Source organism: Muntiacus reevesi, chromosome 3, assembly GCF_963930625.1.
Source record: "Muntiacus reevesi chromosome 3, mMunRee1.1, whole genome shotgun sequence".
NCBI lineage: Eukaryota > Metazoa > Chordata > Mammalia > Artiodactyla > Cervidae > Muntiacus > Muntiacus reevesi.
Window position 1 is genome coordinate 110,527,421 of NC_089251.1, and position 142,476 is coordinate 110,669,896.

Genomic DNA, 142,476 nt, shown 5'->3' on the forward strand with positions numbered 1-142,476 from the left:
CAGGTGCATCTCAGGAGCAGCTGAGACCGGCAGAGGCCGGGGAGCAGTTCTAGGGGCTGGAAGCTGCAATAGGAATGGATCTGCTGTGTGTCCAGCCTTCACTCTGTCCAGCCCAGGAGAGATGCTGCCCATACCAGTTTCCACTCCTAGAATCAGTGAGCCCAGGGCTCTTCTTTTCGCTGTCTAATTGTGCCTCCAAAGGCTCGGGGGCTAGACTCCCCTACTCCCTCTGACTGTAGCCCTTCCCAGAGATGGGGTCAAGGCCGCAGGCTGACCAAGTAACTACTGGTTGGCCTGAAAAGCTCAGCTGAAACCCTGGACACGCTCAGGTCTGAGATAAGAGATTTCTGGGAACTTGGAGTGACTTCCCTTCTCCTGAGTGACGGACTAGGTGCCTTACGTTTTGAAACTCTTAACCTGGAGCTTCTTAAATGCAGTGGGTAGGTGAGATGACCAGAGTTGAAGCCAGCTTTGCTGAGACACTCCCTACCTCCCTGCCTTTCTCTTTCCTCCTGGAACGAACTGAAACAAATGTCGAGTGGCGGCTGGGAGGTAACCACTCCTTAGTCTACTCTTAGACCTCAGATCATAGACCTTCAGTGTCTCACTGCCAATATCAGCATCCTTCTCAAGATCTTTCTTTTTTAAAGTTAATTAAAAATTTAATTCAATAAAAAAAAAAATCAGAGATTCGCTTTATCCTCTGATGGATCCCCGGTGCCCAGAACAGAGCATAGAAGACCCTCAGTAACTATTTGTTCAGTAGGTGAATGAGTGATCCCCTGCTAATGGGTGAGAAGGACATGGCCAACATGCCACTTACCTTGGTGCAGTCTCCACTTGCTGCTACTACCAAATGTCACCCTGCCCACACGGGAGGTGCCAAAGAGTTCCTGCAGGCTGCCCCTGGCTACAGCCACCCTGCTGGCCCAACCTCTCAAGGCTCTGTCCTGCTCTGTCCCGGTCCTTGGCTTGGAGGCAAGCCCTCCTGGGAAGGGTGCCCACCAGTGGGACACTGCCAAGGCCAGAGCTAATGTCTCCCCAGAGCTGGATCCCAAGATTGACCCTTTTTCCAGAGTTTCACTGACCTGAGTCAAATCTTTTAAGTCCACCCCTCTCTCCCCACCCCGCCCTGCCCAGAAACCTCACAACTTTGAGAGGCACACCTCCTCCCAATCTCAGTCACATCTCTCCAGCCCTGGGCCACCAAGACCAGTGGGGTCCTGTGTCTTTAACAAAAAGCAAGTGTAATAAGTAAAAGTGATCTGGTGAAGAAAATGTCCCTCATTTATTTTCCAGGGGCCTTGACTCATCAATCTTCCCCCCAACCTGCTTTGTGCTCTGCTAGTTTTGCTTCCTGAAAGAACGGAATTTGGTTTTCTAATAGCATCTGTCGTATGCAGGGTGTCCCCAAACACCAGCAGTAATGAGTTGGAAGTGGAACAGTTGGACGCCTTCAGAAGCCAACACCAGAAGTAGGGCCTCTGTGGGTCCCTTGGAGGATGGGGGGCCAGAGAGCTGGGCAAGGGCTGGGTCCAGGGTCCACAACTCTTGATCCCTGGGCATCAGTCATCCAAAAGACATGAGAGTGCCCACTATGTGCCAGGTCATTTAGGGCAGTAGGAAGGCAGGGCCCTGGCCTCATGGCACTGCCATGGCTGGCTGCCCATGAAGGGCAGAAGTGGTGGCAGAGACCAGGGCCACACCCACCACCCAGTCAGCTGGGCCATCCCCTGAGAAGCAGCACAGCAAGAGATGTGGACTCAGACAGACCTGGGTGGCAGGGCGCAGGATGCTCAGTTTTAGTTTATCATTATTACTACTGGGCCCTGCCTTGTGGCTTGCAGAATCTTAGTTATTGGACCAAGAAGCAAACCCGGGCCCCAGCAGGGAGCGCGTGGCGTCCTGGCCACCGGTGCGCCTGTGTGTGTACTCAGTCGTGTCCAACTCTGCGACCCCACGGACTGCAGCCCACCAGGCTCCTGTATCCATGAAATTTTCTAGGCAAGAATACTGGAGTGGGTTGTCATTTCCCACTCCAGGGGACCTTCTTGACCCACATCTCTTGCATCTCCTACACTGGCAGGAGGATTCTTTACCACTGAGCCAGCTGGGAAGCCCCCTAACCACTGGATCTCTAAGGAATTCCCAGTCTCCTCAGTTTTCAAATGAGGCAAACAAGCCTCAGTGGGTGACTTGAGGATGAAACAGGATGGCATGAATTTCCTGGCACCAAGTCCAGCACACAGTGGGTGCTAAGTACCTATTAAATCCCCCCTTACATCCCAAACCTGGGCGGTGCGCTGCCCTGGGGCTGGCAATCATCTCCAAGGACTGCACGGCCGCTCCCCAGACTGGGTTCCTGTCCAGAGGCTCTGGCAGCTGCTGCCCTCTGTGGGGAAGTGCAGGCACAGCCACCCCTGGGCTCCCTGGCCCTTGATATAACGGAAAAGAGGCCCAGTGGAACCAAGGTTTCTGGGGACTTGAAAGTACTTCCTCAAACTCCACCTCTAGGCCCAAGACCCTCCCCCAAGTGGTGTTCTCCAGAAAAACCATTCCAGTGGCCAGGCCATGTCCAGCAGGGGAGAAGGGTAACTCACAGCCAGCCTTGCCCTGTGCCTGGGGGCTGCCACCCCCCACCAGCCCGGGTATTTCCGTACAAAGTTATGGGTTTTCCAGTAGTCATGTATGGACGTGAGAGTTGGACTATAAAGAAAAGTGAGTTCCGAAGAATTGATGCTTTTGAACTATGGTGTTGGAGAAGACTCTTGAGAGTCCCTTGGACTGCAAGGAGATCCACCCTGTCCATCCTAAAGGAAATCAGTCCTGAATATTCATTGGAAGGACTGATGCTGAAGCTGAAGCTCCAATACTTTGGCCACCTGATGCGAAGAACTGACTCATTGGAAAAGACCCTGATGCTAGGAAAGATTGAAGGCAGGAGGAGAAGGGGACGACAGAGGATGAGATGGTTGGATGGCATCACTGACTCAATGGACATGAGTTTGAGTAAATTCTCGGAGGCGGTGATGGACAGGGAGGCCTGGGGTGCTGCAGTCCATGGGGTTGCAAAGAGTCGGACACGACTGAACAACAACCAACCCACAGAAGAACCTCTCTGAATCTTCCTTACAGGTGAGGAAACTTGGGCCCCGCAGGCGAGGGTTCAGCGCTGCACCTAACTCGGTGCTTACACAGGTAGCTCCTGTCCCTAGTGAATCTGCAGAGGTGGCCTTCCTTTCACAGCCTGCGGGCCCGTGAAACAAACAGGGAGGGCTGAACTTGGTAGTTTTCTGTTTCGCCATGACTGGAGACATATCAGAAAGCAGGTCGGATAAGAGGGAGGGTGGGATGCGGGGAGAGTGGGTACCCGGCCACCTCTGGCCTCCCTCGCATCTCCTTTTCCCAGTGCTCGGCCTGGAAGTGCTCCCGGGCTAGGCGACGCGGAGGCCCGGTTTCGTTCGGGGAGAGGAAGGAGGAGGAAAGAGACACCGCCGGATGGCAGGGGTGTGTGTGTGGAGCAGGAGCCCCGCACGCCTCGCTCGCTGACTCGCGAGCCGGCAGCGCCGCCGTGCGCCGGACCCCGCGCCCCCGTCCGCCCCGCCCCGGCGCCCAGGCCCGGCCCCGGCCCCGCCCGCGCCCGCGCCGCCGCGGCTCCGCGTCCGCGGCCACCCCGCCCGGAACCGCCGCCATGGGCCGGACCCGGCCGGGCGAGCGTGGGCCTGCGGGCCCCGGCCCCGCTGCGCCGCCCGCGCCCCCGCCGCGCCGCGCCCGCGCCCTGGCGCTGCTCGGGGCGCTGCTCGCCGCCGCCGCGGCCGCCGCCGCCGCCCGGGCCTTCGCCCGCTACAGTGAGGCCCAGGCGGCCGCGAGACAGGTCCGAGTCGGCGGGGAGGGCGCGGCGGCCGGCCGGGGACGCTCGGGTGGGCCCGGGGCGCCGGGGCTCGCCGACGGGCACGGCTCCGAGGGGCCGGGGGCCAGTGGGGGACGGGGCGGGGATGGAAGGGCAGCCTGACCGGAGGGGGACGGGGCCGGAGGGCCGGGAGGGCGGCCAGGAAGGAAAACAGGGGGCTCCAGAGATCGGGCGGGCTAGGAAGGACTGATGCGGGGGTGAGCAGACTGGCCCCGATGAGGCCGGGGCTGGGACAGGCTCCTAGGGGAGTGGGCGGATGGGTGACTGGGACAGTTCACCGCAAAGCACTGAGCAAGGCTGGGACCCGAGCACCCGGGCGGGCGGGCGTGGCGGGGGGCGCTGGGACGGTGGGGGAGGGGACACCGGGGAGGACGATGGGTGGACCCAAAGGGTGACTCTGGATGGCTCCGGATACAAAGCGGGCACTCGGAGAGTGGACAGTGAACGAAGGTCGGAGTGTAGCGGGGACCCAGAGGGATGGCAACGGGGAGGCGGGGGAGATCCTGGGCTCTGGGGCTGCAGAAGTGGCATTTGGACAGATGTTTGGGAGATGGATGCGCTGAAAGAATTCAGGAAGGTGGTGGCCTGAGAGGTTTGGGACACCAGTTGGGTATCCAGTTGCTCAACCCAGCGCCTCCTCCCAAGCAGGATTCAGCACTGAAAACCCTGGGGACAGAAGGCCTCTTCCTCTTCTCCTCCCTGGATGCTGACCGGGACATGTACATCAGCCCGGAGGAGTTCAAGCCCATCGCTGAGAAGCTGACAGGTACCCAGAGGAACTGGGGACCCGGGAGGAGGGACCTGGAGCACCGCCCTCTGGTTCTTGCTGTGTCTGCTCTGAGCAGGACTGCCTGGAGTAGGAGGAGGCTGCCCTGGGCTTCAGAGATACTTTCTAGCCGGTGGTTTGGGCAAGCTGCCTCACCATGAGTACAGACACACACGCACGCACGCACGCACGCACGCACGCACACACACACATACACATGCACACACCCGAGCCTGTTCTCCTCACAGGTGAATATTACAAGTTAACATTCTCTGACCGCTTCCTCAGGACCAGACATCACTTTAAGCACCTTCAGCTGCCCTGGGCTTCTAGCTGGTGGTTTGGGCAAGCTGCCTCACCATGAGTACACACAGACACACACGCGCGTGTGCACACATGCACACATACACACACCCCCGAGCCTGTTCTCCTCACGGGTGAGTATTACAAGCTAACATTCACTTTCTCAGGACCAGACATCACTTTAAGCCCCTTCTGAGTTACCTCTTAGCAGAGCCTGTGAGATGGATGCTGACCTGATCCTCACGTGTATAGTTTGAGAGACTGGGGAGCAGGAAGGCTCTCCAGCCTGCCCAGGAGGGAAAGGTGAAGGGCGAGGATTAGGGAGCTTCTGTCTTCAGGTCATGCACCAGCTGATTTGAGGATTAGAGAAAACGTCTGCAAAGTGCCCAGTATGCAGTAGATAGTCAATGGCATGGTATGTGTGCTCAGTCATGTCCAACTCTTTGCGACCCCGTGGACTGTAGCCTGCCGGGTTCCTCTGTCCATGGAATTTTCCAGGCAAGCATACTGGAGTAGGTTACCATTTCCTACTCCAAGGGATCTTTCCGGCCCGGGGATTGAACTCGAGTCTCCTTCATCTCCTGCATTGGCAGGCAGATTCTTTACCACTGTGCCACCTGGGAAGCCTGGATAATCAATAGACAGGAGCTATTGCTATACTACTAAATATTAAACTTTCCTGGGGAACTGTCAGATTCCTATCCTACTTTGTCACCCGTTTTTGCCTGGATGTAATTTGATTTCGGTTGTAAAGATGAGCTAAAGCATTCTCATGAATTATAAAATGTCTCTCCCACCGCTCCATCACCACCCTAACCTCTGTGTCCATATCTTGTGATGTTTCTTGAACTTCTAATCTTGGGAATCTACTTGTTACCCAGATAGCCTGGTGTAAGTAGGTCAATAAATGGGAAAGACAGAAAGAGACGCCAGCTGCTCTCAAGCAAGTAAGCACCCGAGGTCCGAGGTGGGCCTGTGACTCAGGATTGGGTTGGGTAGGTCAGCCTAGTCCCGGCCCGGTGGCCTGCGGTCGCTGTCAGAGAAGAGTCAGATGAAAAACGCTAATTTGGTGGAGCGGACGTGTCAGGGGCTCCCAGAGGCGGTCAGGTTCTGTCCTGAAAGCAGATGGGCAAGTACACAGGTCAGGCCCGTGCGGATTGCTTTGACTTCGTGTTTTGCACGCACTTCTCTGAGCAGCCACACAGCCACCTCCTTGTCCTTTTCTGCACCTAGAGAGCCAGCGTTCCCTCATAATGACATGTTGGCCAAGCTTGCTGGGCTTGGGGATGCTTTTAATTTTTTCACACAAATCTGTTTCTCCATCGGAGGAAAATAATCTCTCCCTCCATTACCACCTAAGCCCCTGTGAGTACAAAACTGAACCAAGTTGTTGGGAGGACAAAAATTAAAACCAAAAAGAAACACCAAATCTAAGCAAGAAATAGAGGCAAACAGTCCTCTCTAGGTGGTATAGTTATGTATGCCTAATTTTCTGCTTTGTAACTTAACATTTTTACAAATTGTCTATAGTGAACAAAGTTTACTTTTAAGTCAGGAAATACAACTTTTTATTTAAAAACCAAAGAGCCACAAATGCAGGGCATTATTATTCAGAATTATCTGTGATAACAGTAAAATGATTGGATAAGCAAGCTGACCAGTAACCCTCCATTTTCCTGTTGATCAGTTCCTCTGAGGTTTCCAGATTGCTGTTTTGAAATTTTGTTACCTTGACTTACAAATGCAGAAGTAACTGGGATGCTTTAGAGCAGGGGTTTCCATCAGAAGCCACTGGGGGTGGCGGGTGGGGGGTGGGGTGCTAATCAAAAGCACATTTTCTCCAGGTTCTAGCCCCTGAAGACTGACTGAGTAGGTCTGACTCAGGGGGTTCTGGGTGTCGGCAGTTTAAAAAGGCATCCTGGTGATTCCAGTGATTCCTGGGTTAGCGGTCCTTTGAATGTACCCATCCAGTCTGTCAGTCTGTCAACAAATGCCAAGCAATGGTCTCTGCCTCCGAGAGAGCAGTCATGGTGAGACCCACCCATGCTTCATTCCGTTATCTGGGTCGTGGGGCCCCGCCCTTAAGCCTTCATCCTGACTCCCTCCACCCTTGAAAGACTACAGACTTGGCAGGTCTCTGAGCAGGAAGAGATCCAAGGAATCAAATTCAGCTGCTGTCAGTCCTGCTCCTCCTTATACCGATGGGGAAACGGGCCACCCAGGAAATCAGGGAGAAGCAGGTCTCCTGTCTTCAGGACCAGCGCTCTTTCTGTGACACCAAAGATTGCCTGATTCCACGTTCCCTGACCTCCCCGAGCAGCCCTTGCTTCTCCATGAGCCCCCCATGACCGGACATGCATAGTAGCATGGGCTCTATCTCTCATGTAGGAGTCCGGGAAGGGTTGAGGGATTTGCCCCCAAAATGGTCCAGGAAATAGAGCTGACCTCACCCGAGATGGGCTCAGGGAAGGGGACCAGCCCGGCCTGGTAGAAGGACACGTTAGGGTCAGAATTAGGTTTGGGCCCTAGCCCTGTGGATCCCCAACCCTGAAACCATTGGCAATAGTCATACAGCTGACGTTTATTACGGTTTACTCTGTACCAGGCCTGGTGCTAACACCACGTGGATTACCTCATTTAATCCTCATAACAGGCCCCTGGGCCAACCACCATGCAGCTGGTGAGGGGTGGGGCTGCTACTTGAACCCAGGTCATCTGGTTCCTGAGCCTTTGAGGAAACTGGAGATCTTAATGTCCCCAGAAGAGAGTTGTGGTTGATTGGCGGTTTAGGGTAAAAGAGGCCCATGTTTTAATCCTGATTCATTCATGGCCTAGCTGTGTGTCCTTGGGGAAGTGACTTCAACTCTCTGAGCCTCCAATTTCTCATTTGTAAAATGGAATTGATAATACTGCCTCACAGGACTACTGTGAAACTAAAACGTGAATATATATATAGGAGAAATTGTATATGCGGGATATACTAGGTTATATACATTATACATACATTTTGTATATCATATTGAGTTAGCCCAAAAGTTCATTCGGGTTTTCCTGCAAGATGTTATGGGAGAACCCAAATAACTTTTGAGCTAGCCCAATACATATACAATTTATTTGTATATGTTTGATAAACGATGTAATCTATATTGTTACTTTGGTGATTGTTACCTGTTACAGCCTCCCACCCCCATCCCTCCCAAGCCTGGCTCCCTTAATCACTGGCCCATGCAGACATCCTAGGAAGTAAGGCCCTGCCGTCTGAGGCAGGACCCCTCTCCAGCGATCTGTGTCTCGTAGGGTCGACTCCTACGGCCAGCTACGAGGAGGAGGAGCTGCCCCCTGACCCCAGCGAGGAGACGCTCACCATAGAAGCCCGATTCCAGCCCCTGCTCCCAGAGTCCATGACCAAGAGCAAAGATGGGTTCCTAGGGGTGAGTTGGGGTGGGAGGGGGAGGGGGCTTCGCAGAGGCAGGACCAGAGACGGGGGGACCGACTGTGTGTCCTCGCCTCCTGAGAATGGCCTGTCTGTGCTCATCTCTCCTTCCTTCCTCCCTTCCCTTATCCAGTCTCCTCTGTGCACCCAGCGTGCCAGGCCCTGACCCCACTGCCCAGGCCCTCGGTCTGGAAGGGGAGCTGGGAGGGATAAGCATGAGCCTGTGACCCAGAGGGCTCCCTAGAGGGGATGACATTGACAGCAACTGCAGGGGAGGAGAGCTCAGGCCGGTGTCAACAGGGGAGGGAGGATCCGGCTGGAGGAAACAGCTGGTATGCTAGAGACCATGCTGATGCAGCCACCTTGCTTATAATCATTACTTTCTACAGGTCAGTCTTCCACTCCAAGGCTGCGATTTCCTCAGGGCAAGGCCTGTGACGCACATCTGTGCATCCCCAGGCCCCTAGCACAGCACCTGGCATCTGACAGGTGCTCTCTTGAGCTCCAGCGAACTGGACCTGAAGTTTAGTCCCTGGCAGGGGCCCTGGGGTGGGGAATGACCCTGACAAGCGTCATCCTAACCAGCCCCACCCAGACCCAAGGCCCTGTGGACACGGTCTCAAGCACTCCCGGGATCTGGCATCCCCAGGCCATGCTGCCTTTCTTGCTCACTCCCCTGCCCTCTCCTCTCAGCTGTCCATGACTCCAGATGTCCAGACTTTCGTCCACCTGTGAGCCAGCTCACATGCTGGTCCCTCGGCTAAGAACACCTTTTCTCTTTGCCTCGCCCACACCTATTCAGCCTTTGTGTCTCAGCTGAACCATCACTTCAGCACCAACAAAGGCCTGAAGGCAGGAGATGCCTGGCAGGACCCCAGGGGCAGAAAGAGGGGGTGACTGGACCCCGGGCACAGGGGGCATCCCCATCAGTGGGACCGAAAGAGAAGTTGCCTGATGGCCCAGGGGCTCAGCTGCCTGACTTTGGCCTTCATCCTCCAGCAGCCAAATACCATAGTGTATTTTGAAATAGGAGACATCCCTCATCAGATCTAGGCTTTCCAGGCCGGCAGCTGGGGAGAAATGAGAGGGAAGAAGGCCAGTTCCCAGGAGGGATGGGAAGACAGGAAGGGGGAAGGGGAGGCCTTGGTGATGGAAAAGAAGGACAGCTTGGGGGATGCGGGGGAGGGAAGAAAGGCAGGGCCTGGCTACTAAAGGAACGGGGTGGAGAGGGGTGGTTGGGGTATCTCAGGTTTCTAGCTGGTGGCCAGGTGCATGGGGGACCCATCGCTTGATGGGGGCTGGAGGAGGGGCACGGGTCTGGTAGGGAAGATATGGGGTCAGTTTGGACTGCTGGAGTTGAGGTCCCTGAGGACATCCAGGGGGAGAGTCCAGTAAGGTCTGGGTGGAGGAGGTTCGCCAGTGATGGGCTGGAGTCGTGTCTGAGCGTGAGTCCCTCCCACCGAGCGGAGAGAACAGGTGCAGGGGCCCACCTGCGCTGACAGGGGAGGTGGGGTCTGGAAGAGCACCCCAGCCCTGCCTCCCTAGCTCAAGCCCCCCTTGTGAGCCTCTCCCCAAGAGCGCTGCAGCCTGAGAGCAGGACCAGCAGGCAGACAGGCTCAGCCAGCCCTGCTTTGAGAACTCCCCTCTGCCCGCCTCAGCTCGTGCATATGCCTGCAGACCAACTCTGGGTGCCCCTGCCCCACTCTGGGCTTCCTCACCCCCTCTGCCTGCCCCGTTTTCTGCTCCTCAAGTCCCCCCTCTCCAAGTCTCACTGAGTCCAGGGCCCCTCACCAGGGAGGTGGAGGAGGGGACCGGCTACTGTCAAAGGTGGGACAGCTCCCTGGTGGCTGAGGACCCCTGCGCAGGGCCAGGCACCCACTGTCGTGGCGACTGCCGCTGGTGACCGGTAAGGGCAGGGAAGAGCCACTGAAGGTGGGGCTCTGAGCAGGGGACCCGCGTGGCCCAGGGCCGCCTCCTGCTCTAGGCCTGCACAGGGTCTGACCCGCCTCCTCCTGCCCGAGGTGCCCAGCCAGCATGGCCCAGGCCACGCCTGAAGCAGGGGTGCCCTTCCTCTCCCTCCTCTGTGGTCTCATCCTGCCCTTGACGCTAGAGATTTCACCCAAAGGTGGCTGCTGCTCCCTCCACAGACTCCTGAATTCTTCTCACCCAGGACGTTGTCTGCAGGGAGGAGACTTGGAGGGGGAGCTTAGAGAGCAGAAAGCAGGGCAGGTGGAGGGGGTGAGGAAGCCCAGGGCAGGGCGGGGGCACCCGGGTGGTCTGCTAGCTTATGCATAAGAAGGAAGTGGGACCTGGACTTTGAGAGCAGGAAGAGGTGGTTCCAGTCCTAGGCGACCCCTCCTGCTGCCTCGATTCCCATGTCCTCACAAGAGGTGTCTGGCTTGGGCTGGACCCGAGGGGCCACAGGGGCACCACTTCTCAGGCTGGGAGCTGGGGAGGCGAAGTGAGCCTCAGCTCTGGCAGGACGGTACCAGCCACGCTCACCCCGTCCTGACCAGAGCAGGTGCCTCCAAGGGCCTCTGTTTCCCGGGTTTGTAGGTTGGCTCAGGGCTCAAGGAGACCTCCAGGTAGCCTGGGAGGTTCCCAGTGCCCAGAGCGCTGACGGTCCCCCGCCCCAGGTCTCCCGCCTGGCCCTGTCCGGCCTCCGCAACTGGACAACGGCAGCCTCGCCGAGCGCCGTGTTTGCCGCCCGCCACTTCCGGCCCTTCCTCCCGCCCCGGGGCCACGTGGAGCTGGGCGAGCCCTGGTGGATCATCCCCAGTGAGCTGAGTGTCTTCACCGGATACCTGTCCAACAACCGCTTCTACCCACCGCCACCCAAGGGCAAGGAGGTGAGGGCAGCCCGGGGCCCCATGCCCCAGCCCTGCACCTGGACCCCAAGGCCACCGGCCTAACCCCGCTGCACTCCTGCCTCCGTCTGGCCCCACCCCTGGTCCAGGGCCAACACCCACCCAGGGGAGTCGGGCCCTGCAAGCCAACCCCGGGTCCCACTGCCCCCTCCGCAGGTCATCATCCACCGGCTCCTGAGCATGTTCCACCCGCGGCCCTTCGTGAAGACCCGCTTTGCCCCTCAGGGGGCCGTGGCCTGCCTGACCGCCATCAGCGACTTCTATTACACCGTGATGTTCCGGTGAGGGGTCCTGGCAGCACCGTCCCTGCTTTCCCTGGGCCTGGGATTCCAGGGCAGCACGGAAGGGTACAGGCTCGGGAGCCAGGACCTGACACCCGCACCACCATCACCACCGCTTACCGCCCTGCGGGCCTGGCCAAGCAGCTTTGCTCCAGGGCCTGACACCCGCACCACCATCACCACCGCTTACCGCCCTGCGGGCCTGGCCAAGCAGCTTTGCTCTCTGAGCCTCGTGTTCCTCCTCGCGCACCGGGGAGGGGGTGACTTCCTCCAGGAGGAAGGAAAAAGGTGCTGAGTGTGCTTTAGCACGGGGCTGATGGCCGTGACTGTCATCCACGTGGAAGGGGGTGCATAAGAGCTGTGACACCAGGTCACACAGCCCCTGGAGAGGCTGCGAGATCTCAGAGGAGGGTCAGCTAGGCTTCCAGGGAAGGCAGCGTGGAAACCAGGCCCTGAAGGGTAGGGCAGCTCCTTGAGGGCCTCCCTTCTCCCTGCCCCACACACTCCTCTGCCCCCCACCCAGCCCTCTGCCCCACCCAGAGTCTGGCCGGCCCTGCGTGGGTTCCAGGCTCTGGGGCAGAAGGGGGCGGGCAGGCAAGCTCTGCTCAGCCAGGGGACCCCCTCCCAGCTGGGCCCTTTCCCTCCAGCATCCACGCCGAGTTCCAGCTCAGCGAGCCCCCCGACTTCCCCTTCTGGTTCTCCCCCGGTCAGTTCACCGGCCACGTCATTCTCTCCAAAGACGCCACCCACGTCCGCGACTTCCGGCTCTTCGTGCCCAACCACAGGTGAGAGCCTCCGTCCCACCCCAGCGTCCTGCTCCCGTGTGCCCCCCGCCAGCTCCCGGAGCTCAGCCCCCCTCAGTCTCTCCCCAGAGCCCCTTCTCTTGGGAGGCACCTGGCGCTGACCTCGGAGGAGGCAGTATGAGGTGGTCTGTGGGCAGGGAGGTGGTCATTCCGTCATCCCAGGCAGCGCCTGGGACACGCTTATGGGATGATGGAGTGACCAGCCAGCTCTGCGCTGGGACCCAAGGCAGCAGCCCGCAGCCCCTCCCTGAAGCTGGAGCGCCCCCCTGCTCAACCTGCTGACAGACCCGTGAGCACGCCTTGCCCTGGCACCCTAGGGAAAGGCTGGCAGGTGGGCAGGGACCTGACTGGTGGGGGGGCAGGAAGCCTTCCCAAAGGAAGGGACATCTGCGCAGTGACCTGGGGGCTGAGGAGAGTTTAGCTGGGCAGAGGGAACAGCACATGCAGAGACCTGAGGGGCAGACCCTCCATGCCTGCAGTTGCTAACCCAGACCCTGCGTGGGGACTGGGGGAGGCTTCTGGAAGGGCTCGATGCCAGCCACCTGCCTGCCTGCCTGCCTGCCTGCCTGCCCAGGGTCAGCCTCTTGTCAGGAACAGGAGACGCAGAGAGCCTTTCCAGCTTTGTCCCAGATAGCAAGTGGCCACCCCAGGGGGCCTGAATGACTCTGTACCAGGATGGTACCCAGGCTGGGAGCTGAGTGGCCCAGAGCTAAGTCTCAGCTGTGGCACCAGTGGCTGTGGGCAGGGCCCTGGCTCCCTCCAGGCTTCAGTTTCCTCATCTGCTAGATGGGCGGCTGGGTCCTAGGCAGGAGTGAGAGGGTTGCCAGGACAACCTGGGAAGAGAACCCAGGACCAGGAGTGACCTGCCATCCTCGTTCAGGGTTACCGAGGGCAACGAGGGGCCCAGGGGCTCCAGCTCCACGGGGAAAGGATGAGGAAGGACAAGCCCTCCTTCTCTCCCTTGCTCAGCAAGCACGTCCCTATGCTGCGGGGGCTCAGCCCAGGGCACGTCTGCCCCCAGCCCAGGGGTGGAGGTGGGGGCCTGGATTGGATGAAACAGAAGGAGCAGGGGGCAGCCACTCCAGGGATGGCCCTGCCATCCCAGGTCTATCTCTTGCTCTGAGCTCACCCTGCCTGCTTCACCCGCCCAAGGTGGCTGGTAGCCTGTCCTGGGGCGCCCTCATGTGGCGGACCTGCAGGTTGCACATGATCAGGCCAGACTTCCCACTGGAGACCGTGGAGGAGGCCTGCAGCGAGAAGACAGTACCCGATTTTTACTCCTGCCCCCCTTGAGTGCTGGGGGAGGCACTGATGGCCGTTGCCTGTAAGAGTCCTGGGTCACGGGCAGTGCGTGAGCCATGGATGTGGAAGCCCTTTGTAAACTGTGAAGGCCTGGGTCTCTGGAGGGTGGTGTGGTCCTAGTGCCTTTAGAAGAGGCAGCCTGGGGAGAGAAAAGGTCCCAGGCTCTGCCGTCAGCATCCCAGTGGCTCTGAGACCTTGGGTTCACCCTGCTGAGTCTCAGCGTCCTCATCTATAAAATGGGGCCAGTGGCAGGCTTTCGGTGAGATAAAGTCTGGTGTCTGACGGGCTTTGATGATGGTGGTGTGCCCTGGGCGCCCTCTCCCCCATCCCCAGGTCTCTGAATGTGGACATGGAGTGGCTGTACGGGGCCAGCGAGGGCAGCAACATGGAGGTGGACATCGGCTACATACCCCAGGTGGGCACACAGGCGGTCCTCTTATGTGGTTAGTCCTAGTCGTGTCCGACTCTTTGCGACCCCATGGACTATAGCCCACTGGGCTCCTCTGTCCATGGGATTTCCCAGGCATGAATACTGGAGTGGGTTGCCATTTCCTCTTCCAGGAGATCTGCTAGACCCAGGAATTGAACCCGGGTCTCCTGCCTCTCCTGCATTGGCAGGCGGGTTCTTTACCCGGAAGGTGGGCCTTGGCGGCAGGGCCCTGCCTCAGGGTCTCTCAGCCTGGCTGCAGGGGGACCCAGCTGGCTAGGGAATGACAGAGCTCCTGGCAGGCAAAGCGGGATCCTGGGAAGACACGCATTCCTGCACGCATAGTCCGGCATCTGCCGTGGGCCCTCCGCCAGCTTCCCGCGGTGGAGCCCTGGCTGGACAGTGGGCTCTGTCCCAGACTCGCTGCACAGCCTTGACTGGGCCCTGGCCTGCCCTGGGCCTGACTCCTCACCTCTGCGCTGAGTGGCGTATCTCTGAGGGTGTCTTGGGGCCCCTGGCGGACTCTTGCCCCTCACTGAGACATCCCTCACTGACCCCTGGCCCAGATGGAGCTGGAGGCGCTAGGCCCCTCGGTGCCGTCCGTGATCCTGGACGAGGATGGCAACCTGATCGACAGCCGCCTGCCCTCAGGGGAGCCCCTCCAGTTTGTGTTTGAGGAGATCCAGTGGCAGCAGGAGCTGAGCTGGGAGGAGGCAGCCCGGCGCCTGGAGGTGGCCATGTACCCCTTCAAGAAGGTGAGGCGGGGCAGCGGGCACAGGCAGGGGCGGGCTCCCTGGGGCTGGGGCGAGAGCTGAGGAGCGGCAGGTGGGTACCCGGCACCATGCAGGGCTTGGGGCTGGGGCTGCCTCCCTGTGGGGCCCCGCCTGGGCCGGGGAGCCTCCCCTTTGTCCTTCAGAACTTGGAGGAGCCATCCCCTGGCTCAGCATCACACACACGCAACAAACATACATGCATAGGTACACACATATCCATACGTGTGCATACATACACACACACCTATGTCCACTACAAACACACACACCTACATGCACATCACACACTCAGCCCCTGCAATGGGACCCTGGCCGCACACAATAGTTTCTCTCTGTCCCGACTTGGACCCAGGTCACCTACCTGCCGTTCACCGAGGCCTTTGACCAAGCCAAGGTCAAGAACAAGCTGGTGCACTCGATCCTGCTGTGGGGGGCCCTGGACGACCAGTCCTGCTGAGGTGAGGAGACCCCGCCAGTCCGAGGGGAGAGTGGGGGGAGGCGTCACTCCTCGTGGGTGCAGGAGGCTCTGAGACCACAGGACTCTGCTATCAGAGCATGAGGTTGCTTGAGGACAGCGTGGGGCGGGGAGGTGGGGTGAGGGCCCTGGGGTGCTGTGTTGAGCTCCGAGGAAGCTGCTGGACTCAGGAGAAGGAGCCCAGTTCTGTCACCTTCAGCCAGGAGACTTTGGCCGAGTGATTCTCCTTCCTAGACCTCAGGTTTCTCAGCGATAAGAGGATAACATACTTATCTCCCGCCGTTGTGAAAACAGATGTGAAAGTGCCCATGCTCTGGGAAGTGTTGCACACAAGTGAGAGAAAAATAGTGCCAAAGCCTGGACACTTTTCACTTAATCAGAAAATACACCAAAGACCCCCAGTGCAAAGTTCCCTGGGTGCCTGACGGGGGGTACAAAGAGGAGCAAACCGTGCCTCTGCCCTCATCCAGCCAGTTGAGAAACATCCTGGATACCTCCTGTGCCTAGCTGTAGGCTAGATGCTGGGTGTCCTGCACTGAGGAAGTCGGAAGCGGTCCCTGGGCTCAGGGAGGACATAGTGTGAGCAGAAGGCAGACACTACAAGTGTGGCGGTTTTACACAAGGCAAGGTCCAGAGTGGCACAAGAGTGTGTAACTGGGGGGTCAGGGAAGGCTTATTTGAAAGAGTGACACAAGCTGAGACTCTGAAGGTTGATTAAGAGTTTGTCAGGTGACAGGAGGAAGTGTTTTAGATAAATAGAAAGATAGTCTGTGCAAAGGCCCTGGGGCAGCGTTTAGTGGATTTAAGAAGCTGTCAGTGTCTGCAAGCCCCTGGGCCAGGTGGGGCCCAACACCAAGTCTCAGCCCAGGATGCCAGTATGTTACTGATATTAATTACAGCTACCAGATATTCAGTACCTCTTCTGTGACCCTGTTTGAATCACTGTTATTTCACCTGGGTGCACAGAGTATTCTGTAGTCCTTGAGGTTTACTGCTGATTGAAAACCCAGTGAGACATGTGGGGTGCCTGACCTTGCTTCTCCCCAAACAGGTTCGGGGCGGACTCTCCGGGAGACCGTCCTGGAAAGTTCGCCCATCCTCGCCCTCCTCAACGAGAGCTTCATCAGCACCTGGTCCCTGGTGAAGGAGCTGGAGGACCTGCAGGTGAGCGGCAGGTGGGTGGGAAGAGCCTCACGGGAGCCCCTGGGACAGTGGAGCCCAGGCGGCAGGAGCGTGCCCAACTGTCCCCGCAGAACAACCAGGAGAACCCATCCCACCAGCAGCTGGCGGGCCTGCACCTGGAGAAGTACAGCTTCCCCGTGGAGATGATGATCTGCCTGCCCAATGGCACCGTGGTAGGTCCCCGCCACCCGGCCTCGGCCTCAGGCAGAGGAAGCAGTGAGCCAGGGCCGTGACTTACAGACCTCATCATCCCAATCTGGCTCTGCCACCCCCTGTCCGAGCCTCAGTTATCCCCTGATGTCCCCTCGGCCTGCCTGTGCAGGTGTCGGGACCTTCCCTCAGAAGGGGGACCTCAGCAGCACTCTGGGGCACAGTGGGCGGCGGCGGCAGGCACAGACTAACAGCAGAGTGGACCCAGAAGGGAAGTCTCACCTCAGACCATTGCAGCCAGCCCTGGGGTGGAAGGGATGGGAGGTGGCAGGTGGCAGGCCTTGTGACAGCAGAAAGGACCTGACGCCACCCCAGGCCAAGGCAGGACCCCCGCTGTCCCTAAGGGCCCCTGACAGCACTCACTCACATCCTCGAGTGGGATTTCACTGAAGCTTTGCAAGATTGATGATCACAAATGCTGATTTTTACAAGCTGAAGCTCAGAAAGGTTCAGAGACGTGGCAAAAGCTGCACAAGGAAGCATAGCTGGCGCTGAAAACAGGCGCCCACCTGTGAGCCTCAGCATCGCTTGCTCTTCTGAGCAAAGCTACTCCTTCTCCTTTCAGTCCTGGGGAGTGGGCAGGGTGGGAGGTCGGCAGGTGGGAGGCAGCGCAGGGGCGAGAGCTGGGTTGGCCCCAAGCATCAGTCCCTCAGTCGTGTCCGACTCTGCGACCCCAAGGACAGTAGACCACCAGTCTCCTCTGTCCACTCCCTTCTCCAGAGGATCATCCCAACCCAGGGATCAGACGGGGTCTTCTGCATTGTAGGCAGATTCTTTACCAGCTAAGCCATCAGGGAAGCTTCTGTCTTAGGCTCAGGGAAGGGAAGGCCTTGGGGTACCAGCCAGCTCACACCAGTCCTCGGACGACCCCCTTGGTGGACCCAGCAGGGCCCCGGGTGGCGGAGCTGGGCAGACAGGACTCTGCCTGGGCTGTGGGTGCCCTGTGCTCTCCGGATCATTTACCGGGCACCTGCCCTTAAGGTGCTCACGAGCTGGAGTGGGAGGCTGATGGGGATACAGGCCTGGGCATGCAGGTATTTTGACAGAAGTGAGTATGGATTTCAGGGGTTATGGGATCAGAGACGAGAGGGTCAAAGGGCACAGGGTGGGGGGCGGTGAGGAAAGGTGATAATCAAAGGCCTTAGGTTTCGCCTGGTGGGCGAGGTGTGGAGCCCTGAAGGCAGAGAGCCCTGTGAGTGGAGGAGGAGGGGGAACGGCTGCCCGGCCTGTCCGTCATCTGCCCAGACGAGGAATGTCGAGGCCAAAGGGGGCACGGGTCCCCCACCCCTGCTCTCCTCACCCAGCTCTTCTCCCAGGTCCACCACATCAACGCCAACTACTTCTTGGACATCACCTCCATGAAGCCCGAGGACATTGAGAACCACGTCTTCAGCTTCTCGTCCACCTTTGAAGACCCGTCCACGGCCACCTACATGCAGTTCCTGAAGGAGGGCCTCCGGCGCGGCCTGCCCCTCCTCCAGCCCTAGGGAGCCTGCCGGCCGGTGAGAGCAGCTGGACAGGGAGCTGGACAGGCCTCTCCTCCCGGGAGCTCCAGAGCAGCCTTCCCAGGTGTCACGCACCAAGCCCTCCCGCTCCCCTCTCAGGCTGCCCGTGGGGACCGGGGTCAGCTAATGGCGGCCATCCGAGCTTTGCCTCGGAGGTGGGTGGACACGGGGTCCTAGGCCGACCTTGAGCGCTGGCTGCCACCACCCGTCTTTAACTACATTCCTGGCTCTGGAAGCTGCTTGGGATCCCGAAAGAGATGGCCTGGGGTCATCTCCCTGGACCTCTGCCACTCAGGCACGTAGTCCTGGCCCTTGCAGGGCGAACAGCAGGGAAAAATGGGTGCTAAAAAGACGGGGCCACCCCCTCCCCTACCTTCACCCCTTCCAAAAGAGACATCAAGAAGCCTTGGCCTGGGGTCAGGGGAGGCTGCCCCGGAAGCGCTGCTGTTTGTCTGGAGCCTTCTTCCAGGCCAGAGGCCTGCCTGGCTGCCCTCCTGCTCCTGGTGTCCGCCGCCTCCCCCCACCCAGGTGACGTCAGCCTTCCAGAAGCTCTGGGCAGAACCCTCCTTCAGAAGGGGAAATCATACTGTGCCCCTGCTGCTCTCCAGAACACTCAATCCAATCTGACAAAAGGACCCCAGAACCTATTTCAGGACTCCCTGGAGGCCTGCTCTCTGGGAGGTTTTCTGTGAAGGAAGCTTCTGCCCTTGACAAGGAGCCCACTGAGCCCAAGGGCCTCAGCTTCCCCTCCGGCCTACCCCAGCATGGGTCACAGCGAGACGCACGGAGCCAGTGTCTCCGTAACACCCCCACCCACCCCCCACCCCAGACCTCAGCTCCACAGAAACGTCGCCCAAAGAACGCAGCCTCCCCCAGAGCAGGCGCTGTCCCAGCTGTCAGGCAGCCCAGACCAGGTTGTCTCCCGCTGGGCGGCCACTAACTCCCCTTGGCCGCTCTGAGTCCACATCCCGAGCCACTGACCACGGCCAGTCTTTTTTTTTCTTTTTTTTTATACATGCAGAAAGTGTTTTTACGTGAACTCTCTCACAGTTTATATGTATTTTTGATAGCCCCTGCCCTGAGGAGAAAGAAGGGGGCGACGGTGACCCCCCAGCAGCTGCCCCATGATGGCTGGATCTGAAAGCTTAGGTGGATCCAGCTTGATGTCTTTGCAGTTGCTGCTGTGGGAAGAAACATCCCCTTCTCTTCCTTCTTCTCGACCAACTTTTTAAAAATAGCCCCCAAGGGGTCCGTATACCCCCAACTGTATCCTTATCCTCCACTGGGGCCCATGAGGAGCCCTGGGGCTTTCACGAAGGCCCCTCCCCACCCCTATATATGCCCCGCCCCCGCCCCACTGGGGTTGGGGGGCTCCCTCTTCAGCCTGAAAGGGGAAGGAAGGCAAACATCTCCTCAGATGCACTCCCCGGCCTCCCACCTGCTGAGTTCCCCTGCCCGCCACTAGAGTTTCCACACTGAGCCTTCTTCACGGTCTTGTTCTCGATGTTGTATCACGCATCACGATAACAGCTAGTTACTGAGAGCTTTCTATCTAAGACACTCTGTTAAGATGACATGTATTTTCTCATTTACTCCTCACAACAAAGGACACAAGGCGGATAGTCATCATTCCCATTCTGTAGATGAAGGAGCCGAGGCTCAGGAAAGCGAAGTGACTTGCCCAAGGTGACTCAGTGGTAGAGTTGACATTTAGCCTGTGTCTTGATGTGGGGAGTGTTTTGTCTTGTCCCTCCCACCTCTCTCCCCTGCCTGTTTTCACCGAGGCGAAAAAGAAAGTCTTTCAAACCAAAACGTCGGGTTTCCCTGTCTTCTCTAGAGCAAATGGGGCATGAGCCAGCAAGCGTGGCCGGGTTCTTTGTGTCCCTCCTGGGAGCCAGTGCTTTCACGCCGCTTACAGGGAGGGAGGGCACTAAACATGTCTCAGTGCTTCCAGGCATGGGTGGCAGTAGCCCGTCCCACTAGCCACCTGGTGTCAGCAGACATTCAGCCCTCCCACCCAGCAGGCTCTCCCCCCTCATGCTGGGCTAAGAAGGCCAGTGCCATGATGAGGGATCCTTGTCCCAGGGAAGGTGACGCTTGCACTTCCTGCATCCTCTCCTGATGCCTCTGCCTGACCCCCACCTGTGCTCAAAGGCTCATGGTGGGGGAGGCCCCCAGCTGCCCTCTTGTCTCCCTCTTCCACTTCCCTCCTCTGTCCCCAGTGTGTCCTATAATAAAAGTGAAGAGATTAGGGTGGTTCTAAGTGCCTTTCCTTTGAGTGGAATGTTGTTCTTTCTTCTCCATCTCACTCCTCTGCTGGAGAACTGATACTTTTGAATTGAGAGGCCCTTGTACTGCAAGATCAACCCACTCAATCATAAAGGAAACCAACCCTGAATATTCATTGGAAGGACTGATAGTGAAGGTGAAGCTTCAATACTTTGGCCACCTGATGCAAAGAATGGACTCATTGGAAAAGACCCTGATGCTGGGAAAGATTGAAGGCAAAAAGAGAAGGGGGCGGCAGAGGATGAGATAGCATCACTGACTCAATGGACATGAATCACTAGAAAGACAGGAGGCTGGTGTGCTATAGTCCATGGGGTTGCAAAGAGCCAAATTAGTGACTGAACAACAACTTTTGCTGGAGTTGGCAGATGGGCAAGGGAGCATGATTGGAATACCTTTGGGGACTAGTTTATTTGTCACCAGAAGTCTCGAGTAACTTGCTTAAAATAAATTTGCGACAGACCTAGAGAACTTACTGTTTTTAGAATCTGGTGTTTGGTGTTGAGAAAGATTCTGAAGTTAAATCCATCATCTTAGAAGCCTGAGATAAGCATTGCTGCTGCTAAGTCACTTCAGTCGTGTCCAACTCTGGGTGACCCCATAGATGTCAGCCCACCAGGCTCCCCCGTCCCTGGGATTCTCCAGGCAAGAACACTGGAGTGGGTTGCCATTTCCTTCTCCAATGCATGAAAGTGAAAATGAAAGTGAAGTCGCTCAGTCGTGTCCAACTCTTAGCGACCCCATGGACCACAGCCTACGAGGCTCCTCCATCCATGGGATTTTCCAGGCAAGAGTACTGGAGTGGGGTGCCATTGCCTTCTCCGGAGAAAAGCATTAGGTAATTTTTTTTTTTTTTTTTTGAGGGTGTGAAATTAAGGAAAAACCTGTAAAAGAAGGATTGAAGAAGAAAGGGGGAAAGAAAGACCCTTGTGGAGGAATAGAATCTGAAAGCCAAACCTTGATCAGACCGCAGGAGCAAGGCTCTAGAGCATAAACCATACCGCCAGATTGAACTGGCCTCTTGTATCAGTCACTCCTAGGCTCTTAGAGGTAGAGTAACTTATTTGGTTAGGGCTTCCATTCTGAGAATGGGGCAGCTGTGAGAAGCCAGCACAGCTGCTGGGGGATAGAGTCGTGTACTAGGTAAAAGGGATCTTCGGGAAAAACAAAGACTGCACTACCACATCCAAAGAAAGGCAACTGGAGTGGATTCACAAGATCTGCCATTGCCCAGGACGGGAAAGCGATGATTAAAGCAACCGTTTGTCATCCTGGAAAGAAGGCTGTACCTGGAAGTCAGATTTCATCATTTGCAGTATGGTGGGAATCAGGGTGGACACAGTCTCTGACTAGGACCAGCTACATAGTTTGCAGGGTCCAGTGCAAAATGAAAATGCAGGGCCCTTGTTGAAAAAAAATATTTGTTAATTTCAAGAAAGCAACAATAGGGCATTAAAGTAAGAAGGAGTTTGTCTGACCACGAGGCCTGTGTGACAGCACAGATTCTCCCCATAATGAAGCCCATCTGTCCCTGACAGCTAGGACTTTCAAGCTTTGAGAGGAAAGAACAGCCTGGGAGCCAGGCATAGTCATGTACTGAAGTCAGAGGAGAACATGTGACGCAGGCCTGGATGCCATGGTGACCAGGACTCTGGGGCGTTGAGCACAAAAACAGAGTGGGTGAGTGAGCCTGGGAGGAATGTGGATCTCTTTTGCAAGGCCTCTGGGGTCTCGCTTCTCAGTCTACCCATCTGATCAACCAACTCAATATACCGGAGTGGGTAGGAGTGTGTGACACCAACGGCTAAAATAGAAGAAAGCTACAAAGCACTGGAGGGCAAGAGTCAAGAGGAGAAAGAGGCTCATTCTTGGTGCAGAGAAGACTGTAGAGGGTCTTGGCTGGGAAGCATAAACTGAAGGAACCAGAGGGAGGTGGGAGGGGGTTCACGATGGGGGACACATGTACACCCATGGCTGATTCATGTGAATGTATGGCAAAAACCACTACAATATCGTAAAGTAACTAGCCTCCAATTAAAATAAATTAATTTACAAATAAATAAATAAATAAACTGAAGGAACCAGAGTGAGAGGAGGTGGGGCAAGCACTGAGTCTGGAGCCTTGAACACCGGCGCGAAGCTTCTGAAGTTTGTAGTCGAGGTGGGGACAGCAGACACCGATCAGTCTGGAGGCCGAATAGCAACACAGATGCCTTCCAAAGGTTGGATCGGGACTAAGCGTGGGGAGTGGGCGTGGAGAGTGGGAAAGAGCCGGCTGACCTCAGTGGTTTCCCGGCGCCATCAACTTTTTCCCCAGGAGGGGGCGTGGCCTATGGTAGGCGTATCCCCTTTATCGCCCCGCCTCGGCCCCGCAGGCTCCTCTCTCGCCTCGCCCCTAGCAGAGCCGCTTCCGGAAGACGCGTGTTGCCGTGGCTCGGTGCGCAGCTGCAAGGGATCGCTTCCGGGGGGTGGGTCAGCGGAAGTGAGGGCGAGGGAGACTGGGCGGCCCGCTGTGGTAGGAGGGGCCGTGAGGTGAGTGAATCCGGAGCCGCAGTCTGAGGTGAGAGTAGGTCCGACTGCCGCCCCAGGGCGGGAACGCGAGCGGGAGCGCGGCCCTCCGGCCCGGCCCGTCGCGAGACCGAGTGCCGGGCGCCGGGCGCTGCCCGCGGCTGCTGAGCCCGCGCCGGTTCTCGCGGGAACTCGTGTTGTCCGCCACACTCGGCTGAGGGGAAACTGAGTCCCCGGGGGGCAGTTGCTCGCCCCAGTCACCCAGCCGCACCAGAGGCTTCTCGTTTCGGCCGCCTCCTCTCTTCCTCCGGGACCCGGCGCCGGGCCTTTGAGTCCGTGGGCGCCCCCCCACACACCGAGCCGCGGCGAGAACTTGGCCGACCTTGACCCCGTCGGGTCGGGCTGTTGCGGGGGGAAGGGAGGCGTGTCCTGGACAAAGGTCCCCGCGGCGTCTCCCCCTCCGCCGGCCCAGAACGGCGCAGAGTGCGGCGGCCTCGGCGGGGACCGGGTTGATGCTGCCAGGCCCCGCTCGAGAGGCGCTGGGGGACCGTGTGTAAAAAACACCGGGACAGCAGCCCCGGAAAGGGCAGTCGGGCTCGGAGGTGGTGGGAACCAGGCGCGCGGCCAGCGAGCCGTGGGGAATCTTCTAAGCAGACACTTGTGCAGGGTTCAAGGCTAAGTCGGCGTTCTTGTTGGTTCGTTTCTTAACAAATGCTCGAGTGCCAGCCGGGTACGGGGCGGGCTCAGGGCTGTACCTGGAAGTCCCCGCCCTTCGGACAAACTGCACAAGCTACACCGTTATCTAGTTACTGCTGCTCCGGAGGAAACGCGGGGCGCCGGTCCGGAAAGGGGAGGCAGTGCTTCACCTGAGCTCCAGGAGTAATTGAGGATGAGCTTGGTGAAGAGGCTGGTAGGGTTTCGAGCAGAGGCAATATAGTAGACAAGGCCAGTGTGGGTGGAGGGCAGGGGAAGGCAGGTGTGGCGGTGAAGCGTGCAGGGACCAGAGTGGACAGGCCTTGTCGGCTGGGAGAGAAAGACAGGGAGGGCCTGCAGGCCATGCTGAAGAGTCTTGGTGTTATCTTCTTGGCTCTAGCAAGCATGAGGGGTTGAAGCTTGGCAGGGATCTATTCCCAATGTGTCCTAAAAAGAGGCCTCTGGCTGCCATGTGAGGATTAGGCCTAACTGAGTTTGGAGGTAAGTTTGGAGGGGTAGTGACTGCAGCGACTAAAGTGAGAAACACAGGGAGGTACTGTCTTGTGGAGCTGTAGCAGGCACTGACAGTCAGCATTGAGCCTGGCACGCTGAAGGACTTTTATAAAAGTCTTGAGCTTTGCTGAGAAGGTGGAACCCATGTTGGAGGCAGGAGGATCTGGACCAGACTTGGGTGCTTTCCACTGCCATGGCCACTAAGTGACCTTAAACCAGTCCCTTCCCCTCTCCCAGCTTCCTTTCCTCATGTATCACAGAGTAATACCTCCTCTCGAGGGGAAGAGAGACTTTCCAAGGGAGGTTTCTAGAAAGAGCTGATTAGTCCGGCCCATCCCCTCTTCAGAGGCTGCCCTTGGCTCTGCACTGACTCCTTACCTAGAACATGCCCAGCCCTCGAGACCTGACCATTACCTGACATGCGCGCCCCCCCACCACCACCTTTATGGCCTTAACATACTGCGCTCTTTATACATCTCTTCACCTTCTTTTCCTAGACCTGTGCTATTGTTGCTGTTTTCTTTCCCTTTTTAGCCCCTCTGAACTCACTATGGGGCCGTGGGGCCAGGGGACTGAACTCACCTGGCCAGCTGCCTAATGTGCCTTTCTTAGACAGTGATATTCAGCCTCTGGTAGAATTAGGTATTCGGGTCCTGTCTCTCTTCTAGATTGTGAGTTCCTTGAGAGCGTGGCTGTGTCTTACTCTTTCCATAGCCCCTACAGTGCCCAGCATAGGTCCTGGCACAGAGTATTAAGTGTTTGATGAACAAGGGACTGAATGAGTTCATTGACTGCAAATGCTCACCATGCAAGGACAGCTTTGAGGAATCCGCCCATCTGTGCCTTGTTTCAACAGTTCATTAAGCACTTTAAAATCTTATTTCACTGATTGACCCTCTGGATAACCCTGAGCGGCAGCTCTTCCTGTCTTCTTACAGATAGAGAAACTACATTCTGAAAGGTTAAGTAACTTGCCTAAGGCTATTAAACCAGTTGAAGGCTGAGCCAGGATAAAAAGTTTTGGCTCTTCCCCAGTAGCCTGTTAGACTGAGTTCGGCTAGACTGGCTTCTTTCTCCCGTTGTCTGTTTTACATCTGCCCGTTATAGTGGCCCAGCAGTGCTAGGCTGGGTGGCACATACTGGACTTTTTACATCTTATCCTCAGGAATGAATGTTGGACTTGGATGGCACCTACACTCTGCCTTTCCCATGAGCTTTTTTATCTACCAAAGGGTTCTACTTACATCTTTAGAAGTTTTTTACCTTACCGACTTAAAAAATTTTTTTTAATTGAAGTATAGTTCATTTACAACATCATGTTTATTTTGGGTATATAGCACAGTGATTCAGTTATACATATATATATTTTTTAGAAGTTTTGCCTCAGGAAACCTAAGGACTCAAGACGGCTCCCAGCTTTGGCCAAGCTCACATGGTGCATCTGGAATAGAACCTCTGAGGGTCTGGATTTGTAGAAGCCATGGTTGGGTGAGCGCAACCTCTTTGGCTGGTTTTCTTCCAGGTGAAATGTCAGAGAAGCCTCATTGTTAGTCATGGGCTTCTCTGGTGGCTCAAATGGTAAAGAATCTGCCTGCAATGTGGGATACCTAGGTTTGAACCCTGGGTTGGGAAGATTCCCTGGAGAAGGGAATGGCTACCCACTCCAGTATTCTTGCATGGAGAATCCCATGGACAGAGGAGCCTAGTGGGCTACAGTTCATGGGGCGCAGAGTCAAACACGACAGAGCAACTGACACCCACTTTAGGGCCTGGTTTTATGGTGCTTGTGTGGTGGCCACTGAGTCTTCTGTGGGGGTTGTTTCACAGGAAGAGAAGTCTGGTGTTCCTTAAGATGGCCTGATATGAAGGCGTCACACTCCCTGCCTCCCCAAGCCTCTAGCGCTGCCTGGTTGCTGCCTTGTCCTTCAAGTGCAGGAGCCAGTTGAAACGTCAGGAATGGAAGCCAATGTGGTAAGGGGCATTCCCAGGGTAAGGGTGTAGTGGGGAAGATTAAGCACTAGACCTGCTAAAAGTTCTATAGAAAGTTCTGAGATCCTCAAGTTAATTCTTCCCCCACCCAGGCTTGGAATTGAAGGGTCCTGCCTTCCATCCCCTCTGTCCAGGCAGAACCAACCATGATTGATATTGGGGCAGTTAGGGGGTCAGTATGTTTCTGTCACTCTTTGTAGTGAGAAGGGAGGGCAGCTAACTCCTCACCCTTCTCTCTGGATCCTCCCAGCATTTACTATGCCTCAGCAACAGTATGTGTCCTCTTAGGTATCTGGCCAAGGTGAAGGTTGACTCCTGCTAAAGGGAAGGTAGGGGAGAGGCTGGGGACAGCAGTTGGATTTTTTCTGAGGTTGCGGCTGTCTCTCTGTGCTTTAGGCCATCCCAATCTGGCAAAATAAGCCACATGGCGCTGCTCGAAGTGTAGTGAGAAGAATTGGGACCAACTTGCCCCTGAAGCCATGTCCCCGGGCATCCTTTGAGGTAAGTGAGCTGGAAAATAGTGACCCAGAGTGTAGGAAAGAGTGGTGCTGCTTCTGTGGCCCAGACTCCTTGGCGTTGCCAAGACAGGTTGCTTTCCTAATCACGTCTTCATTTTTCAAAAAATATTTAACTGCTTTTAATGTATCCTGGTCACTGTGACTTCCTGATTGCACACAGACTTGTGACCACAAGTCAAGCTTCCCATCTGCTCATAAATTAATCATCTTACATCTCTGATGCCTCTGCTAAGCAACTCAGATTTCATCAGGCTCCAGCAATCCAGTGTATCAGAGTAGGCCAAAGGCCCCTGTTGAATTGGATCTCCGGACTAGCCATGTCTGTGCTGAGGTGTGTGCCTGCAACACTGGCAGGTCCCCTCATAGAACACTGAGTGCTGTGTGTGATTTTGAGATGAAGTCTGCTTTTCTTTTAATATGGTGTCACTCAGGGCTTCCCTGGTGGTTCAGACAGTAAAGAATCTGCCAGCACTGTGGAGGACCCGGGTTTGATCTCTGGGTCAGGAAGATCCGTGGAGAAGGAAACGGCCCCAGTATTCTTGCATGGGAAATCCCATGGACAGAGGAGCCTGGTGGGCTACAGTCCATGAGGTCTCAAAAAGTCAGACACAACTGAGTGACTAACACTTAAACTGCTTTTCTTCACCAGCCCTAAGGCTTGCCCTGCTTAGCTACCTATTTACAGTATTTCCCTGATGTCTTGATTCCTCATCCTCTCTTTTCAGGTCAAGTTTAGCCATTCCTTTACTGGGCTATTTCAGTCTCACCTCTGTGCCCCGGGGGCCTTTACTATAGCACAGACTAACCCAGATGAATAAGACTCCCTTGTGCAGTGGAAAGCTAAGTAGCATTTATTAGTCCTAGCTGCTTCCCTGTAAGAATTAACAGTTAAGCATCAGCTCCAAGTTAGACGCTTAAGATCTGTTCCTTTGGGGAGCTGGAACACAAAAGAACTACTTCAGCTTTCTGCCTACACAAAGGAGACAGAAATATGTGCCTGAAAAGATGTAGGCCTGGGGTGAAACAAATGAAGGAGCTGAGTTTGTATATCGGATGCTGAGCTGCAAACTGTGTAGGAGCTTATCTGGAGTCTGAATTGGAATGGGTTTGGGGTTCAGTGCCGGGTGTTGTCTCTTGACCCAGATTGTCAGTTATTGCCTAGGACTGAATGTGGCCCTGGCTGCCTCAAGCATCAGGAACAAAGGGAAGGATAGCTCGGGAGCATGAGTCAGTCATGGTTGCCCCCACATTTGACTATAGCCTCTCCAGTACTTTGGCTGGATGCTGCTGGGCAGAGATAAACAAGGGCACAGGCTCCCACAGAGCAGAATTCATATTAGCAATACCACATTTGTTGTAAATTGATTATCTTAAATATTTTTAAGGGAATCTTATTGATTTATTTTTTAATTTACCCATATGAAAACATTAAATTATGAAAAAAGAAAGGGAAATAAATTGCCTGTAATCACATAGTCATGACACACATTTTAGTTCTTTCCCGTATTTTTCTAAGCATGTATTTTTCTTTGTTGTAAACAGAATATAATTGAACCTTCCTAATTTTTCATTTAACATGGTGTCACTCAGTCTCCCTGTTCCCTAGTTGTTCATTTGGGTGGAGGAGCTATTTTAAGGAATTACATTATGATTCCTTTTGTATAAGTAGCCATTTTTTAACATTTAAATGTAAATAGTCAAATTATCAACTTTGCTTCTAACAGTGTTGCTATAACATGTAGATCCTGGTATGTTACAAAAGTGTTGTAAAGAGCTTGCCAGGAGAAATTTCCCGCTGATATAACAGATGGTCCATGTCCTTGTACCTGTATTCTCACAGCCAGAAGGCTAAACAGTGGGCATCTCTTGTTAAAAAGTAACTCTTGCCAGTCCTACTGAAAACGACTTTGCTCTAGCCAGGGGTCAGCAGAGGACCAGATAGTAAATATTTTAGGCTCTGGGCCATATCGGTCTCCATTACAGCTACTTACTTCTGCAGTTATAGCTTAAAAGCCATGACAAGTAAAGCTTAAACAAATGAGTGTGACTCTTTTTTCCAGTAAAATCTTATGACTGCTCTCTTCACCTTCCCATCCATGCTCCAAACCGTAGCCAATCTTTTAAAACCTCACATCTAATCCTTACTTACTTGACCTTTCAATGGCTTCTTATTCCAGAGCTCCTAATTCACTTTCCAGTCTCTCCCAACTCTCCACCACTCTATCCTTCCTGTTCCAGCCATGCTGAATTATTTGTAATTTCATAGACTCTTACTTCTGGCCTCTTATTCAAGCTGCTTCCAACTGGGACATCCTTTAGGAAGTCTTCCCTACCTCCAGTGCTGGATTAGATGTTCCCCGTATGTATTTTGCCCAGTTTCCAGTTGTCTCATCACGATGGCAGTAAATGTTAATGAATTTTCCTTCCCCACAGACCCTGCCCAACATCTCTGACCTGTGTCTGAGGGATGTGCCCCCAGTTCCTACCCTGGCTGACATCGCCTGGATTGCTGCAGATGAAGAGGAGACTTATGCCCGGGTCAGGTAGCTGAGGCAGTAGCCTGCCAGCTGGGGAATGAAAAGCTTCACGGATGAGGTGGTTGGCAGAACAGTGAGATGGAGGGCAACAGGAGTGAAAGCTAGGAGTGGGAGTAGAACCTGGCTGTGTTACTTTTATTTTTTAAGAGCAAGGAGATGAATCTCCTTTATTTATTTAATTTTTGGCTGCACTTGGTCTTAGTTGCTATGCACAGACTTCTCATTGCAGTGGCTTCTCATTGTGGAGCATGGGCTCTAGGGACATGGACTTCAGTAGTTGTGGCACATAGTTCAGTTGCCCTGCAGCATGAGGAATCTTCCCATATCGGGGTGAAACCCTGTTCCCTGCATTGGCAGGCAGATTCTTAATCACTGGACCACCAGGGAAATCTGGCTATATAACTTGCAGGAGTGTATGAAGGAATTTTGGAAGCAGTGCACTGGCCCATGTCTCTGACACTTTTCTCTCCCTGGTCCAGGAGCGATACACGCCCCCTGAGGCACACCTGGAAGCCCAGCCCTCTGATCGTCATGCAGCGCAATGCCTCAGTGCCCAACCTGCGTGGGTCAGAGGAGAGGCTCCTGGCCCTGAAGAAGCCAGCCCTGCCAGCCCTCAGCCGCACCACCGAGTTGCAGGATGAGCTGAGCCACCTGCGCACCCAGATTGCCAAAATAGTGGCAGCTGACGCAGGTAGGAGCCCTTTAGCCAGGACCAAATAGCAGGCTGTTTGTTTTTGCTTAGGTTTTGGACAGGATAGGGATAAAAATGGTCCTTGATTCGGGGGTGCTAGAGTCTAGGGCTCTGGGACTGCCCTAAAGCCTGGCTAGCCTGTATAATCTTTGGATGGTTCCTGTCAGCCATTTGGGACAGACTGGTTGGGTTAGAAACAAAATCTTCACTTAATCTGGGGCCCCAGGCAGATTCCCTCCCTCAGTCACAAAAACCAACTCTCTTCCAAATGTCTTTTAAGATCATGTCTTCCATGAGTGCTCAGTGGCTTTTCTTTTTAATGTTAAAAGTAAGTATTCCCTACCACTGAGAGACATCCCGCTTTGTAAGCATATTTTCCCTTTCCTTGCTCTCTGACTTTCTACCAGAAACCACATCTCCATCCCTCAGCCTTTCTGTCTGCAGTTAAGGCAGAATCACTGGGAATGGATAGGCTGACCAGATGCAGGAAATACCAACAGGTGGATCTCTCCCAGGATGCTCAGTGTTTAACCCTTATATTCCTCCCATTCTCACTTTTTTGCTACTCATTGACTCAAAGTCATAGCTCCCAAACCTTGTCAGTTGGTAGAACATGTGAAAATCATGGTTTTCTCTTTGAAATTTTTATGTATTTAATTCCTTCATGTGGCAGTTTTATAGAGAAAATGGATTTGAGTTTTCCATTTATATTTGTTCGCTACATTTTTTTTTTTTTTTATCATCCAAGAGACATGCTGAAGTAGTTTAGGAGAAATCCAAAAATATTCCCTATAAACTTAGAAATTGAGGAAATTCTCTCCATTAAAATTTGGGAACTGGGAGAACTATCACCATTCTGGTTTTTTGCTGTAGAACAGTTCTTCCAGTCACAGATAGCTGCATTCAAAGGAGCACAGTCAGAAGCACTGCTCTAGTTAGAGAAAAGGACGAATTCAGGCCATGGTTCTACACTATTGCTTCACCCTAAAGAGTGCTGTTATTCTATTGCCCACTGCAAAATGGGAGCTTTTAGGAAGCAAGGCCTTTATGGGGTAGGTTTTTCTGCCCTTCTGAACACTGGAAAAGCGTAGTGCTGCTACATCTTCTTGAGATCCTGAGAGGGGAAGGTAGTGGAGGAACCCAGAATGTCATGGTGTCAGCCCAGGAAATGAATATTTGGTAGGTGGTGCTTGTGGGGAGATGTAACTGTTGTATTTTAGCCCCAATGTCCATCCATGCCTATTGTTTTCTCTTTCAGCTTCGGCTTCATTAACGCCAGATTTCTTATCTCCAGGAAGTTCAAATATCTCTTCTCCCTTACCTTGTTTTGGATCCTCATTCCACTCTACAACTTCCTTTGTCATTAGTGACATCACCGAGGAGACCGAGATAGAGGTCCCTGAGCTTCCATCAGTCCCCCTGCTTTGTTCTGCCAGCCCTGAATGTTGCAAACCAGAACACAAAGCTACCTGCAGCTCGTCTGAAGAGGATGACTGCGTCTCTCTGTCCAAAGCCAGCAGCTTTGCAGATATGATGGGTATCCTAAAGGACTTCCACCGGATGAAGCAGAGCCAAGATCTGTAAGTATATGTTAAGGAGCTTATGATGATCATTTGGGGGGCGGGCAGAGGGGGTGGTGCTGGGTCTTCATTATGCCACTCCGGATATGGGATCTTTGTTGTGGTATGTGGGATCTAGTTCCCTGACCAGGGATTGAACCCAGGTCCCCTGCATTGAGACCTCAGAATCTTAGCCACTGAACCACCAGGGAAGTCCCCTATGATGGTCTGTTTATTGTTTAAGTTGCCTGTGGCCAATTATCTAATAGAAAGTAAATACTTATATTGTAAATCCTCATTAGTAGCAATGGGTAATTTCATCCACAAAGCTTCCTGCCCACTTGCTAGTGCCTCAGGCCCCCAGTTTGAGAAAAGAGCAACACTTTACATTTGGTTGGGGTGACCCCCAACCAAATGTTACTAAACACAGGTTTAATAAGAAGGCTCATCTAATCCAGGTTCTGTCCTCCAGCGAGGCTTCACCACTTTGGTTCTCATACTGCTAGTAATAAGTGTCCTTGTGCCCCATCCTTCAAAGTACAGTTTCATAATAGTTATTTTAGTATCTCAAAAAAGTAGACTTACTTGATGGAAGGAGAATTCCCTTTAAACAGAGGTCCATTATTCAAACCAACCCTGAAAACACAGATTTACAAACAAACTTTTGAGACTCCTAGTTCCTAACCCTGGCTGCCTATCAGAATTGCTTGGGTTTGTTCAAAATACACCTTAAACTTAGCAAAACAGAACACCCAAGGAGTAGAACTCTAGATGTTTCTGATGGGAGTGTGAGGGGATTTGGGAAATACCTACCATGAGAAACTCATCTAGCAGAGAAGCCCTAGAGCTCCAGCCTGAGAGTCACCTGCTTGCAGTGTTTCCCTACTGCACGGGACATACCAGAAGTGTTTATTTAAGTGTAGATTCCTGGGCATTGAAATGTTTGACATCTTGACCTCAAAGTCCAGAGGCCAGGTGTGCAGCTGTGTTTTTAATGCAGTTAAAAAGCTGTTTTTAGCCTCTTCAATAAATGGTGCTGGGAAAACTGGACAGCTACATGTAAAAGAATGAAATTAGAACACCTCCTAACACCATACACAAAGATAAACTCAAAATAAAGACCTAAATATAAGACTAGAAACTATAAAACTCTTTATTAGAGGAAAACATAGGCAGAACACTTGATGACATAAATCAAAGCAAGATCCTCTATGACCCACCCCCTAGAGTAATGGAAATAAAAACAAAAGTAAACAAGTGGGATGTGATTAAACTTAAAATCTTTTGCACAGCAAAGGAGACTATAAGCAAGGTGAAAAGACGGCCCTCAGAATGGGAGAAAATAATAGCAAATAAAACTGACAAAAGATCAATTTCCGAAATATACAAGCAGCTCATATAACTCAATGCCAGAAAAACAAACAACCCAATCAAAAAGTGGGGAAAAGACCTAAACATACATTTCTCCAAAGAAGAAATACAGGTGGCTAACAAACACATGTAAAAGATGCTCAACATCACTCATTATTAGAGAAATGCAAATCAAAAATACAATGAGATATCACCTGACACCAGTCAGAATGGCCCTCATCAAAAAGTCTACAAACAAATGCTGGAGAGAGTGTGGAGAAAAGGGAACGCTCTTGCACTGTTGGTGGGAATGTAAATTGATACAGCCACTATGGAAGACGGTATGGAGATTCCTTAAAAAACCACCAGAAGACCTGGCAAGCCCACTCCTAGGCATATACCCTAAGGAAACCAAAATTGAAAGAGACACATGTATCCCATTGTTCATTGCAGCACTATTTACGATAGAACATGGAAGCAACCTAGATGTCCATCTACAGATGAATGGATAAAGAAGTTGTGGTACATAAACACAATGGAATATTAGCCATAAAAAAGAACACGTTTGAGTCAGTTGTAATGAGGTGGATGAACTTAGAACCTATTATACAGAGTGAAGTGAGTCGGAAAGAGAGAAATACCGTATTCTAACACATACATCTGCACTCAATATGTCAGCAAATTTGGAAAACTCAGCAGTGGCCACAGGACTGGAAAAGGTAGGTTTTCATTCTAATCCCAAAGAAAGGCAATGCCAAAGAATGCTCAAACTACTGCACAATTGTACTCATCTCACACGCTAGTGTAGTAATGCTCAAAATTCTCCAAGCCAGGCTTCAGCAATTGTGAACCGTGAACTTCCAGATGTTCAAGCTGGTTTTAGAAAAGGTAGAGGAACCAGAGATCAAAATGCCAACATCTGCTGGATCATGGAAAAAGCAAGAGAGTTCCAGAAAAACATCTATTTCTGCTTTATTGACTATCCCAAAGCCTTTGACTCTGTGGATCACAATAAACTGTGGAACATTCTGAAGAGATGGGCATACCAGACCACCTGACCTGCCTGTTGAGAAACCTGTATGCAGGTCAGGAAGCAACAGAATTGGATATGGAACAACAGACTGGTTCCAAATAGGAAAAGGAGTAGGTCAAGGCTGTTTATTGTCACCCTGCTTATTTAACTTATATGTAGAGTACATCATGAGAAATGCTGGGCTGGAGGAAGCACAAGCTGGAATCAAGATTGCTGGGAGAAATATCAATAACCTCAGATATACAGATGACACCACCCTTATGGCAGAAAGTGAAGAACTAAAGAGCCTTTTGATGAAAGTGAAAGAGGAGAGTGAAAAAGTTGGCTTAAAGCTCAACATTCAGAAAACTAAGATCATGGCATCTGGTCCTGTCACTTCATGGCTAATAGATGGGGAAACAGTGGCTGACTTTATTTTTTGGGCTCCAAAATCACTGCAGATGGTGATTGCAGCCATGAAATTAAAAAGATACTTACTCCTTGGAAGGAAGGTTATGACCAACCTAGACAGCGTATTAAAAAGCCAGGACATTACTTTGTCAGCAAAGGTCTGTCTAGTCAAGGCTATGGTTTTTCCAGTAGTCATGTCTGGATGTGAGAGTTGGACTATAAAGAAGGCTGAGTGCAGAAGAATTGATGCTTTTGAACTGTGGTGTTGGAGAAGACTCTTGAGAGTCCCTTGGACTGCAAGGAGATCTAACCAATCCATTCCTTAAAAAAATCAGTCCTGGGTGTTCATTGGAAGGACTGATGTTGAAGCTGAAACTCTAGTACTTTGGCTACCTGATGCAAAGAGCTGACTCATTTGAAAAGACCCTGATGCTGGGAAAGATTGAGGGCAGGAGGAGAAGGGGACGACAGATGAGATGGTTGGATGATATCACTGACTCAATGGACATGAGTTTGGGTGGACTCCGGGAGTTGGTAATGGTCGGGGAGGCCTGGCATGTTGTTGTTCACGGGGTCTCAAAGAGTTGGACATGACTGAGCAACTGAACTGATAACCAACACATATATATATATGTGAAATCTAGAAAAATGGTAATGAAGAATTTATCTATAGGGCAGCAGTGGAGAAACAGACATAGAGAATAGATTTATGGACATGGGGAGAGGGGAGGAGAGGGTGAGATGTATGGAAAGAGTAACACGGAAACTTACATTATCATATGTAAAATAGATAGACAATGGGAATTTGCTCTATGGCTCAGGAAATTCAAACAGGGGCTCTGTATCAAACTAGAGGGGTAGGATAGCGGGGGAGATGGGAGGGAGGTTCAAAAGAGAGGGGATATATGTATACCTATGGCTGATTCATGTTGAGGTTTGACAGAAAACAGCAAAATTCTGTAAAGCAATTATCCTTCAATAAAAAATAAAAAATTGTTGGACAGATGCAAATAAGCCAGTATCTGTAGACGTGTAAATCTTACATTTCAGAATTGTCCTTTGTAAGTGTCCTAATTACAGAACCATCTGTGAACGTACAAACAGATTAATCAGTCTGTAGCTACACATGAGTTAACTAGGGCTCAGACATTGTACATTGTTTGCTTATTCATTTTATGCCATTAAAAATTCTTTTGCCTTTATAAAAAAAAGAAGAGTTTTCAGGGCTGGGGAGGTGAGGGCTGTCTCCTGAAACAATAAAGTTACTCTTAAAGAGACGGTGACTCACCTCACACAAGATCCCTTTTTGTTTTCTGGTCCCATTTTCTTCTGAAAACTAGACAAAGGTGCTGGTAGTGGATCCTACTACCTGTCCCTAGTAAGGCTGGTCATACAGACCTACAATTCTTTGATCTTCAGCATTCCCAAATTCTGCTGCTGCTGCTTTCTTCTGATCAGTATTTTATAGATTGACGCTCCAACTTTCTTAAACTTGTCTCTTGTACCAGTTAGATTTGTGATCCCGTGCTGCTAAGCCCTTCTTCTCACTCATGTCCCGGGATCTTTTCTTCTTTGTTGATAGGAGGAGCTGGGTTGATGACCAAGAATGGGAAAGTAGTCCTGTCCTCAAGGTTCAGAAATGTGTCAGACTGAAGGCAGTTCCTCTTGGTTTGGTTTTCAAGATTTAATAATAATCTTAGCCCTTATGTCTAGCATAATGACCAATAAAATGCTTTCATGAGGATGTATGTATGTAAGTTCACTAGGATTTCAAGCAGCTACTTTCCAGGAACATACCTGAGGTTATCAGGTAATTTGAATCTACCCTAATCTGGAACTGGTTTTGCTCCCATGGGTCCCTTATGATGTGAACATTTAACTATAAATTCTGGATTGCTTGTAAGATAGAGCCAGTAGGTGGGAGCAGAAGCTTAGCCACGACGGGCCAATACCAACAGGTTAATGGTCCTTTGCCTACATTTTATAGCCACTGAAGGAAATAGTAAAACTATGTCTAGTTAAAAGATGAGATCTGCAAGCTTGGTTTTAAACTCTTGACTCATCGCTTACTGACTAATGACTTTCGGCATAGTCATTAACATTGCTGTGCGTCAATCTCCTCATTGGTAAAAAAGGATTGTAATAGCTTCTACCTCACAAGAGTGTTTTGAAGAGTAAATGAGATTGTATCCCAACACACAAAACACTGCCCAGGACAGAGTAAGTACTCAATCAGTTCAGTTCAGTTCAGTCACTGTCATGTCTGACTTTTTGCAACCCCATGAACCGCAGCATGCCAGGCCTCCCTGTCCATCACCAACTCCCGGAGCCTACCCAAACTCATGTCCATTGAGTCAGTGATGCCATCCAACCATCTCATCCTCTGTTATCCCCTTCTCCTGCCCTCAATCTTTCCCAGCATCAGGGTCTTTTCCAGTGAGTCAGCTCTTCGCACGTGGTGGCCAAAGTATTAAAAGTTTTAGTTTCAACATCAGTCCTTCCAATGAACACCCAGGACTGATCTGCTTTAGGATGGACTGGTTGGATCTCCTTGCAGTCCAAGGGAGTCTCAAGAGTCTTCTCCAACACCACAGTTCAAAAGCATCAATTCTTCAGTGCTCAGCTTTCTTTATAGTCCAACTCTCACATCCATACATGACTACTGGAAAAACCAAAGTACTCAATAAACAAGCTATTATTCTATTTCTAGGAGCCGGAGTTCACTGAAGGAGGACGATCCTGCTGTTCTTATCTCTGAGGTTCTAAGGAGGAAGTTTGCTCTGAAGGAAGAAGATATCAGTAGAAAAGGGAACTGATAGCACTCAGCTCTGCAACTCAGTCTCACGCTCCTGGAATTCCTTCAGTAGCTGCCTTCATCACCGCAGATGTTTCTGCCCATCAGTTAGAAGTCTGCAACAGTCTTGCCAAAAGCTAGAGCTTGGACTAAGAAGAGCTGCATTATGTTTTCCATACTCAAACCTTAGAAGCTAAAGGACTGTTTTGAGCTGAGACACAGGTAATTATATACGTTGGAATGTCTCAATTTAAAGGGTGAGATAGAACTTTCTGGTTTTTCCTTTCTCCTGTGTGAAAGTAGGTCCTAAATGAAAGACTGACTTCACTGCACTAGACCCCATAACTGGTCTCACCAAACACTTTGTGCCCAGCTGTCACTCACTCTCAGCCGCTTCCTTGCAGCAGAGCAGGGCTGAGGGGAGGGGGCTATAAATATATGTGCACGTTCACAGGGCAGGGAAAATCTTATGCTGCTCCATCATGAACTGACACCAATGCCCAGCAATCATTCTCTCCCCCTTCCCTGTCTTAACACCTACATGTAGAGGTTGGGCCACTGGACCAGCTGAGACTTGGGCTACTGCTGGGAGGCCTGGGCTGTTTTTTTCTTAAATATATTTTGTAATACTGTACAACCAAATCTACCCTCCAAGGCCCTGACGCCTCATTGGTTCCACTGATTGAAAGCTTTCTCTTCCATGGACTTTAAGCCCAACAGGAAAGAGAAATGAAGAGGTGAATCTTCCAGGCCCTTGACTGCTCCTTGCGTGGGGCCAAGGTTTGTACTTAGCATACCATGCATGACTCAGATGCCCTCAGGTCCTTTTCTCTACAGTCTGTATCCTGTGTGTGTTTGGGTTGAAGCACTACCTGACATTAAAGGAAGGATTTGGAGAGATACTGCGTTGGTTGTGTCCATCTCTTGAGTTGTGACCACCCAGTATCCCCCACAGGTACAGAATTCCTATAATTTCAAGGTATATGAGCTTTTGTAAACAGGTCCCTGCCTTTATAGGAGGAAGCTTCTTCCCTAGGGAGCTTCTTGTCCCCTTTAGAAACACTTCTTAAAGCCAGTCCATCCTATAACTTGCACGCTTGCCCCCAGAGGCTTATTTTTAAGCCTCCTAGGTACCACACTTGCAACATGGGAAACAGCCACCTGGTGGATGATGTCTTGAATAGAACATACATCAGATTAGATTTGTGTTCAGATCAGACCCGTGGCAATGACGGAACATTGCTTTTTCAAAAAAATGAAATTGGTAATGTTTTAGTTACCATCAGAGTCAGCCTTGTAAACAGTCGTTTATTTGGATTCATAGTTTTACAAAGGGAGTTCTCTCCCACCTTGTAGTAGAAGGATACAGTCACGTTTAGTTCATTATAAGTCAGCCCTTTTCAGGGAGATGTTTAAACATATATAACCTTAAAATGCTGTAAAGTTACCACAAAAATAACAAAACTACCTAAATCATTCTACTTCTCTGTCTATCCTCCCTGCCCCTGTATGCCTGGGTCTGGGAGAATTGCCTAACATCACTCAAAAAAGTGTCACGAATAATGGTGACAAGCTTAGGTTGAGTGGGTAAGATTACAGCCAAAGATTAGAAAAACACACATCCATAAGCAGCAGCTTCCAAATCAGAAGCATCTGTAAGGGCAAAGAGGTGCCTCTGTGCAGGCTGCATAGCAGGCTCTAGTGGAGGGATGAGTACCTGCCCTGCCCCTTCAGTGCTCACCACAACTCATACAGGGAATTCACCAGCCACCTCATCCTTAGGGCAAGACATGAAGCCAATCACACTATCTCAACAAGTGGTACCACCTGCTTTATTGACACAAAGAAAATGCTCAATAACTACAGCCTCATCCTACGCCTCCCTCCTTCCAAAGATCATTCTCCTGAATGACTTTTCTAAAACAAAGATCTTACATTCCCCTACTCAAACATACTCACCCTTGAAGATGCTTTCTTAAATGTCATTTCTAGGTACTTTTAGAAACAAACCCCCAAACCCTCACAAAGACATTTAGGCCTGGTGCCTGATAACTTGATTACCTTCAGAGTCCTGGGTAAAGAGCGAATCAGGCTGCAGATTGAACTGGGTGGTCCTGTCCTGGCACTGAGCCCAAGGGCTATTAGGGACCTGCCCATAGCCCTGATTTTGGTCATTGGTTACATCTCGGAAAGGAGCTCTAGAGTTGTGGGCAATGACCCACTGGCCCTGAGAATCCTCAGTGAAAAGCTGACTCCAGGAGTCCTTGTCATTCCTTTCACTGTCCCAGGAAAACTCAGGAATAGGACAAGGGCTTTGTTTCACTGCCTTTGTGTTTGCTCCACTCCGGGAATCCTTGTATGTTTGAAGGACAGGGGCCTGCCTGTTTCTTTTGGCAGACACATTTTCCAAGTTACTCTTATCCAAGAGCTGATGGCCCTTGTGCCCAGTTTTACTGTGTCTCTCCACACTCTGATAATTATTTTCCTTAGATCCATGAAGCCATTCCCTTTCACAGGAAGAATCCTCTCCCTCCTTTTGGTCCAGCAAGCAAGAACTCTCCAGGTCCTGGGCGAAGGTGCAGGCCAGTGAGGCTTTACTCTCTCCAGCACAGATTGAGGTATCAGGCCGGAACAAAGACAGCACAGTCAAGCGTGAGGTTTCTATTCCATGGTGGCAAGAAGCCTTGAGAGACTGAGGAGAAAGTCCAGCTTCCTGGATGTCTGCAGGGGTTGAAGTGACTAAAGGGGGTGCCATGAAGTCATCCGCCAGGCTCTGGGTCAGATGTTTCAACTGGGTTGCGTCTTCCTTAGACTCTTTGTTGGTCTGACTTTCTGAATGAGATGAAACACTCCTCTGGTCAGCACCATTTGTCTTTCCTAGTAAAAGAGATGAGCAAATATTATTCTGCAGGAAAACTCCACCTGAGTAGGATTTAGGTGGCTTTTTCTGTAATCAGTATCAGCTACCATAACTACCTTTGATCTTCCTGCTTTCAATCTCTGTTCTAAAACACAGCTCTTATATTCCCCTTCTCAAATATATAGGTGCTTCCTTTGACCTACCTAATGAAGTCAAACTTGGCATATAATCAGACCACAACCTACTCTTCCAGTTGCATTTTCATGTTATGGGTTTGTTTAATACAATAGGGCTGATCAGTTTTGCTTTTGTTTTTTATTTAACATGTAGTTTTTTCTAAATAGTGATGCTGGCCAAATATTACTCCTGGATATTATCCTTTGAGAAACATGTTCAATATATACCATTTATGTAAAGTCTCAGAGATCACATTAACCAGCCAACTCAGAAATCTTCTGACAGAATATAGGTCTCCCACTCCCCAAATATTTCATGGAAAAGGGAATAAAGATACAATTATTTGCTAAGTCAATCAGTAGACAGGATGATTAAAAAAATTATTAGTGTCCAGACTGTATGTTTTATCAGGTGTGGAATGGATCCTGTCTGCCTTAAGGATAAATGAAACATGAAATTCCTACTCCACCACAAATGATGCCAAGATCTAATTATAAACAAAGCCGATAACTTTCTTCTTTCCTTTTCCAAGAAAATACTACAGAAATTGTTTTAAAAGAGTTCTCAACTTTGTCTAAGATTTCAATACAGACTATATAGAATATACAAGAATTTTGAATTGGAAAGTGGTTTTGAAAAAATCTGCACTCATTGCTTAAAGCAAAAGATTGTTTTAAGATTTTGTTTCTGGTAGGGAGAAAGCATTTTGAAGGCTTAGTCAAAGCAATCCTGGGAATTGCACCAAGAATTAGAACTCTTCCCAGCACCCTTCAACTGACAAGAATCCTGCTCTCTAAGCCCCTGCCTGCTCTGAGGCAGCTGGTCCCCAAAGAAGAACATGCAAACAAAGAATTGTCAAGGAATGATGAGACACAAGCCAAGCTTTCTAAGAAAAGAAACACCTTTGAACTTTGATTAATTTGAGAAGCTTCATATAGACATATCAATTATCAGTTAATCTTATACAGACTACTAAACTAACTGTAGCCAATCAAGACATACCTTACTAATACATATACCTTACTAATGGCTCCCCTCTGCACCCCCAATCCTCAAGTATACCCTTCCTCACTGCTCTGTCAGAGAATACCAATATATAATTTCAGACTGATAAATAGAACCAGAAAAGCATGTTTGTAAAAGCACGTATATATTGCTTTTCAAAAGACGATGCTTTCTCGTGCTCTATAACTCATCTAGTAAGTCAGCGATGTTTAACACAAAGCACCAGTGACACCAGCTTGGAAAGACGAGTGCATCCCTTTGCACCCTGATTGCTTCCAGTGTGCTCTCCATACCTGGCTGCAAGGTGAGGAAGGAAGCAATGCTTGTCTGCCGAGGGCCTGCAGATGGACAGCTTCTTTGAGTAAAAGAAATTTTAGCCTCTCTCTCTCCAGGAAGGAGTGTTAACATTTTGGTGCTTGACTTGATTAAATGTGTCTAAGAAAGGGGAGAAAAAGAATAATAGAAACGATTAATATCAAGACAGCTACTAGACAGGAAAGACTCAATAAACACCAGTTGCCCTCTTGGAACCACACTATATCTTTTGGACTCCACATATACTCTTCTCTAGTTTTGGCTGTACCCCACCTTCCACCATTTTCTGCCATACTGATGGTGTCTGTTTTTCCTCAAGAATCATATATTCCAATTCTAGCCCATTCTTTCTGCTTCCCTGTGGAAATCAGGCTGGCTGACTAAATAGGATTTATTGAAGGGATTCCACAGATGATATTCTCTCCTTTATATTTAAAGATAATTTGTGATTCTACATCAGCAGCAGTTGGTTCATTTTCAGTAGTTTTCAAATAGTCACATAGTGGTTTAACAGCATGGCTCCTGAGTCACAGAGCTTCTCCTCAAATCAGCACCAGTTTTGCCACAGCCCATTAGCTGCATGACCCTCTAGAAGTTGTTTGATCTCTGTATCATTCTCATCTGTGAAATGAAGACAATAGCAGTACCAAGCCCACAGGGCAGTTATGAAGATTTGTGAGTTAATTCACATAAAAGGTTTACACAATTCTCATACATAGACAACATTTAATAATAGTTGGCTGTTGGTAAGAGGAGCAATGAAGCAGCACAAATCTCACTACACTTACACTCATCCCATGCTCCTTTATTTGTGATTTGGTTTTGATTCCATTTGCTTGTTGTGGAATGCCCAAAAAGTAGGGAAAGTAGGATTATATTCAATTTGGCTGTGAAAGTCAAAGACAGAATGAGATTTGCCAATATCCATGTACCAGTTTCACATACTGTTGAAGTGTAGCTTGAAGGATTTTGAGCATTACCTTGCTAGCACGCGAGACGAGCATATTTGAACAGTAGTTTGAACATTCTTTGTCACTGCCTTTGGGATTGGAATGAAAACTAACCTTTCCCAGTCCTGTGGCCACTGCTGAGTTTTCCAGATTTGCTGGCATAGAGTGCAGCAGTTTAACAGCATCATCTTTTAGGATTTGAAGTAGCTCAGTTGGAATTCCATCACCTCCACTAGTTTTGTTTGTAGTAATTCTTCCTAAGGCCCGCTTGACAAGGAGACGCTTGCCCCTTGGAAGAAAAGCTATGACAAACCTAGACAGCATATTAAAAAGCAGAGACACCACTTTGCCAACAAAGGTCCATATAGTCAAAGCTATGGTTTTTCCAGCAGTCATGTATGGATGTAAGAGACCACAAAGAAGGCTGAGCACCAAAGAAATGATGCTTTCAAACTCTGGTGCTGCAGAATACTCTTGAGAGTCCCATGGACTGCAAGATCTAACCAGTCCATCCTAAAGGAAATCAACCCTGAATATTCATTGGAAGGATTGATGCTGAAGCTCCAATACTTTGGCCACCTGATGCAAAGAGCTGACTCATTGGAAAAGATTCTGATGCTGGGAAAGATTAAGGCAAGAGGAGAAGGGGACAACAGAGGACAAGATGGTTGGACAGAAGTTGGATGGCATCACCAACTCAATAGACATGAGTTTCAGCAAACTCCAGGAGACTGAAGGAAAGCCTGGCATGCTGCAGTCCATGGGGTCGCAAAGCCAGACACAACTTAGCAAATGAACAACAATGTACCAATTTGGAAGTAGGCCTGAAATATGAACCCAAATTATTAATTCTAGCCCAAAGTTGACTTCATTTTAACATTTGGAAAATCCTGGGCATAAAATTCATACTCTGACTTGTAGTGTTAATACGGAGTATTTCCTTCCACCATACAAAACTAGAAAACTGAATCAGATACAGAAACAACTGATTTTGGATGATGGATAACAGGCAGGGCAGGATTGTGATCCCCGAAAGCAGGAAAAATAAGGTGAACTCTGGATGGCCCTAGGTAGCACTTGTCAGACTGCACTGTATGTAGAGAGGTACCCAGGCAGAGCACTGCAGTCTTGATGAATTGAGCAGCCTAAGATTGGAATCTGGGGAAAGATGAGGTGGCTGGTATTTGCAGCACAGAGAAGCACATCCAGAAATCTACATAGAGAGCCCTTCAGTTCATTACTGAAAACAAACCCACCTGTGTGGTAGGCAAAACACCATGAGGTCAGACAAAAAATGCCAGGAAGCGCAAGATGAACAATTCCTAGAGCTCACACAGGGCTGGGAGGGTTCTCACTAGCCAACTGTAGAAGCACTTTTTTTTTTAATTGGAGTAGAATTGCTTTCCAGTGTTGTTAGTTTCTGCTGTACAACTAAGTGAGAAGTGAAAGTGTTAGTTGCTCAGTTGGGTCTGACTCTTCATGACCCCATTTACTGTAGCCCACCAGGCTCCTCTGGCCATGAAATTCTCCAGATAAAGAGTACTGGAGCGGGTGGCCATTTCCTTCTCCAAGGGATCTGCCCAACCCAGGTCTCCTGCACTGCAGGCTGATTCTTTACTGTTTGAGCCATGTAACTCCTCCCTCTTGGACCTCCCTCCCACCCACATCCCTATCCCACCCATCTAGGTCATCACAGAGCACCAAGCTGATTTCCCTGTGCTATACAGAAGGATCCCATTAGCTATCTGTTTTACACATGGTAGTGTATATATGTCGATCCTAATCTCCCAATTCATCCCTGCCCTCACCTTACCCCTGTGTCCACACATCCATTCTCTACATCTGCATCTCTATTCCTGCCCTGGAAATAGGTTCATCTATACCATTTTTCTAGATTCTACATATATGTGTTAATATATGATACTTGGATTAAAGACCTTTTCACTATTAAAGACCATTTCATTAAAGACCATTTCACTATTACAAAACTCTTAGAGGAAAACAGGAAATAAACTCTGACATAAACCACAGCAAGATCTTTTTCAACCCACCTCCTAGAGTAATGAAACAAACAAACAAAATAAACAAATAGAACCTAATTAAACTTAAAAGCTTTTGCACACTTAGCGCCTGTGGGAATGACAATGGAAGGATAAGGCCCCCCTCTGGGCAGGGGAATCTTGAAGAAGAGAAAACAGACACTAATCACCCCTGCCTCCGGACAGTATCTATCGAAATGTAATCACAGGCTTATCGGTTATTAACCGGTTGGAATGTAACCGCAGGCTTATTGATAATATATTAACTGTTTGAACACATAACACGTGAATGATGGGGTTACTGTGATTGTATTTACTCTTCCTTTGTAAGCCTCAAGGGATTTGGGGTGGTGGGTTTGGACACGTACACATGGGGTATAGAAGATTTTCACAAATGCTGGTTGGGGCCCTTGGCTAAGAGGAGACTCTGCCTTGGGCCCGCCGGTGTAATAAACTGCCCTCCACTAAAAAAAAAAAAAAAAAGCTTTTGCACAGCAAAGGAAACCATAAATAAGATGAAAAGACAACTCTCAGAATGGGAGAAAACATATGCAAACAAAACAACAGACAAAAGACCAATCTCCAAATATACAAACAGCTCATGGAGCTCAATATCAAAAAAACAACCCAAATCAAAAAATGGGTGGAAGACCTAAAGAGACATTTCTTCCTAGAAAGACCTTTTTAACATCAGTGACATTTAGCAGAATTAGTAGAAGGATCAGCCCTGGTGGCTCAGAGGGTAAAGCGCCTGCCTGAAATGCAGTAGATCCGGGTTTGATCCCTGGGTCAGGAAGATCCCCTGGAGAAGGAAGTAGCAGCCCACTCCAGTACTCTTGCCTGGAAAATCCCATGGACGGAGGAGCCTGGTAGGCTACAGTCCATGGGGTCGCAAGAGTCCGACATGACTGAACAACTTCATTCACCCCTTAGCAATTCTAAACTGGGCCCAGAACAAAAACTATTCCAAACCTGTCCTGCTATTGCTTTTCAGTCACCAAGTCATGTCTGACTCTTAGCAACCCCATGGATTGCAACACACCAGGTTGCCTTGTCCCTCATTATCACCCAGAATTTGCCCAAGTTCATATTTGTTGAATCGACCAGTCCTAACAAAGCTTAAAAGCAAGCTGACTGGGACTACCCTGGTGGCTCAGTGGCAAAGAAGCCACCTGCCAATGCAGGAGACATGAATTCGATTCCTGATTCACATGCCAAGGAGCAACTAAGCCCATGCGCCACAACTACTGATTAAGCCTGTGCTGCAGAGCCCAAGAGCCGCAACTACAGTAGCCTGTGCACCCTAGAACCTGTGCTCCACAACAAAAGAAGCCACAGCAAGGAGAAGCCTTCGCACCGCAACTAGAGAGTAGCCTCCACCCTGCAACTAGAGGAAAAGTCAATGCATCAATGAAGACTAGTACAGCCAAAAATAAATACTTTTTTTAAAAAAAAAAAGCAAGGTGATTAGCAAGTAACTATCTGCCAAAACAAATTTCAATGTTCTTTAAAGACAACAAAATGTAGAACCCCAGCAATGTAGAACCATGGTCGAGCACCCAACAAAAAATTGCTAGATATGTGAAATGCAGGAAAATAATCCATAATGGGGAGGTGGGGGTGGAGTGGAGGATCAGTTAATGGAAACAGACTCAGAAAAACCAGGGATGACTGGGAATTCCCTGGCAGTTTAGTAGTTAGGACTTCACCATTTCACTACTGAGGAACTGGGTTCACTCCCTGATCAGGGAACTAAGATCCAGGGAACTGCAAGCTGAGTTGTAGGCCCATATATATATATATATATATATATATATATATATATATATATGTGTGTGTGTGTGTGTGTGTTGTAGGCCCATATATGTGTGTGTGTGTGTATACATGTATATATACATATGTATATATGTATACACATGTATATATATATACACACATATACACACACACATATGGGGGGGGTGTGTGTGTATCAAGGATGACAGAATTAGCAAACTTTAAATATGCTCAAGGATTTAAAGGAAAATGTGAAAATAATGAAAGAAATAGAAGTTATGAAACATTCACTAGATGGGCTTAATAGATTATAAAGACTACAGGAAAAAAAAAAAAAAAACAGTGGGACCTGAAGTCATAGCGATATAAACAATCCAAAAATGAAGCAGAGTGAGAAACTGAAAAGAATAAATTCTTAATGGTCTGTGGGATATCAAGCACACATATAACAAGAATTCCAAAAAACAAGGTGAAAGACAGCCGAAAATATACTTAGAAATAATAGCCCAAATTTTTTCGAATTTGCTGCAAACTACAAAAAACTGTGACTGTCTTTTTCAAAGATGGCTGATAAAAAGTACCCAAGTACTGCATTTTGGACCCAGATGACCACGATGGTGTGATAACTCACCTAGAGCCAGACATCCTGAAGTGTGAAGTCAAGTGGGCCTTAGGAAGCATCACTATGAACAAAGCTGTGGAGGTGAAGAAATTCCAGCTGAGCTATTTCAAATCCTAAAGGATGATGCTGTGAAAGTGCCGCACTCAAAATGCCAGCCAATTTGGAAAACTTAGCAGTGGCCACAGGACTGGAAAAAATTTTCATTCCAATCCCAAAGAAAGACAATACCAAAGAATATTCAAACTACCACACAGTTGTACTCATTTCACCTGCTAGCAAAGTAATGCTCAAGCTAGGCTTCAACAGTATGTGAACCAAGAACTTCCAGATGTTCAAGCTGGATTTAGAAAAGGGAGAGGAACCAAAGATCAAATTGCCAACATCTGCTGGATTATCGAAAAAGCAAGATAATTCCAGAAAAACATCTGCTTCATTGACTACGCTAAAGCCTTTGTGTGGATCACAACAAACTGTGGAAAATTCTAAAAGAGATGGAAATACCAGATCACCTTTCCTCCCTCCTGATAAACCTGTATGCAGGTCAAGAAGTAACGGTCAGAACCAGACATAGAACAACAGACTGGTTGTAAATTGGGAAAGGAGTATGTCAAGGCTGTATATTGTTACCCTGATTATTTAACTTATATGCAGAGTACATTGTGCGAAATGCCAGGCTGAATGAAGCACAAGCTGGAATCAAGATTCCAGGGAGAAATATCCATAACCTCAGATATTCAGATTATACCATCCTTATGGCAGAAATTGAAGAAGAACTAAAGAGCCTCTTGATGAAGGTGAAAGAGAAAAGTGAAAAAGCTAGCTTAAAACTCAACATTAAAAAAATGAAGATCAAGGCATCCGGTCCCATCACTTCATGGCAATAGATGGGGAAACAACGGAAACAGTGACAGATTTTATTTCCTTGGGCTCCAAAATCACTGCAGATGGTGACTGCAGCCATGAAATTAAAAGACGCTTTCTCCTTGGAAGAAAAGCTATGACAGGAATGGGCAAATTTTATTCAGATGACCATTATATCTACTACTGTGGGCAAGAATCCCTTAGAAGAAATGGAATAGCCCTCATAGTCAATGAAAGAGTCCAAAATGCAGTACTTTGGTGCAATTTCAAAAATGACAGAATGATCTCTGTTCGTTTCCAAGGCAAACCATTCACTATCACAGTAATCCAAGTTTATGACCCAACCACTAATGCCGAAGAAGCTGAACGGTTCTATGAAGATCTACAAGACCTTCTAGAACTAACACCAAAAAAAGATGTTCTTTTCAGAATCAGTTCAGTTGCTCAGTCATATCCGACTCTACAACCCCATGAGCTGCAGCATGTCAGGCGTCCCTGTCCGTCACAACTCCTGGAGCTTGCTCAAACTCATGTCCATCGAGTTGGTGATGCCATCCAACCACCTGATCTTCTGTCGTCCCCTTCTCCTCCTGCCTTCAATCTTTCCCAGCATCAGGGTCTTTTCAAATGAGTCAGTTCTTCGCATCAGGTAGCTTCAGCATCAGTCTTTCCAATGAATATTCAGGACTGACTTCCTTTAGGACTGACTGGTTGGATCTCCTTGCAGTCCAAGGGACTCACCATAGGGGACTGGAATGCAAAAGAAGGAAGTCAAGAGATATCCGGAGTAACAGCCAAGTTTTGCCTTGGAATTCAAAATGAAGCAGGGCAAAGGCTAACAGTTCTGCCAAGAGAATGAACTGGCCACAGCAAACACCCTCTTCCAACAACATAAGAGACAACTCTACACATGGACATCACCAGATGGTCAATACTGAAATCAGATTGATTATATTCTTTGCAGCCAAAGATGAAGAACCTCTATACAGTCAGCAAAAACAAAACCAGAAGCTAACTGTGGCTCAGATCATAAACTCCTTATTGCAAAATTCAGACTTAAATTGAAGAAAGTAGGGGAAACCACTAGGCCATTCAGATATGACCTACATCAAATCCCTTAACGATTATACAGTGGAAGAGACAAATAGATTCAAGGGATTAGATCTGATAGAGTGCCTGAAGGACTAGGGATGGAGGTTCCTAACATTATACAGGAGGCAGTGATCAAAACCATGCCCAAGAAAAAGAAATGCAAAAAGGCAAAATGGTCTGTCTGAGGAAGACTTACAAATAGCTGAGAAAAGGAGAAGTCAAAAGGCCAAGGATAAAAGGAAAGATATACCAGTCTGAATGCAGAGTTCCAAAGAATAGCAAGGAGAGTTAAGGAAGCCTTCCTAAGTGATCAATGACAAATCAAGACAGCATACTGAAAAGCAGTGACATCACTTTGCCAGCAAAGGTCCATATAATCAAACCTATGGTTTTTTTCCAGTAGTCATGTATGGATATGAGAGTTGGACTATAAAGAAAGCTGAGCATCAAACAATTGATGCTTCTGAACTGTGGTGTTGGAGAAGACTCTTAAGAGTCCCTTGAACTGCAAGGAGATCAAACCAGTCAATCCTAAAAGGAAATCAATCCTGAATACTCATTGGAAGGATTGATGCTAAAGCTGTAGCTCCAACATTTTGGCCACCTGATGCAAAGAGACGACTCATTAGAAAATGCCCTGCTGCTAGAAAGATTGAAGGCAGTAGGAGAAGGGGACAACAGAAGACGAGATGGTTGGACAGAAGTTGGATGGCATCACTGACTCAATGGACATGAGTTTGAGCAAGCTCCAGGAGATGGCAAAGGACAGGGAAGTCTGGCATGCTTCAGTCCATAGGGTCACAAAGAGTCGGACACAACGAAGTGACTAAAAAACATCAATAAAAAGATGATCATGTCACATGTTCTTATAATCTGACCTTGCTACTTTTCCCATCAAGTGGTGGGAGCCATATTGCCTCACCTTGAATTTGTCAATAACGTTGTGGCTGCCTGACCAATAAAGTATGACAGAAGTAACACTACGTGATTTCTAAAACTGGGTCATAAAAATATCATGTACTTTGCCTTGCTTTCTTGAGATGCTGACACTTGGAATCTGGCCACCATGCTATGAGGAACCTGAAGCAGACACACGTCTCTCTAAATTGTATGAGACACACATGCAAGATATGTGAAATAATGTGCATTAATAATACCTGTGTACTAGGTACTGGGGAAACAGTGATGAACAAAACAGTGTTTCTACTCTGGTAAAGGTTACAGCTTAAGGGAAAAACAAACAAACTAGTAACAGTTATTTAAACTACTGCATGTATGCTGAATCCTCTGAAGATGACTTACAGAAAACTACAGATATCAGAAAACAGTTAGACTTCAATTAGTAAAACATCTGGAACAAGCTTTTTACCAATCGGCCATACTGAGCAGGATTAGAAAGATTCCTTCCTTAGGTCAGAGTGATGTCAGGAGTAATACTGCCCCAGGTATAGACCTCTCAGAAAGTCCATCACTTCAAGCATTTAAATTTATCTCAGGATATTGTTAAGACTCTGAGACCGGTCACCTGGGACTGAGAAGGACTCAGGTACAAAGTTTTTCAGCTGATGATCCCTACTTCAAAATAAAAGCAGCCCCTGTACATATTATACATTACATAGTATTAATATAAGAAAGCCTATCTATCAGGCATAGGGTTCCTACAGGAGCAAACCCCTTAGTAAACCTCAGCCTACATATTAACAGTTTACCCTATAAGAATGCAACAAAGAACCTAACTTCAAGAGACACATTCCCTCCAAAACCAAAGATTCTCTAGTCCTTTGGTATATCACATTCATGGCCCAGTTGTTTGCTTCTTTCAGAGTGGTAGAAGGGAAAACTGACTTCAACTATAGAGTTCCTGCTACTCTTGCTATATAACAAGAATTCCCTATGATGTATTCCTATAGAGAATGATGCTTTTTAGGAGGGGTGCTGCTAGTCACCCCAAGAATGATCCTTTCTTATACTCACAACTCTGGTAGCAAAGCAAATCTAGGGTCATATGTGTCACCTTTCTTATTACTAGAAAATGTTTCCATGCTTCCATAGAATTTAAATTCTGTTTAGCCCTCATTCTATCCTATCTCTTCTGATAATTTATCTGCAAGTTTGTCTTCAAGTTCTACTTTTAAACCAATTTATTAATTCCTTTTTTAATGATTCATATGTCTTCAGGCCTAGTACATAATTTGATCCAACTTCTTTTTTTCATAATGGTTACTCTGGTCTTGAATCTGTGTATGAAATATCACTTTCCATATAATGCGACAGTTTTGAAATACATGACTGTATTTAGTTCTTTTTTGAAATGCTTCCTTTATGTTTCCCAGGGCATGTCTTCCCACTTCTAGAATCACAGGAAACATCATCATCAAGTCACCCCTTCCTCTTTAGTCTCTCTTAGAATGAATTTAATGACATTTTGACATTTTGAATGAAAACCCAAATGTCCATCGACAGAGGAATGGATAAAGAAGATGTGATACATATATAAAATGTAATATTAGTCATAAAAAGAAATGAAATAGTGCCATTTACAAAGACATGTCTGGATCCAGAGATTGTCATACTGAGTGAAGTAAGTCAGACAGAGAAAAAGAAATTTCATATGGATATTGCTTATATGCAGAATCTTTTTTTTTTTCCAATTATTTTTATTAGTTGGAGGCAAATTACTTCGCAACATTGCAGTGGGTTTTGTCATACATTGACATGAATCAGCCATGGAGTTACATGTATTCCCCATCCCGATCCCCCCTCCCACCTCCCCCCCCACCCGATTCCCCTGGGTCTTATATGCAGAATCTTAAAAAAATTATACAAATGAACTTTTTTACAAAACAGAAACAAACTCACAGATTTAGAGAAAGAACTTATGGTTACCAGGGGAGAGTATGGGGTAGGGGAACAGATAGGGAGTTTGAGATTGACATGTACACATTGCTTTATTTAAAATGAATAACTAACAAGAACCTACTTATAGTACAGGGAACTCTGATCAATATTATGTAACAATCTAAATGGGAAAAGAATTCGAAAAAGAATAGATATAAATATATGTATAACTGAATCACTTTGCTGTATACCTGAAACTAACACATTGTTAATCAACTACACTCCAACATAAAATAAAAAGGTTAAAATGGACAACCTAGAAAAAATGGACAAATTCCTAGAAATGTACAATTTCCCAAGACAGAACCAGGAAGAAACAGAAAATATGAACGAACTAATTACCAGTAATGAAGTTGAATCAGTAATAAAAACGATCCCACCAAACAAAAGTCCAGGGACTTGCCTGGCAGTCCAGTGGCTAAGACTCCGTGCACCTAATGCAGGGAACAGGAGTCCAATCCCTGGTCAGGGGACTGAGATCCCGCTTGCTGCACAGTGCAACCAAAAAAAAAAAAGTTCAAGACCATATGGCTTCACAGGTGAATTTTACCAAACATTAACACCTATCCTTAAATTATTCCAAAAAACTGCAGATAAAACACAAACTTATTGTATGAGGCCAGCATCATCCTGATGCAAAAACCAGACAAAGATAACACACAGAAAAAAAATTACAGGCCAATATCACTGGTGAACATACACACAAAAATCCTCAACAAATTAACAGCAAACTAAATCCAACAATACACAGTGATAAAGTGGATTTTATCCTAGGGATGCAAGGTTGGTTCAATATCTGAAAAATCAATATTATACACTATATTAACAAGCTGAAGAATAAAAATCATATAATCATCTCAACAGATAAAGAAAGAGACTGACAAAATTCAATATCCAGTTATGACAAAACTCTCCAGAAACGTATATACAGGGAACATAGCTCAACATAATAAAGGCTTTATATGATAAGCCCACAACCAACATCATACTCAGTGGTGAAAAGCTGAAAGCATTCCTCTAAAATCAGGAACAAGACAAGGATGCCCACTCTCACCACTTTTATTCAACATAGTACTAAAAGTCCTAGCCACAGCAATCAGGTAAGAAAGAGAAATAAAAGAGAGCCAAACTGGAAAGAAAGAAGTAAAACTGTCACTGTTGGTAGATGTCATTATACTATACACAGAAAATCCTAAAACTGCCACCAAAAAAATACAAGAGCTCATCAATAAACTGGGTAAAGTTGTAGGATACAAAATTAATAAACAGAAATCTGTTGCATTTTTATACACTAACAATGAATTATCAGAAAGACAAATTAAGGAAACATTTACAATCACATCAAATTTAATAAAATATCTAGTAATAAACCTACCTAAGGAAGTGAAAGATTTATACTCAGAAACCATACAACGTTGATGAAAGAAATTGAAGATGACACAAACAGATGGAAGGATAAATTGTGCTCATGGATTGGAAGAATTTAATATTATTAAATTCATTTTTAATAAAATTATTAAATTCATTTTAGTATTATTAAAATGACCACAATACCCAAGGCAATCCACAGATTTTCCTAAAACTCATAGAAAAAAAAAAAACACACCCAGAACACTCTGTGACAAATCATAGCAATGCCCTTTTTCTGGTCTGTCTCCTAAGGCAAAAGAAACATAAGCAAAAATAAACAAATGTAACCTAATTAAATTTTAAAGTTTTGCACAGCAAAGGAAACCACCAACAAAATGAATTTGCAAATGATAATGACCAATAAGGGGTTAATATCTAAAAATATATAAATAGCTCATACAGTCAGTCAGTCACTTCAGTCATTCAGTCGTGTCGGCCTCTTTGGGACCCCGTGAATCGCAGCATGCCACGCCTCCCTGTCCATCACCAACTCCCGGAACAACTCAGTATCAAAAAAAACAAAAAATCCAATTAGAAAATGGGGAGAAGATTTCCCCGGTGTCCAGTGATTAAGAATCTGTGCTTCTAATGCAAGGGGCACAAGTCAGGTTCCTGTTCAGGTAACTAAGATTCCACATGCTGCATGACGTGGTCAAAGCAATGAAAATAAATAAATTTTTTAATTTTTAAAATTAAATTTTTAAAATAAAATGATTAAAAAAATATTTTTAATGGGCAGGAGACCTGAATAGATCTTTTTCCAAAGAAGACAAACAAACGGCCAAAAGGCAAATGAAAAGATGCTCAACATCGTTAATCATCGGAGACAGGCAAATTAAAACCACAAATGAGATGGCCCCTCACATCTATCAAAATGGCTACCATCAAAAAGACTACAAATAAATGTTGGCAAGGATGTGGAGAAAAGGAAACCCCTGTTCACTGTTAGTGAAAATGCAAATTGATACAGCCACAGTGGAAAATAAAATGGAGGTTCCTTTTAAAAACTAAGGCTAGAGCTACCATATGATCCAGCAATCCCACTCCTGGGCATATATCTGCAAAAGATGAAAACTCAAAGTCAAAAAGATACATGCACCCCAATGTTCATAGCAGCATTTATACCTGCCAAGATATGGAAGAAACCTAAGTGTCCATCAACAGAGAAATGGATAAAGAAGATGTGGTGTATGTGTATATTCACACACACACAATGGGGGAGTTCCCTGGAGGTCCAGTGGTTAGGACTCAGTCCTTCCACTGCCCTGGCCTCAGGTTCAATCCCTGGTCAGTGAACTAAGATCCCATAAGACAAGCAGTATGGCCTACACACACACACGGAACACTACTCATTCAAAAAAGAATGAAATTTTGCCATCTGCAATAAGAATGAACCTGGAGGGTATTATGCTTAGTGAAACAAGTGAGACAGAGAAAGACAAATACCATGTTCTATCACATATATGTGGAATCTAAAAAGTAAAACAAACTAGTGAACATAACAACAACAACAAAAGAAAAAAAACCAGACAATACAGAGAACAAACTAGTGGTCACCAATGGGCAGAGAGAAGGAGGGAATGGCAAGACAGGAATAAAGGATTCAGTTCAGTTCAGTCACTCAGTCATGGCCGACTCTTTGAGACCCCAAGAACCGCAGCAAGCCAGGCCTGCCTGTCCATCACAAACTCCCGGAGTTACTCAAACTCATCTCCATTGAGTTAGTGATGCCATCCATCCATCTCATCCTCTATTGTCCTCTTCTCCTCCTGCCCTCAATCTTTCCCAGCATCAGGGTCTTTTCAAATGAGTCAGCTCTTCACATCAGGTGGCCAAAGTATTGGAGTTTCAGCTTGAACATCAGTCCCTCAAATGAACACCCAGGACTGATCTCCTTTAGAATGGACTGGTTGGATCTCCTTGCAGTCCAAGGGACTCTCAAGAGTCTTCAACACCACAGTTCAAAAGCATCAATTCTTCAGCACTCAGCTTTCTTCACCGTCCAATTCTCAACATCCATACAGGACTACTGGAAAAACCATAGCTTTGACTAGACAGACCTTTGTTGACAAAGTAATGTCCCTGCTTTTTAATATGCTATCTAGGTTGGTCATAACTTTCCTTCCAAGGAGTAAGCGTCTTTTAATTTCATGGCTGCAGTCACCATCTGCAGTGATTTTGGAGCCCTAAAAAATAAAGTCAGCCACTGTTTCCACTTTTTCCCCATCTGTTTGCCATGAAGTGATGGGACCAGATGCCATGATCTTAGTTTCCTGAATACTGAGCTTTAAGTCAACTTTTTCACTCTCCTCTTCCACTTTCAAGAGGCTTTTTAGTTCTTCTTCACTTTCTGCCATAAGGGTGGTGTCATCTGTATATCTGAGGTTATTGATATTTCTCTGCCGAAGTTCAGCCCCAACGGGTCTAGGAATACCCAAGGGATGAGTGGCATCGGCGAGAAGTGCACAGACTCTGGTTGCAATACAAGAGCTCATCTACCTTTATTTTTTTAACAGCTCAGATTATATAGAATTATTTTTCTTGCCTCCCCCTTACCATCCCCCATGTTACATCAGATATTGGTTTCATACCTCCGTAAATATTTTTCCCTCATATCTTTCCCAGTGATTTCATCTGGAACAATCCCGATGACAGGGTTTTTTTCCTTGAATGTTCCATACATTAGTCTTCTTTTTTTTTTTTTTTTTTAAATTTTTATTTTTCAGTGGGTTTTGTCATACATTGATATGAATCAGCCATAGAGTTACACGAATTCCCCATCCCGGTCTCCCATCCCACCTCCCTCTCCACCCGATTCCTCTGGATCTTCCCAGCCCAACAGGCCCGAGCACTTGACTCATGCCTCCCACCTGGGCTGGTGGTCTGTTTCACCACAGATAATATACATGCTGTTCTTTCGAAACATCCCACCCTCCCCTTCTCCCACAGAGTTCAAAAGTCTGTTCTGTACTTCTGCGTCTCTTCTTTTGCCCTGCATATAGGGCCATCGTTACCATCTTTCTAAATTCCGTATATATCTGTTAGTATACTGTAATGTTCTTTATCTTTCTGGCTCACCTCACTCTGTATAATGGGCTCCAGTTTCATCCATCTCATTAGAACTGATTCAAATGAATTCTTTTTAACGGCTGAGTAATATTCCATGGTGTATATGTACCACAGCTTCCTTATCCATTCATCTGCTGATGGGCATCTAGGTTGCTTCCATGTCCTGGCTATTATAAACAGTGCTGCGATGAACATTGGGGTGCACGTGTCTCTTTCAGATCTGGATTCCTCAGTGTGTATGCCCAGAAGTGGTATTGCTGGGTCATATGGCAGTTCTATTTCCAGTTTTTTAAGAAATCTCCACACTGTTTTCCATAATGGCTGTACTAGTTTGCATTCCCACCAACAGTGTAAGAGGGTTCCCTTTTCTCCACACCCTCTCCAGCATTTATTGCTTGTAGACTTTTGGATAGCAGCCATCCTGACTGGCGTGTAATGGTACCTCATTGTGGTTTTGATTTGCATTTCTCTGATAATGAGTGATGTGGAGCATCTTTTCATGTGTTTGTTAGCCATCTGTATGTCTTCTTTGGAGAAATGTCTGTTTAGTTCTTTGGCCCATTTTTTGATTGGGTCATTTATTTTTCTGGAATTGAGCTTCAGGAGTTGCTTGTATATTTTTGAGATTAATCCTTTGTCTGTTTCTTCATTTGCTATTATTTTCTCCCAATCTGAGGGCTGTCTTTTCACCTTACTTATAGTTTCCTTTGTTGTGCAAAAGCTTTTAAGTTTCATTAGGTCCCATTTGTTTAGTTTTGCTTTTATTTCCAATATTCTGGGAGGTGGGTCATAGAAGATCTTGCTGTGATTTATGTCAGAGAGTGTTTTTCCTATGTTCTCCTCTAGGAGTTTTATAGTTTCTGGTCTTACATTTAGATCTTTAATCCATTTTGAGTTTATTTTTGTGTATGGTGTTAGAAAGTGTTCTAGTTTCATTCTTTTACAAGTGGTTGACCAGTTTTCCCAGCACCACTTGTTAAAGAGATTGTCTTTTTTCCATTGTATATCCTTGCCTCCTTTGTCAAAGATAAGGTGTTCATAGGTTCGTGGATTTATCTCTGGACTTTCTATTCTGTTCCATTGATCTATATTTCTGTCTTTGTGCCAGTACCATACTGTCTTGATGACTGTGGCTTTGTAGTAGAGTCTGAAGTCAGGCAGGTTGATTCCTCCAGTTCCATTCTTCTTTCTCAAGATTACTTTGGCTATTCGAGGTTTTTTGTATTTCCATACAAATTGTGAAATTATTTGTTCTAGTTCTGTGAAAAATACCGTTGGTAGCTTGATAGGGATTGCATTGAATCTATAGATTGCTTTGGGTAGAATAGCCATTTTGACAATATTGATTCTTCCAATCCATGAACACGGTATATTTCTCCATCTGTTTGTGTCCTCTTTGATTTCTTTCATCAGTGTTTTATAGTTTTCTATGTATAGGTCTTTTGTTTCTTTAGGTAGATATACTCCTAAGTATTTTATTCTTTTTGTTGCAATGGTGAATGGTATTGTTTCCTTAATTTCTCTTTCTGTTTTTTCATTGTTAGTATATAGGAATGCAAGGGATTTCTGTGTGTTAATTTTATATCCTGCAACTTTACTATATTCATTGATTAGCTCTAGTAATTTTCTGGAAGAGTCTTTAGGGTTTTCTATGTAGAGGATCATGTCATCTGCAAACAGCGAGAGTTTCACTTCTTCTTTTCCTATCTGGATTCCTTTTACGTCTTTTTCTGCTCTGATTGCTGTGGCCAAAACTTCCAACACTATGTTGAATAGTAGTGGTGAGAGTGGGCATCCTTGTCTTGTTCCTGATTTCAGAGGAAATGCTTTCAATTTTTCACCATTGAGGGTGATGCTTGCTGTGGGTTTGTCATATATAGCTTTTATTATGTTGAGGTATGTTCCTTCTATTCCTGCTTTCTGGAGAGTTTTAATCATAAATGAGTGTTGAATTTTGTCAAAGGCTTTCTCTGCATCTATTGAGATAATCATATGGTTTTTATCTTCCAATTTGTTAATGTGGTGTATTACGTTGACCGATTTGCGGATATTAAAGAATCCTTGCATTCCTGGGATAAAGCCCACTTGGTCATGGTGTATGATTTTTTTAATATGTTGTTGGATTCTGTTTGCTAGAATTTTGTTAAGGATTTTTGCATCTATGTTCATCAGTGATATTGGCCTGTAGTTTTCTTTTTTTGTGGCATCTTTGTCTGGTTTTGGAATTAGTGTGATGGTGGCCTCATAGAATGAGTTTGGAAGTTTACCTTCATCTGCAATTTTCTGGAAGAGTTTGAGTAAGATGGGTGTTAGCTCTTCTCTAAATTTTTGGTAGAATTCAGCTGTGAAGCCATCTGGTCCTGGGCTTTTGTTTGCTGGAAGATTTTTGATTACAGTTTCGATTTCCTTGCTTGTGATGGTTCTGTTAAGATCTTCTATTTCTTCCTGGTTCAGTTTTGGAAAGTTATACTTTTCTAAGAATTTGTCCATTTCATCCAAGTTGTCCATTTTATTGGCATAGAGCTGCTGGTAGTAGTCTCTTATGATCCTTTGGATTTCAGTGTTGTCTGTTGTGATCTCTCCATTTTCATTTCTAATTTTGTTAATTTGGTTCTTCTCTCTTTGTTTCTTAATGAGTCTTGCTAATGGTTTGTCAATTTTGTTTATTTTTTCAAAAAACCAGCTTTTAGCTTTGTTGATTTTTGCTATGGTCTCTTTAGTTTCTTTTGCATTTATTTTTGCCCTAATTTTTAAGATTTCTTTCCTTCTGCTAACCCTGGGGTTCTTCATTTCTTCCTTCTCTAATTGCTTTAGGTGTAGAGTTAGGTTATTTATTTGGCTTTTTTCTTGTTTCTTGATGTAAGCCTGTAATGCTATGAACCTTCCCCTTAGCACTGCTTTTACAGTGTCCCATAGGTTTTGGGTTGTTGTGCTTTCATTTTCATTCGTTTCTATACATATTTTGATTTCTTTTTTGATTTCTTCTATGATTTGTTGGTTATTCAGAAGCGTGTTATTTAGCCTCCATATGTTTGAATTTTTAACAATTTTTTCCTGTAATTGAGATCTAATCTTACTGCACTGTGGTCAGAAAAGATGACTGGAATGATTTCAATTTTTTTGAATTTTCCAAGACCAGATTTATGGCCCAGGATGTGATCTATTCTGGAGAAGGTTCCGTGTGCACTTGAGAAAAAGGTGAAGTTGATTGTTTTGGGGTGAAATGTCCTATAGATATCAACTAGGTCTAGCTGGTCCATTGTATCATTTAAGGTTTGTGTTTCCTTGTTGATTTTCTGTTTAGTTGATCTATCCATAGTTGTGAGTGGGGTATTAAAGTCTCCCACTATTATTGTGTTACTATTAATTTCCTCTTTCATACTTGTTAGCGTTTGCCGTACATATTGCGGTGCTCCTATGTTGGGTGCATATATATTTATAATTGTTATATCTTCTTCTTGGATTGATCCTTTGATCATTATGTAGTGTCCTTCTTTGTCTCTTTTCACATCCTTTATTTGAAAGTCTATTTTATCTGATATGAGTATTGCGACTCCTGCTTTCTTTTGGTCTCCGTTTGCGTGAAATATTTTTTTGCAGCCCTTCACTTTTAGTCTGTATGTGTCTCTGGTTTTGAGGTGGGTCTCTTGTAGACAGCATATATAGGGGTCTTGTTTTTGTATCCATTCAGCCAATCTTTGTCTTTTGGTTGGGGCATTCAACCCATTTACATTTAAGGTAATTATTGATAGGTGTGGACCCGTTGCCATTTACTTTGTTGTTATAGGTTCACGTTTATTCAACCTTTCTGCATTTCCTGTCTAGAGAAGATCCTTTAGCATTTGTTGAAGAGCTGGTTTGGTGGTGCTGAATTCTCTCAGCTTTTGCTTGTCTGTAAAGCTTTTGAATTCTCCTTCGTATCTGAATGAGATCCTTGCTGGGTACAGTAATCTAGGTTGTAGGTTATTCTCTTTCATTACTTTCAGTATGTCCTGCCATTCCCTTCTGGCCTGGAGGGTTTCTATTGATAGATCAGCTGTTATCCTTATGGGAATCCCTTTGTGTGTTATTTGTTGCTTCTCCCTTGCTGCTTTTAGTATTTGTTCTTTGTGTTTGATCTTTGTTAATTTGATTAATATGTGTCTTGGGGTGTTTCGCCTTGGGTTTATCCTGTTTGGGACTCTCTGGGTTTCTTGGACTTGGGTGGCTATTTCCTTCCCCATTTTAGGGAAGTTTTCAGCTATTATCTCCTCGAGTATTTTCTCATGGCCTTTCTTTTTGTCTTCTTCTTCTGGGACTCCTATGATTCGAATATTGGGGCGTTTCACATTGTCCCAGAGGTCCCTGAGGTTGTCCTCATTTCTTTTGATCCTTTTTTCTTTTTTCCTCTCTGCTTCATTTATTTCCACCATTCTATCTTCTACCTCACTTATCCTATCTTCTGTCTCCGTTATTCTACTCTTGGCTCCCTCCAGAGTGTTTTTGATCTCATTCATTGCATTATTCATTTTTAATTGACTCTTTTTTATTTCTTCTAGGTCTTTATTAAACATTTCTTGCATCTTTTCAATCTTTGTCTCCAGGCTATTTATCTGTAACTCCATTTTGCTTTCAAGATTTTGGATCATTTTTATTATCATTATTCTAAATTCTTTTTCAGGTAGATTCCCTATCTCCTCCTCTTTTGTTTGACTTGGTGGAGTTTTTTCATGTTCCTTTACCTGTTGGGTATTTCTTTGCCTTTTCATCTTGTTTAGATTGCTGTGTCTGGAGTGGGCTTTCTGTATTCTGGAGGTCTGTGGTTCCTTTTTATTGTGGAGGTTTTACCCAGTGGGTGGGGTTAGATGATTGGCTTGTCAAGGTTTCCTGATTAGTGAAGCTTGCGTCAGTGTTCTGGTGCGTGAATCTTGATTTCTTCTCTTTGGAGAGTAGTCTTCTTGCCTCAATGAAATGGCCTAACATTTTCACTCTGCCAAAAACAATATTCCATAGAATCTAATATAAATTCTTTGGACAATAAAACAATACATGGGAAGGATTATGAAAAACATGTTTGACATTTCTGAGAATAGTACCATGAGAAAACCTTGATATTTTTGTCTATGACCACAAAATCTCAGTCTACAATATTTAACTATGAAGCAGCAAAACATCTCTATTAATACTGAGGTAATGGCAGTGAGGCTGGTTAATATAAATCTTCTATACTATTGAAATCCTATGCTACATATTTTCCAATTCTACAAAAATACCCGTAATATTCCATGCTGTTTAAAGGAAGGGAAACAATGGACAAATAGCAGCACTGAAATAGCAACAATGAAAACCCTCTTGACCAAAGAACATTAACCTATCATACATCTACTTCTGGATCTAAATGCCTCTACTCTTTTCTAATCTAGAACATTATATAATCTTCTAAACAAGCAGCCAATCTATGGTTGTGGCCTTTTCCTTTTTGGCTTGATACAGTGCTTATGGTCATGTCCTGGGTCGAAGCAATCATGAGCATTTCTGATGCCCTCCCAAGCCTAACACCACTTGCATGGTTGATGGTCTGTCACAAACCTGAACAGGCCTTTCACTCCTGGTTGGTCATAAGGTTCCCAATGCCCAGGAGGGAGTAGGCCTCAGCCTTGGGGGATCTTTCTTAGTAGGATTGGACTTTTCTGGGGAGGCCTGGTCACCATATGTTACATTCCCAAGAAGTAGCAGGAAACCCAATAACAGTAAGACAGAAAGAGAAAGGGGACATATTGGGCCCCCGGGGCAACCCCGAGGGGAAGAGCTGCCTTGCAGGTTCCTCTCTCATCCTGTGACCTTGTCATGGTCTGGGCACATCCCGGCAGTTTCCGACATTTCCCTGGCAATCTTGATTCCAGCTTGTGCTTCTTCCAGCCCAGCGTTTCTCATGATGTACTCTGCACATAAGTCAAATAAGCAGGGTGACAATATACAACCTTGACTGCTCCTTTTCCTATTTGGAACCAGACGGTTGTTCCATGTCCAGTTCTAACTGTTGCTTCCTGACCTGCATACAGATTTCTCAGGAGGCAGGTCAGGTGGTCTGGTATGCTCATCTCTTTAAGAATTTTCCAGTTTATTGTGATCCACACAGTCAAAGGCTTTGGCATAGCCAATAAAGCAGAAATAGATGTTTTTCTGGAACTCTCTTGCTTTTTCCATGATCCAGCGGATGTTGGCAATTTGATCTCTGGTTCCTCTGGCTTTTCTAAAACCAGCTTGAACATCTGGAAGTTCACGGTTCACATATTGCTGAAGCCTGGCTTGGAGAATTTTGAGCATTATTTTACTAGCGTGTGAGATGTGTGCAATTGTGCGGTAGTTTGAGCATTCTTTGGCATTGCCTTTCTTTGGGATTGGAATGAAAACTGACCTTTTCCAGTCCTGTGGCCACTTTTGAGTTTTCCAAATTTGCTGGCATATTGAATACAGCACTTTCACAGCATCATCTTTAGGATTTGAAATAGCTCAACTGGAATTCCATCACCTCCACTAGTTTTGCTCAGTGAGGCTTCCTAAGGCCCACTTGACTTCACATTCCAGGATGTCTGGCTCTAGGTGAGTGATCACACCATCATGATTACCTGGGTCGTGAAGATCTTTTTTGTACAGTTCTTCTGTGTATTCTTGCCACCTCTTAATATCTTCTGCTTCTGTTAGGTCCATACCATTTCTGTCCTTTATTGAGCCTAGGAGCGGTGACTGTGCCGCGCAGGAGCACGTCCAAGGTTAGGAGTGGCAGCCAAGAGGAGATACCCCACGTCCAAGGTAAAAGAAACCCAAGTAAGATGGTAGGCACTGAGAGAGGGCATCACAGGGCAGAAGAGATATCAACTACTATGTATAAAATAAATACGCTACAAGGGTATATTGTACTATACCGGGAATAGAGCAAATATTTGATAATAACTACAAATAATTAATCTATAAAAATTCTGAATCACTGTTACATACCTGAAACCAGTGTAATACTGTAAATTGACTATACCTCAGTTAAAAAACAAACAAAATTTAAAGCATTGCAACCAGGAGTCTGGAGGAGGGAATGCAACCCACTCCAGTCGTCTTGCCTGGAAAACCCCTATGGACAGAGGTGCCTGGTGGGCTACAGTCCATGGGGCTGCAAAGTCAGACATGACTGAGTGACTAAGCACAGCACAGCACATATCATCCAGTTCATTATGTAATTTTCTACCTTCCTCTCTACTATAGCCAACAGTGTTGCCAAGATTTTTCTCATTTTCCTTTAAGCCCTCACCCACAGCCTTCTCAAAGGCAATCATACTTCTAGAAACAGTTCCTTAAGAACTCGTTAAGCTTTCGTTAGCGCTCTCTTCAAAGTTCTCCCAGCTACCATCCACTGCTCCAGTCCATTTGTATTTCTGAAAGCAAAGCCCACCAGGTAGATTAATTCATTCACTCCTTTGCTCATTCAAAATATTTACTGAGTCCCTATTATGCCAGAAAGTTTCTGAAGGACTGCCTAAAGGAACTTTCATTCCAGTAGGGGAAGAAAGATAATAAATGAACAAGTAAATATAAAGCATATGTCTGATGGTAAAAAGTACCATGCAGAAAAAGAAAGCAAGATTAAGGCGTTAGAAGTATGGAGAGTAGTGGATAAGGGGAAGGGTGGTTAAGAAAAACCTCAGTTGACATATGAACAAATGAAGGAGCAGAGAAATGTGGCTCTCTAATCCCTTTGCACTTCAGGTACAAGTATATAAAAGGCCTAAACACGGGTGTTCTTGGCTTGAAGGACAACAATGCCAATATGGTTGGAGCAGAGGCAGAGAGAAGAGTAGATGAGGTCTAAAAAGCATAAGAGGGCATACACAGTCAGCTGGTGCCTTATGGGCATTAAAAAGATTTTGGTTTTTACTAGAAGATAAGAACAACGGACTGATTCCAAACTGGGAAACAAGTACATCAAAGCTCTATATTGTCACCTTGATTATTTAACCTATACACAGAGTACATCATGTGAAATGCTGGACTGGACAAAGCACAAGCTGGAATCAAGACTGCAGGGAGAAATATCAGTAACCTCAGATATGCAGATGACACCACCCTTATGGCAGAAAGCGAAGAGGAACTAAAAAGTCTCCTGAGGAAAGTGAAAGAGGAAAGTGAAAAAGTTGGCTTAAACTCAACATTCAAAAAACGAAGACCATGGCATCCAGTTCCATCACTTCATGGCAAACAGATGGAGAAACAATGGAAACATTTTAATTGCTAGATCAATCGTTTATTATACAAGGATATAACTCAGAAGAGCCAGATAGAAGAGATGCATAAGGCAAGGTATGTGGGAAAGGGTATGAAGCTTCCATGCCCTCTCTAGGCATACCACTCTCCCTGCACCTCCACATGTTCATCAACCTGAACACTCTCCAAATCTTGTCCATTTGGGTTTTTAATGGAGGCTTCATTTCATACAGGGCTTCCCTGGTGGCTCAGATGGTAAAGAATCTGCCTGCAATGCAGTAGACCTGGGTTTGATCCCTGGATTGGGAAGATCCCCTGGAGAAGGGAACAGCTACCCACCCCAATATTCTGGCCTGAAGAATTCCATGGACTATACAGTCCATGGGGTACCAAAGAGTCAGAGACAACTGAGCGACTTTGACTTTCACATAGACATGATTGATTTAATCAATGGCCACTGGCAACTGAATTCAATATCCAGTCCTTCTCCCCTCCAGAGAGGTAGGGGAATAGGGAGAGTGAAAGTTCCAACCCTCTAATCACATGAATGGTTTTCCTGGCAACCAGTTCATCCTTAGGTTATATAAGGGCTTTCCAAAAATCGCCTCATTAAATATAAAAGACACTATTATCACTCATAATACAGGCAATTCCAAGGGTTTTTAGGAGCTGTGAGCCAAGAACTGCAAACACCAAATATATATGAGAAATACATTTTGGTCAGCTGAATAACCAAATATATTTTTCTTATAAATCACAGTATCACGAGACAGTTCTGCCTAGGGATCAAATGGGAAGGGGTATGCTTTCTAAAACACTGGTCACTGGCTACTGCCTATCCATCCCTATCTCTGTGATGAAATAAAAATATTTTTAGGGTAGGACAAGAAAAATTTTAAACATAAAATTCTCTCTCTGCCCATCTGAGCCACTACCCCTCCCCTTTAGTATGTATTGCGCATCTGCATTACACAGTAACTTAGAAAACACAGGAATGCCTACTCACCAAAAAGAAGCAATTTCTTTCTGGCACCAGCAAGGTAACTCCTTAGGAGATAACACTTCTTCTTCAATCCTGTACTGGGCCACAATAACCCACCACTCGTCCTGTTACACTATGTAAACTCAATTTATTACTTTGCATATAACCATTTGTCTCAAAAATTTATATAACCTTGCCTTGACCTCTATAGAAGGAATAATACTCAGAGCTTTCTGAAAAACTGTCTCCCAGATTATAATCCTCAAGCTGGCTCAAATAAAATTTTCCCTTTCTTAAATTGACTATTAATTTTTCATTGACATTTGCCATTAAAATTCAATCAGGTCTATTGGATAGCTAATCTAGGAAGAAGCAGGATTCTACATCCTGTAAAAGGGAATCTTTACGACTTTGCTTTGGGCTGGAAATTTTAACATCAGAGGAACAGGAAATAGTGGAACTAGTGGAAGAACAAAAGTTTATAAAAGTATCTTTAGGAATAAAATAACAAGAAGGGGAAATGGTGTCAGTGACTACAGTCATAACGTCCAGGCCTTCAGAAATCAGAGGAAAGTAAAGGGTCTAGAGATCCTGGAGACAGGACTCCTGCCATGCACTAGATCAACAGACAAATGTTTTCATCATAACATCATCAAAGGAAAAGGTGTGATTTGGAGTGTCAGAGTGACAGACAAAGAAACAAATATTGATTCTCCTCTTCCCTGAGGGATATTCCCTTTTTCTCTCCTAGCTCTCTTCTACTTCTCTCTAAATTACACTGGTACACAGATTTCCCATCCATCTCACATCATTCAAGAATGTATTTATTCTAAAAGTATAAAAGGGTTATTCCTAACTCCAGAAATAAAAAATACCCATTGCACATTTTGGTCATTTTTGATAAATATGTTTATTTCCCTACCACCCATTAATTACCCTTTTCCCCTATTATGTGGGGGAAAAGGTCACCATTGCTATCTATGCTATAATATGACAAAACTCCTATTTTTGGAGCATACTCATTCACACACTAGAGAAGAACAAAAAAGTTGACAAGGAAGCATGATAACTTTGCTAATTCAACAAACATAGTTAACAAAAAAAAAAAAAAGGCTGACACAGACTCTCTCTCAAGAACTCCTGTGCTACAGGAAATATGTTTCCGATTTCTGAAGTGATCTACATTTTAACTACTGGAAAGAAGAAAGATTTTTGTATTTACTAAACAAGGTTACATGTTTCATGTTCTTTAATTTTTTTAATGTTCTTAATTTTAAAAACAGATATTCTTTAACGAGTGATCTCATTTCTAGAAATTGATCCTGCAGATGATTTATTTGCATATGTACAAAAGGATATGTGCATAAAACTCTTCATAAGTGTTTTTAATAGCAAAAGATTAGAGACAGCTTTTTATCAAGAAAATACTGGTAAATATAAATACCACATATACTTGTGGGCTTCCCTGTGACTCAGACAGTAAAGAATCCACCTGCGATGCGGGAGACCTGGGTTTGATCCCTGGGTTGGGAAGATTCCCTGGAGGAGAGCATGGCAATCCACTCCAGTATTCTTGCCTGGAGAATCTGGCGGGCTACATTCCATGGGGTCACAAAGAGTCAAACGTGACTGAGCGAATAAGCACAGCATATATATACTTGGATGGCTGAATTGTGTACTCCAAAATTCATATATTGAGGCTCTAATACCCACATGGCATTATTTGGCCACATATGCTCTCTCACACTCTTTAGATCTCATCTACTCCTGTTTGCCTCACTCTGCTTCAGCAACACTAGCCTTCTTGTGGCTTCAGGTCAAGCACACGCATATATCTCTGTCTCTCTCTACACACACACATACACACCAAGAAAAGACCACTTGAGGACACAGGAATAAGGCAGCTGTTTTCAAGCCAGGAAGTCCTCACCAGAATCCAACCATACTGGCACTCTGATCTCAGACTTCCAGCCCCCAGAACAATGAAAAAATTAATTCTGTTGGTTTAAGCCACCCAGTCTATGGTATTCTGTTATGGCAGCTTAACTGACTAAGACATTATTATTGCATATAATGGATACTATTTCATAACAGAATGCTATGTAGTCCTTAAAATGAATGAAGCAGCTTTCTGTGAACCATATGAAATAATCCTTAAGATACAGTGAGTGAAATAAGCAAGTTACAGAACAATATATATGATGCTACTATTTAAAAGAATAGTTATGCATTCTTTTAGATGCACAGATTATCTCTGGAAGGATACCCAAGAAAGTTGTGGCCTCTGAGACAGGGAAAGGTTATAAATGTTAGATATTTCACTGCATATGTAGATGCACAGATTATCTCTGGAAGGATACCCAAGAAAGTTGTGGCCTCTAAGACAGGGAAAGGTTATAAATGTTAGAAATTTCACTGCATATGCTAAACATTTTAAATTACCACATGAATATATTACCTACTCCAAGAAGATTTTTAAGTTTAAAAAAATTTTTTTAAGGAAGTGATTCATTTGTTAAAAATAACTTTAGTTGTAAGACACTTTTTAATGGTCCTCAATTGATTTTGTTCAGCAGGTTGTAGTTACCTACAGGAAAGACTCTCATTAATGTTTAGATTAGGTTAGCCACCTTGTCTTTGGACTACTGCCCAAAACACCCAAATCCAGCATACCCTTCCAGTCTCAAATTCCTTTCTACCTGCTCAGTTAAATCATCCCTGATCACCTCAAGTCATGACAATCTCTCTGACCTAGAAAATCACATTTTTTTTGAAACCACTCATCTGGACACATATTGCCTCACAATGGTTAAGAGCACTGGCCTTTGCAGCAGTTAGAACTGAGCCTGAACCCCTGCTCACTTAGGCAAATTTCTAAATCCAAGCCTCAATTTTTTCATCTATAAAACAGAGATAATGACAGTACCTACTTTTAAGTACCGGCCACTGATAAGGCATGTAATGTTCCAGCTGAGTGCCTGACACATAGGAAACAGTAAGTTACATATTGCTCTTACACATAGGAAACAGTAAGTTACATATTACTCTTACCTGTACAACTTTTTTCTTTTCTCCACAAGACTGTAACCAACTTGAGAGCAAGAATTCTGCCCTAAATATCTGTTTTGAGCCTGTTTTTCATTTGTAAATGGTTATCATTATATTACTACTACATGGAATTGTACCAAACAAAATAACTCATCAGAAATACTCAGCACAAAGTTGGCTTAAATGCTCAATAAACAGTAAATATTATTATCTCATACTTTTGTTTCTTTGTAATGACGTTAACAGAATCTTGCATATGTGCCAAACCTGTGTGTGATTTCTAATTCTCCTAGTTGGTTGAACCTGGCTTAATTAACTTCACTTCAGTCTCCTTACTCCCATAAAGATGATGATACAAAGAATACATATTAATACTTAATACAGTGTGTGGCATCCAGTGGATGCTATTTTTTCTGTTTTTCCTTTCTTCTATTTTTTTTTTCTCCCCTGACCAGTTCTGGGCACCGGACCCTTCCGGCGAGAACTTCCCTTTGCATACGCACCCACCCCTCCGCGTACTGGAGCCTCTGCTACCTTCTCGCAGGGATTCTACGTTAAGGAGCCTGTCTGCTCCATTACGCTCCTCAAAGCAAATTTTCTCTTCAACCTCTCCCTCACCTCGAAATCTCGCTGTCCCAGTCTCTTCACATGCCGCCCCACCCAACCTGCCCGTCAGCCTTCCTACCCCATTTTCTTCTCTCCACCCTTCCCAAATCCCATTTTTCAGCCTTTTTCAGACTCCAGCCCCTCTCTCCCCTCAACTGCCAAATATGTTCGTTCTCGCCCCCGACTCTACCTCCATCATCCCCAGGTTCACCCAAACGCCTCTCTTCACACGTCTTTGGGCCCCTAGGCCCTCCCGAACCACCCTCTTTCCCCCGCAACGACCCACCTGAGTTTTCCGCCTCTTCAGCGCCGCGGCGTCCAGCCACACGCCGCAGGCCTCCTCCTCCTTCTCCGAGCCTCTGCGCCTCATGGCCGCTGAGAAGACCAAGGCACCAGGATACCCGCTGGAAGCTCGAGCCACTTCACGCAACCGCCATCAGAGACTCGGCAGACGTTCGAATCTCCCGCCAACGCTGGGGGCGGAGCTACGCCGCGACCTCCCCGGCGCAGGCACCGCCCTCAGCGTCAGCTCCGCCCCGGCCCAAGCCCCGCCCCCTTTCCCCAGCTCTGCGGGTCTTATGCCTCAACCAGTACAACCGTGAGGCATGGAGCGGATTACCAAGGCCAAGTTTTTCTGGCTTTTTTTTTTTTTTTTTTTTGCTTTCTTATCCAAAAGTTGTATTCCGGAACTGTGCTGTGTGAACGCGTTCGCGACGCTGCACAGGGAATATGCATTTTCTTTTTGTCGAGTTAGTTGCACTCTCTTACTCATAACCATCAGAGCTTTTCCTTGTCTTATCGCTGAGTTCTTATGCATACTTAGTCGCTTCAGTCGTATCCGACTCTTTGCGACCCTATGGACCGTAACCAGCCAGGCTCCTCTGTCCATGGGATTCTCCAGGCAAGAATACTGGACTGGGTTGCCATTTCCTCCTCTAGGGGATCTTTCTGACCCAGAGATCAAACCCGTGTCTCTTATGGCCTACCTGCACTGGCAGGCGGGTTCTTTACCACTAGTGCCACCTGGGAAGCCAAGGAACATCTAGGAAGCCTAGGAACACCTAGGAACATCTCAAAAAGAGGAGAGGAGGTTCTGGTCTGCCAGCTCCATAGCTGGGGTCCTCAGCACTACCTTAAACGGATTACATTTGTAATTCAAAACAAAAAAACTCAGCATAACTAGGAGACCTCATGGGAAAGGATTTAGAAAACGTTAAGTAGAATGAAAACTAAAACTTTGGAGTCAAGAACTAGCTTTCAGTACTTACTGTGTGGCCTTGAATTTTAAAGAGAACCAAGCAAGGTTTGTGAAAGTACTTTGTAAATTCTGAAAGCCCCTCAGAAATGCACCTGGACTTCCCAGTTGGTGCAGTTGGTAAAGAATCTGCCTGCCAACGCAGGAGACACAAGAGACTGGGGTTCAATCCCTGGGTCAGGAAGATCCCCTGGAGAAGGAAATGGCAACCCAGTCCAGTATTCTTGCCTGGAAATCCAATGGACAGAGGATCCTGGTGGGGTACAGTCCATGGGGTCACAGAGAGTCGGACACGACTGAGCAGCGCGCGCGCGCGCGCGCGCACACACACACACACACACACACACACACACACACACACACACACACGCCAAGCATTGTTCTAAGTCCTCAGAAATACAAAAATGCTAGCACACATAACTACAATCTCCACAGATAAAATATATGCACGACAGGATATTTTAGCAGTGGAGTGATATTCCTTATTCATTCAAGGTTTTTTGCTTTTCTTCCCTGTACTTCCTAATTTTCCTTCACTGTATTGCCATTTATTGCTTATGTACTGGGGAAAAGGCAATACTGTAAATGTTGACACATAACGATATCATTAAAGTTAACATAAAGATCCTCCTTGATTAAAAGACCAAGAAATGAAATATTTGTCAAATTATATAAACATTTTCTTTTAATGTCTAATATTTGTTTAGCAATAAAACTGCCCCACCTTTTCTATCAAAAAAAAGCTCCCATATACAGTAAATAAGGCCCCAACCCCACCCCCAGGCAAAGAAAAAACAGGATCTCCTCCCTTCGCCCACCCCCAAGCTCCCCCTGAGAACCTCCTCCAACACAATGAGCAGGCCCAAGGGGTGCACCAGGGCCCTCTCTCCGGGATAGGAGACAAGAAACAAGGAGGAAGCTGTTGGCAGTCATTTTATTGCATCCAGGACATCAAAGTCCAGACCACCCCTGATTTCAACCCCAGTGAACCCCTCCTTCCACCCCTCTTGGCCTTTGAACAGGTTTTTCCCTCTGCCTGGAGTGCACTTCTTCTTCTCCATCTGCAAACTCCTATTCACCCTTCTCAACCCAAGACCCTGAGGGTCCCAGGCAGCACTAATTATTCCTTCCTCAGTGTTTCCCCTGACAGTTCATTCGATAGTAAAGCCTTTAGCATCCTGCATTAATCCACAGGGCCCCATCAGTAGCCTGTCTCTGAGCAGAGGCCCAAGAAACACTGAACGGAGAAACACTGAGTCATGAACGAGGGACCCAGGAAAGACGATGGGAACAGGATGAGTGGGACACAGAGTCCAGTGCTAGGAGGGTGGCGCTCCCCGGGACAGTGACTGAAGAGTTGTGGGGCACTGGATGGGATCCATTTCTACCGGGCACAATCTTCTACCTTTGGGGGTTCTCCGGAGCATCAAAGCTCCAAGCTGGAGTTCAAGGAGCCTTAAAGTCCTGCACACAAGAGAGGGCTGTCCTTTCCCAAGGGGATCTGGGTAGAAGGTGCTGCTGATGCTTCCTCTGTCCCTCAGCTCAGATCTCACTCTAACCTAAATCCCAGCTTCACCCTCTCCCAGATAATCGGGAAGCTCCAATTCAGGGTCTTCGCCAGAGCTGAACCCCCATCCTCATCCCTAAGTGAGAGAGGCAGTGAGGGGAGGCAAAACCAGGGTGACCAACAACTTTCTCTTTCCCTCTCCCAGGGCAGGCTGCTAGGGCAGGCCCAAGAGTAGACCCCAGCAGCTCCAGCCAATCCTCAAATCCAAGGACTGGCCAGTGCTGCCCTTGGCAGCTGAGGCGTGCACAGAGAATCACCACGGGCCAGACACAAACAACTTTACCAGGACTTGTTCCCATCCGCAGCCAAGGTTCCCATCTATTCCCATCTGTTCCCATCCGGACCCTTTGGCCCGCACTATACCTCCCTCGCTACCAGGTGCCACCCCCTTCACTGAGTCTTCCCATCAAGATCAAGTTTGCGCCGTACCAGCTGGCTCAGGAGGAATGCGGTGAGGATGCTGCTGCCTACGGTGAGCAAGAAGAGGCCGGAGAAGTTGTGGGGCCAGCGGGTGTGCAGAGGCTCATAGATGGACCGCCGGGCCTCATAGTCCAGCGCCACGGCCTCCAGCTGGGCCAGCGTGCACAGTACCAAAAAGACATGGAAGAGCTGGTGGCCCTGCCCGAAGACATGGCAGCTGCCAGGGAACCAGCGCTCAGGCACGAAGGCAGAGAAGAAAGCCGCGGCCAACAGAAAGAAGACCACCTGGCATTTGTGGTAGAGAAGAGCCGGGTCGTCTGTGGCAGGGTCGGCGGACACAAGGATGCGGTGCGCCACGGGGCTGATGTCCAGGGCGTAGGCCAGCGCCGAGGGTACCTCCTGGCAAGTGCGGCCCAGGAGGCCAGGCTTCTGGATGTACTTGTTGTAGCAGGAGCCAGTGCAGGAAAGCCAGGCAAGAAAGGCAGCCGTGGGCAGGAAGATGGTCTGCACTTGGGCGTGCCAAGCAGGTTCAATGGCATAGTAGAAGTGCGCCAGGGCACTGCCAAACTGGTACACGGCCACACCCACATAGTCCAGGAAGAAGAAGCTGTAATGCCAGAACTCGGACTTGGCCTGCAGGAGGTGAGCCAAGGCGCTGAGGGAGAGGTAGGTGAAGGAGGCAAGGACGATGATGAAGAGGGGCCGGGCATGCGGGTCTCCCCAGAAGTCCACGGTGCCCACAAAAATGGCAAGCCGCAGCAGTAGCACCAGGGCGGCCAGCAGGTGGGTCCAGACGTTCACCGCCTCGTTGTGCTGCTGGAACAGTGTGCGGAAGTAGAAGCGCCAGGTTCGATGCAGCGGCCGGTAGCCCACGTAGATGTACGGCTTCCAGAAGAGGGGCGGCACCTCAGCCCGATCCACGGTGAACACAGGCTCTGATGGCACAGAGGGCTGAGGCTCCTGGTGGACCTGCCGCAGGCTGGGCAGGAGGTGGCTGAGCTTCTGGGCCACCATCGTGGCCATGGCTGTGGGCTGGGCAGAGAGCTGGAAGAGAGAGGCCCGAGCAAAGTTAGGGAGCTGGGGTCCTCACCCTCCTGCCCCGTGAGCAGCAACTGGGGGGGTTTGCTGCCCAGTTCTTCCTCCCTCTTCCCTACCCCCTTATCCCTACACTGAGTGAAAAAGGAGCAGAGTCGTCCTCAGGGAGAGCTCAGCTCTGACTCACGATTCTTCTGCTCCCTGATCTATCCCAAGGGCCTAGAATAGTGCCTGGCATATAGAACGTGCTCAATAAATGTTTGAGGCAGGCGTTAGTTAAAGAGGCTCACTATGTCAACCAGCTCGTTTCCAGTCCAGGCTCCATACAGCAGCCCCCGTTGTTTACCTCCCGTGTTCACATGGTGGTGACAATGTCCTTGCTAATAACAGATTTGCTACCTCTACCTTTAGCTTCTTTCAAATGGCCTGGGTCTCCCACTAACCCTCCCTTACCCTACATGATCTGGTCCCTACGACCTTTTCCAGCTTTACTTAACCACAGTACACATCACACCCTGCCATAGCCTCATCAAACCCCTGGACCTGTTGTTTCACATGTCTGTAGCTCTGGGTAAGCTGTTCTCTCCATCTGAGACATCTACCTCATCTTGCCTATCTGGCAAACTCCTGCTACTGCTACTGCTAAGTCACTTCAGTCATGTCCGACTCTGTGCGACCCCATCCCTGGGATTCTCCAGGCAAGAACACTGGAGTGAGTTGCCATTTCCTTCTCCAATGCACAAAAGTGAAAAGTGAAAGTGAAGTCGCTCAGTCAGGTCCGACTCTTCGCGACCCCATGGACTGCAGCCTACCAGGCTCCTCCACCCATAGTATTTTCCAGGCAAGAGTACTGGAGTGGGGTGCCATTGCCTTCTCTGTGGCAAACTCCTAGTCATCCCTCAAAACCCATTTCTTCTGTGATATTTTCCTGGGTTTCCCTGGCCCCCCAGTCCTCTAATGCTGACCCTTCTACTCGAACGCCTACTGTCCTTTGACCATTATAACACTTGTCATAGGCATTAAGTTGTTAATGCAAGCTCCTCCAGGGTAGGCTTATTTGTCTTATTATTTTGTGAACCCCTGGTGCTTCGCAGGTAGCTGGTGCTCATTTTCATTCATTTAATGCTTGTGGAATGAAAAAAACAGCATAATAGCATCCTGATAATACTTCATAGCCTTCAAGGCCCAACACAAAAAGCCACTTTTCCCCCCACAAGCCCCTAGTAACACCTGATCCTATAAAAACAGCCCTAGCCACACCCCTGCTGAAAAGTTCCTGCCTCCAGACCTTCCATGTTGCTAACTGCAAATAAATCCAATCTAACCCCTCACCCTGCATTTAAGACCTCATGACCTGCTCCCACCCTCATTTCCCACCTAACCCAAATGTGAGATCCTGTGCCAACTTCCTTTCCCTCTACTGAAATCCTTTAAGACCAGTACAAGCCACCACCTCCTTAATGCCCCCTCACTTTCCCCTGTGGAAGATCTATAATGGATTATACAAGTTATCATTTAAAACATATTTATTCATTTAGCAAACACTTACTGAGCTCCTTCTCTGCCTCATGTCCTGTGCTGGGTCCCAGAGTGTGGGGTGGGAGGAGAGTAGAAAAGAATTTGATCCTTGCCTTCAGGAACTTCATAATATGGTAGAGGTTATAGAGAGGAAACCAAAGCATAGCAAATGCTTACACAGCATGTGCTATGTGCCAGACAGTGTCTTAAGCAATTTATGCATATTTGATTCATTTAATCAACACAACACCCTATGAGATAGGTACTATCATACGCCCATTTTTCAGACAAGGAAACTAAAGCACAGAGAAGTTGAGTACCCTGCCTAAGAATCAGTAGAAGCATGATACAAATTCAGTTTGCAGTCTTTTTTATTATGATTACTATTATTTTTTGACAGCACTGCACAGCATGTAGGATTTTAGTTCCCTAACCAGGGATCAAACCTGCAGCCCCTTCGTTGGAAACGTGGAGTCTTAACCACTGGACCACCAGGTAAGTCTCTGTTTGTAATTTTAACCACTTCCCAAAACTGTCCTCTGCAAGACAAGGTGGCAAGTACTATTAATAATTTAATAATTATATACTGTTTTTGCCTGATACTAGTTGCTTAATTCAGGCTTATCATTACTCACTGTGCCATTCATTAAATCAAATAGGTATTGATAAACTATCCAGACAACTAGCTAGACAGACAACTCCCCTCCCTCAAATTCTCCCCAAGAAGCTTAATGGACGCAGCAACCAAACTTACTCTGTCCATCATTCATCAGATATTTACTGCAACTTCCTTTGCACCAGTCATTCTAAAATGCAAGAAATCTGGGCAAGATAAAGCACTCAAGTTCTCCGCCATCAGCAGCACCATGATCACCCCCAAAGCCCCAATAATTCGCACACAGTCCAAGCAAACACAGGGTGCTTGTTGTGCAAAGGCAACATCAAGCCACCCCAGCCCACACTCCACCTCACCCCCCTGCCTGATTTGCATCCCTTAGCTCCTCCTGCATTACATTATGGAGTCAGCTCTGGCCTCTGACCTTTCCCAGCCTGGTAGGGAAGTAGGAGTTAAATAAGTCATTACACCACTGCGTGGGAGCTGCTACAGCAGGGGAGTACAAGAGTCTCTACTTTCTATTCCAAGATGGCCTGGCAGGTTTAGGAATCAGACCTTGCTGATGAACCAATTCATCAGCAAGACCTTGCTAATGACAGTAGTGGGGCCACGTCTGTGCAGAGCACAAGAACCCCCCAACACTTGCTGGTTGAACCACTTGCCAGAACTGGATTTCTTCTCCCCGAGAGACAGGTCTTTAGCCTCAACAGTCTGGCCTCCACCCTTGTCTACAGCTTTGTCTTCCCAACTCAGAACCTCAGGGAACCAGAAAAGGCCTCTGAAAGCCTTGTTTTACCTTGAGAAAACAGGAGCCCAGAGACAGGAAGACTTTCCCCAGAGTTGCCCAATTCAGCTAGCTTTCCATTCCATCATGAGGACAAAGGCCTGGGAATGATGCCATGCAGTAGTGCCTTAGTTCCTGGCTCCCTAGAATCTGTTACATCCAGCTCAATGCTCCATACCCCACTCTTAGAACTTCCCAAGTCCTAAGAGCATATTAAAAGATCAGAGAAGGCCTGCACCAAAGAAGCCTGCTTCACTTTGTTGAACCTATTGGGTTGGCCAAAAACTTCATTCAGGTTTTTCCATAAGATGTTAATGGGAAAACCCAAACACTTCTTGACCAGCTCAATACATTTACCAAGCTTACATGACCAAGGATTTCTTTTCCCAGTAATGATTATAAAGCTAGCTGAAATGTAGTAAGAGTTTACTATATGCTCACTCATAGCCTGGTGGCTCAGCTGGTAAAGAATCTGCCTGTAATGTGGGAGACCTGGGTTCGATCCCTGGGTTGGAAAGATCCCCTGGAGAAGGGAACGGCTACCCACTCCAGTATTCTGGCCTGGAGAGTTCCATGGGGTCATAAAGAGTCAGACATGACTGAGCGACTTACACTTTCACTTTCTCACTCATAGCCTTGTTGCAACTCTCATAACTGGCCTGTGAGGTAGGTAGAGAGAGGTGAAGCCAGGATCTGGACCCAGCTCTGTGCCTGCAGAGCCCAGATACTCTCAGCCACTCCTGCTGCCCTGCTTCCTGTCACAGTCGACCGCATCCCACAGAACCACTTTGGAAAACACTGTTCTAAAGCAGGTGACCAGGTCCTTTCCTGCAAATTGCTTCCTTAGGCTTCTAGCAACTGACTTGCATCCAAGGACCTCAGTCTCACCCAGTTACCAGCTCCCTACTGTCTGTACCAGTGAAGCCTGGCTCACAGCCGCCTCCTCAGGTGGGTGATAGCTCACTCCCTGTCCTCCCCCTCCCCCATACACAGTGGAGTTTGAGCACAGAACCCAGACACCAGATACTGGGATGACAGAGGTCTAGTCGCCCAGTTTCCTTCAGACATCAGCCAGCAGCCCAGTTCCATGTGAATAGCTCTATCTTCAGAATTGGTTCCCATCTCCTGACTCCATGAAAGGGGCCCTGGATCCTGGGGAAAGAAGCAGGGGCAGGAGTCTAGCATGACCAGAAGGGCATCCAGAGGGCAGGTTCAGGGCATCCTCTGAGTAGTTTGCCCACCCCAGTCTTGTTCCAGGCATCCCACCCCAGTCCAGTACACCCTCATGGCCCTCCCCCATGCTCAGTCACTTCAGTCATGTCCAGCTCTTTACAACCCCATGGATTATAGCCTGCCAGGGTCCTCTGTCCATGGGATTCTCCAGGCAAGAATACTGGAGTGGGCTGCCATGTCCTTCTCCAGGGGACCTTTCCGACCCAGGGATCGAACAATGGAAAGCAGGTTCTTTACCACTAACACCACCTGGGAAGCCCCATGGCCCCCCTCCAAGTCTCCCTAATTGCACCAGTTACCTAAGGGTTTCTCTTGAACACTGGGGCTGATGACTTCTGCTATAGAACAGAAAAAATTCACCAGATGCCAGGCACTGGATGGCACTTCCACAGGTGAGGGTCACTAGGGGTGGGGCTTCCAGGGACTGTAGGTGTCTTGTGTGATGTCACCAGAGGGTGGGGCTAAAGACCACCTCCAGCCTCTCCCTTCCCCTCTATTACCACTACCACCTTGGTCATATCCAGGCTAAACTCTGCCCCTACTAGCCAGGCCTCAGCTATAGAAGGAAGCTCATGGTTAACCTCTGCATGAAATATTTGGGGAGGCTGAGAGCTAGCTGAAATGCTGTGACTTACCCAAGATCACGGCAAGGCAGGCAAAGCTGGGCTGAGACCGGGTGTCCCAGGCCTGGTTGATGGATATCAGGCAAACTTGACTGGCTTCTGTCCCCTACTCAGTGGGAATCAGAATGGAAGGAAGTTAGGAATCAAGGAGAAAACAGACACTATACAGGCTCACGAAGCAGATGGACTTCAGATTCAGACAAACCAAGTTGACTTCTGATTCCATAACACACTAGCTGCGCGACCTAAGACAAGTGACTTACTGTCTCTAATCCTCAGCTCCTTCATGGGAATTTTAACATTATCTACCTCATAGACTGCTACAAAGATTAAATCTATGAGACCAGTTTTAGCACAGTTTACGGATTCAGTAAATGATTCCTATTATTAGTATCAATTATTAATAGTAGTAGTATTTGAAGTATCCCTAGCCTGAGTGTTAGTATTTAAAATATTCCTAACTTGAAAAGTTTGCTTTGGGTTCTCTAAAAAAATACTCAGTCCTCTTTTAAGCCTCAATATCTGGTTCCACTGGGTTTGGAGGCCTTACAAAATTATCTGTATCTCTTTATACATTTACCTTCCTCTGAGGGTATCAATGGCACCCCACTCCAGTTCTCTTGCCTGGAAAATTCCATGGATGGAGGAGCCTGGTGGGCTGCAGTCCATGGGGTCGCGAAGTGTCAGACACGACTGAGCTGCTTCACTTTCACTTTTCACTTTTATGCATTGGAGAAGGAAATGGCAACCCACTCCAGTGTTCTTGCCTGGAGAATCCCAGGGACGGGGGAGCCTGGTGGGCTGCGGTCTATGGGGTCGCACAGAGTTGGACACAACTGAAGCGACTTAGCAGCAGCAGCAGCAGAGGCTATATTTAGGGACCAGGGCAATATGGCTGGAGTTTGGACTTCTGGGGACACTGACCTTATTTAATAATTAAAGTGTTCTTAGCAAAGGCCATTCAGAGTAACCTCTCTGGATTCACAGAGCCCTGAAGATTTGTACTTGCCCATTGACCCAAGAGAAGTGAAATCCCCAGAGAAAAGGGGCTTCAGCCCCAGCTGCCCCCCGGAGCCCCATCCCTGAGCAGGAGGGTAATGGTGGGAGACTGTGCTAGCAGGGAATATGTGGCCTGTCTTGCAGGTTTGGGAGCCTTTCTGGTTTGGCTGAACTTCAGAACTGGGATCTCCAGGGCCCAAGTGGGATGTCTTTTTGTCTTTTTTTTTTTTTTTAAGTTTATTTTACTTATTTTTGACTCTGCTAGATCTTCCTTGCTGCTTGCAGACTTTAGTTGCTGTGAGTGGTGTCTACTCTCCATCACGGTGTGCAGGCTTCTCATTGCAGTGGCTTCTCCTGCTGCGGAACACAGGCTCTAGGGCACCCGGGTTCAGTAGTATGTGGGCTTAATTACCCTGCAGCATGTCATAATTTCCCTGACCAGGGATTGAACCTGTGTCCCCTGCGTTGGCAGGTGGATTCTTAACCACTGGACCAACAGTGGGGAGTCTTCTGTCAGCCTGAGCATCATCTTCTTCTCCCCTCCCACCTCCTCAGCTCTCCCAATTCACATTTCCCTTTTCTAAACTTAAGGGCAACCTCCTCACCTGCTTTCTCAACCAAAGCTTGCCACCCCCAAGTTCCCCTGGTCTCCCCCTGATACACACTGTCAGAGAGAGGCTCCTTAATATTTCTGGGGGCAAAACAGCAGACCAATTTGTGGGGATTAGGTGGTGAATGGGCTTCGGAGTGGGAGAGCCCCGGGTTGTACCCATCTCAGAGATTTTACTCAGTGAGTGCTGTATTCGGGGCATAGGGTTGCTGGGCTGGGGGCACGTGGTAAATGAGGCAGATGGGCCTCACCCACACAAATGAATACCCCTGAGCCCAGGAAAATAAAGCCCAGAGAGAAGCCCCAAGGCTGGTAATCACAGAGAACTGGAGAGAGCTGCTGCTCCCAGGGAGGGCATCAGCTACTCACCGCCGACAGTTATGTCAAGACAAGCCAGGTCCCCGTTTTTATGTGAAGATGGGAATTCAGGTTTGGAACTTACCAGTTGTGTGACTTTGCTTTACCTCCCTGTACTTGTCCATTTAAAATCTGAGAATAATAATAGCTACCTCAAGAAAAACAAAGTCACAGATGATGTTGGCTCTGGCAGGGCTTTGGCTCCACCGGCTTTGTTGATTCTAGTCCTGACTCAGCCACTCAATCCCTGTGTGACCCTGGACAAGTCTCTTCTGTTCTTGGCCCTGTTTCTCCAAATGTCACAGGACAGAATGCATTCTCCGGTGACTTCAAAGGGCGCTTTAGGCCCTGAGACATTCCAACAGTATTTGTTTTAGGCTTACTCATTGTCAGAAGCTGGAACTTCAGCTGTGAACAATGCAGTTAAAACACCACCCTCAGGGAACTAATAGCCCAGTTAACTAACAACAGCTAAAGGGTAACACCTAAGGGTATTCATACCCTGCCCTCTAGGAGCTTAACAGCCTTACTAAATAGCACCTATTATAAGTAGTATTTGATTATAATTCTACTTCTTTTGCCTCCCTCCTGTCAAGCAAAATATTCATGTTGCTTCTCTGGGCCCTGACAGTTCAGCACACTCTCTTAAAGACAACTTTATCTTGCCATGGAAGGCTAAGTTTAACCTCATTAGATAAAAACAGTAAAGGCCAGGCCAGTGTTAACAATGGGGCTGTCAGAAGTAAACCCTCTTGAGAGGTCCCGACAAGGATAACACAATATGGCAGAGCCTGAAATATTATTACTAACTCTAGGCACTGGCAGTCATCGTCTACAGTGGCTTTACACACATTTCGCCTCTCCCTCCCAGCAGCTCTTTGAACCTGTGGCTACGCTGGTGTCACAGCCCCGGAGGGAGGCAGGATGACAGAGCATGCCTATCTTACTCCAAAACCAGTGCTCTTGCCCTTCATCCACTGCGGTCAACCCCCAGGCACCCAGTGGGTGGCCACAGATTATACTAGCAAAGTTTTCATCCCTGGCTGGCTTCTTGCTATCTCAGCAACTAGGTCACCTCCCTCAATGCAAACCAATTCGCCAGTTCCTCCCACAGAGTTTAAAGAAAAAGCTCCTACATGTCTTCCAAAACTGAACAGAAACTTCTTTTGTTTTTCGTAACTGCACTTCAGGCCTCCATTTGTACTGAACAATGTGATCAGAATGAAAAAAATCACTCTTAAAGGAATTCCTCTGTGGATCTCAGACTCACAACTGCTCTGAGGACAGGGAAACACCTGCTGGAGGAAAGCAGGCCCAGAGAGGCTGGGTGAGCTAGCTACAATTGCCCAGGACATGGGGACAGAAAAGGGACCTTGGTTTATCACTGACAGTTTCCCTACTGACTTCTTGGCAGGGGAACTAAGCTGGGGAAAAGCAGCCTCTCATTAAGGGGCCCCGCGGTGGTACAAGCCCCAGGATGGGAGGCTGGGTCCCTCTCCAGTGTCAGGGACATCCACCTAGGAGCAGCCAGGCCCTGAAAATATATCACACTCAACTCCCCAGTCTTGGCCTGAGCTGACCTCTCACTCCCGCCAGGCTTAGTTGGGTGGTGGTGGGCGGATGCTCCAGGGAAACCTCTGGTTTCCCTATAGGTCCTCAAAGCCTATAGTCTCGAGACAAGTGCGTCCCTCAACAAGTTGGGGGAATCCCTCATGGTCTCCTGACACCAAAGGAGCCCCGATCCCACCGGACCTAGGTTCCTTTGGAGTAAGAGTCCCTCTGTGCCCCCTGCCCTGCTCTTCCACTGTTTCCGGTTTTCCAAATGGGAGTCCGTCACATCACCCAGTTCCAGGTACTCACGCCCCCTTACGCCTCCAGAATCTCCCTAGATTCCCCCTTCCGTGGGGGGAGCGTGTTCCGTGCCCATCCTCCTCCGACACCGCGGTCCTCCGGGGGCCAGCTCGCCCCAGCACCCGCCCCCCTCATAGACGTGCTCCCACTTGCGGCTCGGACGGCCCCGGACCTCCAGCCTCCTCCCGTTCCTCCCCGAGAGGCTCCCCCTCCAGCTCCGCTCCTTCTAATCCAGTCCCTCCGCAGCGGCGCCCCCTCCAGCTGATTCACCGTCAGCCTCCCGCTCCAGCGGGAGATGCTCCCTCTCTGCCGGCGCGGTTCTGCCGGTCCTTCCTCCCTCCCCACGTGCCTCTCCCCGCCTGCTCCCCACCCCCAAACCAAGACACCCAGCCCCGAGTCTCGGACGCACCCCGCACCCTGCACCCCGCCCGGCCCCGCCGCCCAACACCCCCAGCTCTCCGGCAGCCGGATACCTGCGGCCAAGCCGAGCGGCGAGAGGCTGCCCTCGGCATCCAAGCATCCGGAGCGCAGATAAAACGGGGCGGCCGGGCGGAGGCCCCGCCCCGAGTCGGGGGAGGACTATCCGCCGACGCCAGGTTCGGGGCTCAGGACCCGGCCGCCGCCTGCCCAGGCCTGGGTGATCCCGCCCGCCCGCCCACCGAGCCGGCCTGGCCGGGCGCCAGCAACCGCCCCACCGCCCCCCACCCCCGCGCCCACGTGTTGCACGCGGAGGCGAGAGGGGATCATCCACACCAGCGACGACAGCCTGACGAGGTCCTGCGTCTTTGGGGCCGAGGCTGACTCGGAGGCCGAGAAAGCAGAAGTTGCTGCTCAGCTGGGGAGTCGTTCCCACTTCCGGCGACTTGAGCCGCAAGCTCCGGAGTCTGGACCTGGCTGACCCGAGAGGGAGGCGGCGAGTTGAAGCTGGAGCACCCGAATTTTCCAGTGAGAGCCCGCAGCTCAGCCCTGAAGCCACGTAAACCACACAGCCCCCCTCACTAGGCCACTTCTGGTCAGATATGCCTGGCCTTCCCCCATCTCCGCCTCTCTGCCAGGGAGGCTCCACCCCACCTCTGCACCCGTCTTATTCAAGTCCCCACATAAAGCCTTGTCTTTGATCAGCTTCCCCTAACGTACCCTGCCCAGCCCAAGACACACTCTTTAGGCTTCCGTTAAAACACCTGCTTTGGGAATTCCCTGGTGATCCAGTGGTTAGGTCTCAGCGCTTTCACTGCTGAGGCCGCGAGTTCAATCCCTGGTCGCGGATCCAAGTTCCCACAGGTGTGGGAAAGTTCCATACACACCCGCTTTCTACTCCCTGGTGTAACATCTCCCCGCAGGAGAGGCAGTACCTGAAGGGTGGGCTATCCCTGCCCCTAGCAGGCCCTCTGGAGATACTGGACCAACAATGGCAGGGCTTGTCAGCTCCTCAGGTATGCAAAGACCTGGACCGGGCAGAGTGGGGAGAAACCCGGACCTGTCTTGGAAAGCATCTGCCTGATGGATGGAACTGAGAGGAGACTGGGGGGCGGGGGGACACCCCCTGCCCTCAGGGAGCTCTGAGCCCATTCAGAGAGACACTTGTGGGGCGAAAGCATGATGACAGGATCCAAGTTCTAATGCTACCCCAATTAACCATGTGATCTTGGGCAAGTCTCCTTGTTCTCCTTCGGCCTTAGTTTTATTACCTGTAAAACAGAGCTAATAATACCAACCTGACAGGGTTGTTAGAAGTAAGTATGATATGAAGGTTATTTGTCATCTGCATTGTACTAGAGGAATGTACATTTCTCCTTTATAACAAAACCTATTAATCATAATGTAATAGGATGAAATAAGTCTTTACTTCTACAGGTTCAGACAAGCACACAAGAATTATTTAAATCTCCATTGCCCTTATAGCTAGGAAAAGTGGCATAGAAAATCTGATCATTTAGAACAGGTAGGGTATAGCAAATGAAAACAAGTAAGGACATTACAGAGATTACATTCTACATGATGAAACATATTCTACCATAGTGAATAAAAACTTGAAAGGTGATTTGGATTCAGTTTCCTTTTGTGGAACACCTCCTCTGCCCTGGACTTGTTTGATTTGTGTTGTTTTTATTTTTTTATTATTTTGTGTGTGTGTGTGTGTTGTTTTCAATATCTATTTATCTATCTATTTGGCTGCACCAGGTCTTAACTGCGGCATGCTGGATCTTGGATCTTCTTTGCAGCATGCAGATTCTTTAAGTTGTGTCATGTGGATTCTTTTTGTTGCATCCTGCAGGATCTTTAGTTGCAACATGTCAGGTCTAGTTCCCTGACCAGGGATCGAACCCTGGCCCCCTGCATTGGGAGCAAGGAGTCTTAGCCACTGGACCACTAGGGAAGTCCCTGGACTTGTTTTTAAAGCTCTAGTTTATTAAGCTCTTGCCATGGGCAAAACTACCTCCTTTGATCCAGATAATCCTATTAACTCATTTCACAAATTGGGAAACTGAGGCTCAGAAAGGGGACATGAGACTGTTAAATTCTCTCATTTGGCCTCATGCATTCCTGCACATTGAATGTGTTGCTCCCCATTTTATGGCTAGAATACATGAAGACCAGTGAAGAGGATAGACGTATCCCAGGTCTCATAACTCAGGGTGTATTTATGGTCTGGGCAGGAGATGCAGGAGACGCAGGTTCAATCCCTGGATCAGGAAGATCCCCTGGAGGACAGCATAGCAACCCACTCCAGTATTCTTGCCGGGAAAATCCCATGGACTGAGGAGCCTGGCGGGCTACGGTCCATGGTGTCGCAGAGTCAGACATGACTGAAGTGACTGAGCACACACAGGCATCAGTGAACCTGTATTTGTGCTTGGGGGAGAAAAACCACTTAACCAGGGAACTTGGCTTGGATACTTGAGAGCTGAATGATAAAAATAATAAAAGCAGAAACAGTGATCAGTCATCATGCACTTGCCATGTGCAAAGCCCCTTAGACACACCGTAAGTCCATGATGGGGTGCTGTCGTTATCTCTGTTTGCAGATGAGGAAACAGACTCGAGAGGATTCTGCTTGCCCAAGGTCACCCAGTTGCCTAGTGGCAGACTTGGATCCAAGTCCAGCTCTTATCTGCTACACAGTACTGGTATCAAAGAATGGAGCTGTGGGGCCAGCACGCATCCTTCCCTGCCTTCCTCTGCTCCAACTCCTTCCAGCCCAGGGAGGGTGAGAGCAGCCCCAGGGCAGCCAAGGGCACCTCCCTTCCCTGCCCTCCCCTGGCTCAGGCCACCTGGTTAAGGCCCAGTGACTCCTCTGCTCCAGGATCCCAGAGCCCTAATAAGCCTTTGAGTCCCGTACCTGGAAAGGGGAACAGGTTATTCTATAACCTGTGCAACGTCCACCTGCCTTCCCAGATGCTGGGCTTGGCCCTTGAAGACTGGATTTCTGGGCAGGCCTAAGGAGCCAAAGACCTCAGAGGTCGGGCTTGAGTGGGGAGGCCATCTGGAAGGGTTTCAGTGGACTTGAAGTAAGAGAAAGGATGAAGGGGGCACCTGAGCTGTCTGAAACACAATCTTTTCTTTCTTTCTTTTTTTTTTTTTGGTATTAATTTATTTACTTGGCTGTACTGGGTTTTAGTTGTGGCATGCAGGATCTAGTTCCTTGACCAGGGGTCGAACCTAGGCCCCCTGCATTGGGAGCACAGAGTCCTAGCCACTGGACCGTGAGGGAAGTCCCTGGAACACATTCTTGTCTTTTCCCCCAAGCAAGTGCTTCCATCCTCTGGAGGCAACAAAGCTGTGAGGTACATGAGTGTGTTCTACCTGGGTTCACATCTTAGTTCTACCACTTACCAGCAAGTTATATATCTACTTCACTCTAATACAGGCTAATGATACCCACCATATAGGGTTGGCATGAGGAGTAAGTGAAACAATACATGTGACATGGTCACAGAGCCTGGCACAGAGGGACTTGCTCAATAAAGGCCAACTATCAGTCTGTTTCAATTCTTTACTCCATCCCCTTGCCAATAGGTGAGAAAAATAAAGAAAAATTTGCGGTAAGCCCCCAAATTTTGAAATGGTTTGTTACACAGCATCGTTGAAGCTATTCCTGACTCATACACATAGCAAAGCCAGACTTCGAACCCGGGTTATCTGACTCAAGATCATATTCTCAACCATGCTCGGTGCATGGGGAATGCAATGCAGGAGGGACTGGCTTCCTACAGAGATTCTCTGTGTCAAGGCCACTTGGGGCAAGTCTTACAGTATGAGGAGTTTCTCCCCAAGCCCTGGGGAGGGAAAAGAACTTTCAAGGCAGAGGGAACAGTATGTGCAAAGGCGCAGAGGTGTAAATGGTGGGGTAAGTTTAGGGGATGGAAAACTTTAAATATAAGGGACCTGGTGTCAGCAGAGGACGTTGGAAAGGTAGGGGGGTTGGTGATGCTGGAATGTAGAGAGTCAAGGCAGGACAGCTTCAACCCTGAGGGCAGTGGGGAGAGTTAGGTGGGATGGGATGGCTTTCTTCTCACTTCAAGCCTAGTGAGGTGGCTTCAGGGAGAGCAGTCGGAGAGGTAGTGAGCTGGACTCTGTGGCTGGCCTCTGACTCTTACCTACGGATCCCCAAGGGGTTAGTCGCAGCAGAGGAGAGGGCAGTGGGAGGAGGGAACTGCACTGCTACGTGAGCAGGTCGTGGGTCTGTGCTGCCCCCGACCAGAACTGGGTCACAGGAGAGAGTCAGCCTGGGGCAGCCTTAGATCCCGCACAGAGAGGTCTCCAGAAATGGCCCTGTGCCTCAGCAGAAGGAGGCGGGAGGTGTCCTGAGATGTTCTGGGAACAGGGCAAGTTCCCTGTAAGCAACTGGCTGGTGGGTGCACTTTGTTCTCAGCAAAGGAAGCAAGGGATCGCCAGGTGGGAGGCCCCGCAGTGACTCTTCCGTGTGGCAAACACAGGAGTGGCCCAGGCCATATCTTCTTGGCTCACCAAGATTTCAGCCTCAGCAGTGGCGGACTGTTCGGAACGTGCTGACCCCAGCCCCACTCCAAGCACCCACCAAGCCTACCTCTACTTTCTGGCCTCAGGGCTCTCTTGGAAGCTCTAGCTCAGCCTGCCAGCTGAGCTGCTGACTAGATATGCAGGCAGTCAACACTCTGGGAGCAGCCCTTACCCACTGGTGTGTCAGAGCTGTTGGAGAAAGCCCCAGCCTCCGGTCCCAGAGAAGACAGCTCTGAAGGGCACCGTCTGCAGGGCAGACGGGCAGACACCTCCTCCTTTGTGCTCTGCCTCCTTTCTGGTCTCTCTGCCCACTCCCTCCCTTCACTTCCAGCAATCACCTCCCAGATAAACTATCTGCACCTAAGTCTCTGTTTCAGGCTCTGATTTGGGGGGAAACCAGACCAGGACTTCCAGGAAAGCAGACCCACCCACAGGAAGAGTCAGTTTTTAAATCTCTGCCAAGCCTGGGGTTTTCCCTCTGGCTCAGCTGTTAAAGAATTCACTTGCCAATGCAGGAGACTCCAGTTAGATCCCTGGGTTGGGAAGATCCCTGGGAGAAGAAAATGACAACCCAACTCCAGAATTCTTGCCTGGGAAATCCCATGGACAAAGGAGCCTGGCGGACCCCAGTCCACGTGGTCCCTAAAAAGTCAGACACAACCCAGCGACTATACAACAACAACAACAACAACAAACCTGAAAGTGAAAGTGTTAGTTGCTCAGTCATGTCAACTCTTTGAGACCTCGTGGACTGTAGCTCGCCAGGCTCCCCTGTCCATGGAATTCTCCAGACAAGAATTTTGGAGTGGGTAGCCTTTCCCTTCTCCAGGGAATCTGCTCAAGCCAGGGATTGAATCCAAGTCTCTTAAGTCTCCTGCCTTGCAGGCAGATTCTTTACCAGCTGAGCCACCAGGGAAGCCCAACAAACCTGGGAAGCAAGAAAACTAGCTCAAGACAGAGGGTTAAGTCCGGTACTTCCTGATCCTATAACTTGCTGCGGGGAGGGGTGCAGCCTCATACGGCAGGCATAGAGGAGCCAGCCATGGTGCCACCCTAGCACCTTTCCTAGTCCAGACTCAAGCTGCCAGCATACCACCATCTCTTTGCCTTTGCATTGGATGTCCCTTCTGCCTGAAGCTCGCTTTGCCTCAGACAGAACCTACTACTTAATTTCTGGGGCCCTGTACAAACAAAAATGCAGGGCTTTGTTCAAAACTTAAAAATTTCAAGATAACAATAGCAGAGTATTAAATCAAGCATGGGACCCTTCAGAGCACAGAGCCCCATGTGACTGCATGGGTTCCATGGCCATGAATCTGGGCCTGGCTCCAAAAAGCTGAACGTCTGGCTGCCCCTTCCTTCACATCTCTACTTGAATGTCATCTTACCAGCAGAGGCTTTCCCTGACCACTTATATCAACTGGTAGCCCTCAATGGTAGCCCTATCCCACCAAGTGCCTCTGATAACCCTTCCCAGTCTCATTTTCTTTCTGGACACTCAGCATGCTGGTTGAAAATGCTAGGTGGCATTTTTAGGGAACTCCAAGGAACTCTGTTCCTTTATGTCTCAGCACAGAAAAAATTCCACGAAAGGCAAAGCGATAGATCAATGGTTTATCAGAATAGGATGCTTATGAGGCTTGCAAGTGGGCAAGTGCTGCACATGGAGACCTTAGTGGGCTACAGTTTTACAATCAAAGGACAAGTGGGGAGCGGAAAAGACCACCTTCTTCCTCATTCTTCAATAGACATCACACTTCCATCATCAGTGCCTCCTCCAGGTTGGGCAGGGGAATTTTCTTGTCCCTACAGGGTCCAGCCAGGACTGTCATGGCACAGTGGAAAAGTTGTTCCAGGTTTCAGTACAATGAGTCTTTGCTTTGAAATGTCACCTTTCCATAAATTATTGTGTGTGTGTGTGTGCGTGTGTGCAGAGAGCATGTCCTAGGGGTCATTAACTTAACTGAGCTCTCTGGGCAGGATGTGGGTCTCATGCCACCATCTTTATTGTCTGGGGGCATGTCTCATGCTTCTGCTGCATGCGCTTTATTGCCAAGTAAACTGCTTGGTTTTGTGGTTAAGTAATCATTAACTTCTACAATTGATTTTCTCTTTTATTGTTGTCTTTTCCATTAGACTGTAAGCTCCAGGGACTTTAAAGTTTGAGTTTGAGTAAGCTCTAAGATTTGGTGATGGACAGGGAAGCCTGGGGTGCTGCAGTCCATGGGGTCACAAAGAGTCAGATACAACTGAGCAACTGAACTGAACTGAATCATTAACTTTCTTTCTTGAGTAATCATTAACTTACAGGGGTCTCCCATACCTTCTTCTTCTTTTTTTCACTTACAATTCTCTAGTAGGATTAACTATTTAATCACCTACTTTGTCCCTTTACTCTGTCCCTATCACTGCCACACTGATGACTCCAGAGTCTTCCATCCTTCCTGGTCCCTGCTATTTCCCCAGAACTGGAAGAGTTCCTAACACACAGTAGGTGCTCAACAGAGGTTAATGGAATGGGAGGGAGGGAGAAAAAGAGGGAGGAAGGAGAAAGGAAAGATGTCTTCATTGTGGAGCAAGCCTGGGCTGGGCGAGAATTCTGAAGTTGTGACTCAACTCTTTCAAGTTACTGAAACTATTTCATGACTTACATGATCAGAAACTTTTAAAATCTGAGAGCATCCAGTGAAGTCATGGAATCTGCTCATGGTTTCAACCAAGGGACAAGAAGACCCAACTGCAGAAAGTGTCTTCACAGGCAGTGGGGGCAAAAGTTTTCTTCAGGAAAACATTTGCCTGTGTGCAAGGATTTTTGTAAGTTGAAGTCCCAGAAGCAGAATTATTGGATCAAAGGGGATTTTGATAATTATCACTAAAGTGCTCTTCTTCACACTGGACTAATTCACACTTCCACCGAGTGTGAGTCAAATCTTTTGATGTTTGCCAAAGTGCCACGTGCAAATGGAATCTCGGTTTTCTTTTGCTTCATATTTCTTCTATTATGAGTGAGGCTGAATATCCATTAAAACACACTGAATGTTGTGATTTATTAAAAGAAATATATTTGATCTTTGGCCCTGTTTCTGACATAGAGCTTCTGAAATCCTTGTCCTTTCCTAAGTGATGCGGGCACTAAGAGTATCTCTTGTTCTAATGCTTGTCTTTGACCCTCTTCCTGACACAGCGTTTCTAAAACCCTGTAGCAAATTAATCAGACCCAAGGAGGGGGTTATTGGAACTTCTGACCCATAGCTGGTTGGTCAGAAACACAGGTGATAAACTAAGCTTGTGACTGGCATCTGAAGTGGGAGAGAAGGGTCTCATGGGACTGAATTCTTAAAGCTGTGGAATCGGACGCTGTTTCTGGGTAGAGAGTGTCAGAATTGAGTTGAATTCTCAGAAGCCATGCTGGGTCTGAGAATCGTCCAGTGTTGTCTGGGAGTTCGCCCCTCCCCCAACTCACATAGACATTGGGATTGGGTCCAGGAATCCAAAAGACACTTTTAATTTTATTTATTTATTTATTTTTGGCTGTGCTGGGTCTTCATTGCTGTGTGTGGGCTTTCTCTAGTTGCAGCCAGTGGGGGCTACTCTCTAGCTGCAATGCATGGACTTACCATGGTGGCTTCTCTTGTTTCAGAGCACCGGCTTCAGTAGCAGAACGCTGGCTCTATAGTTTTGGCACACAGGCTCAGTTGCCCCAAGGCATGTGGGATCTTCCTGGACCAGGGATCAAACTTGTGTCCCTTGTATAAGCAAATGGATTCCTAACTACTGGACCACCAGAGAAGTCCCAAAAGACACTTTTAAAAGAGAAACAATTCACCCCAAATCCCCTCCTTTAACACTCTGACTTTAACTTCCTTAAGTTTACAGCCGACATCTTTTTCTGACATCTTTTTCATAGTTTTAGACAAGACAGAATTTAATGTTCTACTTTTTCATTCATCTTTCAACAAAAGTTTCATTCATCTTTTTCAACAAATTTATCCTAGTTATAAATACTTATACTAGTCAGGATGACTTAGGTTTGCTGCAGTAACAACAACACTATCTTAGCAGTTTAAAGCAGGTTGTATTTCTTGCTCATTCTACATGTCCACTGTCAGTGTCTCTATTCCTTGTCATCCTCACTCCAGGGCCAGTCTGATGGAGCAGCCTTGAGGTGCACCCAGCCACCTCTGCAGAGGTTAAAGTACAGAAAGTTGCCCACTGGCTATTAAAGTTTCTGCTCAAGAGTGACATATAGCGCATTCTTTCATGTTTCATTGGTTAAAGCAAGTCACAAGGCCACAACTAACTTCAAGGGGTAAGGAAGTGCAATAGGAGAAGAAACAAATATTTGGTGGCCACCATGAGTTGCTACCACATGCAGCATCTCGTCTGTGTCTGGCTATCTGCTCAGTCTCGGGAAAAGGGAGATGAATTCAGTGTTGTTGCTACACTCAGCATTCTCCATGGTCAGAGTGATCCTTCTGGGGGAAACACACAACAACCACGTTTAATAATCCCTGAGTGTCTCATCATAATACAGACCATAATGTGCTTAATCATTTATCAAAAGCCTACTCAGGATGTTTTTATTTTCCTTTCTTTCTCCTTTGCTTTCAGCATTAAAATAACATTGCACATGGAAACAACCCAAGTATTGATGGATGAATGGATAAAGAAAACGTGGCATATATCTATATACAGATATACAACACACACAGAATGGAATGCTATTTAGCCATAAAAAGGAATGAAATCTTGCCATTTGCAACAATATGAATGGATCTTGAAGGTGTTATGCTCAGTAAAGTAAGTCAGACAGAGAAAGACAAACACTGTATGATCTCACTTATGTGAACAACAGACAACAACCAAAAAAAACACAAAACCAAGCTGATAGATACAGAAAAAAGAGTGGTGGTTGTCAGAAATAGGCAGTAGGGAATGGATAAAATGGGTGAATCAAGTCAAAAGGTAAAAACTTCTGGGTACAAAATAAATTACTCATAGGGATATAATATATCCTGGCATGCTGCAGTCCATGGGGTCACAAAGAGTCAGACACAACTGAGCGACTGAACCGGACTGAACTGATATAATATAGAGCATGGTGACTACAGTTAGTAATAATGTATTGCCTATTTGAAAGTTGCCAAAAGAAAAAATCTTTAAAAGTTCTCATCATAAGAAAAAAAATGTATGTCTATGTATCATGACAGATGTTAACTAGACTTGTGATGATCAGTTTATAATATATGCAAATGTTGAATCATTATGTTGTATGCCTAAAACTAATATAATGTTAGATGTCAATAATACCTCAATAAAAAATAAATAAAGTAACTGCACACAATCACATCAAAAATAAGTAAACATTGAGGAATAAAAGTAGTGCAAGCTTGAAAATATGTGGGTTATTTTCAAATATCTTTTGATTTTCATTTCTAACATAATTTCACAGTGATAAGAGAACAGACTCTGTATGATTTCAATACTTTTAGACCATGAGATTTTTGCACCTTATTTTATGTCCATGGAAATGTTCCAGTGTCTCCTAGTTTATAATCTTTGGGAACTTTGTATCCTACTGTTGTGTGAAAATTGTATAAATCTTTATTACGTTGAATTGGTTCATAGTGCCCTTCAGGTCTACTATATCCTTCTACTTCTCTGTATACTCATTCTATTAATGAATGTTAAGAGTTTTTGAGAGTTTGATGTTGAAACTCCAACTAAAAATCTTAATTTATCTACTTAAAAAATAATTGCAGTATATAGTGGAACTATATGTAACCTTGTTCTGTAAAAATAAAATAAAAAGATCTGCTCCGACTCTCTGAAAAAGAAAAAAAGAAGAAGATTTTAAAGGACAGTCTAAATAAAACCATATTTTCTGTTCTCAACAGTAAATAGAAATTATCATGAAGAAAATAGTGCAAGAATTATACAATGAAATCTATAAAATATTGCTGAAAGAGATTTTAAAAGATATAAATATATGGAAAGACCATCTATGTTCATGGATTGGAAGACTCAGTATTGTTAAGACAGCATTTCTCCCCAAATTGATCTGTATTTTCACATCAATCCCTGTCAAACTCCCAGAAAACAATTTTTTTTTTAAGAAATTGGCAAGCTGATCCTGATCCAACCGCCAAAGCTGTTCCTAAAATATGAAAATACATTGAATGCAAAATAAGCGAAACAATTCTGAAAGAGAAGAATGAAGTAGAGGATTTATACTTCATGATTTCAAAATATAGTATCAAACCACATAACCAAAACACTGTGGTACTGGCATAACAAGAGATATATAGATCAATGGAATAGCATTGAGAGTTCAGAAATAAACTCTTACATTTATGATAATTAACTAAAAAGAAGATAAGTCAAGACTGGGAGAAAAATACTCCTAAATATCATGTATCTGCTCAAGAACATGTATCTAGGATATATAAAGAACTCTTACAACTAAATAAAACAATAGATAATTCAATTTTTAAATGGGCAAAGTGTGAATAGATATTTCACCAAAGGGGATTTACGAATGACGAGTAAGCACTTGAGAAAACGCTCAGGATCTTTAGTCATTGTAGGAATGCAAATCCAAACCACAATGAGTTATCACTTCACACCCACCAAGATAGCTATAATTTAAAAGAAAGGAAATAAGTGTCAAGGATGAGAAGAAATTTGAACACTGTTCATACACTACTGATGGGAATATAAAAATGATACAGCCACTTTGGAAAACAATGTGGCAATTCCTCAAAGAATTTCATATAGAGTTATCTGTCATGAATGAATGAATGAATGAAGTCACTCAGTCGTGTCCGACTCTTTGCCACCCCATAGAATGTAGCCTACCAGGCTACTCTGTCCATGGGATTCTCCAGGCAAGAATACTGGAGTGGGTTGCCATTTCCTTTTCCAGGGGATCTTCCCAACCCAGGGATCGAACCCAGGTCTCCTGCATTGCGGGCTGATGCTTTAACCTCTGAGCCACCAGGGAAGCCCCTGTTTTCTATCATATGACTTAGCAATTCCATTCCTAGGAGTCTATCTGAAAGAACTGAAAACACATGTCCACACAAAGACTTGGTGCTCAGGACACGTTTAATTTTCCTACTTGGAACAAAGAGACCTCAGGTATTTTTTGCGAACTATCAAAGTCTGGCAGGGCCTTTCTAAAATAGGGGCAGTTCACAGAGAGAGAAACTGAGGCTATGTCCAAAAGAACTGAAAACACATGTCCACACAAAGACTTATGTGAAAATGGGAATTTCCAAGGACAAATGGGAATTACCTGGTGGCCCAGTGGTCAAGACTCAGCGCTTTCACTGCTAAGGGTGAGGGTTCAATCCCTGGTTGGTGAAATAAAATCCTGCAAGCCCTACAGCCTGGCCAAAAGAAAGAAAGGAAAGAGAAGAGAGAGAGAGAGAAAAAGACTTATACATAAATGTTCAAAGAAGCATTTTCCCAAAGTGGACACAACCCAAACATCTCTTGATGATGAGAAGATAAACAAAATGTGGTATATCCATACAGTAGAATATCATTTGGCCATAAAAAAGAATGAAGGACTGATACACAGTACAACATGCATGAACCTCAGAAACACTGTGCTCAGTCAAAGAAACCAGATGCAAAAAACACACACTGCATGATTCCTTTTACATGAAATGTCCAGATAAGGCAAATCTCTAAGACAGAAAACAGATCAGTGGTTTCCAGGGCTGAGGGTGGGAACTGGCTTGAGAGATCTCTTTAGGATGATTGAATATCCTAAAATTAGATTGTGGTGATGGTTGTACAGCTCTGTAAACTCGCTAAGCCATTAAATTATATGCTTAAAAGAGGTACATTTTATGGGATGTAAATTATGTCTCAATAAAACTGTTAAAAATAATGTGACAATTAACCTCAAAACAACAAATTAATTTTTTCTTTAATTTTCTCAGTCTGAGAGGAGATCATTTTGCAGCCTGCTACCTGACCTCCTGAGGTTGTTTCAGACTTTGTGCTCAGGACATATTTAATTTTCCTGCTTGGAAGTAAGACAACTCAGGTCTTTTATACAAACTGGCAAAGTCTTGCAGGGCCCTTTAAAATCAGGGGCATTTCACAGCTAGAGAAACTGAGGCTCAGAGAAATAAAGGCTCTTCCCATGGTGGCATAGAACCTTGGCAACAGCTCCATCAATGACCAGAAGAAGACTGATTTCATAATACAAGTGCCAGCCACTGAACAAGCGACCTGGCTCAGCCTGGCATAGGCAGCTCCATCGTGTGTTCCTGCCAGCACCCCTTTAATCTTTCTAAACATCTTGCTCCAGCCTGAGATGCTTCTCTAGCCTTTCCTTCTCAGGTGTACAAGAACAATCTCAACTTCTGGGTCCCCAAAAGTCCAGTACTGTTGTCAGTTAACATTATCATGTTCTTTTGGGTCTAAAGCTCCCCCTCTCTGATAAGTCAGAGGAGGAGCTAGAAGTAGAAGAGCTATTCTTTGTCTGGTGTGGTTGTGATGGGGGTTTAGTGCTTCTGGGCAGCTGGTACCCAAATGCAGATTCTGTCCTTATGGGGTGCTTTTGTGGGTTCCCAAGAGAAAGCCCTACCGAGGCTTCATGCTGCATCCCAGGCAGGGTGGTGGCCCTGTCCCGCTGACCCCTTCGAACCCTCACCCTTCTGTTTCTGCACCCCCTGCACCTCTCCACCGTGGGTGCCTCACCCTGGGGGGGCGCGCCCCTGAGCAGGGTCACAGCCATCTTCCTTTCCACTTTTCACCCACAGAAACCATCATGCTTGCCTCCCATCTGGGCAGGAGCAGCCTAGCCCCAGAGGAACTGGGATGCGGAGCTTCTGGGCCCTCTACATATGTCAGGCAGGATCTTTGAGCTTTACGGAAACTTCGTGGTAGGTGTTTCACCCTCCCATTCACCCTCCCTTCATACCTGAGTAAACTAAGACTGAGAAAGAGCAAACAGATCCAAAATTAGAACCCAAGTTTGCCTGACACCATAATCATTTTCTTTCTTCTGCATCACAGTTCCTATTGGCCAGACTGAGGTCACTGCCGTCATTAACAGTAAATGTTTAATGAGTACTTGGTGGTGAGACAAATCAGCCCACACGGTTTGGTCAGACTGGAAGCCCAGAGTAGGGCGAAGAACAGGAGCAGGAGGGAGAGAGGTTTGCTCAGCTGAAATCTGGCCTGAGGCCCAGGTCCATGCACCCAGAGTAGATCTGGATCGAAAAAATAAATATCACCATGTAATCAGGGACAGGAGGGGGAGGTGATGTTAATCAAGGCCGAAACAGTGGTTTCCAAACTTTGCACCAATGCAATCATTCAGGGATTAAAAAAAAAAAATTCTGGACCCTACCCCCAGACATTCTAGTTGAATTGATATGAGAAGTAATTAGGGCATCAGGATTTTCAAATGGGTTGCAAAGTTGGTGGCAGGGACAGGATATGTGGGGTGGAGGGACAGGGGCAACAGAAGGTCTCTTCGGAGGAAGTGGCAATATTATGGCCTTAAGGCCTGAGGTTCTAGGGCAGGGAGTTCCAGGTCCAGGACACTGGGATGGCCCAAAGTGGCCCTTGGGAAAGATTAGCTGGAGGACTCTGGGAGGGAGGGAAGGAACAAAAGAGAAAAGAAGCAAAAATGCAGTCAGAGAACTGAGTTTGAGTCCACTAGCTTTCTGTGTGACCTGAGACAAATTGCTTCCCCTCTCTGGGCCTCAGTGTCTCTGTCTTGAAAAGGTAGGGATTGAACTTGATGATGGCTGAGGGTCCCTCTGGCTCCAGGGTTGGAGGGCGCTCCAGACCCCGGCAGGCAGGAGCTAGTGTGAAATAAGCCCGGGTAGAGTCCCAATCTGCAGATCTGCAGAGGATGCTGCTGCACGCCAGGCTGGGCCTGGACAGGTGCAGAGGTCCACGAGAGAGGTCCTCCACGGCCCCTCCCTGGCCTTCCTGACCACTCCATCAGGCTGCTAGAGGCGGTTCATGGACATTTCCTCTCAGCCCCTCTAGCTCAGGGAATGTGGCTATTGGTCCAGTGTCAAGTGGAAACGTCCACTCTCCCTCTGACGGCTGGTGGGAGACGTGTGCATTGGAGCTGGAGACAGAGAGTCCGCAGCAATGACGGTGGGGGGAGGGACACATCTGGTTATAGGCCACGTGGGCTTCGTCAGTGGCCCAGGCGTCTTCTGTCAACAAGTGTTTATGGAGTAGCTCACCTACTGCATTCACCATATTGCCAAAAAATGTTCAAACTCCCACACAACTGCACTCATCTCACACGCTAGGCAAGTAATATCAAAATTCTCCAAACTAGGCTTCAATAGTATGTGAACCAAGAATTTCCAGATGTTCGAGCTGGATTTAGAAAAGGCAGAGAAACCAGAGATCAAATCGCCAACATCCGTTGGATCATAGAAAAGGCTAGAGAATTCCAGAAAAACATCTACTGCTGCTGCATTGACTATATTAAAGCCTTTGACTGTGTGAATCACAACAAACTGTGGAAAATTCTGAAAGAGATGGGAATACCAGACCACCTTAACTGCCTCCTGAGAAACCTGTAATGCAGGTCAAGAAGCAACAGTTAGAACTGGACATGGAACAATGGACTGGTTCCAAATTGGGAAAGGAGTACGTCAAGGCTGTATATTTCACCCTGCTTCAGTTCAGTCAGTTCAGTTGCTCAGTCGTGTCCAACTCTTTGCAACCCCATGGACTGCAGCATGCCAGGCTTCCCTATCTATCACCAACTCTGGGAGCTTGCTCAAACTCACGTCCATTGAGTCAGCAATGCCATCCAACAATCCCATCCTCTGTCGTCCCCTTTTCCTCCTGCTTTCAATCACCCTACTTATTTAACTTATATGCGGAGTACATCATGGAAAATGCTGGGCTGGATGAAGCACAAGCTGGAGTCAAGATTTCTCGAAGAAAAATGAATAACCTTATATATGCAGTTGACACCACCATGGCAGAAAGTAAAGACGAACCAAAGAGGCTCTTGATGAAGGTGAAAGAGGAGAGTAAAAAAGCTGGCTTAAAACTCATTAAAAAAATGAAGATCATGGCATACAGTCCCATCACTCCATGGCAAATAGATGGGGAAACAATGGAAACAGTGACAAACTTTATTTCCCTGGGCTCCAAAATCACTGCAGATGGTGACTGAAGCCATGAAATTAAAAGATGCTTGCTCCTTAGAGGAAAAGCTATCACAAAACTAGACAGCATGTTAAAAAGCAGAAACATTACTTTGCCAACAAAGGTCCACATAATAAATGCTATGGTCTTCCCAGTAGTCATGTATGGATGTGAGAGCTCGACCATAAAGAAGGCTGATTGCCAAAGAACTGATGTTTTTGAACTGTGGTGTTGGGGAAGACTCTTGAGAGTCCCTTGAACTGCAAGGAGCTCAAACCAGTCAATCCTAAAGGAAATCAGTGCTGAATATTCACTGGAAGGACTGATGCTGAAGCTGAAACTCCAATACTTTGGCCACCTGATGTGAAGACTGACTCACTGGAAAAGACCCTGATGCTGGGAAAGATTGAAGGCAGGAGAAGAGGATGACAGAGGATGAGGTGGTTGGATGGCATCATCGACTCAATGAACATGAGTTTGAGCAAGCTCCAGGAGATAGTGAAGGACAGGGAAGCCTGGTATGCTATAGTCCATGGGGTCGCAAAAAGTCATACATGACTGAGCAACTAAACAGCAAAACCTACTGTGTTCTGGGCCTTATTCCAGGAGCCAGGGACTTAGGACAGGACAGACTCAGGACAGGACAGACACCTGTCTCTTAACAGGGGGACGATAATAAGCACGATTGCTGTGAATACAACGATGGAAGGTAAAGAAAGACTGTGGTGCTGGGGGCAGGGAGTTGGCTGTTTTAGGGAGGGTGACCAGAGAAGGCCTTGTTGTAGATAAAGCAACATTTGTGTGATTACCAAGGGAACAGCAAGTACAACAGTTCCCAATTATCCAAGGTTTCCCTTTCCACAGTTTCAGTTACCCATCACAACCATGACCAACCAGATAAATTTGTAAATAAATTTTTTAAAATAAAAATTTACAAAAATAAACAACTCATAAGTTTTAAATCGTGTGCAGCTCTGGGTCACGAAATGAAATCCTCGTGTGGTCCAGTTAGGTCCTGGCCTGGCCTAGAATCATCCCTTTGTCCAGCACATCCCACCAGTTACTCACTCAGTAGCCATTTGGGTTATAGAAAGATTGTTGGGTGATGCAGGGTTTGTGTTCAAACGCTATTTTATTTTTCAAAAACACTACATTATTTTTCGTAGTAATGGCCCCAAAGCACAAGAGTAGTGATGTTGACAAGTCAGATATGCCAAAGAGACAAGTGCTTCCTTTAACTGAAAAGGTGAAAGTTGTGGGCTTAAGGAAAGAAAAAAAATTCTATGCTGAGGTTGACTGGATCTTCTCTCCATGGAATTGTGAAGAAGGTTAAAAAAAAAATTGTGCTAGTTTTGCCATCGTGCCTCAAATTGCAAAAGTTATGGGCGCTGTGCATAATAAATGCTTAATTAATAAGGAAATGGCATGGGACTTCCCTGGCAGCCCAGTGGTTAAGACTTTGCATTTCCAATGCAAGGAGCATGGGTTTGATCCCTTGTCGGGGAACTAAGATCCTACATACCCCGTGGCACAGCCACAAAACATGGAAAAAGCATTAAATTTGTACAACAGGAACTTTTGAAAGAGAGAAATCACATTCACATAACTTATTACAGTATATTGTTACAATTGTTCTTGTTCTTGTTTAGTACCCAAGTCGTGTCCGACTCTTTGGGACTCCATGGACTATAGCCCGCCGGGCTCCTCTGTGCGTGGGATTTCTCATGGCAAGAACATTGGAACGGGTTGCCATTTCCTCCTCCAGTGGATCTTCCTCACCCAGGGATCAAACTGGTGTCCCTTACTTTGGCATGTGGATTCTTCACCACTAAGTCACCCGGGAAGCCCATAATTGTTCTACTTTATTTTTATAGTTGTTAATCTCTTACTATGTCTAACTGATAAGTTATACTTTATCATAGGTTTGTATGTATATGTAGGATAAAAGATAAAAACATCAACTGTGTAGATAGGGTTCCATACTGAGGTTTCAAGCATCCACTGGGGGCCTTGGAACATATCCCCCACCGAGAAGAGGGGACTTCGGTACAAAAGCCCTGAAGCAAGGCCTTGGCTGGCATGTTAAGGACAGCAGGGGAAGAGTGGAAGGTGATGGGATCAGAGGGTTTCCTGCCAAGCAACCGGACCTCACGTTACCAAGGGCGACCTCCTTTCCCTCAGAAGCTCAGCCCTTCTCCAGGACAGAGGTCGAGGCCACAGTGGGCCTGTCTCCTGCTCCAGGTCCAACTCAGTGTCCCCCACCTCCGCTCCCCGCCACATCCAGCACCAGTTCCCTCCCAGCTGTGGGAGTGAAGTCGTAGCCTCTTCTTGTCAGAAGCTCTATGAGGGTAACTCTCGAGTCACTGTCAGTCAAGCCCAGACATCGGCAGGGGCAGGACTAGCTCTCACTACGGGCACCATGCGGCTGACACTGCTCCGGAGCCCGCGGCCATCCTGGGGGCCTGAACAGAGGCTCTCGGGAGGGCGCCACCTGGGCAGTAGCACCTACGAGGGGATACTGGACATCTCATGCCTGACCTGGGTCATTTTCTCTCTTGGTTTCAGAGTTTGAGAGCAATGTGAAGCCATGGGACAGGGGATGATGCTGGATCTTCCTCCTTGTCAGCCCAGGTCGAGGGAGCCCTTCAGGGTCAGGACGGTTCTCTTGCTCTGAGTTCATCATTCATATATCTGTCCTGTCCCATGTTCATCGCAACGCTCTGGGGGCATCGTTCCTGCTAAGGCCAGCTTTGCATGTGATGGTGAAGGCCAGACAGCAGTAGCTTCTTCCATGTGGATGCAGCTGAGGTGGCAAAGGCATTGGGCAGAGTGCCGGTGAAAGGTTGTTGCTGAACAATAAGACGCCGGGATTCTTGGCCTCCGGAGGAGACGAATTCAATCCGGGGCCAGAGACGAGCTGGAGCTTTTTTGTAATAAAGTTTTATTAAAGTATAAAGGAGATAGAGAAAGCTTCTGACATCGGCATCAGAAGGGGGCAGAAAGAGTACCCCCTGCTAGTCTTCAGCGGGATGTTATATAGTCACTAGCAGTCTGTTAATGAAAAGAAAGGAATGTCTTAAAACTCAGAATGGCACCAGGCCCCTCATCCATAAGATGCATTTTGGGATAATCTTGGCACCAGATGATTCATCCCAGGCCATAAAACGATTAACTTGAATCTTGTAGAAGGGCAGATTACCATACAAATAGTTTTGTTTACATAGATTAGGGAAACAATATCTGAGTATAACATACTGGTTTGTCAAGTAGTCTCTGAGCCATGTGGCGGAACCAACTTGAAGACAGAGTCTGGGGTAAAAGCATAGTACATTAACATAGCTTAAGACAAACATTTCCATAAGAAAAATGCATTGGTTAACTCTAGGTTTGAGAATAGTTAGCTTCAGGTGAAACCAGATGTCATGGCAACACAGCATTTTAAGAGAAACCTCCTTCTAAATTTGTATAGAGAAGGAAAAAAATATGGCTAGTTTCCTCCTGCCCTTAAGAGAGAGAAAAATGTCTGGCACTTGCAGCCTCTTTTCCCCTGGCCTTCCTGCCTGTTACCCTCTCACCGGGATGAAGAATCTGACTCCAGGGGTCATGGGGCTGCCTTGGAGAATGCACTGTAGAGAGGCCAGGCAGCAGTTGTGGGGGGCTGGTGTGGAGGCTCCCCAAAGGATCCTGGAGAGTGGTGGTGCTGGTCCCGTCTGGGGAGTCGTGGAAGAGGAGGTGAGGGAAGTGGGGGTCTGGCATCCAGGTGTCTGCCTGGCTTGTCCTTCCACTGTCAGGTCATTCAACCGCCCCCTCCATGCACGGAAGCCCATAGTTAGCATTCCTTCTTCCACTGGTTCATTTCATCAACAAGTGTTTATAGGGTACCCAGACAAATCTGAAACTGGACCCACCCTGCTTGCCATCCATTGGTGGCCTCCCAGTCAAGCCCAAACCCCTTGTCCCGACGAACAATACCTTGCATGGCCTCCCAGACTCCTGCCTCCCTGGGGCCCCTCCATCTACAGTCCAATCACCCTCACGTTGCCACCTCGCCTCCCTCCGTCCTCCATGTTCTGCTCCTTTGCTGAAACACTCATTGCTGCTTTTTTTTTTCAACCTGCCCAACTCCTACTTCTCCTCTGATCCTCAGCTCAGATGTGAACTCCTCCAGGAAGCCCTCCCTGACGGATCCCCATTACACCAGTCTGACTTGGTTTCCCTTTTCTGTGCCTCTATTGACTCCTCTGATAACGAACATCCATCACACTGTGATGCATATTAATTACCCGTCCCCCTCCTGGGCTGGGTGTGTTCAAACTCAACGTGACTCCATTAGCTCTAGTTGTATTCAGTGACACAGAGTGAAAAGCCACACAACAGTGGCTTGAACTAGCAAAAGGATTAACTTGTTTCACAGAACAAGAACTTGGGGGCGGGCAGTCCAAGACTGGTATGTCAGCTCGTGAGTATGACCACAGACTCGGGCTCCATCTACCACTCGGCTCCAGCTGTCTTAACATATGGCTTTTACCCCATGGTCACAAGGTGGATGTTGTGTCTCTAGTATGATGTTTCCATTCCAGGCAGGAAGGAGGAGGATGGGAAAAGGGCAAAAGCTCGATACTTAAAGAAAAGTTCATCAGGTTTCTGCTACCAGGAAGGAGAGAATGGATACTGAGAGGCAGTCAGCAAGGTCTGCTGTGATGGTTAGACAGAATCATTGCTTCTTCCCAGTCCATAGCCCCTACATATGTTCTGTCTCCAGATTTCTTTACTGGAGTAGATGACATCTCCACTCAGCTGCCCAAGTGAAAAACTCAGGGGTCATCCCTTACTCCACAGCCCACATCCAGCCCATTAGCGTACTGCTGTCTCCATCGTGACACAGATCCGGAACCCAACTTTGCCTCTCCAGCCTGCTGATCCCACCTTAGGCCAAACTTCCCTTCTCTCTCCCTCTTGCACTCCTGATAACTTTACATCCATTCTCTTCTTCACAGTGGTTGAAGGCTTCTTTACAGACATAACCCCATCACATCCCTAGAGCCCCTAGAGGCTTTACATTACGCAGAATATATATACCGCACCCCTACCCTGGCCCACAGGCTTGCATGGCTGAGTCCTCCCCACCTCCCTGCCGCAGACCCTCTTGCTCCCCCTATCCAGCCGAGCAGGCCTTGTGTGCCCTTTTCTCACACCTGCGGGCTCTTGCCTTTGAACCTTTGCACAAGCTGTTTCGTGTGCCAGGAATGCACTATCCCCTGCCCGTCCACACGAGGAGGCTCCTCACTCTCTGCCGCGGGTCACTGCCTATGACATCAGCCCTTTCGTTTTCTCCACGCACTCCTCATAAGCCCTCCTATCGTCTTCCTCCTCCACAGAATGTAAGCTCCTGAGGCAGGGACCCCGTCTGCCCTGTGCACAACCACATCCCCAAGGCCTAACACTGCCTGGCGTGGCGGAGGAATCAGTATTTGTTCAGAGAATGAATGAATGAATGGAGAGGTTTGTTTGGGTGTTCCCTTAGAGGACCTTTCAGCTCTTAGACATCCAAAAAGGAAGGACAGGAAGGAGATTGAGGGTAGGGAACGTTGTCGGGAGCCGCCGGAATGCGCCCAGTCCGCGACAAGGTCATGGGACGAGAGAGGAAACTGCAAGGCAGCTCTTCCCCTCGGGGTTGTCCCGGGGGCCCGGTGTGTCTCTTTCCTCTTTCTGCCTTACTCTTGTTGGGCTTTCTATTAATTTTTGGAAATGTAACATATAGTGATCAGGCCTCCCTGGAAAAGTCCAAGCCTATTTAGAAATGCTCATGATTGCTCTGGCTCAGGACACGACCATAAACATCAAGTCAAAAAGGAAAAGGCCATAGGCATAGTTTGACTGCTTGCTTAAAAGATTATAATGTTCTAGAAAAGAAAAGAGTACAGGCATTTAGATTTAGAAGTAGATGTACTGCTTCAGTTTACTTGCTCCTTGGTTGAGAGGGTTTTCATTATTGCTATTTCCTTGCTGCTATCTGTCCATTGTTTCCCTTCCTTTAAACAACATGGAGATTATGGGTATTTTTGTAGAATTAGGAAATTGGGTACATAGGATTTCAATAGATGATTTATATTAATCAGCTTCACTGCCATTACCTCACTATTAATAGAGGTGTTTTGCTGCTTTAGAGGTGTTTTGCCACTTCATAGTTAATCATTGTAAACTTTGTAGCTCCAGATAAAGAAAAATATCAGGGTTTTCACATGGCACTATTCTCAGAAATGTCAAACATGTTTGTGTAGCCCTTCCCATGTATTGTTTTATTGTCTAAAGAATTCATACTATACCTGAAATTTGTGGAACGTCGTTTTTGTTAGAGTGAAAATGTTAGGTCATTGAGGCAAGAAGACTAATGTATGGGACATTCAAGAAAAAACCCTGTAATCGGAAGTGTTCCAGATGAATGCATGGGGGAAAACATGGGAAAGAAAAATATTGACAGAAGCACGAAACCAATATCTGATGTAATATGTGGTGACTTAAGGGGGAGGTAACATTCATTCTATAAAAACTGAGCTGCCCTAAAAATTAAAAAAACTTTTTCTTCCACGCAACCTTCTGTGTGTGTCTTCTTCTTCGCCGACGCTACTTATCCCTTGGGTACTCCTGAACCCACTGGGGCTGGACTCCAGCAGAACGTGATAACTTGAGGTTCAAGCCAGAAACAGGAACCAATGAGTGACCATCTTTCCACCAACATCCAAACCCTTCCTGCTGACTTCCAACTTAGACAGCATATTAAAAAGCGGAGACATTACTTTGTCAACAAAGGTTCGTCTAGTCAAAGCTATGGTTTTTCCAGTAGTCATGTATAGATGTGAGAGTTGGACTATAAAGAAAGCTGATCAACAAAGAATTGATGCTTTTGAACTGTGGTGTTGGAGAAGACTCTTGAGAGTCCTTTGAATGGCAAGGAGATCCAACCAGTCCATCCTAAAGGAGATCAGTCCTGAATATTCATTGGAAGCACTGATGCTGAAGCTGAAACTCCAATACTTTGGCCACCTGATGTGAAGAACTGACTCATTAGAAAAGACCCTGATGCTGGGAAAGATTGAAGGCAGGAGGAGAAGAGGACGACAGAGGATGAGATGGTTGGATGGCATCACCGACTCAACTGATGTGAGTTTGAGTAAACTCTGGGAGTTGGGGATGGGCAGGGAAGCCTGGGTGCTGCAGTCCATGGGGTTGCAAAGAGTTGGACACGACTGAGCAACTGAACTGAACTGACTGCCCAAGTGATTCTGCCAGGCAGAGTGTCTCTGGGGTGGGAGTGAGAGCCTCTTTGGGGAAAACGGGAGGGAGGAGATGAGCACAGGCAGACACCGTACGGAGCCTGCTCTTTTCTGGCCAGAAGATGACCTCACCATCTGGGTAATAATGTTGACAGCGCCCCCTGCTGGCTCAGCCACTAACCAACTCTGGAGTCGGTGACTGGAAGCCCCCTGAACCTGTTTCCTCCCATGGAAATGGAATAATATTTAATTCACAAGAAAGTCTTAAGGATTCAGTAGGATGGAATATGCAAAATGCATATACAGTGTGGAGCAAATAGTACGTGCTCAAAATTCCTTAACCACAAAAGGAGGAAAGAGAGATAGGAAAGAGTCAGAAAGGGTGAGAAAATCCAGAGAAAGAGATGACAATCAAAAGAGGCAGGTGGCTGCAAACCAGGGGCAGCCCAGTCTGGCCCGCTGGGAGTTTGACTCTCCCACTAAAGATACAGAAATATAAACACCCAAAACTAGCACCCACTCTCCGAAACTGACTTGAGTTCTTCTGGTTCAACCCTCTCCTTTTACAAATGTTCTGAGCCCCAGAAGGAGCAAAAATGTCTCTAAGATGCCCAGAGAGTCAGCAGAAGAGCCATGCGCGGAGGGATGGCAAGCTGGGGGAGGAGTCGCACAGGCGGGCCGGTGCAGGGGGTTATGTTTCCTGTTCCCCGCCGTCCAGAGGGAGAGGGCCTGCCTCCCTCCATCCCCGCGGCCACAGCGAGGGAAAATGGCAGACTCGGAAGAGGGTCACTGGGCAAGAAGGGACAGGGCGTCGGGCGACTGGCTTGTTCCTGCCCATGCCCTGAGCTAGGCGCTTCACTTAACCCAGCACAGACTCAATACTCATCCATCCTGCCAGGGATTATCCTCACTTCACAGGTGAGAGCACAGATGCCCCCAGCCCCTGAAGAGCTAACAGGGCTCCATTCTGTGTGATTCCAAAAAGCTCCACCGCGCTTCTGCCTGGAATTGAAAGGCCTGGATTTGGGACCAAAACGAAGTGGCTGTAACCTTGGGCAATCCTTTCTCTCCAGTCTCAAGCTCTTCCTCTAAACAAGGAGGGTAGGCACTGGTCATTGAAGGCCCTTCCAGCTGGAGCTGACATTCTTAGAATTCTGAACAACAGCCTCCCCAGACTGAGTCAGGAGGAAGGCCTGCCAGACACCCCGCAACTCGCATCTGGCCTTCCTGCCCCCGGAGAACTGGGCAGCCCCGCCCAGGGAGAGCCCCTCCTCCCACCCTGGCCTCCTGGCCTCGGGCAGCACAGTGCCTCCTCCTCTCCCTTTCAGGGTGGTGCCGGTCCCCCCACACCTCTAGCCCAGGGAGCCTGGTCCTCAGCCCCCATCACTCTCTGGGGCAAATCTCAACCATCTGGGAAAACGAAACTAAACAATGAATTCAGCCCTTCAATTTCCCCCAAATCTTCAAGGCTTTGGGGAGCCCACAGGTCAAGATTTAGATCAGGGCTTCTCCAACCTAAAAAAAAAATACAGTTTTTAATCTAAGAACTTAGATTTTTTATAAAATTAAATATACTCGATAGTGGTAATGGTTACAGAACATTGTGAATGTTCTTAATGCCACTGCAATGTACACTTAAAATGATTAGTATGGTACATTTTATGTTATGTATATTACAATAAAAAATTGATGAAATAAAAAAAAAGATTCTTTTTTTTGCTAGCCTCAACTTTTTGCTAGTCTTCAACAGACCTTGTAAGGCTGTTATAAAAGTTCCTAAATGCTTAACTTTCGATTTCTTTTCTTATCTCATTGCAGACGGATAACGTTTTATGGACTGGTAGCAGTCCCAGGGCTGCTCTTTGATAGAACTGATTCAGGCTGCTCAGAGGTAGACTCTGGTTTTGCAGTTCTTTCCAGAAGGAACATTTCTGTACCCGATGCTTCTCAAGCAGAAGCTTCTGGATACCAAGCCAGTCAACCCCAAGCAGCCCCAGGTCAGACACACTGATCTGACTTATGCCTGGACCCCTCCTCCCACCCTAGTCTGTCTTGCAGGATCTTCTTGATGTGCATTACAAATAAAGTGTCACTGTTGGTGGCCCCTGATAAGCAGAGGGAAGTGTGAGGTGGGGGAAGGAGTGGGGTGAACTACACGAGAGGAGTAAAGCTGTGCCGTCTTAGCTTCTAACCCCTATAGCAAACTTGGCCCAAGCATCACCTGCTACAGGAAGTCACCCTGGGCTCACAGCAGAACTGAGGAGCTCCCATCTGTGTCCCTGCATCGTAGCACGGTCTCCCTGCACGTATTCTCACTGAATGGTTGATGTGGAAAATCTGAAAGCGGTGGCTACTCCTCTGGGTGGGGTGGGCCTTGGTCTGAGGGCCTGGCTAGATTTCAGGTCTTGGCTGGGTGCTCCTGTGCACAGGGTCTAGTCTGCACAGCTCTGAGCAGCTGCCTTGATGGGTGGGACTCCGGGCGCCTCTCCACCAGGCTGTGGGGGACTGCAGAGTGGGACCTGTGTTTGGAGTGTTGTGTCAGAGGACAGTGGTCTCTGCTTGGCTGAGCAACAGAAAACATTGTGGGTTTTTGAAACATCTAGACACCTGAGCTCCAATTTTAGAAAGTCTACCTGCAAAGGTCTGATGAGCATCCTGAGTCTCTGTATTTTGAAAAAGTGCCCTGTGACTCTGATGCCCAGTTGGTGTCTGGCCCATGAGAGGTGCCAGCGAGTGGTTTGGGGGCCATGATCACAGTGATGCAACATATCTGGAGAAGGGAACACAGGGACCTCCAGACTGGAGGATGTTAGAAGGGAGTGTTATTTTTATCTATCCTTTTGTACCAGTTGGACTTTTGACTTAAAAAAAATCTGATGGACTGATAAAGTGACTACCATTTATGTCAAGAACTGCAGGGACTTCCCTGGCTGTCCAGTGGTTAAGATTCTGTGCTTCCAATGCATGGGGCACAGGTTCAATCCCTGGTTGGGGAACTAAGCTCCCATATGCCACGGAGGCCAAAAAAAAGAAAACCCTGCAAGCTCTCACCTGTTTTTATATCGGGACCTGCCATCCCTAAGGACAGAAGTGGGTGGGCCAGGGGCACAGAAGTGCTGTAATGTGCAAGTGCCACCTCAAGAGGGCAGCAGCTGCTCAGAGCTGCTTGATTCTGGGTGGGACTGGGAGCCCAGGGTTGCAGGATTTTCTGGCTTTTCAAGATAAGCCTGAAATCACATTTTCAACTGTAATTAATTGTCAACTAATTTTAAAAAATTAAAGCCTGGCACAGAGACACAAGCCTGTGGACTGACTCTGGCTGCAGGCCAGCAGTTGGTGCATTTGAATCTTGAATCTGAGAAGGATGTTAAGGACTGGGCACCTTCAAGGCCTGTCTACAAAGCCAGGACAGAGCCAACCTTTGTTTCTAGAAAATTGGGTTGACTCCCCATGGGTCCACACAGGACAGGAACAATTCAGGTGCCCAGAGGAGTCACCACCCACTCATAGTCATCTAATTCAGCACACATTAACCTCCCACCACGTGCCAGATTCAGTGCTGGAGATCCAGTGACGTGACAGGCACAGCTCCTGCTCTGGGGGAACCCTTCCTTCTAACTGGAGACATGCAGTTGAAACAAATAATCAGGATAATGAATTCACTGTGAAACATGAGGAGCTGCAGTATAGCACGGGGTTGGTATTGGATTCCTGACTCCACCGATCAACTATATCACTCTGGCAAATACCCTGATCTGTCTCAGTGGCCTCCTTTCCTACCTGTGAAATGGGCATGATGATGTCATAGGGTTGTCTTGGAGATCCCCTGAGATCATGCAAATAATTATTAGTCACGGCCATGAAGTAGAGAGAACTGTAAGAGCATGTAAGAGGGAGCCTAGGCTTCTCAGACAACCCCATCAAGCCATTCCCCAATCCCAGAAGCTTCTCCCCCGAGGTGTGAGGTCACAGGTTGGATGTCTGGGCCCAGGGACCGCTGCACCCCCAGGGCTGTCCCCCATGTGCTCTCCATTCTGCTGTGGCAGCCATGGGCATCTGGGTAATCTCCCACACTTGCCTCTGGTAGGATCTGGTGCCCAAGGAAGGTACTACCCTTGATCTCACTGGGAGAAGGCTAGGCCTTTACCATCATGGGCCTGAGCCCCTCCCACTGAGACTGCTGCATTTGATGAGACTGCTCATCAAATCCTACAATTAAGTATTACAAATCTGGGTGCCTGTATAAAATGAGTCAGAAAACCTTCCTTGTGCCGCCAAACTGCAGAATGCTAGCTTCCACTGGCAGAGACCTCAGCCACTGGGACACTGTGGACCTTCTTCTTGACCTGGGCAAAGAGGGAGGAAAGTAGATGGCAAGAGACTTAAGTGCCTGTAATGTTTCTGGTGCCTTAAAGTTCAGCTCAGTGGAGGAACCCTCAATGGCCAAGATAGGATCCCTGATCTAAGCAGGTAGAGAAGACCTGGAATTAGGCTTGAACGTGGGAGGCAATTTCCAGGGTACCTAATCCAACCTCCCATTCAAAGCGTGAAGCTCCTCTCTAAGGAGCCTGGCCTTATCTTCTTGTTCGCAAGCAAATCACTTTCAACAGTGATTCAGAAACCCAACTAACAGTAAGGTGGTCAAGCAGTTATCTGGGAGGACAAAGCGGTGCTAAAACGTCACTGGAAATCAACACTCTTCATGGGGAGGAAAACAGAAGAAAGCAACATCTTTAAAAAGGGCTGGCGGGTGGGGTGAAATCTTTCTTCCTTAGAGTAACAGAAGATGGTCACTCATGGCCTTTTTGAGGGTGGCAGCACTGGTTGAATCCGGGGCAAGGAGGGGGGGGTGTTTCAGGACAAGAAGGGACATTGAAATGCCAGAGCAGCCCCCCTTCCCAGAAGGGCCTGGACTCAGTGCCCCGGTTAGACCCTGACCAGCTTAGACCTGTGGGCGTTACCTCACCTTCCTAGACCTGTTCACACTGTCCTGTAGCAGCACCCACCTCACACGTTTGGACCTGAGGAGACGACGTCACAACGCCCAAAAGAACTGCTCACCCCACGGTAGCCTCAGACCAGCAGCACCACTCCCCGGTCAGCCCTGGAGTGGTTTATTTCTCCTCCGGTTGCCCACGGTCAGCAGTTAAGTCTCCCAGTTCCTTGGTGCAGTGTCTCCAGAGCCCAGTGGCCCCATGCAGCTCAGAGGCTCCTCACCTCATCCCCATGGTGCTTCGACAGCCTCCCACTGTGGTCTCCGTCACCTTCTCTCCAATTTACCCTGCCCCACGCCTCCATTCTCTCCCTCAGAATGGCTTTGTTCACTGAACACTCCAGTTCTGGGTTCTGAAGCCCCCACAGCTCAGGATAAAGGCAATGGAGAGAGCATCTCTATGAGAGCCTGCAGTGAGCCAGTAACCATGGCAGGTCCTCATAAAGTACATGTTAACAACTTACTCACCAGAGACGTAATAATGTCTTTTGTTACCCAAACGTGATTGACCAGTGTTTCAAAATTCACTCATATAACAAATTGTCAATTAGTTTCTGCAAAAACCTCCCAGTCAGTGACGTGTTATTAAGTCCATATCTGACTCCTCAGAGGACTGGCTCATCTTCCCTCCTCTATTAAGCTCCCCAGACCACCGAATCCTGTGGTTACACCCTCCACCAAACTACTGAAGCACACTTGGCCGAGTACAAGCATGTGGTTGAGGCCATGTTCTCACCAAGGCGTTCCACAATCCCCCCCGCCCGCTTCAGGTGTAAACATAAGATGTGCTGGGACCCCATTTCATCCTTGCATCACTAGCACATAGATCAAAGTTGGGTACCTTCTAGTTATTTGTTCAATGTGGATTTAAGGGCTTTCTTCCCATCCCTTAAGCCCCTCCTTTCTGCCGAGGCCAATCACTACATCCAAGTACAAAAGCCTCAAGAGGAAGGGATGCACCTCATTTCCCACTCAAGTCAAAGGAAACAGTGTGCTCTTTGGTGACAGCCCCCAGGCTGCAGTCAAACCTCTTCTGACCTCTGACAGAAGAGCTGCCAGGAGAGGCTGGCCTGGCTCACTCTGAAGGCAGGACAGTCCTCCGACCCAGGAAAGCACGGATACAATCCCCAGGAGCTCCTGGACCCCCACTCCTTTCCTCCAAGTTGTGCAGGTGTGCATATGCTCAGTTGCTCAGTCACGCCCAACTCTTTGAGCTCCCAGAGGACAGGTTCCTCTGTCCATGGGATTCTCCAGGCCGGAATACTAGAGTGGGTTACCACTTCCTCCTCCAGGGGATTGAACCTGAGTCTCCTGCATCTCCTGCATTGGCAGGTGTTCTTTACCACTGAGCCATCTGGAAAGCCCTCCTTCCAAGTCACAGGCAAAGAATTTGAGTGGCAATTATTTAATCTAATTCAATCTTCTTTTTTTTGAGAAAACTGAGGCCCAGGACAAGTACCTCTCCGAAGGTCAGAGGTAAAATAGAAAAGCCAGGGCTTCTGATTTTATGGGTAAGATGGATCTCCTTCAGTTCCATGACAATTGCTATCGCAAGGTGGGAACTTTTGACGCTAAGTCAGGGCCACCACGGGATTGGCTGTAACCAACTGGGGGATCCCTCCGCAGGCGCACCTTAGACCCTCTTCTTATTTTTTCCTGAGCTCTGTTCTGTTCCCGACATGTCCCATAGGAAGGAACAAAAACCTACTGCTCTCTGTAGGACATCATAACTGATGAATTTCTACTTTCAGGTATCTTTATACCCAAGGTACTCAGAACTGGTGCTTTAAAGGTTCCCATGGGTACCGTCTCACCCACGCAAACCTCTAATACCTACTATAGGACAGACTGAAGATAGACAACGGTGCATTTCTGCACACAAGCTTCACCTCGCCCTGTGTTTAGATATTGCCATCGTTATACTGAACTACACTTCATCTTTTTCCTGTTTGCCTTATACAGCCATGACTCTTTAAATTCAATCTTCTTTCTGAACCCCTACAATTCATCACCTTATAAAATTTTAAGTCGATTCAAGGCACTTAAAAGCTGCACAGTCATTTCCAACTCAATGTAAACTTATTAGCTCCCTCACTAGCCTCTGGTTAAAAATGGTTATCATTATTAGTGCTAAATATAAACTAAATACAGTTTTAAGTGTGCTCTACTACACACACACATACATTCCTTTAATCCTAACAACAAAGGAAGGTTGATACGCTATTATTATCCTTATAAGTTTGATGAAACCCAAATCAAGAGCTGCAGAAGTCTAAGCGTGGCAACATGCTGACCCCACTGCAGTATTAGCAGTCATCCTGGAAACTCTTTCACTGTAGGCGTGTAGCTTCCAAGAGCTTTTCTGCAGATAGTCTGAGAAGCAAATAATATGTAATTAAGGCTATTTCCCAAATAGCCTAGGAAAGCTGCCAAAGGCTTTCCCGGAATTCAGAGGCAAGCTGGTGAAAACTGTAAATACTGTAGCCTCTGGATGCAAGACAAAGCAACCACCAACCTTCACCACCCAAGTCAATGCTGCTCTAGAGAATAAGTTTCCCTCTGTCAGTTCACAGGGGTTGCTAGAGGGGTACAGAAAGTTTTACTAATCTTTTGATTCTTGAGAAATGGTACCTATGGCAGGCAAGTGTTAGGATTCACCCCCAACCCCAGCCTGTAACATAAAGCAAATAAAGCATCTAATATCTCTAACTAGGATCTTAAGGTTTCCCTAAACTGTTCTCTAGAAACACCATTTGCGCCTTCAGTCTGCCTTTTTAATGGGGACACAGAAAACAAAAACTGCTTGTTTGAAAATAAACATCTGAAAGACTATCATAACAGCTGATCTGGGCTGAGGCATCACAACAAAGTGACGATTGTGGAAGAAGACAATGCAAACAACTCTGGAGCAAGAAACTCCAGGGCAGAGAACTCGCAGTGATGTGTGTGCTGGGTGTTTCCACCAGCCTCAAGGCCCCATCTGGAACAAAGATAAACTAGGAGGGTCTCTATCTCTGGACAACTTATTACCTGGACAGAAAGAAGCCACTGCCGCCAACAGCACTGTGCAGCTTTATTAACCATTCAAGTACAGGAGCGTCTGTAAGATCGGGACAGAATCGGGATTTAAAAGTGAACAGATATTCAGCATCTAACAATTTGAAAGAAGCCACTACATACTCTTTTCACAGACATGTTTTCACGGAGCCAATACAGTACTAGCCATTAACCCAGCACACCAGGTGTACTGAGGTAGAAAAGATGCAACAAGAAAAATAGCTACATTAGAAAGACTTCAACACTTTAGAAAAAGAGTAAAACACTTTTCGTTTCTCCCCTTTAGCCCCTAGAACAACATCATACTGTCTGGATCTACCTATACAGTCCTACATCAGCTTCTAGAATGTTTGTCAGGAGGGCAAAAGTAAAAGGACACTGGCCAGTACAGTCTTTGGATATTTAGGAAGGGGACGGGGAGAAAGTCAGTTCTCAGGTCAGATTAGTCGGCTTCAGTCTCGTCAGCAGGGTCTTTGGATTCTTTGTTCTTCCGCACTTCTTCAATGTGCTTGTCCTGTAAAGAAACAGTACATACCACCAGTCAAGTACAAAAGTCTGCCAGGCCATGCCCCCAAGAGGCCCAAACCAGCATTAGTATGTACATTATATGACATGTATAATAATATACTATTATTATGTAAGTGTATACCATGGGAATCACATAATTAAGAGTTCTAAGTCATCATCTTCCAACTTCCTAGGTCACTCATTGAACCTAATGATTCAGCCTTCTACTGCTCTACCCAACAACATGCAATTGTGCTGCAAATTAGTGAATATTCCTTATTTTAAAATAAGACACCTCTGATTTAACTTGTTAACCGCAAAATGGATGACAAAGATACCAAGCATGCGTGATCAAGGCAAAGAGTTCAAGCCATTTCACTGGTGCATCAAACCTCAGGCTCGTAAGCCTCTCAAAGCCAGGAGGAGACACCAACCTTCTCTCGCAAACGCTCCAGTTTGGCAGCCATTTGTGCCTCCCGATTCTCTTTGTTGGCTTCCATCTTGTGGGTCAGCTTCTCTTCCGCCATTTTACTGAAGTTGTTGTTCTCCTCTATCGCTTTTTGAAGCACTTCTTTCTCGTGCTCCCGTTTCTCAGCAAGCTGCTTCAAGACCTCAGCTTCATGGGACTGGAAAAAAGTTTAACAGGCTAGGCTCTCTGAAATGTTATATAGCATTAGGTCAGATCACAGAAGAAAATTAATTGAATGGACTGAAGATAGAAAGTTAGATCCCTTTAAATCATACTGAAGTCAGGACCTGAATTATCTGTATCAGAATACCGTAAAAATGATATTCTTTTTCTAGTGTTTGTATTTACTTTGGAAAACTGCCCATATTTGTTCAGAGATTCTTGCCCAATTAGTCCTGAAGGAAATCTTTGTAAGATTTACTGCTTAATAGTATCAAGACGATTTGAGTGATATATACTTAGAAATGGCACTTTATTGTGAAGACTTTTGATTTTTTAACTTCAAAGGCTACCTAAAGAAAATGAGCTCATTGTAAAAAAACGTAACCATATTGATAAAAAGGAAATCCACAGAAATGTTAGAAATATTAAAACTAAGCCTCCAGATTACTATTTAAGCCAAAGATTCGTTTTAAGGAAAAGCTTATTAGCGTTTTCCTATGGACACGGCATTAACTGCAGACCAGTGGAGCTCTGTTACCATGGTGTGCCTCCTTCAACAGACTCAGAATAGCTATTCCCAGATTCCGATGTGTTTGGAAGCATCAACTTGCAGGAAAACTTCAGAGCATCTGCCATTGGTTCTGTTAATTCTCTTCTTCAAAATCCCAGTCATGATAAGAGTTCCACTATATTTAGCCAGTAACTATGTAAAGCTCTGGCTAACGACTACAGGGACAGCATTGATTCCTTAAAAAAAAAATTATCTGTCCTGCCTTCGGCTGCATCTCTTCCATGAACTCAAACTACATGAAATCCATCAACTTGGACTAAATAGAAGAGCAGGCAGGAGGTGAAACACCATTGCAAATATAGCCATTCTTCCTGAGGAGAGAATTCACTGTTGACAGTGGGTCAGCGCACATACAGCAAACACGTGGCACTGAAATGTGCAGAGCACATGCTAAGCAGCTTAAGAGGGCCCCAGAGTGTGTGTATGGGGTTAAAGGACCAGACTTCAAACGCCAAACTGTGTTGGCTGCAGGCAGGTTACTACTTCACCTTTTTGTGCCTTCATTTCTCTAATTTTAAAATTAAACCCATACATCCCAATCAAGAGTTGCTAGAAAAAGGAACTAAATGAGAATTTAGGTATAATTCTTAACGACTAGAAGGACAATGAAGAGAGAGATACACCAAAATGTTACCAATAGTGATTTCTGCGAAGCAGGATATGAATTTTCTTATTTATAAACGTCTGTGGTTCTCAGTTTTTCTATAACAAGCATATTAATATTTGCTGACTTTTCTGATTAGTTCTTTTTAAAGATACCTACTTTAAAATAGAAGTACTAGGTAAAAGCTACCATAATACCAGTATGACAGCTGAGCAACACAATCATGTCACTGGCAATTTAAAATGTTTTTATTGTACTGCTCTCAAAAAACAAAAACTAAAAAACCACAGACTTACACACAAACTTAAAAAACCAAACCCCAAAATCTTAAGAGACAAAAAAAATGAATCAACAACAATTTATTTTCCAAAGAGAAAGCATGAATTTTGGTTTCAGACAGAACTGGGCTTAAACTCTAGCCCCAGTACTCACTAACTGTATGATTCAGGAAAATGAGTCAACGTTCCTGAGAATATTTTCTAATCCAGTATCTCAGACAACACCTACTACCCTCTAGGGTCAAGGTAGAAAAGGAGAACTACGTAAGTGCAGGAGATGGTACACAATAGGAGCTCAATAAATGACGGCTGGTATTCTCTCCCCGCCACTGGCACTGTAATTTTCATAGTTATCACCATCTAGCTACAATTCTGTTTTCCTCCTCTTCTAAAACAGATTTGCCACGTTACATGAATAAATATCTGCTTCTCTGTTAAATTGGCGTTTACCTTGCGTCTTTCTTCTGCAGCCTCTAATTTCTTCTGAATTTCCTCCAGGGAAAGATCCTTCTTCTTAGGAGGGGAAAGGGGAAATTCTGGGACAGATTCTTTTGATCGAGGGCTGAGAATCAGCTCAAAAGCCTGGCCTGAGGCACGCTTCTCCAGTTCCTTCACCTGGATATCTGGATTTGATCATATTGATAATATATTCAGAAAAATGGAGTTTTTCCTATTCTAATGAACTGTTCTATCGTTTTCTAAAAACCAAATCAATTTAATGAATAGAATTAGGGCTGGTGAAGCAGCTGTGTTTACAGGCAAGAAATTATTATCTAAATACCATGTCCCAGAAAAGCAAAGCTCAACATTTTTGGATTGATAAATACCATTCTGAGACATCAGTATTTTGACAATCATTTCCCCGAACAGAACAAAAACATGCAAAACTCCACATTTTTTCCTTTAGACCAAACCAAATCGTCTAATAATGAAACAACTATGTACTCTCCGTACATTCAAGTGGTAATTTTTCTTCTTTAATTACTCTCCAATTTATAAAATGAGATTTTTTTTTCTTGGTAAGACCAAAACACATGTGTCAAATTAAGATGGCTTAAGACCTGAGCCATCTCCTATTCTAAAATTAGTAGCCCATCACAATCTCAGCTTTTCCAAATAGACTACCTACCAGAAGAAGCCATGGTGAAGAGAAGACAAGAGACTGGCAGTGTACTCTACACGATTCACTGGCAAGGAAAACCCTGAAAACGATTTTCAAAAGCATGCAATCAATTTCTTTGCATTTCCATGTCATTGATTCAAAGGGACCTCAAATCACATCCATATAAATCAATGTCAAAAAACCCCACTACTGTGGAATTAAATATGACATCATTAGTCAGAAAATTACTTAAAAATCTATAAAATACTCCAACACTGGGAAATCTGAATAGAATGTTGGTTGTACAAGATGAGGTTAACTGAACATACCCATTCAAAACATACTTTTTTAAAACGAGACAGTGATTTAAATCACGAGGTCCCCGCCCCTCAGTATATTCTCCCCACGGTGAGAAGATAGTGCAGATTCAACGCCTAGTGAGACCGGAGCCATCTTAACACTGCCTACCACTCATTGTGCAAACGAGAAATACCCACCCCTGCTTTGTCTGTGTCTGCCATGTGGAAAACAAAACGCCCAAACTAGTATTAACCAATAATGTCGCACTCCTATTGTTCCTGCGGTTTAAGGTCCTCATTCAACAGCGAGTTAACATCAATTATCAACAATTTTATGAAGCTTTAGGTCTTAGGTTACACCTATTTGCTGCCTTGTGCAGAATTTTACCACGAAGAAAAACCTCTACATCCCTTGATCTTTTCAAAGGTCATGATTCCTGCAGACCCAAGTCTAGTGCCAAACACGTAGGAATACAAGTTCTCAACAGCGGGAACTTAAAATCCGAGGCAGGGAAACCGTCTAAGCCCGTCGGACGAGCAAGAGACTCCCAGCACCAGACCGAGCATGGGCGTGGCCCTGGTCCAGGCGAGGAAGAGCGGCAAGCCTCCCCCCGGCCAATCAGAGTCCGCCCTGCACTCCGGCCCTGGGCCCCGCCCCTTCCTCCCCGCGCCTTTTCGAATCTCCCCGAACTCTCAACACCCCGGAGCCCGCGCGCGTGGGAAGGGGAGGGGTGGGCGGGGCTAACGGTCCCATCCGGGTAACTCCGCCCACCCCGGGCTCTCCCCAGGCGCACTAGCCCCCCATCAACTCCCGCCAAAAACACCTTGAGGCGGGCCCCCGCCCCCCGCCCCGCCGCAGCTGGCCGGGAGGTGCCAGTACTCGGGAGGAAACCATGGGGTACCCGCCATCGGCTCGCCACCTCTTTCCTTCGCTCCCAATCTTCCGCCACCCAAAGTCGTCCGCGCTCCCGGGCCGAACAGCTCTCGTGGAGGTATAAGCCTTCCGTGGGCAGCCTCACGAACCCTGGGCGGGGGCGCTGCCCTTTCCCGCCCAGCAGTCTGGCCCTCAGGTCGCTCCCTGGGGGCGCCGCCCCGCCCCTTCAAACAATGGGGACCCCAGCGGGGGCCGCGCCTGCAGAGGGGCGGGGGAGGGTGGGCCTACGCCCCCTATTGTCTTCTCGAAGGCATCTCGGGGCTACCTCGGCGGGTTCGCCCAGCTGGCCGCACCCCCTCCCCACTACAGCCGCGCCCCCAGGGAACCAGGGACAAAGCCGAGGCTCCGCCCGAGCCACACACAAAGCGGAGCGACCCCCACCCCGCCCTCCAGCCCTTCTCGGCTCGCGGCCCCGCCCGCCGGCCTCCAGCAGGGGGTCGCTGCCCCAGGGCCGGCCCCTCCCGCTGGCCGCGTCCCTCTCGCTGCCCCCGGCCGGCCGCCGCCGCCTCCTCCCGAGAGTCCCACACCCACCTGCTCAGTCCGAGCCGCCTGGCCACACTCTGAGCACCAACAGACCCGGGCGCGCACAAAAGCGCCAAACAGCGGCACGTGACCTCCCCGCCGGGCTCCGCATTGGCTGGGAGCGGCGGCACGTGCCGACCCCTCCCCACCCTCTCCACAGCCCAAGTGGACCCCGCCCCTGGGGACCCCGGAGCACCTCGGGAAGTGTAGTTCAGGCTGGTGGGACAGGCGGACAATGGCAGGGGTGAAGGCTGCTTTGGGGCGGGGATGTCTCCAGGTGTGAGCCGGGGGGGCCGGGACGGTCATCTGGCCGTGGAAGGGGGTGATGCAGTGAGCCCCCGCCTGGGTTTGAACCGGTTCTCCCCTTCTTGGAAAAAGGGCGGGGCAAGGTCCCTTTCCACGTCTCAAGACAGTGGCCCCCCCGGACTCCACCTCTGTGGCGCCCCTTGCCCCACATCACACCCAAAGCGCAGCCCTTCATTGGGACAGCGCATGGCCCTTCCGTGGCCCCCTCGGTGCAGTCACCTAAGACGACCAAGCCCTTGTGACGGGGCAGTGCCACTCGACGCCCCCACCTGTCACCTGTATTGTGACATCATCATAATCTAACCTACTCAGCCCCAACAGGGCACGGGCGTGGCCCTTAACTCACTGTGTGCGTTCTTGCTACCCTCTAAGGGTCCCCGAGCTGATGACCCTCTATAGAGACCTGTGGGGGAAAAGCAAAAGGCTCTGGAATTTGATCTCCTCTGGTCTAACAAAGTCACTCGGCTTAAATGCAGACTCCATCTGTTCTGCCAAGCCTTTTACCGGACGATGGGGAAAGAAGCTCAATTGCAGTTCTAGACTACACAGACTGCAGTTAAGTGTTGCTTTTGTTCTTGAAGCATGCTCCCGCATCGGTGCTGGGTCCTTACAAAGAATCAAAACAAAAGAAGCCACAAGGTCACGGTTCCCCCTGCCCTGGATAGATCAGATGCACAGCAGACACACAAAAGAAAATTGCTCTGACCCTGGCTATCTTAGAACGGCTGGCCTCATTCTTAAAACACAGAAAGGCCAGAGGAAAAATAAATCAAATGAACATGGTTCCCAAACCCCTTCTTCCATTCCCCCAACCAAGGCTCTGTCCTTGGGGGTGGTCATTACACCAAAGCAGCTGCCTTGAGATCCTGACAAGGCAGAAGGACATCGTCATTTTACTGCTCGATGGGCTCCACCTCCCCCAACCAAGAAACAAACATGACCTACTTTGATGGAGCAGGAGTCCTAATTTAAAGCTATTTACTATGGATATGCAAGAGTTAAATACAATTCATAGGTGCTTGAGACAAGGAAAACTGGATTCTACAGGCAGCAGACACTACACAAAGCAAACAATTAGCAATGCACTGTTGCCTGAAATATGCTTGTTGCAGCATTTTCTCCAACAATTGCCCTTGTGTGGGGTCGGCCTCTCCCCCGCCCCCAATCTAAGTGGTTTTCCCTTAGCATGTGAGCAGGACCAGCAATAATTCAGATTCCCAGAGCCCTGAGAACCTTCTCCTTCTCAGACCAAACTTAGCCACCACACAACCGGCTGTTTCCATCTGTCAATTTTCTGAGCAAAACCTCAGAAATCGTCAGAAGACTGGAGGGGAGTTGGGATACCGACCTCACTGAAAAGTGATAGATTAACAGGCAACACACAGGAGCAAGAAACCCAAGGCTGAGAAGTCTGTTATACCCTGAACCATGCTTTATCTAGAAGTCTTTGTACTTGATCTGGAGGTTTGCAGAGGAAGGTCCCACCCATATGATGCATTTTTTTTTTTAATATAAGAAATTGCCACAAAAATCTCACCTTTCTGACTATTAATGTTGTGACAGAAAAAAATAAGTCTTTCAAAACACTGATTATTTTAAAGCACTTATACCGCTACCCCCCCCCCCCCTTTTTTCTTTCTCCCTAGAGCAGATGTCTATTTCCATGGAAACCATGGCTATGAACTAAGATGTTAGAACTCATGTAGATTTTTCATCTTTTTTAACGATGCCACTTGGCTTCTGGGTTTGTTGTTAGATGCCTGGTCCTGACAGTCTCTGTGACGAGGATTTCCTGAGATCCCCACTGCTGCTTGAGGACTGAGGAGACTGGAGTCGGGTTTCCCCCAAGAATGATCCTATGAATAAAAAGGGGTTTGGTGGGGCTTTAGGGTGGGGCTGCCTTTCTGAGAGCTAGACCACAGCTACGTACTGTCAGTTCTTCTGAGTGTTCATGAATGAGCTTTGGAATCGGAAGGGCTTTCAACTGTGAGAAAGAAAACAGCTTTGCCATCTCACTTTGGAAAGGGGCAGAAGCTCCCTTCCTGGAAGATTCCAAGAACTAACTTCAAAACCCACTCCCTCCTGAAGTGACAGCAACGAGTTAACATTGCATCTTGGGATTATCTGTCTTTGCCGATGAGAATTATTTTTGCCTCTGCTCAGATGGTTTGGTCGAATTGCTGGGGAGCTGGCTGTGACTATGGATTAACACAAAGTGAAGTTGAGATATGGCAGCCATCCAGCTTATTTGATCTGTGTAGACAGCTAAAGGAGAGCCCTTCAGGCTTCAAAGTCCAAAAGGATGTCTACGCTGATCAAACAAGTCGGGCTGTTGTCAGATCTGCTCTGTTCTCACAGAGCACCGGCTGCCTTTGTTCATTGTTGGTTCTGAGGCTGCAGGGTTTTCTCCCACAGAGGCGCCACTGAGTTCCACCGCTGTTTATAGGGCCTGTCCTTGGCCGAAGGTGTCGTGGGAGAGGTTTTCTCCTTGTCCCCGGCCTCGCTGTTCCCTTTGTCCCCTAATCCTTAGGCATCATGCTCTGACACTCCCTTCCCTGTTCAAAACCTCTCTGTGAATCTGCTATTTTACTTGCTTGTCTCCCTCACTAGACAACTAAGCCTAAGGAGGCAGGAGTTGTGTCTCTGTTTCTGGTATCCATCGTGCCTGCCCAGAACAGGGCCTGGCCTGGAGGGTGGGGCCCGGATGGTTGCAGGTGACTTTAGGCAACAACCACCTCACTCATCCTCAGCTTCCACTTCTGTGATGCTCGACACCTGCACCAGCAGAGGTGGTGAGGATTGAGTGAGATAATGTATGTGGAAGTGCTTAGCACGATGCCTGGCCCCTCTCAGTGCTAAGACTTGTTAACCATTATTGCTAGAGAAGTTTCTTGATTGCTATAGGTTACTGAATAAATGAATTAATGATGACTAGTAGACTTTCTCCTTTGGGTGGAAATCATAGTCTCTGGGTTAACTCTCTCCCATGGAGTATTTTTAAAAATTCAATTAATTTAACATTTGGAATAAGTAAACACATTCACACAGTTGAGAAATAAAGTATGAAAATTCCTTCTCCTTCCCTCTCTCATCTATCCCCATCTGCCAAATCCTCTACCCACCCTTCCCCTACTTTAACCACTGTCACTAGTTTCTTGTGTGTCCTAGGGTTTTCTTCACGTAAGCAATTCTGCTTACATGTATGTTAGCAAATTTGTAGTCACGTAGTCTTAATCCCCCCTTCATAAGAAAATGGCAGTTTACTGTAACTGTTCTACACTTAGTGTTTTTTCACTTAAGAACACATATCAGGGATCTTTTCCATATTCATATATCAAGCATTTCCTGGATCTGGGATCCAATGTATGAATGCTCCATAATCTAGTTAACCAGTGTCCTGTCCATGGCCCTTAGATTAATAGCTGCTATTTCAAACAATGCTGTAATGAACAAGCTAATATAGATGGTATTTCCCATCTGGGTAAGTATATCTGAGGGGTAAGCATAGCTGAAACTCCAACACTTTGGCCACCTGATGCGAAGAACTGACTCATTGGAAAAGACCTTGATGCTGGGAAAGGTTGAAGGTGGGAGGAGAAGGGGACGACAGAGGATGAGATGGTTGGATGGCGTCACCAACTCGGTGGACATGAAATTGAGTAAGCTCCAGGAGTTGGTGATGGACAGGGAAGCCTAATGTGCCACAGTCCATGGGGTCGTAAAGAGTTGGACATGACTGAGCGACTGAATTGAAGTATATCTGAAATATATATTTCTAGAGTAGTATTGCTAGGTCAAAGGACAAACACATTTGTAATTTGGATAGTGCCAAATTGCCTTTCATAGAAGTTGTACCAGTTCAGCACCCACCATGTGGTATTTTAGTTCATTATCTCAATTCATTCAAAAATGATTTGAAAGGTTCTGTCCCCAGAAATTTCAGGCATTATGGAAAAGGAGGGGGAGGACTAGAAATTCCGAGAAAGACATACTGTCAGTTTTGTCTCTGTTAATAATGCCTATAAATACTTGACAAGCAGCAACTGATCTCAGGGCAGCTCTGGTACCTACACTGTATCAGTGTCTCAGTCTTGTGGTAGAAGTATCTGCAAGTGTCATCATGAGATTGGAAGCTTTTTGAAGGCAGGGTCTTTTTCATAGCTGAATCCCACTCCCCCCCTCCATGATGCCTGACACAGTGGCTGGCACGTATCTTATTTAATCAGTTCGAAGATGTATTTTGTCCCTGTATTTGTGTATCTTTAAAATCAGTGTGCTCATAGTCCATGAATACCATTTCATAATTGCTGACCACATATTTTCTCAGGGGCACATAAAATAACATCTTAAAAATAAATGGGATTTGTGACTCAGCAAAATATGGTAAAGTACACACATATTAAGTGTGTGAGTGGAGTGGAGCCAAGACGTCACTGCCCGTGCCATCTTCTCACTCTGTGTTCTAACCATTCCTCTTATCTAAGTCCATGCCTTCTTCTAATGATGCCTTTTATGGGGATGCCTTCTTGAGCTGCCATCTCTCCCCTGAACTCTAACAAACATTTCCAGCTACCTAAAGGACAAGGACCCCTCCTTATGGATGCTCCATAAAGCTCTCAAATTCAATATGACCCCACATTGAACTAACATCTTCCTATCAACCACATCTTGCTTCTCCATTCTGTAGAGGCTTTGCTAGACTCTCACCGTTCAGGCCTAAAACTTCAGTTAAATTCAACTCTTCTAGGACTTCCCTGATGAGCCAGTAGTTAAGAATTCGCCTCCCAGTGCAGGGGATGGAGGTTTGAACCCTGGTTAAGGAAGTAAGATCCCACATGCTGCAGAGCAACTAAGCCTGCACGCTGCAACTAGAGAGAGGCTCCCAGGTGCCACCACTAGAAAAAGCCCATGTACCACAAATAAAGACCCAGCACAACCAAAATTTTTTAAAAACACACACACAAATGGACTTCCCTGGTGGTCCAGTGGTTGGGAACCCACCTGCCTATGCAAGGGACATGGATTTGATCCCTGGTCCAGGAAGAGCCCACATGCCTTGGGGCAATAAAGCCTGGGCACCACAACTACTGAAGCCCATGCACATAGAACCCATGCTCTGCAACAAGAGAAGCCACCACAGTGAGACGCCCACACACTGTAACTAGAGAGTAGCCCCTGCTTTCCCCAACTCCAGAAAGTCTGTGCACAGCAACAAAACCTAGCCCCCTCAGAAAGACAGAGTCAACTCTTCCCTCTTTCTGTAAGCTTCCACTTATAGAAACAGCATTTTCTAATACAATGGAACATTTTAAATGATAGTAACTCAAAGAATGAAGCTGGAGGACTCACACTTCTTGATTTTGAAACTTGCAGCAAAGTTACAGGAATCAAAACAGTGTGGTACTGGCATAATAGTTGTGTCTGACTCTTTGTGACTCCATGGACCATGGAATTCTCCAGGCCAGAATACTGGAATGGGTAACCTTTCCCTTCTCCAGGGGATCTTCCCAACTCAGGGACTGAACCCAGGTCTCTTGCATTGCAGGCAGATTGTTTACCCAGTTGAGCCACAGGAGAAGCCCTTCTAATACAATGGAATGTTTAAAATGGTAGTAACTAAAAGAATGAAGCCGGAGATTCATAGCTCTTGATTTTGAAACTTGCAGCAAAGTTACAGAACTCAAAACAATGTGGTACTGGCATAAAGATAGACATATAGACCAATAGAACAGAGTATCGAGTCTAGAAATAAGCCCTTGCATATTTGGTCAAATAATTTTTGACAAGAGTGCTAAGATCCATTCAGTGGGGGAAAGGACAGTCTTTTCAACTAATAGTGCTGGAAAACTGGACCCCACATGCAAAGAAATGAAGTTGAACTTTTACTTCACATCATATATAAAAAAATTAACTCAAAATCAATCAAAGCTCTAAATATAAAACCTAAAACTATAAAACTCTTAGAAGAAAACATAGGAAAAAAGCTTCCTAACACTGGATTTAGCAATGATTTCTTAGATGTGACACCAGACAGCAAAAGAAAAACACAGACAAATTGAACTTTGGGAAAATTAAAAATTTTGTGTGTCAAAATACATTATCAACAGAGTAAAAAGGCAACCCACAGAATGTAAGAAAATATTTTCAAATTATTTATCCGATAAGGCATTAATATCACACTGAGGACATTATGCTAAGTGAAATAAGTCAGACAAAGAAAGTCAAATTCCCTACGATCTTACTTGTATGTGCAATCTAAAACAATTCCCCACCCCCTGAAAAGAAACAAGCTCATAGATACAGAAAAAGCTTGGTAGTTGCTAGAGTAGAGCGGGTGGGTGAGTGGGTGAAATAGGTGAAAGGGGTCAAAAGGTATAAACTTTCAGTTGTAAAATGAATAAGAGATGGAGATGTAAATAAATGTATGTAAATAAATAAATGGATATGTAAGGTACAGCATGGTGCCTATAGTTAATAATATTGCATTGCATACTTGAAAGTTACTGAGAAAGTAAATCTTAAAAAGTCCTCATCACAAGAAGACAAATTTTTGTAACATACAGTGACAGATATTAATTAGATGTTATTCTGGTAATGATTTTGCTACATACAAATATCCAGATCATGATGTTGTATACTTAAAACTAACATAATGTTAGTTGTCAGTTATACCCCAATGACTTTTTTATAAAAAAATAAGCAAAAAGAAAATGGGCAAAGTATTTGAATAGACATTCCTCCAAAAAAGATATACACAATGCAGATAAACAGTATCACTAGTCATTAGGTAAATGCAAATCAAAATTAGGATGACTACTATAAGAAATCCAGTAAATAGCAAGTGTTGGTGAGGGGGTAGAGAAATTGAAACCCTTGTGCACTGTTGGTGAGAATGTAAGATGGTACAGTTGCTGTGGAAAACAGTATGGAGGTTCACCCTAAAATTAAAAAGGGAACTATCATGGACTGGTGGTACAGTGGAGGAATCCTCCTGCCAGTGCAGAGGACACACGTCTGATCCCTGGTCCAGGAATTGCACGCGCCGCAGAGCAACGAAAGCCCATGCTCCACAACTACTCAGCCCACGTGCAGCGACTACTGAAGCCCGTGCTTTGGAGCCTGTGCCCCACAAGAGGAACCACCACAATGAGAAGCCTGTGCACTGCAATGAAGAATAACTCCTGCTCACAGCAACTAGAGAAAGCCCATGCTCAGCAACGAAGACCCAGCACAGCCCCACCTCCTCACAAAATACAAAAACAAAAGCAGACATATTCTATGTTCCAGCAAGTACAGTTCTGGGAATACCTCTGCCAGGAGCTGCTGGGGAAGAGCAAATGAGGGATACTGTTTAATGAGGATAGAATTTCAGTTTCATAAGATGGAAAGAGTTAAGGAGATGGATGGTGGTGATGGTTGCATAACATTATGAATGTATTTAATATCACTGAACTGTATACTTTTAAATGGTCATGATTTTTTACGGTACTTTTTATGTTATGTATGTTTTACTACAATAAAAAAAAATTTTGAAAAAAAATGTTAACAGCCTGAACATACTCATACACCACTTACCACATGGCAGGTACTGGTCTAAACACTCCATGTTTGTTAACTCATGCTAACCCCCACAACAATCTTATGAGATTTATTAACTTGAATTGTAAAGATGAGGAAGTGAGGGTGACCAGTTGTCCCAGTTTGCCTGGGACTAAGGGTTTTTCCTAGAATTCAGGACTTTTAGTGCTACAACCATGAAAGCTCTGGGAAAACTCTAGTGGTGGGTCCCTCTAAAAATAACTGAGGCCCAAAGAGACAGCATCTTCCTAGACATGTCAACAGGGTCCTTGTCCTAGGCTCTGCATGTCCAAGGGCTTCACTCTGACCTGCTTCCTGCTGTGCCCATTTTCATAGGCAAGGAGTCCCATGGGTCCAAGAAGCCATGCCCACCCTGAGCCTGGGCATTCTTCTAGACTACACTGTGAGAACCAGGACTCCAGAACTCACTGTCCAAATAGCCAGGGTCCACTTTCAGCAACTGTACCAACCCTTCCCTGGGTCTGTCCTCCCAAGGGCAAACTTCCGTGCCATTGAGTACACCCCATACCCAGGGCTGGCTACTCATAAGGGATGTGGATATACTCTGGCCATGTGGTCTGGGATGTGGAAGGTGCATACAGGAGCCATAAATAGGAAGAGAAGGGGTCTAGTTCAGCCACTTTCTGACCTGGAACTCCAAGGAACTCAAGAATTCTCAACTCAAAACCCGGTTTCTAGGTTACTTTGGAGGTATATTTGTCAAAGTATTGGGTTGACCAAAAAGTCTGGTTGGTTCTTTCCATACCACCTTATGGGAAAGCTCGAATGAAATTTTTTGCCAACTCAGTTCAGTTGAGTCATTCAGTCGTGTCCGCCTCTTTCCGATCCCATGGACTGCAGTATGCCAGGCCTCCCTGTCCATCACCATCTCCTGGAGTTTACTCAAACTCATGTCCATTGAGTTGGTGATGCCATCCAATCATCTCAACCTCTGTCGCCCCCTTCTCCTCCTGCCTTCACTCTTTCCCAGCATCAGGGTCTTTTCAAATGAGTCAGCTCTTTGCATCAGGTGGCCAAAGTACTGGAGTTTCAGCTTCAGCATCAGTCCTTCCAATGAATATTCAGAACTGATTTCCTTTAGGATGGACTGGTTGGATCTCCTTGCAGTCCAAGGGACTCTCAAGAGTCTTCTCCAACACCACAGTTCAAAAGCATCAATTATTGGGCACTCAGCTTCCTTTATAGTCCAACTCTCAGATCCACACATGACCACTGGAAAAACCATAACCTTGACTAGACGGACCTTTGTTGGCAAACTAATGTCTCTGTTTTTTAATATGCTGTTTAGGTTGGTCATAACTTCGTCCAAGGAGTAAGCGTCTTTTAATTTCATGGCTGCAGTCACCATCTGCAGTGATTTTGGAGCCCTGCAAAATAAAGTCTGCCACTGCTTCCACTGTTTCCCCATTTATTTGCCATGAAGTGATGGGACCAGATGCCATGATCTTAGTTTTCTCAATGTTGAGTTTTAAGCCAACTTTTTCACTCTCCTCTTCCACTTTCATCAAGAGGCTCTTTAGCTCTTCTTCGCTTTCTGCCATAAGGGTGGTGTCATCTGCATATCTGAGGTTATTGATATTTCTCCTGGCAATCTTCATCCAGCCCTGCATTTCTCATGATGTACTCTGCATATAAGTTAAATAAGCAGGGTGACAATATATAGCCTTGACCTACTCCTTTTCCTATTTGGAACTAGTCTGTTGTTCCGTGTCCAGTTCTAACTGTTGCTTCCTGACCTGCATACAGATTTCTCAAGATGCAGGTCAGGTCGTCTGGTATTTCCATCTCTTTAAGAATTTTACACAGTTTGTTGTGATTCACACAGTCAAAGGCTTTGGCATAGTCAATAAAGCAGAAATAGATGTTTTTCTGGAACTCTCTTGTTTTTCCAATGATCCAATGGATGTTGGCAACTTGATCTCTGGTTCCTCTCTTTTCTAAAACCAGCTTGAACATCTGGATGTTCATGGTTCACTTACTGTTGAAGCCTGGCTTGGAGAATTTTGAGCATTACTTTACTAACATGTGAGATGAGTACAACTGTGCGGTAGTTTGAGCATTCTTTGGCATTGCCTTTCTTTGGGATTGGAATGAAAACTAACCTTTTCCAATTCCGTGGCCACTGCTGAGTTTTCCAAATTTCCTGGCATATTGAGCACAGCACTTTCACAGCATCATCTTTTAGGATTTGAAACAGCTCAACTGGAATTCCATCACCTCCACTAGCTTTGTTCATAGTGATGCTTCCTAAGGCCCACTTGACTTCACATTCCAGGATGTTTGGCTCTAGGTGAGTGATCACACCATCATGATTATCTGGGTCATGAAGATCTTTTTTGTAGAGTTCTTCTGTGTGTTCTTGCCACCTCTTCTTTATATCTTCTGCTTCTGTTAGGTCCATACAATTTCTGTCCTTTATTGTGCCCATCTTTGCAGGAAATGTTCCCTTGGCATCTCTAATTTTCTTGAAGAGATTTCTAGTCTTTCCCATTCTATTGTTTTCCTCTATTTCTTTGCACTGATCACTGAGGAAGGCTTTTTATCTCCCCTTGCTATTCTTTGGAACTCTGCTTTCAGATGGGTATATCTTTCCTTTTTTCCTTTGCTTTTCACTTCTCTTCTTTTCACAGCTATTTGTAAAGCCTCCTCAGACAACCATTTTGCTTTTTTGCATTTCCTTCTCTTGGGGATGGTGTTGATCCCTGTCTCCTGCACAATGTTACAAACTTCCATCCATAGTTCATCAGGCACTCTATCAGATCTAGTCCCTTAAATCTATTTCTCACTTCCACTGTATAATTGTAAGAGATTTGATTGAGGTCATACCTGAATGGTCTAGTGTTTTTCCCTACTTTCTTCAATTTAAGCCTGAATTTGGCAATAAGGAGTTCATGATCTGAGCCACAGTCAGCTCCCAGTTTTGTTTTTGCTGACTGTATAGAGCTTCTCCACCTTTGGCTGCAAAGAATATAATCAGTCTGATTTCGGTGTTGACCATCTGGTGATGTCCATGTGCAGAGTCTTCCCTTGTGTTGTTGGAAGAGGGCGTTTGCTATGACCAGTGTGTTCTCTCGGCAAAGCTCTGTTAGCCTTTGCCCTGCTTCATTCTGTACTCCAAGGCCAAACTTGCCTGTTACACCAGGCAATTTTGCTATACCAAATTGTACTGGCCAACTCAGTACAAGGGTAAAACATATATTAAAAAAAAAAAACTGTTTGTTAGCTTGACTTATAACTCTTAAATGCTTCGACATAGATACGTGGGCTTCCCTTTCGTAATCCTGCCTTGGGTCTAGCAAACGCTAGCAGCAGGCCTGTAAAGAAACTTAAGTCACATGACTAACCATGCCCCAGGGGAGCACAGAAGTTTTGCAGTCTGGTTCCAAGTCTAGGCTTTTAGCTATCACTCTAAACTGTTTTATTAGCCTAACCCTATAATTTTACAATGGGGGAGAAAAGCCGTACAGAGAACTTTAGACATTTGTCCAAGGTCACACAACTAACTCAGGTCACAGCAGAAATTTGAAGCTGTGCTTTATTTTGTTTTAAATATTTATTTTTTGCTTCACCGGGTCTTTGTTACCGTGCACGGATTTTCTCTAGTTGCAGAGGGCGGGGGTTACCCCCTAGACGCGGTACACAGGCTTCTCGTTGCGGTCTCTCTTGTAGGGTTCCCCCGGTGGCTCAGACAGTAAAGAATCTGCCTGCAATGCAGGAGACCCAGATTCAATCCCTGGGTCGGGAAGATCCCCTGGAGAAGGGAATGGCAACCGACTCCAGTATTCTTGCTTGGAGAATCCCACGGACAGAGAAATCTGGCAGGTTACAGCCCACGGAGCCACTTCCTAAAAAGTCACATTCCTGTGTGTTTTGCTGACAGCAACTCTCAGCCTTGAGTCCTTGGCTTTTGTTTGTATTGAAATTCTCTGCACCTTCAAGGTCTTGATCAATCTTTCTGATCCCCATACACTCTCCTGTATTGTTGCTATCCATACCCACGTTTGTCTTCCTCAGTAGAGAGTAAGCTTCTTCAGGACAGGATTCTATATGGTTTTGTCTTTGTATCCCTACAGTGCCATGAATAGACACTCACCAAATGTTAACCAACTGGTTGATGTCTTTTTGGCCATTAAACCACACTTAGGGCTGAGGGTCAAACAGCATAAAACTAAGTATATATATATATATATATATATATATATATATATATATATATATATATATATAAAATCTGCACCAACTATCACAGAGACATTTAAAGATATTTATAAAATATATATATTTAACTTCTTTTTAAACTTTTAAATTTGAAATCATTTTAGATTTCCAGAGCGTTGTGAAGGTAGTACAGCTAGTTCCCATAGACCTTTCAGCCTGCTAGGTTAACATCTTACATAGTCATGGTACATTTATCCAAACCAAAAGATTAAATCTGGCACAATACTATTAACTAAATGACTGGCTTTACCTGGATTCCCCGGTTGCCTACTGGGGTTCTTTCTGTGTTCCGGATCCTATTCAGGATACCACCTTGCATGTAGCATCTTATTTCCTTAGCCGTTGACATTTCTTTTACTGGTGAGGCTGGAGGGGGGTTGGGGGGTTGGATTGCTTTCTATGTTTCTTGGAATCCTTTTCCAAATAATCAAAATGTGAGCAAGAAAGATGGCATGGGGATGGTGAGGTAGCAGCACTCGCCCTCTATTGGGCTGCCGGGGTTTCAAACAGGGAAATGGCTGGAAGGATGATTTTCATCTGAGACCTCGTCTTTTTCTTGAATGGACACACGTGAGCCTAAAAACAGTATTACTTTTAATTCATTAAATTTCTGGGTCATTCCATAGCCCATTTTCCCATGGACTGGCACAAAACATGTTCCCAGTTACTTATAAAAACTTCGAAGCAGTTGGCATTTATCAGCAATCTTAGCAATTCAGCGAGAACAGAGGTTACAGCTGTCACAGGAAGTTGAAACCAAGGCTGCTGAATCACACCCACCCGGGAGAAAGTGTTCACGGAGTAGTATTCAAGCCTGGAAGAGGGGGGTGTGGTTGGGGTGTCAGATGGAGGAGGGTGGGATGCTGTGTAAGAGAAAAGCGAAAGAAAAGCCCGTGTCTCTGGAATTCAGAGCTGATTTCCAGCCCTTCTGGGCTTATTGCTAAGCCCTTGCGTCAGTCAGTGAGCGCCAGCACGGTGGTGCACTCATGACTGCCCCCTTCCTGCCACTTGACTGGGTCACCACAGACCACCGCCGAGATGGGCTTCAGTCTGCCCCTGCCTCGAATCCGTTACCAACAAGGGCACTTAACAACTCAAACCACTGGAGGACGGGGTTCCCATCTAAGTGGGCAGAATGGCGTGTATTACTTTCATGGGGTTGCCTTAACAGGGTGCCACAAATTGGGTGGCCCAAACAACAGAAATATATTGCCTCTCATGGTTCCAGGGCCCGGAAATCCAAAATCTAGATGACAACAGGTTACTTCTGAAGGATGGGAGGGAGAATCCGCCACGCTCTCTTCTAGCTTCTGGCAGCCTCAGCTGTTGCTTGGCTTATAGATAGCAACCCCCTCCCCAAGCCCACATCCTCATATCATCTTCTTCTATGTGCATCTGTCTGTCCAAATTTCCCCTTTATATAAGGATACCAGTTGTACTGGATTAAGGCCTCCCCTGGGGACTTCCCTGGAGGTCTGGTGGTTAAGAATCTGCCTTCCAATGCAGTGGGTAGGGGTTCGATCCCTGGTCGGGGGACTAAGATACCACACGCTGCAGGGCAACTAAGGCCAGGTGCCACACGGCTGTAGCCTGAGCACTCTAGAGCTCTCGCTCTGCAACCAGAGATGCCCCGGGCAACGCAACTAGAGAAAGCCTGCCCTACGCAACAAAGAACCAGTGCAGCAAAAAAAAAAAGAGGGCCTACCCTGCTGACCTTATCTTCTCCTGGTCATCTGAACAGAGCCAATTTACAAATAACGTCATGTTCAAGGTTACAGGTAGGACTTCAACATTTTGATGGGAGGCAGGGATCCAATTCAATTCATAACAGGAAGCTTCCATAAGAGATAGCTTTGGCTGAAGTCTATCTTCGAACAATGTGTGGCTTAAGAAGCTGGAATTTAGGCTTTCTTGTGAAATCTCCTGATTTTTAAATGTCAGCACCTAATTAAATATAAGTAAACTGTTTCTAGGGGAAAGAACCCGCTTGCCAACACAGGAGAGGTAAGAGACACGAATTTGCTCCCTGGGTCAGGCAGATATCCTGGAGGAGGGCATGGGAACCCACTCCAGCCTTCTTGCCTGGAGAATCCCATGAACAGAGAAGCCTGGCAGACTACAGTCCATGGGGTTGCAGAGTCAGACATGACTAAAGCAATTTAGCATGCATACATGCACAAACTGTTTCTAGGGTTTCCCAGGTGGTGCTAGGGATAAAAAAACAAAAAACCAAAAAAACCATCTACCAATGCAGGAGATGTAAGAGATGCTGGTTGGATCCATGGGTCAAGGAAGATCCCCTGGAGGAGGGCATGGCAACCCACCCCAGTTATTCTTGCCTGGAGAATCCCATAGTCAGAGGAACCTGTAGGGCTACAGTCCATAGGGTCACAAAAAGTCGGACACCACTGAAGCGACTTAGCTCACACACAAACTATTTCTAAAACCATGACTTCCAAAAGCAAGTCAGCCTCTAGACCACTGTCTCCACAGGGTTCTCTCTAAAAGTCTGATCCCGTCCTTCCCCTTAACCCCGGGTGTATGGCCAAGTTCCCTAGCCTGGCACACGGGCTCTCCCCAGTCCACTCTTTCCCGTCTCTCCAGGATCTTTTCCTACCATTGTTCTTTGCTGTGCCCCCACCCACCGTACTGCCACATCAAAAGACCTGCCCTTTTCCAAACACGCTTGCTGTTCTACACCTCTGTGACTCTGTGTCCTCCCTCTGCGACTCTGTGTCCTCCCTCTGCTGATGCCTTCTCTCCTCCAGTCCACCGGAAAACTCCTGGCCGTCTTTCAAGTGCTCTGTCATTGCCACCCACCCCCACTTGCCCAGTAAAATCTTCCCTGTTCATCCCCAAGGAGTTAACCCCTTCCTTCTGTAAGCCTCCACTGCACCCTACATTTCTCTAGTACAGCACTTGACATTTGATTTGCTATTATTTGATTACCCGTTTGCCTCCTGTCTGGACCACGAACTCTTTGAGGGTAGGGACCGTTGATCTGGATCACCTTGCACAGATCCCAGCCCGAAGCAAGTACTCAGTAAGTAAGGAGTAAATGAATACTCTGCACAGCCAATCAGTATCATGGGGGACCCGAAGAAACATCATGTGGAGTCCCTGTCCTTAAGGATCTTACAGTCCAGCTGGGTTCATAAGATACACACCAAAGAAAAGGCAAACCATACTGGTGGTGTTGACAACTGGCAGAAGAGGCTACTGGGGCCTATTGTTATTGTTGTTGTTCAGTTGCTGAGTCATGTGACCCCATGGACGGCATCACGCCAGGCTTCCCTGTCCTTCATCATCTCCCAGAGCTTGCTTATACTCATGTCCATAGAGTTGGTGATGCCATCCAAACATCTCATCCTCTATCGTCTTCTCCTCCTGCCTTCAGTCTTTCCCAGCATCAGGATCTTTTTTAACGAGTTGGCTCTTCACATTAGGTGGCCAAAGTTTGGAGCTTCAGCTTCAGTGTCAGTCCTTCCAAAGAATATTCAGGGTTGATATCCTTAAGGTTGATTATGGTGGCTCATTACAAGAAGAGAGAGTGCGGTAAGGAGAAGAAAGTAGGAGAAAACCCAGGGAAACAAAGCTGCAGAAAGAGGAGGGGTAGAGGTACAAAAAAGAGGACCTGGGACCCACACTTGTGCCACATCCCTCTCCTGAATCAATTTTCCCTGCCTCAGTATGTTTCCAGGCTGCAGTTCATTCCACCTTAAACCCTCTGATGACTCCTTCCAGAATCCCCTATTTCTCTGCCCAGCCCACAACAATGCTCTCCAAAAAGGATGTCTTTGTTGCTGTCTCCTCTTAGCCTTTTCTCTTCAAACCCTCCTCATGCAAATTCATGTTCCACCTCTGTCTACAGACACTGTTCTTGCCAAGATCACCAATGACATCTATATTACCACACCCAATGGGCAACTCCACTTTCTCATCATCCTTGCCACAGTTGACCTTGGGGATTTAATGAGTCACACAGTCACTCTTGGGCTTCCCATGTGGCACTAGCGATAAAGAACCCATCTGCCAATGCAGGGAGACATAAGAGACATGGGTTCAATCCCTGGGTTGGGAAGATCCCCTGGAGGAGAGCATGGCAACCCATTTCAGTATTCTTGCCTGGAGAATCCCATGGACAGAGGAGCCTGGAGAGCTATAGTCCATAGCATAGCAAAGAGTGGGACACAACCAAAGCCACTTAGCATACACACACACACACACACACACACACACACACACACACACACAGAGTCACTCTTGAACCCCATCCCTGCTTTTTTTCCTCTTTTTTAGGTAGACAAGTCACCATTTATTTGTCTGAGATGATTTGCAAACACAATCTGTTCCAAAAACAAAGGACAGGTGTGCTACTATTAAAAACCAATCTGGGGATTTCCCTCTCGGTTAAGTGGTTAAGACTAGATCCCACACGCAGCAACTAAGACCCAGCACAACCAAAAAAAAAAAAACCAATCTGAATTTTGCAGGTAGATTTTAAAAGGTGATCATTTAGTATATATATTGCTTACCATACTCTTTTGAATCTAAGATGCATTTAAAAAATTACCATCTTTGGAATAGAATGTGTCAGTTGATAGCAGAGTTTAATTGGTACCAGTTTTTCTTTCTTGGTATTACATAAAATAATGGTGTATTCTGCAGTTGACATATTTGATGATGTATGGTACTAGATTGATGGAATGTCTAATAGCAGGATTTTGTTAAATAGAATTGTCTTCTACTGTATTTTTTTTACAATTTTTTATTCTGTTAAAATATACATGACATAAAATTTACCATCTTACCCATTTTAAGTGTACAGTTCAGTGTACTAAATGTATTTGGAATTCCCTGGCGGTCCAGTGTTTAGGACCAAGTGTTTAGAGCCACTGCCGTGGCTCTGGGTTCAATCCCTGGTCAGGGAACTAAGATCCTGCAAGCCTTGTGGCACAGCCAATAAATAAATTAATACACGTATATTGTTGTGCAAGCATCGGCCCTATTTGTTTCTGTTGTTTAGCTGCTAAGTCGTGTCCAACTCTTTTGTGGACTGCAGCCCACCAGGCTCCTCTGTCCATGGGATTTTCCAGGCAAGAACACTGGAGAGGGTTGCTGTTTCCTCCTGCAGGGGATCTTCTCCCCTCAGGGACCAAACCTGCATCTCCTGCATTGCAGGCAGATTTTTACCACGGAGCCACCTGGGAAGCCCTCATCAGCAGCATCCATGCATGCGCAAAACTCTTGTACATCTGAAACCCTACCCCTATTAAACAATAACTCTCTCCTCTCCCCCAGCCCCTGGCAACCATCATTCTATCCTCTGTTTCTGTGATTTTGACTACTTGGTACCTCACATGAGCAAAATCATACACTATTTGTCTTTTTGTGGCTGCATGATTTCACTGAGCATAATGTCCTCGAGGCTCATCCCTGTTGTAGCATATGTCAGCAATTACTTCCTTTTTAAGGCAGAGTTAAATATTCCATTGCAACATTTTGTTTATCCACTCATCCATTGATGGACATTTGGATTACTTCCACCTTTTGGCTATTGTGAATAATGGTGCTACGGACACTTGCGTACAAATATCCCTGCGTTAAAAAAATAAAAACTAAAGTAAACCCCCAAAAGCACAAAGAAGAAAATAACAGTTACTCAAATTTCCCATCACCTAGAATTAACCATCATTTACATTTTGACATTTGTTTCCAGTGTTTTATGACTGTGCAGTTTAAAATTTACGAGAAGAATTGACTCACTGGAGTTAATCACCTGATGCTGGGAGGGATTGGGGGCAGGAGGAAAAGGGGACGACAGAGGATGAGATGGCTGGATGGCATCACTGACATGAGTTTGAGTAAAGTCCAGGAGTTGGTGATGGACAGGGAGGCCTGGCGTGCTGTGATTCATGGGGTTCCTGTTCACCTCTACTCACTTTCCCAACTCCCTGCCCCTCTTCCCCAGAGAAAGCCATGCTTGAGCTACAGTGTATTCTGCAGTCCTTTCATTTAAAAAAAAAATTTTTTTTTACATATGTTTGAAGATAACATAGAAAGTCCACAGTTCTGATATGTTGCAAAAACTGCATTATGCACATCATTCTATAACCTTGTTTTTATTTAATAGATTTTGAGCTCTATCCATGTCTCTGCATGTATAGATCTAAGTTATTCCTTCTAACTGCAATATGGTTACTCATTATGAATATGGGTCCTATTTTATTTGTACTTTCCCTACTGATGGCCATTGAGCTGTTTCACTGGTTTCTTATTAGGTATGATCCTACAATGGACAGACTGCTTGAATACATGTGCAAGCATTTCTCTAGGGTACCAAGAAAGACAATTTTCAGGGCACAGGGCATGAATATTTTCAATTTTACTAGATAAGGACAAATCGAGAGAATGGATTTCCCCACAACCTCACCAGTCCTTGATATGGTCTGTTTTTATTCCTTCTCTGCATTTTTTTAAATGATAAGAATGAAATCTGGGGCTGTACTGCTTTCTCGAAATCACTGAGCAGGTTAAGGACAGGGCCAAGACGAGACCCCACTTCAACTGGCACCGGAGGCACACTTTTTGCACCATTTTGTATTGCCCCTTGTCAGCTCTCCATGGAAAATCCAGAAAAGACCCCAGTGTAAGGAGGGTGGGGAAGTCGGGGGGGGGGGGCAGGATGACTAAAATTCTCAGCATGGTGATTATACCGCGACTAGAAATGATTGCACATCCTCCCAGAAAATGGCTTCGCCCCGCAGATCCGCGCTCCCACCAGAAGCAGTTGCAACCTGCGGCTTTCAGAGCTGCACCAGGGTGGTGATTGGCTCTTATTCGGCCGACTAGGGTGGGACCAGAAATGGCGTCTCCAGCAGCTGATTTTTCAGGGCAGCGGCCCTGGTCTGGGAGGAGGGGGCGGCCGAGCCTCGCTGGGCGTGGGGGTGCCCCCGTGGCCGCCCTGCATCCGAGCCGGACCGCAGCATCCAACACCAGCCCTGGCGACACCTCCCAGCCCCTTGCAGCACCTCCAGCCGGCGCCCGGAGGGGCTGGAAGGGGGAGAGAGCGGCACGACGCAGATTTCCCGCGGACCTCCCAGCCGCGCCCACCCGGGCTGCTCCGAAAGGGTTCATCCCGGACACGGGCAGCCGCCGCCCGCCGTTAGCTTTGCGGGAGACGAGAAAGGCTGGACCGCCACTTCTCTCTTCCCAGTCTCCTCTGATCACGGTGTCAGCTCCGCAGCAGGGACCTCCAGGGAGGGCGACGACTAAACTCTGCCTGGGCCCCTCCGAGTGGAGTCCGGTGAAGCTGGCTGAGGTCCCAGACCCCAAGCCTTTCCTAAGGGCCAGTCCTGGCTTGGGGTTGTGTCTCCCCACGAGCTGGTGGCCTGGTTTCCTTTTTCCTCCCCAAGGCAGGAAAGAGCAGTGGGACAATTTGAGGAAAAGAACAAAGCTGGCACCGCCCAGGTCACTTCAAGAGCCTGGAAGGCTCCCTTCCTCTCCCAGTTGGGATTACTTGGAGGGCTGGCATTTTTTTTCCCCCCTTTAAAATTTTCTTCTTAGCTACCACCGTTTGAGACCTTGCTACGTGCCAAGCACTGTACTAAGTGTATTAGCTTATTTCCTCCCCATACCAACTCTTAGGACAGGATCAAAGGGGATGAGGAATTTCCCCAGGGTCACACCTATAGAGGGGCAACACTGGGATTAGAAATTTCCTCCAGATCCTGTGTTTTTATTTATTTTTATTTAAAAAAGTAATTATTTGCTCACTTTTGATGATCTTACACAGATCCTTTTGGGAAAAAAAATGAGAACACTGCAAACATCACCATACTCTTTACTGAGTGGGAGGAATGAACAGGGCACTCTATTGCTGGCGAGAGTAGGAACAGGTAACACTTTTCGGGAAAGCAGTTTGGCCATTTGAATCGAGTGCTTTAAAAAACTGTCCACACCCTTTAGTGAAGAAATGGTCACCCTCTATAGATAGCCATAGCTATCAAGATATAAAATACATATTCCCTGGGACCCAGCAATTCCACCCAAAGGACTCTATTCTACAGATGGATGCAGTAACACATGGACAAAATGGCATATATGTGAGGACATCATTACTGCACTGCTCGAATAGCAACAGATGGGAGACATCTAAAAATGTACCAATAGAATTGATTCGTTTAACCATGTCACACCCATTTAAGGCAATTCTATGCACCATTTCTAGAAAATAAGGCAGTTTTCTATTTTACATGTGGAACAATCATCAAGAAATTTTAAGTGAAAAGAGAAAAAAGTATATGATGTGCTACTGTTTTTATATGAAAAAAGAATATATATACATACATGTACATATATATGTTTTTTTTTTCCCCTAAGAAAGATACACAAAAGACAGGTGATATTCTTGCTTGTAAGAAGGAAACCCACAACTGAGGGACACATTTTTTTTCCATTGTGTAATCTTTAGTACTTTTGGAATTTTGTATCATGTGCACATATTAGCAATTCAAAATTCAACTTAAAAAAAAAAAAACAGTTTCAGCAAAATTCCTATCTCTAGACCCAGTAATTCTCCTTTTGAGAATCTTGCTTAAGGAAATTATCAGATTTCAGACAAAGAATAATGCAAAAAGATATTCACTGAGGTGTTATCATAGTGAAAAAATGTAGGCAACTTAGAAGTCCAACAATGGAGAAAAGAAAATTATGGTGTGTACATATAATATTATCATGTAATCATAAAAAGGATGTCTACAAAAATATCTTAGTGACATACGAAGATGCTTATACTGCTAAGCTTTTTTTAAAAAAGCCAGGTAGAAAATTATCTATGCAATATGCTCTGATAGCTGTAACAATAGCAGGCATAGAAAATAATTGCCAAAAAGTGAACAGTCAGGACTGCTGTGTGGAGGGACTGTAAGTGATTTTGTTTCCCCCAGATAGCTTTTTATACCTTTCCACTTTTTTGTAGAGGGCATCTATGCCTTGAGTGGTCTTTAAAAAACAAAAACTTAAGAATAAAACCTTATAGTATTTAGAAAAATTAAAGACATATTCAGTAACCCACAAATACTACTTCTAGAAATAAACCCTGCATAAATATATGAACAAGTTTGCAAAGTGTTATTATTAACCACAAAAGATGGTAAACAACTCAAGTGTCTATGGAAGGAGATGACTTCAACAAGTACAGAACATCCATCCTGCAGAATATTAAGTAGCAATTATGGAGAATGGGGTCGGTAAACCAACATGCAGCAGGGAAAGCAACTTGCAGAACAACATGGATGCAATGACTGCATTTAAGCTCAAGAAAGAAAAGCTGAAGCTCTGTGTGTTTGGACATTAATGTATGAAGGACATTAAATTGTTAACAATAGCTCTCTCTGGCAAAGGGAACACACTAAAAGAATATCTTTACATTTGACTCGACGTATGTCTGTGGTATTTGTATCTTTTATAAATGTGTTCTCATATCATTTGTGTGATTATAAAACAGCAATAACATAGGAGGAAAAGTATAAGCGTAGAGAAAGATCTGAAAAGATATACAACAAAATGATCAGTAGTTTCCAGCAGGGATGAGGGACTGGGATTTAAGGTGATGGGTCATTTTCTCAATTTACTCTATATACAGTGAGTTTTTTCCTGTAATTACGCCCACATGTCAACTACCTTCATAATTATAGCAGCAACATCAAAAGCCTGCCTGTTCGTCAGTAGCCTCTGCATTTTCCCAGCTCTGTTCTTCCTCCACGCTAAGGCTCTGTTTTCAGATGACCACCTTGCTGACACGCAACGCCCAGGAGCCCAAAGCCCGGGATGACACCAGGACCTCAGCCTCGTTTCTCCTCTTACCAGAGAGGAGGAACCTGAGATGTTGAACCACAGCCTTCTGGCAGCTCAGCTGGGAAAGGGGACTCGGGCAACCTGGATCCCAGGCCCCTTCTCTCCCACCTTCAGTTTCCAGAGATAACCCACAGGAGCCAGGCGAGGGAGGACAGGGCTTGAAGCCACAAATTAATGATATCAGTGTAGCATCAAATGCGGGAACAATAAACCCCATCATTTACCGAGTTGTCTCTGGGCTCAGCTTCAAGCTCCCTTCCCAGACAATGGCTGGTCAGAGCCCCTGCCAGGTTTTCCGGAGAGACCGCGACAGAGCACGGGGCCAAATTGGCCTCCGGTGGCCAGCACTCTGGGATTCACCTCCAGTGACTTATCACCTCCAAGGCGGGAGCTGGGGAACCCTCCCGGGGCCCAGGAGCTCAGCGCCGGAAGATCTGTTTGCTCCAAAAGCTGAGCAGGGCAGCGGGAGGGCGCTGGCCTGGAAGCAGAAAATCGAGGCTTGAGGCGCCAGCACTGCCGCGTCTCCCTTTGTGACCCTGGCAACTCACCAGATCCTGGGAGTCTCGGACGTTGGGGGGCAGACAGGAGCCTCTGTATCTGGGGGAGAATGGGCGGTGCCGAACCCCTCCCCCACCAGGGCTGTCTCAGTCCTGGATGTCGGCGAAGCTGCTGTTCCCGCTTCCCGCGCAGCTGCTGCCTGTCTGTCTCCATGGCAACCAGGCCAAAAGACTGATTTGCCAGTGTCCAGGCTCTAGAGCTTACCTCGAGGCTGGGTTTTCGTGTGTCTTTCTGGAAGCCGGTCCATTGCCACTCCCAGGAGCCTCCAACAGCATCCTCTAGCCATTGTGTGGGAGGCACCCTGGGCCAACTAGAAAGAGCGCACCACTTATCCTTTATAAACCTCATCCCCTTGGAGAGAGGAAACGCAGCCTTAGGCCTAATGGCCTTGTAATCGCTGGTGATTTGTCTTTCAAAGGCCCCGTCCCTCTCCCTAGTTGCCCTGGGCTGCTAGTAGGGATTCGCAACAACAGATGGCCTAGGGGGCCAGGACACTTGCACCGAGGTACCCCCATCTTCAGTTCAGTTCAGTTGCTCAGTTCAGTCCGACTCTTTGCGACCCCCTGGACTGCAGCACGCCAGGCCTCCCTGTCCATCACCAACTCCCGGAGTTTACTCAAACTCATGTCCATTGAGTCGGTGATGCCATCCAGCCATCTTATCCTCTGTCATCCCCTTCTCCTCCTGCCTTCAATCTTTCCCAGTATCAGGGTCTTTTCAAATAAGTCAGTTCTTCGCATCAGGTGGCCAAAATATTGCAGCTTCAACTTCAGCATCAGTCCTTCCAATGAATATTCAGGACTGATTTCCTTTAGGATGGACTGGTTGGATCTCCTTGAAGCCCAAGAGACTCTCAAGAGTCTTTTCTAACACCACAGTTTAAAAGCATCAATTCTTCTGTGCTCAGCTTTCTGTATAGTCCAACTCTCACATCCATACAAGACTACTGGAAAAACCATAGCTTTGACTAGATGGACCTTTGTTGGCAAAGTAACATCTCTGCTTTTTAATATGCTGTTTAGGATGGTCATAACTTTTCTTCCAAGGAGCAAGCGTCTTTTAATTTCATGACTGCAGTCACCATGTGCAGTGATTTTGGAGCCCAAGGAAATAAAGTCTG

At 46.9% G+C, this 142,476-nt stretch overlaps 5 protein-coding genes across 14 annotated transcripts; 2 read left to right on the forward strand and 3 right to left on the reverse strand.

Moving 5' to 3' along the window:
- Positions 1 to 3,652: 3,652 nt before the first annotated feature.
- Positions 3,653 to 20,488, forward strand: SELENON (selenoprotein N). Of its 2 annotated transcripts, XM_065930090.1 has the most exons (13): positions 3,653 to 3,874; positions 4,559 to 4,676; positions 8,277 to 8,410; positions 11,049 to 11,261; positions 11,436 to 11,560; positions 12,208 to 12,345; positions 13,999 to 14,080; positions 14,659 to 14,847; positions 15,218 to 15,323; positions 16,392 to 16,504; positions 16,594 to 16,695; positions 18,049 to 18,234; positions 19,308 to 20,488. In XM_065930090.1, the coding sequence occupies exons 1-12, from the start codon at positions 3,692 to 3,694 to the stop codon at positions 18,217 to 18,219; spliced, it is 1,674 nt and encodes a 557-aa protein (XP_065786162.1). In that variant the 5' UTR covers positions 3,653 to 3,691; the 3' UTR covers positions 18,220 to 18,234; positions 19,308 to 20,488. The 2 variants fall into 2 exon arrangements, with proteins under 2 accessions (XP_065786162.1, XP_065786161.1); XM_065930089.1 differs by having other exon boundaries at positions 18,049 to 20,488.
- Positions 20,489 to 22,930: 2,442 nt separating this feature from the next.
- MTFR1L (mitochondrial fission regulator 1 like) lies at positions 22,931 to 38,003 on the forward strand. Of its 5 annotated transcripts, none has more exons than XM_065930094.1 (8): positions 23,036 to 23,086; positions 25,614 to 25,728; positions 26,068 to 26,211; positions 26,626 to 26,730; positions 29,181 to 29,290; positions 29,764 to 29,975; positions 31,234 to 31,555; positions 37,018 to 38,003. In XM_065930094.1, the coding sequence occupies exons 3-8, from the start codon at positions 26,197 to 26,199 to the stop codon at positions 37,121 to 37,123; spliced, it is 870 nt and encodes a 289-aa protein (XP_065786166.1). In that variant the 5' UTR covers positions 23,036 to 23,086; positions 25,614 to 25,728; positions 26,068 to 26,196; the 3' UTR covers positions 37,124 to 38,003. The 5 variants fall into 5 exon arrangements, with proteins under 5 accessions (XP_065786168.1, XP_065786165.1, XP_065786166.1 ...); XM_065930095.1 differs by having other exon boundaries at positions 23,040 to 23,058; XM_065930096.1 differs by lacking the exon at positions 25,614 to 25,728 and having other exon boundaries at positions 22,931 to 23,058.
- Positions 38,004 to 39,133: 1,130 nt separating this feature from the next.
- AUNIP (aurora kinase A and ninein interacting protein) lies at positions 39,134 to 69,501 on the reverse strand. The gene is made up of 3 exons (XM_065930091.1): positions 69,330 to 69,501; positions 41,437 to 41,578; positions 39,134 to 39,978 (listed from the first exon to the last, which is right to left on the reverse strand). Exons 1-3 carry the CDS (start codon positions 69,411 to 69,413, stop codon positions 39,134 to 39,136), a joined length of 1,071 nt encoding a protein of 356 aa, XP_065786163.1. The 5' UTR covers positions 69,414 to 69,501.
- Positions 69,502 to 71,249: 1,748 nt separating this feature from the next.
- On the reverse strand, positions 71,250 to 82,543 carry PAQR7 (progestin and adipoQ receptor family member 7). 5 transcript variants are annotated; one of them, XM_065930098.1, is made up of 3 exons: positions 76,251 to 76,618; positions 74,870 to 74,960; positions 71,250 to 73,329 (listed from the first exon to the last, which is right to left on the reverse strand). In XM_065930098.1, exons 2-3 carry the CDS (start codon positions 74,888 to 74,890, stop codon positions 72,256 to 72,258), a joined length of 1,095 nt encoding a protein of 364 aa, XP_065786170.1. In that variant the 5' UTR covers positions 74,891 to 74,960; positions 76,251 to 76,618; the 3' UTR covers positions 71,250 to 72,255. The 5 variants fall into 5 exon arrangements, 4 of the variants coding, with proteins under 4 accessions (XP_065786170.1, XP_065786169.1, XP_065786171.1 ...); XM_065930099.1 differs by lacking the exons at positions 74,870 to 74,960; positions 76,251 to 76,618 and adding exons at positions 78,107 to 78,200; positions 82,385 to 82,543 and having other exon boundaries at positions 71,251 to 73,329; XM_065930100.1 differs by lacking the exons at positions 74,870 to 74,960; positions 76,251 to 76,618 and adding exons at positions 78,107 to 79,450; positions 80,146 to 82,005 and having other exon boundaries at positions 71,251 to 73,329.
- Positions 82,544 to 113,366: 30,823 nt separating this feature from the next.
- On the reverse strand, positions 113,367 to 118,907 carry STMN1 (stathmin 1). Its single transcript, XM_065930101.1, has 5 exons — positions 118,827 to 118,907; positions 117,090 to 117,162; positions 116,411 to 116,583; positions 114,311 to 114,502; positions 113,367 to 113,883 (listed from the first exon to the last, which is right to left on the reverse strand). The coding sequence occupies exons 2-5, from the start codon at positions 117,100 to 117,102 to the stop codon at positions 113,812 to 113,814; spliced, it is 450 nt and encodes a 149-aa protein (XP_065786173.1). The 5' UTR covers positions 117,103 to 117,162; positions 118,827 to 118,907; the 3' UTR covers positions 113,367 to 113,811.
- Positions 118,908 to 142,476: the final 23,569 nt, after the last annotated feature.

Coding starts and splice junctions, on each gene's coding strand:
- AUNIP (XM_065930091.1), bottom strand. CDS start 69,413: ATGAGGCGCAGAGGCTCGGAGAAGGAGGAGGAGGCCTGCGGCGTGTGG. Junction 41,579..69,329: donor TGAAGAGGCGGAAAACTCAG/GTGGGTCGTTGC, acceptor CCCCTTTCTTAG/ACACATTTAATCAAGTCAAG. Junction 39,979..41,436: donor CTTCCTCACCTTGCAGCCAG/GTATGGAGAGCA, acceptor CTCTTTTACTAG/GAAAGACAAATGGTGCTGAC.
- PAQR7 (XM_065930098.1), bottom strand. CDS start 74,890: ATGAGGCAGAGAAGGAGCTCA. Junction 73,330..74,869: donor TGAGGCAGAGAAGGAGCTCA/GTAAGTGTTTGC, acceptor TCTCTCTTCCAG/CTCTCTGCCCAGCCCACAGC.
- STMN1 (XM_065930101.1), bottom strand. Junction 114,503..116,410: donor CTGCAGAAGAAAGACGCAAG/GTAAACGCCAAT, acceptor ACTTTTTTCCAG/TCCCATGAAGCTGAGGTCTT. Junction 113,884..114,310: donor TGGAGCGTTTGCGAGAGAAG/GTTGGTGTCTCC, acceptor GTTTCTTTACAG/GACAAGCACATTGAAGAAGT.
- MTFR1L (XM_065930096.1), top strand. Junction 26,731..29,180: donor GTCCCCGGGCATCCTTTGAG/GTAAGTGAGCTG, acceptor CCTTCCCCACAG/ACCCTGCCCAACATCTCTGA. Junction 29,976..31,233: donor AATAGTGGCAGCTGACGCAG/GTAGGAGCCCTT, acceptor TTTCTCTTTCAG/CTTCGGCTTCATTAACGCCA.